We start from the raw sequence: 144,179 nt of genomic DNA on the forward strand, positions 1-144,179 counted from the left end.
CAACTTGGTGAGACCCTGTCTCTAAATAAAATACAAAATAGGGCTGAGGATGTGACTCAGTGTTAAATGTCCCTGAGTTCAATCCCCTGTACCCCCTCCCCCCAAAAGAATAATATATATAAAAGTTGACGGAAATTTTCAATTAGATTGTTTTTAAAGTCTGCAAATAGAGCTGGGTATGGTGGCACACGCCTGTAATTCCAGCAGCTAGGGAGGCTGAGATAGGAGGATCACTAGTTCAAACTCAGCCTCAGCAAATAGTGAGGCACTAAGCAACTCAGTGAAACCCTGTCTCTAAATAAAAAAATACATAATAGGTCTGGGGATGTGGCTCAGTGGTTGAGTACCCCTAAATTCAATCCCGGTACCCCTCCAGAAAAAATGCAAATAGTATGTAACTAAGGAACATATTTTCAATTATTAATGCACAGTAACTTTCCCTTTTATTTTCCCAAAATAATTTGAATTTTTTGTTTAAACTCAAGAATTGGTAAGTCCATCCATCTTCAAAAACAAACAACAATGCACATTGTGATACCTTTAAACGCACAGTGCCCCTGTAGTGGTTTGAATATTGTTTCCCAACCCAAATTCATATCCATTCCTGTTTGGAAATATAATCTTTGCAGTTGTAATTAGTTAAGGATCATGATATTAAACCATCCTGGCATTAGGATGGTCTTTAAGTCCACTGACTGGTACTGTTTTAGAGAAAGGAGATCGAAATTTGGAGAAGGTACACAGAAGGCGGTAATGTGAAAAGGCAACCAGATAGTAGAGGTGTCTTTAAGTCAAAGAATTCAAAAGATTGCTGAAAACTGCTGCAAGCCAAGAGAGAGGCACAGGAAGGCTTCTCCCTGAGCATTTTCAGAAGGAATACACTGTATTGAAACCTTGATTTTGAATTCTGGCTTCTATAACTGTGAGAGCAACATTTCTGTTATTTTAAGTCCCGCAAATTGTGGTTGCAGGGAAACTTTCAATTTTCTATCTTTCTTCCAAAGTTTTGATGATTTTAGTCTATGAAATAAATTGGCAATATAGACAGATTAACAGGAAAAAGCATATAATTTATTAATGTGAAAGCCACACCCAAGGTATGAGATTTCTTAAAGGTCAGACTGTTGAAGCTTAAGTAACATTTTGAACTGGTATTGATGCAAGTCAGAGAAGGGTGGGAGGAAAATGCACTGACCAAAAGTCTTGCTAGGCAGATCTCCCAAACAGTCATCAGAAGATTACCTGTGGGTAATCTCTGTTTGGGCTAGTGTCAGCCCCCACCCCCACCCCTTTCTCTTGTGAAAAAATCTTTCCTTGGCAAATCCGGGAGAGGGCTCTCAGAGAAAGCCTGTTTGCATCCTTTGTATGCTTCAACAGATTCAAATCTGCTCTATCACCCCCCCCCCCCCCCCCCGCCAAGGGACAGCTTTTCAGAGCCATTCCTCTGCCTGCAGCCCCTCTAATTAACCATCTTGAAATATGCTAAAGAAGTATATTTTAGGAAGGGGTCTCTTTTGATCTCCCTCATAGCAATTACAGAAGCCCTAGGATACTAACATAGTTCTTATCCTTTACCATTTTCCCAGGTCCCCAAAGGGGACTACAGACCCACACCATCACAACTGGCAAGAGTTAGTTTTTCAGATGATCATGATAAATTCAAATACACTCTAGTTTCACTTAAATAGCTTAAACAAATTGCCAATTATTTAACCTTGTTCTGTTTGTGTAATGTCAGTTCTCCTTCACCCTCTTCCAATTAATGTTGATTAGCATTAGTTCATTTAGTCAGTTAATATTTATTTTCTAAGATCAAATACTTGGTTGGCCTGCCTAAGAAACAGCTAAGGGCTAATATTGAATTAAAGATGTTTATCTCCCTCTCTATTTCCCCACCCTCTCTCTCCCTTTTGGTAGTGAGGGAGATAAACCCAGGACCTAGCACATATTAGACAAGGGCTATGTCACTGACCTATCCCTCATCCCTGATAATGGTTCCTTTAATACCTGTCAAGTGTATACTGTGGTAGACATTATTGTATTATAAGAATCCTATCTCATTGGAGCTAATAATTGCTATCCTGTTAAAAGTGAAGCTTGAAATAATAAACTGCTGACAACTGTTTAACATAATAAACATAATGAAAGTCTACCAATTCTCTGACCTGGTTTTAACTAGATGCGGGTTTTTGTAGCAAGTCATCTTTAAGTTCAGTGTTTGTTAGCATATCTTCTCAGGCACAGTCTACATTTTTATTTTTGTCTATTGAGCTTACTTCTGATTTTCAGGCTTCAAAGTAGATCCTAATGGAAAATTACACTTGTCTAAAGAGTTCATCCTTTTTACTTCTGATACATTAGAACTCTATTGAATATTCTTTTTAAGCTTGTATGGCTACAAAGTCTCCTAAATTTTCAAGGTTTAAATTTTGAGAATTATCTGAATTTCAAAATATAGTTAAAATTGAAATATCAAATAACAAAAGTCTGTAATAAAAACTTGCATATATGTGACTGGTTCTAGTCTAAGATGAACATTCAGAGGTCCAAATAGCCAAAGAGGAAAGAGCAGATAGCAAAACAGGTAGGGTCATTACTACTTCATGGGGAATATGAAATTTTTACAAATTTTTAAAATTAGCGTATAAGATTCAGAAGCAACTTCCAAGCAAACTTCTGGAACTTAAACCAATTTTGGGGGTCCCCCCTTTATGGATTAATTTGCATAATTATATGTAAGAGCTTATGACCTAAAACCCAGCTTTCCAAATGACAATATTTTCACCTGAAGCAATGGAGTCCAAATTATGTTATACAAATGAAGAGAATCAAATAATCATGCTTACTATTAAAGTTAGATGCATACTCTTCACTATTTTCAAAACTGATAAGCAGTGTATTATCTTTGGATTTGTTCTTATGTAATATAATCATAAATTAAATAAGATATTGAACATTAGGGGCTGATAATTCTTTGTTGTGAGGGCCTGCCCTGTGAAATATGAAATGGTTAGCAGCATCCTTGACTTCCAACCATTAGAAGCCTCCCCTCTGTATCTGCAGCAACCAAATTGTCTCCAAAAGTTGCCAAATTTTCCTTTGAACAAAATTGTCCGTAGCTGGCAATCAAGAACCGTTAACTGCTACAAACTGTGTTTTATATTAAGAGGATTGATTGATTGATTGATTGTGCTGGATCAATCCCAGACCTTGTTTACGCACTCTTATTTTGAGCAACATCCCCAAGGCAAGAGCTGTTTTAAATCCTTATCCACGGCACCTGTTTCATTGTAGCTGCAATATCTTGAACCTGTTCTGTGGCTGCACTTCTCATGGCTTATTATTATTTTAAAGCATAGGGCTGTGTTCTTTCCTGGCTTTGAAATCTTCCAGGACCAGGACAGTGTTTTACTTTGGATCTCAGCGGGAGTCCAATTGACCTTTTGTGCCGGTTAAACACAAGGCACTTTCTCAAAGTAAGCGATTCTCTGTGGTTCATTTCTTTTTGAAGATATGGAATACCTGTTTTGCCTTATGACTTTTAAACACTTCAAAACAAAACAAAATAAAAACAAAAAGAAGTGACCTTTACGGTGAGACTTTATGATTCAACTTTGTGTAAGTGATCATTTTACACTCCATGTTTTGTTCTCCCACTTTTAGCCTCAATACATCTGCAGAATAAGTAACAGAATTCCTCGAAAAGAATGATCAAGTCATTAGTTTTGAAGTTCTTTTATAATGTTGCCGAAAGCAGCTTAGGCCTGGTTAGTAAAGTTAATAAAAGTCCACCGAGGTTGCTTTCCGTTCCAGACGTTGGATATCTAACAGTATTGCAAGACGACTTCTAGGCTGGCTCTGATGTTGGAAGACAAACACGCAGATGTGTGTTAATTTTCGGGCCTTGACATCGTTTCTTAAGAATTTAACTCCACCTCCCCCGCCAGAATGGAAAAACAACGCCCCTATTCCCGCCTTCCACCTCCCCCCCTTTTCCCTAAGGTCTTCTCCTGTTACTGAAGTTTTGATTTTTTTTTTCCTAGAGAGCTAAAAGAAAGACAAGCACCAAGAGTGGAGTTATATTATTCACTTACTTGTTCTTAGACTTTGTAACTGATTCTCTAGGGGAAGAGGACAAATGAATTCCTGAAAACTTCGGTGGCAGAGTTTGGCACCAGGTTTGATTGACAAGGACGGGCCTAGGGAAGGCGCGGAGGCGGGGCTGGGGTCTCCTGGGTCCAGCCGAGACAAAGAGGTTTGGGCTGCCTCTTGGAGTGGAGAGACCCTTTGGGGGTAACCGGCTTTTGCGCTCAAAGGGGGCATTTTCTAGAAGTTTCTTTCGCATTCCGAAAGAGGGGACCTGGCAGGAAGAAGACCAGCGCCAAGAAAGGGAGTGGGGAGGGGGCGCCGGGCCCGAGAGTGGGTAGCGCTGCAGTCACGTGGCGATCGCCGCGGCGGCGGGGTTGGGGCTGTTCTTCCGGGTTGGAGGCACAGCTCCGGGGCCGAAGCCCGGGTCTGCCAGCGCGGCGTTCCCTCACACCCGGTGGCGCGCAGCCGGCGGCCGCCCAGGCTCCGGGCCCAGGTGAGCGTGGCAGCGCTGGCCAAAAGAGAGCTGCCTGGGCGCGCGCTCAAGGCGCAGCTGGGGCAGGGGCGCGGCTGCCCAGACCACCCAGGCCCGGGCGAGGAAGGAGACCTGTCAAGGAGCAGAAGGGGGCGGGGTCGGCAGTGCCCCAGAAACAGGGTGCGCCCGCAGGCCTGGGACTTGGTGGTGAAGGAGAACCGTGCCTGAGGGCCTCCTTTCTCGAGTCTTCCTGGAGCAGCTGGAAAGGAGTGGGCGGTCGGCTTCGGCTTCGGGTCCTCGAAAGGCAGGGAGCCTCGGCAGCTGTGCAGGTGCAGATCTTGGAGCTTTGGAGAACTGCGATAGTCTGAGAGGGTCATTTCGGTCCCAAGCGGCACGGGGGATGGGTTGGGGCGTGGGGGGGAGGTGAAGAGAGAGGTCACCGAGGACTTTTGATGGGGGTGCACCCAGGCAGCTGGGAGCCCCTTAATTGTGCTTGAATCTTGAGGGAGTTCAGGGAGGGTACCCGACTGGGGACATAGGAGTTACCAGCAGAAGTTGTGACTATGTCAGGGCGGATTGGTGGTGGTGGGTGCAAGCTTCTGCGAGGCCAAGAGGGATTTGGAGTGGCGAGGGGGTAGAGATGGCTGAGGGGGAAACTTGGATAAAGCTGATTCAAACTTGAGAGCAGAATGATTGTTCTGCAGCTTGGGCCAGTGGGCTATGGGGGAGGTTATAAATAACGGTCCAGTGCAGTTGCTGGAGGGTGGCAGTTTATTGCGGAGGGAGGGGTGCACTGATGTCAGTGGCTGAGGCACTGGTGGCTTTGGGCGAGGTCACGCTGCCCGTCAGGCTAAGCTTGCCTGGGTATTGTGCCCTTGCTGGTATGTCTCACTTTTAAAAGCATGACTTGTTTACAGTTGCAGGTGTCCTTTATTCGCCCTGTGGTGCCTGCAGTCCTTAAGAGGACTCTTGTCTGGAGTGTTGTAGCCTAGACTATTAAGAGAGGGGGGGATGGGGCTCATGTGCCTACTTTCTCTTATTTAAAATGTCCCCCTCTTTGCAAAGCTTGTTTTTAAAAAAAATTTGAAAGGACAGTTTGAGATAAAAAGTTATTGGAAGGCTGAGGGTGGCTTAAACTTTGCTGATGTTTATTTTCCACAAAGCTACACAGACATTTAATTTTCAAACGAAATTTACTGAAACTGCTTGGAGAATGTGTTTATAGGTACCCTGCTTCAGTGTACCTGGCCCTAGTTAATCCAAAAGATTAGTATCAAAAGATTAGGAAAGTAGCTCAGTGGGTACAGCACTTTCCTAGCATGTTCAGGAAGCCCTGGGTTCCATTCCCAATACTGCAAAAAAACAAAACAACCAAAACTTACTGACTTTCACCGGGCCACAGGTAATAGCAAAGTGAATATAAGAGCTAATCAGGATATTGTGTTCCTTTAATCCTCTCCACAATCCTGTGAGGTAGGTGTTATGATTCTTCCCATTTTAAAGATGAAGAACTCAGGTACAGACAGTAAAGTGACTTACCAATCGCATACAGTTCACCCTTAACTATGTTACCTCTGCTGGGTTGGCTATTTACCCTCAATGATTAAAATATTTCAGGGGAGATAGTTACCCAAATAATTTACATGAAATGTCCACATGAATGCCATACAGAAAAAAAAGTTCTGTTTTTTTTTTCTTTTCAGTTTTGATTTGTGTAAAATTGTCTTTTTATTGCCTCAAAGCCAGAAAAACAGAGAACTTTAGAGTGCAGATGGGGGAAATGTGATCATTAAAATGGAGTGCAATGTTTGGGAAAAAAAAAAAGGTCCAGCCAGTGTTGAGGTGGTTCAGATATTCTCTGAATATCTTTAAGATTTATCTGTATTTAATTTAAGTTTACTGACATGGACTGCTCTCAATAATAAAGTACTTCCTGATCTCTGCTCTGTATAGTTTTAACTTGAATTATGTGAACATTTTTTTTTTGTTTTGTTTTTTGGAGAAGTTGGCCTTCCAAGGTCTTGATTTTACTGATGTCTCATGCCACTGCCAAAGAACTGCTCAACATCACATTGTTATTTTTCAAATAGGCAAGACAAAATTTCCAGACTCCAGGCCATGAAGTAGGATTTCCATTTTAAAATACTGAGAAATCTTATCTAATCATAAGACTTCTAGAACCTAAAAAGGCCTTAAAAACTTTAGCCTTTTATGCTTTTTTTTTTCTTTTTTTTTCTTTGTAACTAGGTAAGCAGAGGGAGGCTAAGAGAAGTTTAGATCAAATAACCAGGGAGTGGCAAACTTGGACCTTATGGGGCTCTGTTAGAGGAAGCTTCATTCATTTGCTGATGAAGTGTGGGTGAACTTTGTCAATTTGTGAGAATGGTGGTTGTTGGGGAACTGGACTGATCCAAGAGGAGAAACTCTAAGTGGGGAGATTGGGATAGGTTGAGGTCGGTCATGCAGTAAGGATAGGTAAAAAATCTACCTCAAAACAAGAATTATCTTTCATGTCTTTGTATCTCCATCAATTCTTGGCATAGCTTTTTTGAATTTTTTTGAATTGGTGGCTGAATTTTGAATTCATTTGCTTGCATTCTCAGCCACAAATAACCCAATGTATGACCCATGAATGAATGGGGAGAATATTTATCGGAGTTGGGAATTCTTTGAGATTGAAATGAAATGACCTATGTGGGAAAACCCTGTAAATGTAAAACTATCTGTTCTCATGCAAAAGATAATTCATATACATTTTTAATTGTGTGCCTAAACATACTTCATGCTCCCTCTTTATTCGCTTTTTTCCTCTAGCTCTTTCCCTTTCTTTTCTGAGCTAAGAGGACATGATCGCCTTCTTTGATACATCAAAGAACTTTGAACATGTATTACTACTTTGCCTTGTAGTGTTATTACTTGTTGACTTTTCTTATCTCAAGTGGCTGACCCATTCCATTTTGATTCTATAAGTACTCCTAAGGGCAATACCTCTGGAGTAACAGGTGAGGAACTAGGACTTCAACTTTAAAACATTGCAAAATCTCATCTAATCATAAAATATTTAAAGCATAAAAGGGCCCTACAAACTGCTCTCCTAAGTTTTTTTTTAATAGATGAGTAAACTGAGGCACATTTTTGTTGAATTAAAGGGCATCTTATGTATAAGCACTGGATGCACTGAGAATTTCCACTATCAATATTTCTTTCTGATATTTTAAAAAATACCAGGGAATTACGGTAGCAGTTTTGTAATTAAAAAAATGAATTAAATATCTCTTCCTCTGGTCAGGAAGAGTATTCATGGAGTCTGTTGAGATCTGGTGCTTGGCCTTGTGACTGCCCATCAAATAGATCAGAACCTACAGACAGAATGGATGGATTTAGGCAAGTTTGACTGATAGAGTCCTAGGTTCTTTGCTTCTTTCCTTTCTTGAAGGAAAGAAGAGAAAGGTGGAGGAACATTAGAAGTGTCAGGATGGTATGAGTGTCCTCCATGCATCCCTGGGAATCTGTCAAGGAGGGCAACAGAGGTAGCCAAAGGAGCTTTAGTAACAGCAAAGGCCAGTGACATCTTACTCAGCCTGGTTAGAACTGGCAAAAAGTGGCCACTTTTGACAACCACTAACAAAATATACTTTATTCCCATATCTGCAAGTATAAGTCTATATGGTAAAGATGGCATGGAATTTTGTTTCTTTTTCCTGGAGCCATATCCCATGCATGTTTAATTTCAATGAGACATGCGCTTGGCAAATAAGAGTTTTGTGTTGACTCTGTCAGTCTGAGTTCAGGGAATCTCACTGACTCAGTGCATCTACCTACACTGGATGGCAGTATTTTTTTTTTTTACACAACCTGGTAGCTGAATGTAAGTCACAACTGTATAGTATTTTAGGTAATTTGAGGGAAATTCATAGGTAACTTTGATTATATGCAATTTTTGCTGCACATTGTTGACTTAGAAGGTAACTTGCATAGAAGATATGACTTGATACAGTGTCTTTAAATTCTCTGGCTACATTAAAGATCAGATACACTTGTGTCATTGGTTTGGGATTGAATAGTGAGTTTGTAATTCCAGTTTAGTGGGAAAATGGATTTCAAATTTTAAATATCCGAATTGGAAACACATTTTGAAACATCTTCTTGAAGTAAAAGAATCAGGCAAATAAATTCTTTGTAGATGTCTTCATATAACCATTATATTCCAAGCTCAGTAGATTAGTAACTTGTGTTTCTTTATGTTAAAAAAAAGTATTGTTTTCCTTGGTACATAATCCTTTTCTTTTCCTCTTAGTGTTTGCCTTAAGGATTCGGGAAGTTGGGAGCTCCTGTCATCATGGCGAACCTTCTAAAAACAGTGGTGACTGGCTGTTCATGTCCTTTACTTAGCAATTTGGGGTCCTGTAAGGTTCTACCTGGGAAGAAGGATGTTTTACGAACATTTCATACTCATCAGGCACTGTGGTGTAAAGCCCCGGAGAAACCAGGTAAAATCTTACTTCAGTGTTTGCTTTAAGTCATAGATATTAATAGCTCTCCTGGTGGTAGATAAAAGGGAAAACCATACAGTTTTATAACTTGGTGCTTACAAGTGATCATTTTAAATAAAAAAAAAAGAGTGCTGTCTTATATTTTCCATGTATAGAAATTCCTGATTGTCACTATTAAGAGAAGAAAGGAAAGTAGAAAGCGATAAAAGATAAATCAGTTGTACCTAGGGGGCTGTTGCTGCCTTCCAGTATTGGGGGTTTATACCATGTATAGCTCATCTATGCTCAGGAATTAAGAATTAAATGTATTAATTGATCTATGTTAGTGTTTTCCGATTTAATAAAGAGCACCTTCATCTCAGTTGCTCAGGTCAGAAACCTTGGAGTCATTCTGTACCCTCTGAATTGGTAAAGGTCAGTTCTACCTTTCGTCTACACTGACCTCTTCTCAATGGACCAGTCTTCTAAATAGTCTCTGAGCTTTGTACCTTGGCCCTCCTGCAGTTTGTTCTGCACTTGGTGGAAGAATCTTTAAAAGATAAGATCAGGTCTCTTGAGATTTACCAGACTTTCCAGCGCATGCAGAGTAGGAGTGCAAGTTTTCCAGGGGCCTGAAGGAGGAGAGACTGAGAGGGGGCTGTTCTAAGTCGAGTCAGCTTCCTCTTAGCAGTCTTTTCAAAGACTATCCCAGGGCCTCTGTTTACCCCTCACTGGCCATGCTTTAGGCACATGGCCATTTATAAAGGAGACTTGGACTTTTTTTTTTTTTTTTTTTTTTTCAGATGGCAACATACCCAGCTAAAAATGGCCTTTTGGTACTAAGATGGAGGGACAGGATGGATGTTAGGAGTCAACTTTTGATACAAAGGATAATCCTTACTTCTTTTTAAGTTTGTAGGACTGTTTGTTCATTAAAGTACCCTACATTGCTGGGCATTTTGAATTTTTGTGTCTGCTTTAAATAGACTTCAGAACCTCTTTTCTTGTTCTCAGATAACAAGTCACCGTTGCCAGGGTACCTTTCCCTAAGAGCTCCCAAATTTACCTTCAGATGCTTTCTTTTAAACTGCTGTGGAAAGCCAGATTGCCCACTGTGATAAAATTGTGCAAAAAAAAAAAAAATGTAAATGACTGTTCTGAGGACATGAGACTTGTCCTTATGACTAATAAATTTCAACATCTCTATATTAACTGCATGAAAGATTTCTGGTTATTTTGGAGGGTGGTGTGTACCGTGGATTGAACTCAGGGGCACCCGACCACTGAGCCACATCCCCAGACCTATTTTGTATTTTATTTAGAGACAGGGTCACACTGAGTTGCTTAGTGGCTTGCTTTTTGCTGAGGTTGGCTTTGAACCCGTGATCCTCCTGCCTCAGCCTCCCAAGCTGCTGGGATTACAGGCGTGTGCCACCTGCCTGGCTAATTTCTGGTTCTCAATTATTTTCTGGATACTTCTTTTTTATCCCTAAAAGATAAGGATTCTATTTTTTCCCTTAATATAGCTAGAATTTCATTACCACATTGAGAAGCATAGAAAATAATTCCACTCAGGTTTTCTCAATTGTTTCTTTTTTTCTCTCTCTCCCTTTGTTCCTTTCCTCTTTTTCTTTTTCCTCCTCTGCCGCCTCCTCTTCATCTTCTTCTTTCCTTCTCCTCCTCCTTTCCTCCTCTTCTGCTCCTCTTCCTTCTTTTGGCTTGTTCAAAGAATGATCTTTCTTTCTATATTCTATCATTGTATCTAATATTGTATTATTCTGTCTTCATGTATTAGCTAGAATTTTTCTATCAAGAAACATTTGAAAGAGGGGAATAAATGTTTAATTCTTTCCCATTATTTACTATTTTTGCTAATAATGAGTTGTTTTCCTTATGTATTCGTTTCCTTTCCAAGCTTAGTGGCTTCATACAAGAGTTATTATCTTAAGGAAATCAAACTCAACTAGATCTCTCTGGGCCTAAGGTGTTGGCAGGTCTGCATCCCTCTCTGGAGCTCGGGGGAGGATGTTTCTCTGCCTTTTCCAGTTTTTGGAGAGCCCCGCCTTTGTTGACTTGTGGTCCTTTGTTCCACCTGCTTTCTTCCACATTTAAGGAACCTTGTGATTACAGTAGGGCAGTTAAGATAATCCAGGATATTCTTATCTGAAAGTCAGTTGATTAGCAACCTTAATCCCATCTGCTTCCTTAATTCCCCTTTGCCATGTGTTGTGATATACTCACAAGTGTTGGGTATTAGGACACTGAATATATTTGGGAGAACATTATTCTGCCTTCCACATGCTATTATTCTCATGTTGACCAATAAAGCTTTAAAATATTTTATTTGTTGAGTATCAACACGAACATATGGATTATAACGTCTTTGGATGTATTTTACTCCATTGCTATTAATTATTATTTTTGATGCTTCAAATTATAGTTGGCCCATAGAAGCCATTTTAAGTTAGCTTCTAAATTTCTTTGACATGACTTGAGTTATCTTTGGTAGCTTCCTTGATTTTTGACATGTAGGGCCTAGATTTGATGACAGATGATTGAACTTTAGGTCAGAGTATATGATTTAATTTTGCACATCAATCCAAATGTTTGTGAGCTATCTCTTTTCCTCCCTCTCTTCCAAGTAAGAGTAAGCATTTATTTGCCTTTGGTTTACTGTAAATTTTTAATGCACAAGTAGTTTGGAAATCTAAGACAATGTTCAAATTCAGATAGTTTTAGGTTGACTTAACTTCTCCAAGATCTTACTTAACAACTTATTCTGAATCAATAATTTGATTCATTCTTAAAATTATGAGTTTAGATTTTAAAGAGTAGATTTCCTAAGCTTTAGTAAAACTTATAAAGAAATAGATACTCTAGTTTAAAAATTGTGTTTATATTTACATATTGAATGAAACACCGGAAGTAAGTAATATCCTTAAGCTAACACTGGCCTGAACCATATGTAAGTAATATAAGTATATATCATGCAGTCTCTCTTGGTTTGCAAAGAACAGAATCTTAATGGGTTATATTTTTCGAAGAGGGTGTATTGTATGATTCTTGGGAAGAATGGGAGCCCAGGAGACCCCTCATCTACTTTTGGAGAAGTGGAATGTTATTCTGGATTTTATAGCCATGACTTATCTTCCTTCTTTTAATATCCACTACTGCTGTGTCTGCCACACCTGCTGCTGACCTTCCTTTGATTGCTCATGGCTATGCTTACATATACCTTTTACATCGTTCTTTTCTCCTTGTCTTTTTTCATGAGTCTCCCATTCAGACTCCCTGGGAGAACATTATTGGGTTGAGTAGACGCTGGCCAACATGAGTGTCCTTGAGCAGAATTCCTGTATAAGTGATCTTCTGGATCGTAGCTGCTGGTTTTCTGAATGTCTGCCCTATAGATGATTATTATCTAGGACCCAATTGGTGATCTCTTATCAGTTGTTGTTAAACTTGTAGGGTCTCAAGATACCACATTTGAAAATCTCTGAGAAATTACCTGTGGCCAAATTGGCAGGAAGGGGACTTTCAGTGTGGCAGGACACCAAAGTATGTAACATAGGATTGTTCTTCAAAACAGTGATTTACGCTGGGTATGGTGGCCCATACCTGTAATCTTAGTGACTCAGGAGGCTGAGAGAGGAGCATTTTAAGTTTGAGGCCACTCTCCGCAGCTTAGCGAGACCCTGAATAGCTTAGCAAGACTCTGTCTCAAAAAATAAAAAGGGCTGGGGATGTGGTTCAGTGGTTAAATGCCCCTGGGTTCAATCTCCAGTGCCAAAAATATGAAAACAAACAAACTAAAAAAACACAGCAATTTACTTTTGTCTTTGATAAAGGTTAGGACAGGGAGACCAGAATCCCCAAGTTTTAGAGTTAGCATGCTATGTAACCTCTTAACCCATTTTTTCCCTCTAAGAATGCCTTAAAGAAAGCAATTTGATTAAATAAAATACTCAAAACATTCAGGAGAGTGGGCATAAAAATTTCCTATCATCTTTCAATGAAAGTAAAAGAATTGTGATTGTGAATCAAAAACATCATTTTGGATAGCAACATGTGCATGCAGTATATTTTTTCTTTTTTTCTTTTTGGAGAGAGAGAGAGAATTTTTAATATTTATTTTTTTTTTTAGTTTTGGCAGACACAACATCTTTGTATGTGGTGCTGAGGATCGAACCTGGGCCACACGCATGCCAGGCGAGCGCGCTACCACTTGAGCCACATCCCCAGCCCCAGCATGCAGTATATTTTGAAGAACAGACTGCCCATTTCCATTTCCTGAAGTCTCTTGTTAAACATTTTTTTTTTTGCTTATTACCTTTGTCTGTTTGTAGGAATTCCATATAAGCAACTGACTGTTGGAGTCCCCAAGGAGGTTTTCCAAAATGAGAAGCGAGTGGCATTGTCTCCTGCTGGTGTCCAGGCCTTGGTCAAGCAGGGTTTTAATGTTGTCGTGGAATCAGGTGCTGGCGAAGCTTCCAAGTTTTCAGATGATCACTACAGAGCAGCAGGTGCCCAAATCCAAGGGGCGAAGGAAGTTCTTGCTTCTGATTTGGTGGTCAAAGTAATTATTCCTTTTCCCTTTCCCATTGATAGCATGCTGACTTTTGGAAATTGTTTTACAGAAAAATTAAATTACTTTCTTTGGTTTCTTAGTTTTTCCAATGTTCTTTCTTTTTAATTGATACATAATAATTATACATATGGGTACATATCTGTGTATGTATTTGTGGGAAATGTTCAAATGAGCATAATGAAAATTTGCAGTCAGCGGTCCAGGATACCCAAAGGCAAGTATTTAATTACTGCTAGAATTGGAAAGAAGATAAGAATCTCAGCCTGGGATTGAATGTACATTGTCTGCTACCTAAGGGCAGATGATTTGCACTGATATAAGTGTTATTTCTAGAGAGGGCATGACTATTCAGAGAAAGCAACATCTGGTAAGTGGCAAGTGGCCTTGCTGACTTTAAAAGAAAGTCTTAAGGAAATGTATAGTAGAAATTATATGCTAATGAACTTTAGAATTAAAATTTGAATTAAAAAAGTCATAAAAAAGGAAAGCTGGAGGGGCTGGGGCTCAGCAATAGAGCACTCGCCTCGCATGTGGAGACCCTGGGTTCGATTCTTAGCACTGCATAAAAAAAAAAAAAATAAGTGCAATAAAGGTATTGTGTTCAACTACAACTAAAAAGTAAATATCAAAAAAAAAAGGAAAGTCTGCATCAAGAGTCTAGTGCAGATGATAAATAGAATTGGGCACTAAATTAAATCTTGCACTTTCTACAACTAATGTAAGCAAAGTGTGGATTATGGATGTATGATTACCAGATTAAAATAAACTCACTTTTCAGAAAGATATGCTTTTTAACAAATATTTTTTAGTTGTCAGTGGATCTTTATTTTATTTATTTATGTGTGGTGCTGAGAATTGAACCCAGCACCTCACAGAGCTACAACCTAGCCCAGATATGCTTTTACATATTGATTTCTAAGAAGACTCAATCACATAGGTGTGTGTGTGTGTGTGTGTGTGTGTGTGTGTGTGTTTTGAACATAAAGTCCACTGAATAACTTGACAGCATCTTTTTTTTTGGTACTGGAGATTGAACCCAGGGGTGTATAACCACTGAGCAACATCCCCAGGTCCACCCTTTTTTAAAACAAAAACTTTTTAGTTGTAGATGGACATAATATCTTTATTTTTATTTGTTTGTTTTTTTGTGGTGCTGAGGATCGAACCTAGGGCCTCACATGTGTGAGGCAGTGCTCTACCACTGAGCTACAATACCAGCCCCCTGGCTTTTAAAAAAAAAAAATTTATTTAGAGAAAGGGTCTCGGTAAGTTTCTAAGTGCCTTGCTAAGTTGCTGAAGCTGGCTTTGAACTTGAGATCCTCTTGCCTCAGTCTCCCAAGCTATAGGGCTTACAGGTGTGCACCATCATTTGCCCGGTCTTGGTAGGATCTTAAATGGTGATTTTGGCAGCAGATATAAAAGACCAATTTTTATTGTAGAAAAATGATTAGTGAAATGTATGTCTGGAGATAAGTTGTAATTCAGTTAAAGCTTTTAAAACTTTTAGGTTTATAGATATTTGGTGATATAATTTGGTATAGAGTAAAAGAACTTAGGGAAAATAGAAAAATAAGTACAATCCATTGCATCATGTTTTAGGGGACAAAACCTTTTGAAATGTCTTTCAATAAATATAAGAATATATGTAAATTTTGAAGTGGTTTGTTTTTCATTTAGGGATTCATAATGTGTACAACCGTGTTAAAGGTGTGATGAGAAATTTGTAACATAGAGACTGATAGCTTTATACCAGCACTAATAAACTATTTAATTTGGGAGCTCTCTCTTGAGTCAAGCCTATTAATATCCTTTGGAACACATTCAGAGGAACATTCAGTTGGCTTGACATACTCAGATGCCAGCAGTCTCAGCTGAGAATTTCATAAAGGCCAGTAGAATCAATTTGGAGTTGTTCTTTAATTTTTATTAAATCTGTGATATGGATTTTCATGGAGAAAAAAGTATATAGTGTCCAAGAAGTGTTTCTTTCTTTTTTGGTGTTTGGAATTGAACCCAGGGTCTTACACATGCTATAGGCAAGTGTTCTACCGCTGAGATACATACACTCCTATCCCAAACTGGATTTTTTTTTCTGAAATTTTAGGGATTAAATCCAGGGCTTTATGCATGCTAAGCAGGTTGTCCCACTGAGCTACATGCCTGCTCCAAAGTCTTGAATCATAAGCATTACCAGGTCAATACCTGAAATAGGCAAAGGTGTCTAGAAGCTGAAGGGAGATGACATGATATAATAGAAATCACTCATCCAGCATTTGTATTTAAAACGTAAGTCCAAGATGCTGAGTTTTCTGTTTTTACTTGCCTAAAAGCATTACTACAAACTGGGAACTAATAAAATGTCTACTAGTTTGATTTATGTTCATTTATAGTCATCTGGCATTTTAAGGTGACATAAATCTATACTTACTACCATGGAGTCTTTAATTTACAATGTTCCTAATGTCTGACTACTCCAGATGTTTATGCTTGTCAAAATTAGCAGGTATTGAATCTTTGAATACGCAAAAAAAATTCCCATGTATTAATCTGTCTTTTAATTTTACCAGAGTAATTGATTTTGGGAGGACAGGTTTGTTGTAAAACCTCCGTATTATCTCACTGCTCTTTAGTTAATTGTCAACCCTGACCCAAACTGTGTTTTTCCTAGGTGTGTGTGCTCTCTATTCAGAACAGTCCATAGGTCATTAATCAAAAAGTTGCATATTTCTTTGTGTGCCTTACTTTTCTTATGAATTTGGGCAGATACTTCTTAATGAAAGAATAACTTCTAGATTATTATTTCAGTCATTGCATATTTTTTGAATTGTTTGTTTAAAAATATGATAAAGATTTTTATGTCTGTATTTTCTTTGCCATGCTGGGATTATATCCAGAGCTCTGCACATGCTAGGCCTATACTCTTACCACTGAGCTACATCGCCAGTCCAATATTCATATTTTAATCTGTGATTTGACTTTCTTTTCAGGTACGAGCCCCCATGGTTAATCCAACATTAGGTGTTCATGAAGCTGACCTTTTAAAGACATCGGGAACACTGATTAGTTTTATTTACCCAGCCCAAAATCCAGACTTGCTAAATAAACTTTCCAAAAGAAAAACTACAGTTTTGGCAATGGACCAAGTTCCAAGAGTCACAATTGCTCAGGGATATGATGCACTAAGCTCTATGGCCAACATTGCAGGGTAGGTTTATTCGTTTCCATTTCAATTAAATAAAAGCACAATAGTGATACACAGACATCCACCCTGTAGCTCTTCTGTCTTCTAGTGATGTCCTTTGCAGTAATTGTTGGAAATTGTGGTCTTCTGAGACTACACTTAAATTATTTTTATGACTTATTGTTTCATTGTGATCAGATTAAAAGTGAACACTAACACACACTCCTTTTTAGTCTTCCTGGATGGAAGAGAAGTAGTATTTTTATCTACCAAAGGAAATAACTGTCAGATTATTTGTATGAGGATTACAAATTTTGTGTATGTATACACGTATATACTAGTTTCAAATTGCTGTTTTTGTAATTTGTCAAAAGTGGTCAAAAGTGGTTACATATTGGCAGTTTGATATGGGAAAATGAAGGTAGTTTATAAAATATTTTAAATAATTTTTTTTGCATGAAACAAAGTTTATACATTACAACTGAAGAGTCTGGGAAGGTCTTTTTTTTCTCTGGGGAAGCTGAATGAGCTATGTGTTGTGAACATGAATTTTGATTTCTCCTGTCACATGATGTCAGGTTTGAAATTTTCCACTTGTGGTGTCTGGATTTTGGAACACTTTGGATTTCAGCGATTAGGAATGCTCTATTTGTATATACATATTAACAGATAGACCATCTTAATGACGTTTTGCTTAGGTGAATTCATAAAATATTTAATGAGTACGGAAAATGTCTGTTTTAAATGAAGTTTCATCTGGAGTCAAAACCCATACTGATGACTGAGAGCCATGTCATCTTATTTTCAAGGCCACGATAGTAATACGCTTCAGTTGCCTGCCAGCAGTATTTCATTCCCTGTTTTTTGCCTGATTGCTATGTAGAGAAGAATTCTAAGATCCATTTTGCTTGGAAGAATATGACTATACTGGAGTAATCCTGCCTGCTGTGGGTGAGGTAGAGTATAGTCAGAATCTTTTGAGCAAAAGAAATATTATGAGGCAATATAGGATGGGAGGAGTACTCAGAACCATGCCTATCTCCATCTCACCCACTGTGGTCCCAGTTTGTCTGAAGTTTGAACCTTTGTGGATCCATGGGACACAGTTTGAAGACTCACTTATGTGATGTCCTGAGCTGACATATGCAAAGGTCATGCTGTGAAATGAATTACCTGGTATACATAACCACATGGTGTGGAATAAATCATTATCTAACATAGACACCAGCCACATCATGGTGAAGATGAGTTGCTTCTAGTTCAACTATTATTTCTGAGCTTTTGTAAAAATACCCATTTTTTCTATTATTAACACTTTTCTTGTGTATTTTTTGTATAATCTCTCATTTGTGTAATTTTTCAGCATAGCAACTGCATATTTTAAAACATAATTCCCAAAGTAGTTTCTTACAGTGATCTTTGTATAGTTATCATATTTGCTCTTTGAAAAGTTTTGAAAAGTTCTATCATTTGAATTCAGAAGACTAACAGATAATCTCTAAAATACTGTTTCCTGTTCCAGTATGATTAACCAACATTAGTAGTGACATTTTTGCATTGTTACATCAAGTACAAAATATGATCAGGGAGAGGTTTTGTTGCCAGTTAGAAGTTGGGTCTTAACGTTAAGTGGTTGTTTTATTAATGAGACAGAGAATATTACTGAGCAAGAATGTATAAGTGCCTTTAAAAAAAATGTTGTATACTTTAAAAAAATTTTTATTTTAGTTGTCATTGGGTCTTTTACTTATTTATATGTGATGCTGAGGATTGAACTCAGGGCCTCACCTATGCCAGGCAAGTGCTCTATCACTGAGCCACAACTCCAGCCCTATACGTGCCCTTTGAGTATAAAAATATATAAAATGGAGGTCAGTGTAGTATGTCCAAGTTCTCCTAGTAGAGTAAGGATGGTGCACACTGTTAGTTTTTATTTCACAGCTTGTTTCTTTAGCTGAAACACTTAAATGTTTATTGCGTGTTTACTATGTGACAGGCAGTATGCTAAGCACTTTGCCTGCATTATCTCATCTAGTCCTAACAACAGCTCTCAGAGATAGATGCTTTTTTTGTCTCCATTTTATAGATGAAGAATCCAAGAATTACATTTTCTCAAGATTATAAAGCTAATCAGTGGTAGGTCTAGAACATAAACTGAGGTTAGTTTATCTGAGAGTTTCATGCTTTCAATCGTTAGAGATCAAGAGTTGGAATCTTATTATGTACAGCATATGGTTAATCTAATTCTTTTATTTGAAAGTTTCCCCCCTGTATTGTTAAGTACTACATAATAATCGAAGAAAATTTAGACAGCATAATAAAGTATAAAGGATGTGGAGTCTCAGCATCCAAAGAAAAGCATTGCTGTCATTTTCTTGACTTTCCTTGTTACTTTTTCCTTCTCAACTAATCTTCTTTGGTATTCCTTATGAAGGGGCTAGGTAGCCTTAAGGATAAGAAAGTGGCTTAGAGCCAGGCTACCTGATTAGGTCACTGGTTCTGACATTTACTGGCTGGGTGACCCTGGACAAGTCTTTTCATCTCTGTGTATCTCATTCTCCTCTCGTAAATAAAAGTGATGATCCTACCTATCCAGAAGCTTGTTGTGAATATTAAAGGAGTGAGTATATGTGCAACACTTAGAGCTGTTCTTGACACTTAGTAAATACTAAGTATTAGCCATATTCTTGACAAGGCAAATTGATAACCTGCAATAATGTATGGGCCAAAGACCTTTTATTTCATGGGATTATCTATGTATTTACTTTTTAAAGGTATAAGGCTGTTGTCCTAGCTGCAAATCATTTTGGACGATTTTTCACTGGTCAGATCACAGCTGCTGGGAAAGTTCCTCCAGCTAAGGTAGGTACAACTTTCAATGATTCTTCATAGTACAAATTGGAAGCAAGGGTATGTATAGTCTTAAATTTAATTATTTTAAAAATTTTATGTGTATTAGTGTCACTGATGACTTCTGTGTGCTCATAAATTTAGGGTGACATCTCGAAGCTCTGAACGTTTAAGATTGCTTAAGAAAATGAAATTTGACTACTTTTGATTTACTAACTTGAACTCTTTTTTTAAATGTATTTTTTAAAGTTCTGGTTGGACACAATACCTGTATTTTATTTATTTATTTTTATGTGGTGCTGAGGATCCAACCCAGTGCCTCACACGTGCCAGGCGAGTGCTCACCTGCTGAGCCACAACCCCAGCCCTTAACTTGAACTCTTAAAGGGATTTTGGATAACTTGGGCTGTGGGCCTGTTTGCACGACTTTTTTAAAAAAAAAAAAAAAAAACTTCAATGTACTATTCAGCAAATTCTGGGTTTCCCAACATTGCAACGTCTTGCAAAGAAAATATTACTTTGGTTTCCTCACTCCTCAATTTTTGGGTAACGAGGACAGAGGATGGGAGGTGATGTAATCAGGGCTTTTGGCAGAGGGGAAGGGTGCTGCAGCTTTGAATCCAGTTGGAAGCAGAGAGGAGCAGTTAGTGATGTGAAGCAGGGAAGGCTATATGAAAGGACAGGAGTTTTTTTTTCTTTATTCTAATTTGTTATATATGACAGCAGAATGCATTACAATTCAGGAGGTTTTGTTTTGATTCTTCAATTCTAAGTTCTCTGAATGTCAATATAGATCCTGAGGTAAGGTATAGGAAACAGGACTTTAAATATCTGTCTGTAAAGTACAGGTTTACCTTGTGCTTCCTACTTTTAAATACTTCATTGTATAAACCCAGAGTGTTAAATAAAAAAATTTTCTAGGGAAGAAAGCCCCAAAGCAATAAGCACCTAATAACAGTTTTGTGAAATCTTGCTATTTATTGCTTTGAAGAATAGGCCACATGAAAAAACAGCAAGTGCTTCAGTGGAGGCCATAGTACCTAGTGAGAAACTACGAGCAAATAGCACAGATGTGATATGTAAAATGAGGACATTTTGACCCGTTCCTTAGGATTGTAAGAAAATGTCTTGCATTCGAGGTGGCCAGAAGTTCATGCCGTTCTGAAACTGGCTGAATACTTTGATGCACAAAATCCACAATTCAGTTTTGATTAGAATCTTTCTAGAAATATATGGAAGTTGATAGGAAAGCTGTGAATATAAGGGGTTAAAAAGTGAAACAGAAGGCAAGAGGCTTAAAAGCAGGAGAGTCATTCAGTCTTTAAAAAGTGGAAAAGAGATTGTCTTTATTCAAGAGTTTAAATTGCAGCTTAAAGGATTTGGTTACATGGCAAAAATAGTTTTCTGAAACTTAGGAATTAGTCACTAGCTGGGCTCATGGAGGTAGACTACATGATATTTTATTTGTGTTTCTTGTAAATATAGAGGTTTTTTTGTTTTTGTTTTTGTTTTTTGGGTTCTGGGGATTGAATTCAGGAGCACTGGGTCCCCAGCCCTATTTTGTATTTTATTTAGAGACAGGGTTATCACTGAGTTCCTTAGCACCTCACTTTTGCTGAGGCTGGCTTTGAACTTGCAATCCTCCTGCCCTCAGACTCGTGAGCTGTGGGGAGGACTGAAATCAATCAGTTGTTGAGTCTTAATGAAATGACAGGTATTGTTATAGGAGCTGGGGGATGGACTGAATAAGACAAACATCCTGGCCACATAAAACTTACATTCTAGTGGGCTCATAGTGAGGACACAACCCCCCAAAATATACAAGATAGTGTTAGATATAAAGGAAATGAACCAGATGAGGTGATAGTAACAAAAACATGTGAGCCATTGAGCTGGGAGATGGGGAGGCTCCTCTGACATTTGAGCTGATACCTCAAGGATGGAAAGAAAGAAACCAGGATTTCTAAGAAACTTAGGATTCTAGGCAAAGGGCCAACACATATAGAGGACCTATTATGAGAAAGACTTTATTTAGTGTGTTCTAGGGAATAAAGAAGGCCATTGGCCTTGGAGGATGGTGAACAAGGTGGGGGCCATCTGCAATGATGTGGGAAAGGAAGGTTAGGTTGGATCACGTAGGGCCTCTCTGATAGGTCATGTTACAAAATTGGAGTTCTCTTGAAGGTGAGAGAAATGTCTCTTAGGATTTAAAAGAGTTATCTGGCTGTTATGGGTGGGAGCTGGTACAGAAGGAACAGTGAAGATAAGATCTCTTAGGAACTGGTTGTACCTGGGAAGGTGGTAGTAACAGAAATGTAGAGAAGGGGGTGGACTGGGAGATCTTTGGGAGTCAAACCCGGTAGTACTTGTTGGTGGGTTGGAGATAGGAATATGTGCAAAGGGAGGACTCAAGATGACCTCCCCAGTTTGTCTCAAGGAGTTGTGCTTAGTTAGTACCCTTTACTGAGATGGGGAAGCCGAGAGGAGGAACAGGTTATATATGACTGAACATCGGGAACAGTACTATAATGTTCTCTTGCCCTTGCCCTTTCCTGACTGTATGTCCACACTGTGCTGGTTAGCAATGACTGCTTTAGTTATATTCCATCACTTAACATAACAACAAAATTTTCACTGCTGTAATGTGGATGCCAAGCAGCTTGCCTAAGGTCCTCTACAACTAGGTAGTAAGAGAGTCAGAATTTCAACCTAAGCTCTCAGTCTCTTTTCCTCCATCCCATACTAAAGAGCAAGAGTAATTTACTATTGTAGTATCTATATTGATTTATTCATGTGCAGTTTTGTCTTTAAATTATACAGTCTTTGGCTATTTCGGTTTTTGTTAATTTTTTTATATAGAGAACAAATGGGTGACTTTATCATATACATGTTTCAAAGTATATACACATTGTGGAATGGTTAAATCTAGCTAATTAACACACACATTACTTCAGGTAGTTGTATTTGTGGTGAGAGCACTTGACATTCTGTATTTTTCAAGAGTACAGTGTATTATCAGTAACTGTAGCAATCTAGCTGTACCATAAATCTCTGGAAATTCATTCTTCCTAACTGTAATCATGTATCCTTATTATTTCTTGTTTCAGAATAACTTGGCCTAGCCCTGTGACTTTTACTTATTTCATTTATTTGTGTATGTTTGTTTGTTTATTAATTTATAAGTGGTGGAACTTTAGTGTAGAACAGGGTTGGTGTCTCAGAGCCCTGCTTGTTCCCTCTGGTCCCCTTCCATCCCCTTTCCTATAGATTCCTCCCACTTCCTATGAGAAACCATCATCAAGATCAATTGACATGGTCTCTGAGACACTGCCCAGGTCACTGGGGAAGTTTGACTGCCTAGAATTCTTAAAAAGGCAAAAGCAGTTGTGAGCTTGATGGGTGGGTAGGAATTTATAAGCTTGACTGTTTCTGTGGGTGGCTTGTTTTTTTTTTTTTCCCCCTTCAGCAGGAACAGGGAATTGCCTTCAATGGACTATTTGTAGGATGTATAGCAGAACTTTTTTTTTGGACCGTCCCTTCTAGACTAGAGACAACATTGTTCTTGCTTTGTTTTGTGAAGGCGGGAGAGACTTGTTTCTGAGGAATTCTTTAGTTCTCTTGGCTCTGATCCTTCCGTGGTGTGGGAGATTAGTGATACTGCTTCAGATTTCAAGTATAGTTGATTCAGAATGATTCAGGATTATGTGGTTGGTCACCAGCTATTCTATTCAGAAGCTTTTGAGCTCAGAATAGATGGGGTAGATATTCACTAAAGTTGCGCCCATCTTTGGAACATGTTTTTCATATTTTGTAACACTAGGAAAAAACCTTAGAATGTGAGAGCAGAGTAGTTTGAATGTCATCTGGGAATTTTAAAAGAAGTAGTTTTTATACAGCAAGAAAGAACCTATTCATCTGTAGCCAGGTAATGGTGATTGTGCTTACATAATTTTTACACTGAGATGCTGATAGGCTATTTTTAGTCAAGGTTATTGGTCAATTCTAGCAGTTGTTCTTTTGTTAAAATTTTAAAGACAGTGCTGATTCAGCTAAAGGATAGACTGTCTACCCAACCCATGCATGGAGGGCTGGTCATTATCATGACCACTTATTGAAAGCTGTGTTCCAGGCACAAAGAGTTGTTAGCTAGTAATTTTTCTTAATCAATTGATAATGGACTTTAATGAAAACATAAGTGTCTCTCTCTCCTTTTCCAGATTCTGATAGTTGGTGGTGGTGTTGCTGGGCTTGCTTCTGCAGGTGCAGCAAAGTCGATGGGTGCAATTGTTCGAGGATTTGATACGAGGTAAGTGCCTTACTTATGATGGAGGTTAAGCTGAAAGCATTTTGTTTCAAATAGGGCCTATTACATTTTCCTTAGAATTTGTAAATTGCAATTGTGAAACAGCTCAGTAAACTCTCTCCATTTGAAAATGGTCTATTCTATTTTTGCATGTGATAACTGAGGAAAGTGCTCCACTTTTTAAAAGTTAGCTTAGAGTGAAAATGTATTAGTGGAAAAAACGACAGACAGGTCCAATCTCAGTAAAGCAGAAGTAATAAACAAAAGAATTTCAAACTAACAACTCTGTTCTTTCTCTGCATGGATTAACAAAGGAACTAGAGTTATCTCTGTTCTGCTTTTCAACATATTGCTTTAGTATGTCTTGCTTCTCTTCACAATGCTTTTAGACTCAGAGCATGAGCAGAGCTGGTTGTGAGCATGAAGAGGGTGGCATAGTAGACATCTTAGTGAACAGACAGAGTAAGGAGAGTACCCTACATTAAATGGATGGAAGCAGGTAGAACTGACTGGGCAACACTCTCCAAGTGCTTTAATCTAAAGAGTAACACTACTTGAATTATTATTATTGTAGTATTTATGCTAAGGTAACTACTTTGAGCATAAAGAGAAAGTTGATTTCTCTAACGCTGGCATAGAAGTATTTTCCTGGATTGTGTTTAAAGAGAAGTTTGATTAAATTGTTCATCACTGAAGACACTAGATACAGGATTTTTTTGGGAGGTGGTACTGGGGATTGAACTCAGGACTTTATTAAATACTTATTGAGTATCATTATCATTTAGGTATTTTGGTGCTTTTTTGAGGTTGAAATGTGGTTATTTATTATCAACTGAGGGCAGTAGAGCCATAATAGCACTGCCAGTCTTATTTATTTTTTCGTGCTGGGCATTGAGCCCAGGAACTTGTGCATGCCAAACACGTGCTTTACCCTTGAGCTATACTCCTCAACTGCCAATCTTGAATATACAATGATAAAAAAAATTCAGTTGGAAAGAATGTGACTTTTCCAAGTAAAGATTCTTCCATAGAATATTGTCAATGGTTCTGACCTGAGTTTAGAGAAGTGATGTACTGATAGAAATCAGTTGATATGAGAAAAGAAGACATTTCCAAAGTAGTCAGGTCACTAACCAAAGATAGCCAGGGTTAAGCATCCTATCCATCCTGGTTTTTCATTTTTAATGTTTACTGATATGAAGATTTTTCTAGACCTTCAAACTTTTAAAAATAAGTTTATTTTTACCTGGTTTGGTAGTGAAAGCCTGTAATCCAGCAACTCAGAAGGCCAAGGCAGGAGGATCCCAAGTTTGAGGCCAGCTTCAGCAACTTAGTGAAATGCTGTCTAAAAACAAAACAAAAAACAAAAAGACAAATAAAAAACAAAAAGAAAAAGGGACTGGGGATGCAGCCCCTTGGGTTCAATCCCTAGTACAAAAAACCCCCCAAAAAACCAAAAACCAAAACAAAAAACCTGGTTGTTTATATTTTAATGTAGTGGACAATATATTAAAGTAAAAATGCATCTATTTGACCTAGAGATGTTTTGGAACTTGGAATTGGGACAACCTTTGAGAATTTAGTATATTGATGCCATTGTTATAGATCATACATGGAATAGACAGCTGGAATAAAGCTATTGCTTAGCTCTATTTTTATTTATAATTTATTAAGTTTGGTATACATATAACTCAAGTGTATAATGAAGAAAGATGTAACGGAGTGATATAATCATTATCTAAGAATTATAGCTCATTAATCTAATCTACTTTGAGACTGGGGGTTTGGTTTCATATTATAAATATGAAATCCAAATATGTTTGGAAGACATACTTGTTTGAAAATTTTTGTTGGAAGACTAAATCATATATATATTTTCAGTTAAACATTTTAAAAACTTAAGGACAACTCATTTACCAATGACATTAAGGAGTGTGATGTTTGAATTTTTTCAAACAATTGGACTGAGCTGTAGATTGGTAGAACATGTGATTAGCATGCACTATGTCCTGGGTTCAATGTCCAGCATCAAAAAAAAAAAAAAACAAAAAAAAAAGGAAAATTACTTGGAGATTCTTCTTTTTTTTTTTTAAGTATTTATTTTTTAGTTGTAGGTGGACACACAATATCTTTACCTCATTTTTTTGTGGTGCTGAGGATTGAACCCAGTGCTTCACACGTGCTAGGTGAGCGCTCTACCACTGAGCCCAACCCCAGTCCTGAGATTCCCCTCTTAATAATAGTGAAAAATATAAAAAAAGCACAAAAATGGAAGCAAAAATTCTGCCTAGAAATAAATATTAACATTTTAATATATATTCCTTTTTGTACATATTAATTAAAAATGTATTTTTACTAATGGTACTATTTAATTTATTTATTTGTTCTAATTAGTTATACATGATAGCAGAATGCATTTTGATTCATTGTACAGAAATGGAACACAACTTTTCATTTCTCTGATTGTATGTGATGTGGAGTTGCACCACGTGTGCAGTCCACATCATGTATAATCATACATGTACTTAGGGTAATGATGTTCTTCTCATTCTACCATCGTTTCTACCCCCATGTCCCCTCCCTTTCCCTCTCTCCCCTTTGTTAGGTTCTTTTAATTGTAGAGCATGAAGATCTTTCTTTTCCTATAAATATTTTTAATGTCTGCATAGAATTCTATTGTATAGAATAGTGATTTACTTAATTAGCTCACCCAAAATACATTTTTACTATATTAAATACTATATATGTATTTAATTAAAAATTATATATAATTATATAGACAGACATAGATGGAGATTATAAGATAACAAATATATATTTCTTGTCAAAAATTCTCAGGCCCCTTCCCAGAACCACTGAATTATAATCTCCTGCAGAGAGGCCAGAAGCTATATTTTTAGCAAGAATAGCAGGTTATTCTTGCCATCAGGAAAGTTTGGGAAACCATAGTTTAAGCCAGTAAATCACTAGTATCCATCATGCTCTGGAGCGTGTGCCTAAAGAGTAGAACATGCAGTCCACACTGAGCAAGAAGTTCTCTGTTAGCTTAATTAACAAAGCATATTAATTAATGGCCCACACCTGCCCAGCCTCCCCCCAGGACACTCTCTCTTTCTCTCTCTCTAGAGGAACATATGTGTTTGGAGATATCTCATTATTTCCTTTGGATAAATTCTTAGAAATAGAATTTTGGGGTCAAAGATACATACACTTGAAATTTTGATACAGTATTCTTACGTGATGAGATTAATTTGTGAGCAAAGATATAACAATAAAGATTCCAAAGTAGCACTTATATTTTTCTAGGTTTTCATTTTAAAATCAACTTTATCAAGCTATAACGTACATATAAGAAGATACACTATTTTAAATACACTATTTTAAATACATGGTCTGATGAATTTTGAAGAGTGTTATCGTTTGTAAAACCACCACCACTTTAAGATACAGAATATTTCTCTCATCCCAAAACATTCCTTTGTGCTCCTTCCCAGTTAGTCCTGGCTCCAACCAACCATTGATATGTTTCTATCACTACAGCTTTGTCTTTTTAGGGTTTCATATAAAGAAACTCATACAGTGTGTACTCCTTTCATAGTGGGACCACAAGGAATATACTTAGGATGTTATAGGTGAGAGAGATGTTAAACTCAGAAACGTGGTAAATATTAATGTCTGTATGATCATAACAATAAGTACAAGCAGTACATGTTCATTACTGAAAAATACAAAGAAACTAGAGAAGAGAATTAAAATACCTTTTATAATACTACGGGCCAGATGTATTGCTAATGATATTTTGGTATAGTTTCTTAGAGTTTATGTATATATACCTTTTGTATGAAATTTGGATCATATAATAAATGTATATCACTCAACATATATATAATTATATGTATAATTTTGAATCCATCTCAATTTTTATTAATATCAGCAGACATTTAGAAACTTTTGAAAGACCTTTATTCGTGTGGCTGTAACAAATGGAAAATACCAATTCGAATGGACTTAAACCATAAGACAATGCATTCTCCATCCTTAATGAAATTCTGTGGGAAGGACTCCCTTTCACACTAGAGTCACCTGCTTTCTGGTGCTATCAAAGACCAGGCTCTTCTGTCTTTCTTCTCTGCTGTCCTCAACTTTGGCTTCCTCATACGGCTGATTCCACTTGTGCTGGCAGCTTGACCTGCAGAGGCATTCTGGGGCTGCCCATGCCTTGTTAATGAAGTTAGCAGAGAGAGAACGTCTTGCTCAGTGTGGACTGCATGTCCTACTCTTTATGTACACACTTCAGAGCACGATGGTTGCTAGGGATTTATTGGCATAGACCATGGTTTCCCAAACTTCCCCGATGACAAGAATGACCTTCTGTTCTTGCTAAAAATATAGCTCCTGGCCTCTCTGTGGGATATTATAATTCAGTGGTTCTGGGAAGGGACCTAGGAATTTTTAACATGTACTTCAAGTGATTATTGTCATTAGGGAGATTTGAGATTTATTGTAGTGGGATGGATATTGGTGGGTACCACCACAGAGCTGAAATTTTTGTTGGTTTCAGTTTTTCAACCAGCATACAGTGGTTAGGTAACAATTATTTATTTATTCACAAACTGAATTTATTTCTATGTAACTTAAACATGTTGACTTTTCGCATTTTACAGTTTACCACCATTTATAGGTTACTCTCACAATTTAATGAGGACTGGAGGTGAAAGTCATTTTGTTAAAATATTCCTATGTAAAAGAGTCATTTATGTGGGAAAAGCCCCAGTAAGAATAAGCTCAGAACAGTTACAAATGAGAAACACAACTTGGGTGGTATGAATGATGTAAAATCTCAATGTGGATCAGATATAACATCTTTATCAATAGTGGGGCCACAAGGAGCATAACTGATTACTGGAATTTCAGTAGAGAAAAAATATGTTCATAAAAGTATCATCTGCCTCAAGGAAAATATAATTGAGTCAGTTCAATCAGAGGCATCCAAAGAAGTTCTCAAGTTTTGACAATTGGCAGTTTGCGCTTTTTTTTTTCCTTTCAAATGGCAGTTTTTAAACAATTTGTTCTAATTAGTTATATGTGACAGTAGAATTCATTTTAATATATTGTACACAGATGGAGCAGTTTGCACTTCTTAAAAATATATATGTAAGTGAAGATCTTGATTAGGAGCCTAAAATAACTATTGATTTCTCTTCAATAATCACTTTAGAGCTGCAGCTTTGGAACAGTTCAAGTCTCTTGGTGCTGAGCCCTTGGAGGTGGACTTGAAGGAATCGGGTGAGGGACAGGGAGGATATGCAAAAGAGATGTCCAAAGAGTTCATTGAAGCCGAAATGAAGCTCTTTGCCCAGCAGTGCAAGGAGGTGGACATCCTCATCAGCACAGCACTTATCCCAGGTATGACCCTGACTAAATGGTTATTTTTAAGGCACTTATATACTAATGACTTTTTAAAAGCTGATGCTGAATAATTTTTTAACATTTGAATTTCTTTAAGTGAAGACCAATTTTTCTATTATAAAAATACTAGAAAATGAGAAAGCACATGACATAAATCATTGCAGCCCCTTGAAATAACACTCATGAATAATTTGGTATGTTTTCTTCTCGTTTGTTTTATATAACCCTGTTCATAGATCATTCTCTATGTACCATATTATATTCATAACACTTCTGTTTAAATCTTGAAAAATTGTTAATATTTTTCTGTTCTCTTTTTTAAGATGCTATGTTCTTATTGTAGGAAATTCAAGTAGTACTGATATATAGATGATCAGAAGTTCTACCAGAGATGACCATTACTCACACCATTACGTGTGTTTGTGTGTGTGTATTTTTTGATACTGGGTTTTGAACCTGGGATGCTTAACGACTGAGGCACATCCCCAGCCCCGCTTTATAAAATATTTTATTTTTACTTTTCATTTTGTGACAGGTCTTGCTAACTTGCTTAGGGTCTCACTAAATTGTTGAGGCTGGCTTGGAACTTGTGATCCTCCCTCTGCCTAGCCATTTCTAATATTATGATGATCATTTTTCATAGATAAGAGAGAGAGAGAGACAGACAGAGGGACTTTGTGTGTATGTGTGTATTGATAGAATTCCCAGTGTATATTTTTACTTAAGGATATGATACTTTGTCACTTTCTAATTATTTTTCTTTGACAGGTTTGTTCTTTCTAATCAAATTGTGAGCTCTTCAATAGCAGACCCTTCACAACATTTTCTAAATCACATTTTGTACTCAAGGAATGATGTGAAATTGATAAGCATTTATTTGTAAATAGTGGCTTGATCTAGGAAGATATTATGGCAAAGAAATTCTCCACTATTTCTTTTCTTTACTCTTTCTTCCTGTTATTGAATAATAAATACCATGCTGACTCTACTTTTTCCTTTCTGAAAGAAAGCAGTTCAGATAATGAGAGCTTGAAGGATTCATGGTTGCTTGTGTTTGTTCCTGCTAAGGGAGCCTCCAGGGGACTGTGGAGAATTAGAAATTCTCTCTTGTCACCATCCCTCACTAAAATACGCTAGCTAATATCAACCTAAGGACAGGGAAATCAATTGGCATGAGATCTATGAGTTTATGTGGGAAAATATGCTCTCCAAATCTTTCTGTCCTCTATTTGCCCAAGTGATGGGGAAGCTGGTCCTCTCAGATGCCTCATGAAGCTGGCTAGGTGAAGCACACAGGAAAGAAGGTGGTTTAGGCTTAGCTTGTGGAAGCATCTCTGAGTATAGGAATGAGGCCTGTGGTTTAGTAGTAGAGGTGAATGCTGATCAGGAAGCATTGACCTAGGATGGTGCTTGGCAAATCTGTCAGCCAGGACAGAAGTTTCCTACAAGTAGTGGCAGGGGAGTACTTCAGGATCATTCCTTTCCTCTTGTGGCAAATGCTCCTGGTTCAGCTCTTATGCTTTCCTCCCTGGCAGTGCCCAAGTTGAGAAGGGGGAGACTACCATCCGACCACTGAGAGGTATTGTGGAGTGGGTGGAGTGACGTTGATTAGATGTAACAGTTGGCCAGCAGAGGGCACTAAAACATTTACTAATGGAGTAAAGGATGGAAGCTAGCTTTAGTTAACAGTCTTTAATAAAGAACTGGAGATAATTTGGACATGGTATACAGATTTATTATTGATTATAACGATAGCAGTTAGTGATAGAACTTAGGACTTCCTATATAAACACATACTGACTTTTAGGATCTACCCCCATACTAACTTATTTTTTATAAGTAATTATAGTCAAGCATGCTTTAGGGAAGAGTCACATTGTATGAGATGGTTTTGAAGACTAGTTGAAGAGTTTTGTTAATCTGTTTCCCCTCAGCATTTCCTGTTTTCTGAAGCTACGATTTTTTTTTTTTTTTTATTAAACTTGCATGAAGTGTTTGGTTAGTACATTGACCCAGAACTCTCAAAAGGCTTTCTGGAAAAAAACAAAAAGTAAAGTCAATTGGAATTTCATAAAGATAAAAGTGTCTTTTCTAAAGATCTTTTATATCCTTGGGGGAATGAACACTGAAAACATGAGCATTTAAAAACAAGAAAAGATTATGTAAAGGTCCAAACATTCCTTGGAAAACTGTCCTTGGTGTTGTACCTTTATTGGTTTATGTCCTAAATCTTTACATGGATCACCTGATGCAGGGGGATGGGGTGGGGGTAGGGGGGGTGGGGGGGTGGGGGTGGGGGTGGTGGTGGTGGTGGTCCAGCTCTTGAAATATGAGAGCAGCAGTTGTTCTCAAGTTTTCCTTGAGTGGATTCAAAGAGGATTAAGTCAGCTGTCACAAGTTTTCTAACCTGAGACTGTGGTCCAGCATCCATGGAAGGCTGAACTTTAAATCTGGCATGGATGAGAATGTTAAAGAAGGATATCGGCACATAGCAGTTTTTAGGTAGCAACTTTAAAGAATCAGTAAATTTTTATTGCTCTTGAGTAATAAGTCAGTGGGTTTAAAAAGAAAATCACCTTGTACTTATGTGTAGATTGTACATGGAACTAAATAGTTCTGCAGCCAGCTAATTGTTATGCTGCCTGAAATCTCCTACCTTCATCTAGACCCCCTGCTGAGTTGGGTGATGGGTTCAAGGTCACCTCCTTATGCAAGTGACTTCATTATAGGGCCTAGCCACTGTCTCATTTTGTGGTGCTATGCACAGAAGAGAAAGTTCTCAGTCTTCCTGTCCAGCTCTTTGACCTTTGGGGCTACCATTAAAGTCAGTCAGCCCTTTTTTTCTGGAAGTGTTCAGGCTTTTCTACTAAGACTTTAAGATGCAAGAATTTTTTTTGCATCCCTATGATTTTTTGCAGCCATTGTAGAGAGACTTAGAATATTAGAGAGACTTTAGAGTATTTTATCTGGAAGGGACTGAGTCAGGTTGAAAATCTGTTAGGTAGATTAAGGGAGGGAAGTGTTGAGGTGGGGTAAAGATTTTGCATCAACTGTGTCCTGGGAAACTTTTACATTAAGATGTTTTATAGCTTTGCATGTATGCCCCTTCTGTTTAGAATGCCATCCCTGCCATTCCATTGGCTTTTGAAGTCCCACTCCACTCAATTATGACTTCCTCCAATGGTGTTTACTGTGCCCTACTCAGTAGTAAGATGTTCTTTTTTTCTACACTTATGTTACATTACATGTGCTCATATTATAGCAGTGCACAATACGTCCTATGATCTGTGTCCCTGTGAGTGCAGTAGAATGTTCCATTTGTCCTTGTTGTAGCCAGCACTTGGCATAGCACTGTGCACACCATAGCAGTTCAGCAAATGTTGCTGAGCTCTTAATTCCGAGTGCCTTCCTTAGATCTTGGCTGGTACAATCTCTTTCATTTTTCCTGGTGCTAACTAAGGAAAGATAGCATACCCTGTTGGCTCACTTTTGGGTAGGAACATTGCAGAGGCTAATTTAAGACTGGAAAGTTCACTTTCTTAAATTATTCAAAACTAGGACACATGCCCAGTCTGCAATTTGAGAAGGCTAGTTAGGTCTCTCAGGAGTTCAAAGTAGGAAGTAGTGGAAGAACTGGTTAGGAATTAGAAAATGTCTTGTCAGGAAGGAAGACATCCAGTGCTTAATTATAAATTATAATTCTGTAGGCCATATATACGTAGGCCTCTTTATAGAGTCTGGATTAGGCAAGCAGAATTTTTTGTTTTTATCAATACCAGATAGGGTCTATAAAGTACACTTCTCAAAGGACACTTGTGGGGATTTTCCATGACTGGAGAATTGGGAGAGAGTTGGTTTGCTTTGATATGCAATGGCCTTACAGAAATGAGATTGAAACTAAGAGATGTTGCAGTCTCCTGGCAAGTCACAACTTGGTTCTCCTTCTGGTATCATCTGTTTCTTTGAATCTTGTCTTTTACCTGCAGTACAATTATAGTGTAAGAATGGGTTTTCACAGTAATTTGCAAAATCGTACTTTTAGGCCGAAGAATAATCGATACAATAATAATTGATACTCTCCATTTATGTAGTTCTACAAATATTTTTTCCAAAAGTCAGCATTTTTTTTTTCTTTTCAGGTTGTTCTTTTTCTCTGGTCTGCGTTGCGATTTTCAAAGACAAAACTATAGACTATATATCAGGGATTTCTGACTTCTTTGGAATTATATTACTTTTAAAAAACTGATTATCTGATTTTTCCACCATCTTCCCTTAAATCTATTTTGTGACTGTATGGAATTTTGTAATATTACCTCCACAAAGTTTTCATTTGTTTTGAGAATTTTTGAAGGACAGGGAGAAATACTTCCATGTTGCAACATCTAGGGTTAGTAACCACAGGCTGTCTACACACCTCTTGGTAGCTTTCAACACAGGCAGGGCAACTTGTCATCAGGAGAAGGGTGCCAGGAGTTTGGAGTTTTCCATTGCCACTTGTCTGTCTTGATTTCTTAGGGTGTGTTTGAACAAACTTATTGAGTGACTAGGCCAAATTTAACGAATGTTCTGTTAGGAAAATTTATGGCACAGAGTATTGTTTTAGTTTGGTCTGTTATTTCTCCTGAAGTATGTTGCAATATCAAGAAGCCTTATGCTGTCCTCCCTGGCAGTGCCTGAGTTGAGAAGGAGTGGGAGGTTGAGGCTGCCTCAATGGTGAAACAACACTGATAGTTATTGCTCACTTACTGGAACTTCCCACTGTGTATTATTATCCTGAATCTCTTTTCTTCCATTTTCACTGTATTTTCTTGTGCTTCAATATTATTTAGGTTGGTTTAGCTCTACCAACTGTCATAGATTAGCCCAAAAGTATGTAATAGTTCCGACATTATAGAAATTTACTTCTTGCTCATTAACATTAATAGGTAGGTTCATATATTGGTGGGCATCTCTTCTTCCCATCGTCACCTGGAGATTCAGGGTGTGGCAGTGTTGCTGTCTTCATGATGAGGCTCTGAAGGTCACTCTGGGCACTCTCTAATTTGAGGAGTGTGTGTGGGACAGCTAGCAAATGGCACACATCACTTCTGCACATACTTCTTTTGCTAAGACTTGATCACCTAGACAAAGCTAACTGTACAAAAAGCTAAGAAATATTGCCTGATTATGAGCCCAGGTATAAGAAAACATCATCTTGGTTTTTTAAGGTTACCATTGCAAAATACCACAGGTGGACAGCTTAAACAACAGAAATTTTATTTATTACCATCTTTGTTGTCTTCTGGGGCTTCTTTCCATGGTGAATTGCTGTGTTCTCACCTGGTCTTTCCTGTGTGTGTGTGCATCCATGGTGTCTCTTTCTGTATCTAATTTCTCTCTCTCTCTCTAGAGAGAGAGAGAGAGAGAGGGAGGGAGAATTTTAAAATATTTTTTAGTTTTCGGTGGATACAACATCTTTATTTTTTATTTGGTGCTGAGGATAGAACCCAGCGCCCCGCGCGTGCCAGGTAAGCGCGCTACCGCTTGAGCCACATCCCCAGCCCATAATTTTCTCTTTTTTGAGGATACCAGTCAGGTTGGATTAGGGTGGACCTTACTTGCCTCAGTTTAACTTAATTACATTCTTAAAGGCCTTGTCTCCAAATACAGTCATATTCTGAGGTACTGGGGGGTTCGGCCTCAACATGTGAATCCGGGGGTGGGGGTTTGCAATTCAGCCCCAAACAAACTTTGATTTTTGTGCATAGTTAACAGTCTATTTTCTTTTCCCCACTTTGTTATTTTATCTGTTTATGTTTAATCCGTTCTTGGAAAATCAGAGAAAAAAGCATAGTTTTAGCCCCAAGTCAAGTAGTTTTAAATTCTGATTTCATTACTTAACTGTTGATTTGTCTCTCTGAATATCGGAATCCTCATCTCTGAAATGAGGATAAAAATTTCTACTTGTAGAGGTGTTTTGAAGAATAAATGAAGGAAAAGCCCAGTATAGGGCACATGGAAGGTTCCTGCAATACCTTCTATGTCCATGGTGCCTTGTCTTGTCCATGGCACTCAGGGCTAAGATGCTTATTGGCATCTTGAGGATGGTCTCTTTAGGATTATGGATCCACTCCTGAAGTTACATACCAGCTTGCATTAGGTGGCAGTTTGGCATGGGTTTCCTTGGGGAGAGACATGACTTAACTGCATTTTATATGAATTTTCTGAAGATGATCTTTTTTAAAAATCTTTTTTTTATACTAGGAATTGAACACATGGATGCTGTACCACTGAGCTAGATCCCCATCCTTCTTAAAATTTTATTTTCAGGTGGGGTCACACTTAGTTGCCCATGTTGGTCTTGAACTTGTGATCCTCCTGGATCTGCCTTCCAAATTGTTGGGATTACAATTTTGCTTCACTGTACCTATCTTGAAGATAATAATTTTGTAAGGTACCTTTGTCAATTAACTTCATTGTGACCTAAGTTGAAGGACATAGAAGGAAAAAAAAAAGTTATTTCTTTTTTTTTTTTAAAAAACCTTTTAATTATTTTATATTAACAAAATAATAAAATTGGAATATGTACCACATATTCATTGCCTTAATTTTGAAGGGATATTGATAGCTCATGTACATTCATACATTAAATGCATGGAAGAAAAATAAAGAATCTTATAGTTTCTATGAGAATATCATAGTTCCTTATTCATGATGCTTTTTAAGTTTGGCAGATTATTTTCCTGTTTGGGGAATTCTTATATCTTATGAAGTCATGGTGAAATCTTGATTTATTTGGTTTTTATATATATGGAATTTTGTAGTTGTGTGAGATTAGTTTTTAAGATAATGCTTGAAAAATCGTTATAAACATGTTTCTTAATCATGAGATAAAAGCTTGTTTATAGGTTTCTTCTTTAGATAGATATTTGGAGACCAATCCGTTAAAAGATGCTATTGATGGAGGCATATTTTGTGAGTACAGTATTACATTTAGAAACATCTCCAAGAATCCAATTTATAAAAGTCAACTATTTGCTAGCCAAACATTCCTTTGCTTCCATATACAAATAATTGATTGTGCAGAAAAAGTTGTCCACTAGTTCTAGAGGTAGAGCTTGCATGTATAGCACTTTGCTTAGGTATTTAGGCATGGGTAGAAATCTCCTCATGTTCATGAGCACATCTATCCATAGCCTCTTCACCGTGATGGAGGTGTCACATCTGTACTTGGCTTCACCATGGAGCTGGCTAAATCAGAGATTTGTTAAATAATGGATCTGTGGATCAGATGTTCAGCAATTTCTTGCTATATCCATTTATTACATAATTAATCATCTTTTTTTCTTACATGTACATATATATGTATAAACTTTTGTCTTCGTGTGTGACAGTTTTTTTTTTTTAAGCTTTAAGGCCGAATATTTTAAATTTCATCCAAGATCTTGAAATTCCAAATGAACCTTTGGCTCATATCAGTTACAATGTCTTTGGCTGCCAGAAACAAAATTCCAACATAATCTGCCTCAAGGAAGCAGATATCTTTGTTCATGTTAACAGGAAAAAGTCCAGTTGTGCCTGTGGATCAGTGTTTTGTGGTCAGGAGGACTCGGGGTGTGCTCCTTTGTGTTCTTTCAACTTTGTCCTACTCTTTGAGTTGACCTTGTCCTCAGGACTCCAGTTTGTTCCATATAATATCCAGGGAATGAGACAAGCCACTTCTTATGGCTTAAGGCCAGAAATCTATTTAGAAGCCCTTAGCAAACTTTCCCTTGTTCTTATTAGCCTTAATTGAGTTATGTACCCATTTCTGCTCCAATCCAAGTACACAGGGCTATGAGGTACTCAGCTTACACCTGGATCTCTGAGCCAGTCACCAGTAAGGTGATGTGGTTACCTTAGGCCAGCCAGGCTGCTGCTGAAGTGGTTTCTGAGGCCACCTTTCCTGAAGCTCATGGACGGTGTAGAGGAAATGGAATCAGAGTGGGGACAAAAGGAGTAAATGGGTGCGGGTAGGTACTAACATGCTCAGTGCGAAACAGTGTTGTTACAATGAAACTCTAAAATATGTAAACAGTGAAGTTCAGGTTGTTTTTCTTCACCTTCTCAATTTTACATTTGCTCAATATGTAGTAGTGCTACACTACATCAAGAACTATCCTTGTCTTTCTAGTACTTGTTCCTGAGAGATCTGTTTTGGTTTGGATGAATACATTCTGTAATTTGTCTTGTTAATCTATTTGCTAATATGAAGAAGGTATATTGTGTTCATGTTAAAACAGAAAGTTTTTTTTGAGCCTCTGTCTAATTTGATGCTTCACAGGCCAGGAAGTGAAGAATTTCCCCATGATTACACGCCATTGAATAATTCCAGGAAATAATGCTAAATGCTCTTTGGAGTCATTATAAAATTTTGTGGTAAACCATTTCATCTGCTGTCTTTTTGTTCTTAATATTTTTTAGTGGTTTCTTAATATTTTTTTTCTTTTTGGGGTGATTGAAATTGTCTGCCGTGGCTTGATTCTTTTCCCAATAAGATAGAATCTGAGAATTTATTGATTTCAGATGATCATGTTAGACCTGATTTATTCAGAGAGGTATATTACAAATATTTTTTCCAGCAACTCTTTGGTCTTTGTCATTTAGTTTAAGGTACATCACTCTTTTTGAACTTAGTGTTATAGAGAAGTTGATATATTATTTTGCTACATAGCAATAAGTTGTTAAAGCTGTTTTTAGAAATTAGTCATTTTTCTAGCAGTTCCCAATTTTAATGCTTTTAAAATCATATCTTAATATAAATTTATTGATACATATGATTATGAAAATATACTCCAAATTCAATAGCACTTAATAATGAATTTATTTGTGCATATATCAAGAAACAGTACACTTGTGTGAAGCCTTTATAGGGAGTCTACAGTCAATTCTTGGTGTACACTGAGGTTCCAAGAGGTCTTCTAGTACTCTTCAGTATTCATGCTCACCCCAAATAATGGCTGGCCAATTGGAAAAGTCTATAATTAAAAATTTCAGATGATTGCTTTACATACCCAGCTTTTCTAGTAATGTTGTATAACCTTCGAGTACAACCTTTTTTCAGCTAGGGTCATCTAAACTCTAAATCCGTGACCAAAAAACAAACAAACAAACAAAAAAACCTCAGTGTTATAAGTAAAAGTTTCCTTTAGTCTACAAATGGGAGTCACTAAGTAATTACAAATTGAGTCAATGAATGAATGACTACTTGAATGATGACTGTGAGTGCTTGATGTCCTGCCATTGTCTTGGCAAACAGTATGGAAATAACTCCCAAATGGGAAGGAACTGAGTAACTTTACCAGGAGAACTTCATGTCCATGAACCAGAAAGGAGCAAGCAATATTTCATAATGTTGGACATCATGTCACATCTTTCACCCAGTTTGTATTGTGCCAGGAAATATTTAAACATTTTCTCTTTCTTAATTATTTTTATATCAAAGTGATTTTTAAAAGAGGGGCAATTTTAGGAAATGTAATAATCTTGGCATTTTTGTATATTGTATCTTTTGCAGATAAATGATAAATTTAACAGCAATGAGCTTCAAAATGGGAAATCCCAATTGTGCCTTCATAAAAGAAAATATCTTTCATCTGTGTTCTTTGATTAACTCTTCTGCAGTTATGTCTTAAAATACCCAAGATGCTCATTTAATCTTTTATCCTTATTTCTAGGACCTCATCAGATTGTATATTGGGAAGATTTTGCAGAAAACATTGTTTACAATGTATAACGTAGGGGGAAAATAGAACCAATCTGTACACACGTCCTGTTCTCTATCTTTAGTTGTGTCTCTGTCTTCCTTTATAAATATCTATATTTTGGTGGTGCTGGGGATTAAACTCATTGCCTAGTACATGCTAGGCAAGTGCTCTACCACTGAACTACATCCCCAGCCTCTTTTACAAGTGTTTTGGTGTGCTCTTTGAAATACTATCCTAACTACACATTTAGGATGCTGCTGCAGTTGGGAGGACAGGTAACTTTCCATGAAGCCTTTTCAGTTAGTAAGTAAAGAGGTTTGGTCTGATGCTTTTTCAAAGTTATTCTAATTCTCCCTAGTACCGAATCTTAAACCACCTTCTCTAATTAAAGGAGAACATGGTTGTGATTTTGTGGAGATACTTTTTTATTTTTTATTAAAACAATTTGTGGCTTTTATTAGAGAGGCAATGAAGTACAAAACAGAAAATAGAAAATAACGAAATAGCTAGAAAATAGGAAATAATATAAGCGATCCCTCTACTTAGTGAATACTGTTAACATTTTACCATTTCCTTTCTGTATTTTTTTTCAGTGTGTTTTTATAATGTTTAGATCAAGGTGTACTATGTCTTTTCCCCTCATTTAGAATTGAAAGCTTTCCATTTACTACAATATGATATATCATTAAGAATCCTTGTAAATATATTTTGATGGTTTTACAGAATTTTCTTATTGGGATGTGCCATATTTTATTTAATTGCTCCCCCAAAGTTGGGCTTTTAATTTATTTCTGTCAATTAAAAAAAAGTTCTTGTAACATTTATTTCTGCATAACTTCTATGTCTGCATTTTCACTTACTTTTCCAAGGATTAATCACATATTAGAAGTAGCATCACTGGATATCAATGTTTTTGGCCAGTTGATATACACTTAATGAACTGATTTTTTGAAAGACTGTGTAGTTCATAATTTCATCAGTAAGTTTTTTAGTTAATTGTTTTATCTCAACATTAGATATCATGACTTTTTGACTTTGCTAGTTTTAGAGGCCAAAAAAACAATTTCTTACTTTTTCCCCATATTTCTTTGACTGTAGTAGAACTTTTTTTCCATTAAAAAATTGACCATTTATGTTTATTGTTCATTTATCTATTAGAATCTTAGCATTTTGTTTTTATTTAAATTTCTGTGAACTTTTTAGTAGACTAATTTGTGTCATTTGTGATTTTTGAGGATTATAATATGTACATTTTTCAAATTTAAATATATTGATGCTTTTCTTTGTAATTTCCCTCATTGCTTCGAATTTAGAAAGTAGTTTCTGTATTCACAAACTAGAGAAATATTTAAGCAGTTCTCTTCTTCCACTTTTCTTTTTTTTGTTGGGTTGGTTCTCTTACAGTTAATTCTGATCTACCTAGTAAAAGGATATTATGTTTGGGTAGAGTCTTTTTTTCTTCCAAATACCTAACTAATCATCTTATTTCATTTGTTCTTTACATTTTATGATGCCACATTTATCAGACATTGACTTTTATCATATTAGGTTATTAGAGTAAGATAGTATTTTGAAATTGTCTCCTCAGTTTTTCTCTTGACCTATTCTTTTGAGGATTTGCTCATTGGGAACTTTTATTTACTACCCTGCTTCTCTTTTGGCTCTCTTTTTCCCCCATCTGTTATTAATTTTTATTTCTGCACTTCTTCCAGAATTAAAAAAAAATTGCTTCATATGTGAGTGCTTACGGGCAGCTGCACTGTTAGATTTATCATTGTATTCCCTGTAGCCCTTATTAAGATTTCTTAATTTTAAAATTAGAACATTTGAGAGATAAGAAAAAGTGCAGAGAAGAAAATAACTTGGTCTCCCCATTCAAATATACCATAATTTTGTTAAATGTTATTTGACAGAATTTACCACAATCTATATAGTATATGTGTGTGTGTGTGTACATATATATGAGAAATGCTGAAATATACACATTTATAAGTGTATACTACTTTGTTATGTGCTTTTTACTTATAATAATTTTATATCTTTAAATATTCCTCTCTGAATGAAGTAGACTTTTAAATTATTCTGGTGATCTCTACCAGTCTGTACACTAAATAATCACTCATCATGAAAGAGTATGCTGTTGTTTCAAAATGATCGAGTTTTGGAGAAATAATATGGATAGAACACCTGTTATCTCTAAGATGCACATATGTATATGTATTTTTTAAGACTGTATCAGCTACTGCACAGTCGTTTTATTCAGGTTGAGTGAGTAAAATGTGAGAAGACAAATAGATTGGTGCATTTCATGTGTTTTTGAAGGATGCTAAATGGTTTGGCCACTTGAGGTCTTGCAGAGTGGTAGCATTGCAGTCTAGGGACTGATCCTTGGCTATTGATGTCTCAGAAAGAAGAAGGAATCCAGAATTTCTAGGGCAAGAGAAATTACATGCCAAGAATTTGTATATTGGTAGCTGCAAAGTCTGTTCAGTCAAGTCAAAGGGGTAGACCTGAATTCAAAGGGTCATTTTAGGTACAATGACCGGAGGGCACAAGGAAGGTGGAAGGAAAATCTCTAACAAACAGGAGGTTGGGCAGTAGAGAAGTGGCTCTGGGTGAGAGGGTCGGAGTGGTGATGACAGCAGTATCTGGAGAGTACAGGTGAGCACTTTAGATTGACCTCATTGTGAGGATGCAACTGCCATCTTTCACTGGGGAGCTGAGGAACATGACCTTTATTATGGGATTCTCATGGTCGAGTACGATTTAAATATTTTTAAGGATCCTTTGCTAGATTATGTCGGGGAGGGAAGGGGGAATACTTTCAGGGAATTTTGAGAAGTTATGAAACTATCAGGACTTTAAGGCATTGTCTTTTGGGAAAAATGTGTCTTGATGCTTATTGTATCCATGGATACTCAGAAGAGAGAACCAGAGATTATCCAACAAATCATGTGGCAGCCAGCTGATTATGGTTGAGGCTGAAGGTCCAATGGGTAGTAATGGGAGGGCATCCTAGAAGAGCACCTCAGCTCAGGAAGGAAGGCCTTCAGTAAGGAGAGCCTCTGGATTTGAACTTGATCTTGACAATATGAAGTTTGTAGCAAAAAGGAGTTACCACATAAACCCTCATATCTTCACAGTCTTTTATCACATGTGCTACAAAGGAGTGTTATTTTTCTTTTTGAATCGTATGTATACCGGTCAAGTAGATTGAAAATTAGATGATTGTAACACAAATTTTATTTTTAATTGTTTTCTGTTTATAAAGTTGACATGGCACTTTCTGTTCTCTCCTAGAAGTTATCCTTGTTAAATTAAGGTAGGTTAATACAATGTGTTGGGTAACCTGGTGATATTTGTTAAGATGTGTGGAAATAGTCTATTTTGTAATTTGTAAAGCAGTACCAACTATACTCTTGACATTTATGAATTGTTTAACTTGAGTGAACAACATGATTTCTGTAATGGCTTATTATTATTCATTAAAAAAAAAACACCAAATTGTTTCTCTCTGGGTATATGAGCTAGTTGGGAAAAGCAGGGCTGAGATTCTCATGCTGAGCAGGTGGCAAACCTCACTCACCAGCTGAATGGCTCCATCCTGCACTCTGGCCTTACAGCCTACATTAATATTTTTTCCTGTAGAGAAAGGTCTATCTCAACGTGTGTTACCTATGGTCTTTGGTGATATCTTGGAAAGAGTTAAAATTGCAGATGTTAAATTCCTGAGTGCCCAGAGACTCCTTACCAATTAGAATATAAAGCTTCTCAGAGTGATAATTTGTATTGTTTTCTTTAATTTTATTAGGTAAAAAAGCTCCTGTTTTATTTAGTAAAGAAATGATTGAGTCAATGAAGGAAGGTTCAGTTGTTGTGGATCTTGCTGCAGAAGCTGGCGGAAACTTTGAAACCACTAAGCCAGGAGAACTTTATATTCATAAGGTATAGCAAAAAAACATTTTCTGCCTGTGAATGAATGCTACTATTATTATTAATTTGTGAGGTTTTTTTTTTTTTTTTTTTTTTTTTTTGCAGTACTGGGAATAGAATTCATGGCAGGTGTTCTGTCACTGAGCTACATCCCAGCTTCCTCTGAGGGGGATGTTTATTCCTTTAAATATTTGAAAAAATTGAGACCTGAAACTTTTTAAAATTAAAAACAGGTGCAGTTAAAGATCTTTTTGAAATTCGTACTTATGTTTGAGAGAATGTATGTATATATATGCAAAAGATATATAATTTTAAAACTTAGTATTGAGTATGAATGGGAATTGTCTTGGAAAGAATGTGAGCATAAGGTAATATACCTCTTTGACTGTATGCGTTTTCATTTAGGGAGTCACTCATATAGGCTACACAGACCTTCCCAGCCGGATGGCCACCCAGGCCAGTACTCTGTATTCCAACAATATTACCAAGCTCCTGAAGGCCATCAGCCCTGACAAAGATAATTTTTATTTTGAAGTGAAAGATGATTTTGACTTTGGTACAATGGGTCATGTCATTAGAGGAACTGTAGTGATGAAGGTAAGTAGAGATGTCTTCCTTCCTGTGTTTTTTTTTTTTTTTTTTTTTTTAATTTTGCAGTACTAGCAATTGCACCCAGGGAGCTCTACCACTGAGCTTCATCCCAGCCCTTATTATTATTTTATTTTGAGTTAGAGTCTTTTCAAGATGCCAGGCTTGAATGCCAATTGAATGTGGTAATTCTCTTGCCTTAGCCTCCCTAGTTGCTGGGATTATAGATGTGCACTACTGCTCCTGGCACTTCCTGTGTTTTTAATGTAAATTCATTTTAGAATCTTTGTTCAGGCAAGAATCATTTTCAAATATTAATGTGCTCTAGTGAAATACTGACATACCAGGTTTATGCCAATACAATTATTTAAAAGTGGAGAATGATTTAAAGAAAAATATTTCAAAGTCTCAAATATATACAACTCACTGAAAATGTTCTTTGCATTTGAAAACCAGAAACAAATGGAAATTGAATAAAATAAAGCAGTGTTCTCTCCACAGGCCTGCTTTTTTGGGTTTGATCTGTATTTTCTATATACGTTCTACACACATACAAATTATAGATCTATGTATGTGTAATACAAAAATTACATATTTGTGTACACGTTATAAATTTTATGAATTTATAATATACTTATGTAAAATTATATGTAGAATAGCTTTTTTTAAAAACAGTTATTTCTGTAAGTGGTTTTTGAAATATTGGTTTGACCTTTTAAAATAATACTATTTTTTGGGGCTGGGGATGTGGCTCAAGCAGTAGCGCGCTGGCCTGGCATGCGTGCGGCCCGGGTTCTATCCCCAGCACCACATACAAAAACAAAGATGTTGTGTCCGCCGATAACTAAAAAATAAATATTAAAATTCTCTCTTTCTCTCCCTCTCTCACTCTCTCTTTAAAAAAAAATAATAATACTATTTTCTGATCTCTGTTAGGATGGTGAAGTGATTTTCCCTGCTCCCACACCGAAAAATATTCCTCAAGGTGCCCCAGTAAAACAGAAGACAGTGGCTGAGCTAGAAGCTGAAAAGGCAGCTACTGTTACACCGTTCAGGAGGACCATGGCCACAGCTTCTGCCTACACAGCAGGTGAGGATCCTGGCTGTGTAGCAAAGAGACCTGATTGTGTTCATTTTATATGTAATGTCGTAATTGTCAAATTAGGTAAATGCAATGGTGTTGTTGTTCTGTGGATTCCATTCATAACTGGGCCTGAAAGACTTGACTTTTTATCAACATGTTACTTGTCTCACTTCTTTTTCTTCTTCTTTTTTAAATATTTAGTTTTTAGTTGTAGGTGGACACAGTCCTTTATTTTTATGTGGTGCTGAGGATCGAACCCAGTGCCTCACACACGCTAGGCTAGCGCTCTACCTCTGAGCCACAACCCCACCCCACTTGTCTCACTTCTTTGGGATTGATTAACCCCACTCCAGAGACACAAACTGTATGCTGAATACTTAAGAGAAGCCATGTGAAATGACATCCAGGCTGTGAGCATGATTCCTTTTATAGAAAACATTTTAAATATAGTCATTGATATTTCTATCCACACTGATTATATTGGTTGTGATGGATATCAGATTGTGTTGGTGTTAAGTTATGTGTAAGTGTAGTTAAGGGCATCTTGTACTTTGCAAAACATCAGTTGTGAGTAGTTGGCTAAGTATCTGAGTAGTTGGGTAAGACTGGGAAGCCAAATATTTGCCTTAAAGAATAAACACTGCAATTATAGAGCCTTTGGATATTTGACTAACATTCTAAATTACTCACCTAGTAAAAATTTACTATTTTGATTTTGATCTCTTTAAAATTTAACATAAGTTTTTTGTTGTTGTTTTTAAGTTCAACTTTGTGAAAACCTGAAAGAATTATTGTAAAATAGTGACAAATATTCATTATGGTTATGCATTGTTAGATACTGAAATCTGGGTATTTGACTTAAAATTGGTTTCTCTTTCATAGAACAAATTAAAAATATTTAGATCTACTTAGAGCCAAAATAAAAACAAAGGAAAACTTTAAAGAACGAAGAACAAGCACCAGGCACACAGAATTCTTGTAGCCTCAGCATTATCTGAATTCCCATGTGAGTCCAGATGTTCTAAAGCTAAGTGTGTAACTCCTTGAATAAAGAGCTCGATTCAGCAAAATGAGTGGAAAGCTTCTGGTGATGAACATTGCAAGTAGATAGGGCAGTGTCCCTACTTGCACTCACTTGTTTAAAAAAAAGAAAAAAAGAAACTAGATTATTGTATCACACATGGAGTTTTTTCTGAGTAGCATTATAAATTTCTATTTATCTTTGAAATTCCTAAATAAATGATGGGAAAGTGCATGCAGTTTTATTTTTCTAGGTTTCAGTTATATTTATTGAGTCAAGGTATATTGCTTTTTGCTAGATTATTAAAGAATTGATCTTTGTATGTCTCTTTGATGCAAACAAATGACTATGGATTATGATAATTCAATATTTTCTGACTAATGTGGTTAGAATAAGAATTATCATTTAGTGAGTGCTAGGCATTGTGCTGAATATTTCATATGCCTTAGGCTAATTTTATTCTTTAAAAGAATTCAGTAAGGTAGGCATAATATTATACTCTTTTACAGATGAAGACAGGGTTACTAATTTTATGGATAAAGACACCAAAGCACAGACAATTTAGGCAATTTGCTTTAGATCACACAGTTGGAGAGCACCAGAATGAGGATTTAAACCAGGCAGTCTGACTTAGGAAAACTTATGATTAACTACAACCCTAAACAGCTCTCTGATTTTTAACTAGAAGGCCAAATATTTTATCTGACTTTCCCTCCAGATGGTTAACAGGCCATGTGTTAGAACCTTGGAAATATTGTATGTGGGTAGAAAAACATAAACCTTCACTCTTACTGAATGACTTAAAGTAAAATTAATGTCAATTTGTAGATGTCCCAGTTATACCGTTTAGAAAATAATAGTTCCTACCAAAGAAGTGAGAGGTTCCTCCCTCTCTACAGTAATGCACTGTAGTTCTATTTTCACTGACCATTAGGTAACCCTTTCTCCTGCTGCAGAGCAGCTATCCACATGTTTGCTATTAAGGAAGGCGCTAATTAAAGATGTATGTTCAGAACTGACTGTTTGTATTCTGCACATTCTTAATTTAATTTGTATTTTTTTTTCCTTTTCTTTGTAAAATCCTGTTTGCTGACTTGGTGTTGAGGCTAGAGCTGACTGCCCTGGCCAGCAGTCCAGTCCAGATTCGGGAGCAATTGCAAAACTTCTGTCCCGGGTGGGTGGAAGCCATATGTTTTGGGGAGGTGCTGGAGTGAATGAAATCCTTCCTACTCTTTTAAAACCTCTCTTCCTCAGCCAATTCTGAGAGTGACATAAAATTGGCCTCATAAAAGTCCTGTCTTATAAAGGTTATGTCTTGCCCAAGTAGAAAATGCTTTGTAGCTCCTCTGTAGGCCTATAATTCTGGAATAAAAATGTTTGTATAAATACATGTGGCATTGTCAATGAAAGTTGAAACACAGAAGAGGACAAAGCTTTGCAAAGGAAAATGTGCAAATTATTATTAAGGTGACTCATAAATATTAGTGGATCTTTACAAAGTATTTGAGAGATGGAGTGGTCAGAAAGTTGTGTTTTGTCCATAATATCTTCCTCCTTCCCCTACTTCTCAAATGCCAAATGTGTAATTTGCTCTTTATTGGCAAGGGAGTGGAATGTGAGACACAGACTCTTCATATGTTTGACTGTGTGTGGAGGTATGTATGTGTTCTTTTTTAATCTGAGATAATGGGAAGTCATCTCACACTCTTTACTTTCTTTCTCTAGGTCTCACTGGGATGCTGGGTTTGGGCATTGTGGCTCCCAATCTAGCCTTTTCTCAGATGGTGACCACTTTTGGCTTGGCCGGCATCGTGGGGTACCACACCGTCTGGGGAGTGACTCCTGCTCTCCACTCACCACTGATGTCTGTGACTAATGCAATCTCAGGTTTGTTCTTCATGTGTTTGCTTCATCTTAGGTTTTCAAAGGCTTCTTAGCTTTAGGAGTACTTTCCATGAGGTTTATAAAGTCTGTGTTTTCAAATTGTTTCCCTTGGTATAAGAGGTGGTTATTAAGGTGACTCACAGCTTCCCCAAAGGTGGGGGTTGGGTTGTGAAGTAAAAGGTCATGCAGCATTAGCCCTTTGGGCTGCTTCTGTTTCAAGCAATGCAGGTCTACTGGTATTTCTTTCAATTATGATTTCCTTTAAGGAAAAGTTTTCACTGATGAAATGTGAAAACTCCTGTTTCACAGAATCAGTTGCCACATCCTATGGGTGCTCTTCTTAAGTCAAACTGACATTCAGCCTATCGAGGTTTCAATAAGTGATACCAATACGTGGTATCAGTTCACAATAAAGCACAGGAGATAGGAACTGGCTTGCTGAGACAGCATCAGGCATTTCTTTACTCTGATCCAAGCTGCCATCCACGTGGCTGCCTAGGAACTGTTCTTTGGCCCCCAGTGATGGCTCCAACATGAGGAAATGATACACACATGGAACAGGCAACAGGTCATTTCTTTTTTCTCTGGTGGTGCTGGAGATCAAACCCAGGGCCTCACGTATGCCAGGCAAGCACCCTACCACTGAGCTACGTTCCCAGCCATCCATGGTCATTTCTTATAACATTGTTAGGATTTCTGCAGAGATGTCAAGTTTCAAGAGGTTCTATACTCAGGAAAGCCCAAAGCTGCGGCATCCCCATCAAGTATTTATAGTTCACTTAGTCCTTTCCAGTCTGTTTATAAGGTATCTACCTGTGGACACTTTTCCCTAAAAGCAATGTTGTCTAGTGGCATTGTTGATTTATATCAGTCAGGGTCAGAGCAAAAAAGTTACAGGAAGGTCAGATTCTAATGCAAAAGGAGGAAAGGTTTTGCTAACATTTTGCCCACGATAGTACTTTAAGTGAGAAAAGTGTGGAGGTGTGTTATCTATAGTCCTCATTAGGAAAATCGTTTATGTCTGAATGGAGGCACAAAGAGGCTGCTTTGTGTTTGGTAGTGAGAACTTTCCCCTTGTGAATCTGTGTATGACAGGTCTGTCCTTCAGCTGTGACATTTCATTTGGAGTTACCTCTATAATCACCATATTAATGTTTTCTTTCTAGGTTTGACAGCAGTTGGTGGATTGGCGCTGATGGGGGGACATTTGTATCCTTCCACAACTTCTCAGGGTCTTGCTGCTCTTGCTACATTCATCTCCTCAGTCAACATTGCAGGTATGATGATCATGAAAGAACCTAGAGTGCTATTTTTTTTCCTTTTGGTACCAGGGATTGAACCCAGTGGTGCTTAACCACTGAGCAACATCCCCAGCCCTTTTTTACTTTGAGACAGTGCCTTACCAGGTTGCTGAACCTGGCCTTGAACTTGTGACCCTCCCTTCTCAGCCTCCTTATTTTGGTATTGCAACCATGTACTACTGTGTCAGCTTAGAGTACTTTTTTAATGAAGACATAGGCTGCAAATTCAAATCAGAATAAAGTGGACTTTCTGACTTTAAGAAACTAACTGTATCATGAAAGAATATTTTACTCAGACCATAAATGCTCTTTGTGAAGGAAACTTGATAATTTTGTCCATTTGTAATTGTTAGAAACTCTGTTGATAAAAGAACAACTTTCCCCATGCCCCCAAACAAACAAAATGATGTCTTGCTACAAGTTAACTAGAAAGTTATCAAGTGCATAGTTTTGGATTACAATGATTTAGTGCTATCACCTAACATCTACAAAGGCATATAGTTTTTTATAACATTTTAGTCTTCTGGCTTACTGCAGACAATGTTTGTTCCTAAAAACTGAAAGCTTAACACACTATTCATGTATGAGTCTCATTTGGTGCTATTTTGTAGCTAAGATTCTTTAATGTGTCCAAGAAACATGGTGCCTGTCCATATGCTATTTTTTCTTTATCACTTAGTACAGTTATCAAATGAAGTAACCTAATACTAAGACAAAAAAATAGGGGCTGGGATTGTGGCTCAGCAGTTAGATGCTCACCTGGCATGGGCAGGGTGCTGGATTCAATCCTCAGCATCACATAAAAATAAAATAAAGGTATTGTGTCCAACTACAACTAAAACAAAATATTTTTAAAAAGAAAAAAAATACTGACTATTGATCTTTTGCATTTCCAAGCTTTTTGAAGAGCTGTTTGCTTTTAGTCATGCAGAAATAGTTGTTTTTGCATTTTGATAGCAAGTTTCCTTCCTGAATATACGTGAAAATATGTAGGGTTTTTTTTCCCTCTAATTTCTGGCTTGAATAGTAGAATGATTTTTATTTTTGATACTCTAAAAATGTTACTTAAGTTATATTTATACCTAGGTGATAAAATATGTTTAAACAGAAAAATTATAAGACTTTTGGAAAAAAAATCACTCTGCTCAATGGGACACCTCTTTTTGTTTTGTCTTCCCTTTGCTTTGATAAGGTGGCTTTCTGGTGACTCAGAGAATGCTGGACATGTTCAAGCGTCCCACGGATCCCCCAGAATATAATTACCTGTATCTGCTCCCTGCTGGCACCTTCGTGGGTGGATATTTAGCTGCCCTTTATAGTGGCTATAACATTGAACAAGTAAGAGGATTTTTGAATGGTTTTATTTTTACCACTGTGTTTTCTTCCTTATTAGATTTAACATTATTATTACCACAATTCAAACTCTTAAGAAAATACTACTCTGCCAAGCAAATTCAGTAATTACCATTCTCTAAGTATAAGGACCCTGGATTCTACAGATAGAGTTGCCTGCTAATGGGGGTTTACCTGTCCCTAAATTTTTACATGAAAAAAAAGTTGAGAAGGTATTAGTACCTTATTTATGTACATGGCTGGGTTGTTTTAAGGTTTCAATGAAATAATCAGTGATTAATTTGACAAATTTTTGTTATTAAGAACTTAGTCGTTTTCCTGCTTTCTTTGTCCTTTTTGGGCACTCTACCACCAAGCTGTATCCCCAACTCTTTTTAATTTTTTGAGACAGGGTCTTGCTAGTTTGCTTAGGGCCTTGCTGAACTTTTCCTATTTTCTTTCTACTTCTACAAATCCAGTAAGTCATGTTGTTACCAGGAAATGTCAGGCCAATTCATTTTTAAAAAGAAAATTTAAAAATTAATGTTGAATAGTAAAAGAGAAATAATCAAGTTGAACTTTGAAAGTTCCCAGTCAAAATATAATAGAGCCTCAACTTTGATCTGAACTATTTTCCATTTCTTTTCAATGACTGTCACTGATTGCAACCTCTGTAACAGAAGAATCATGTCTCTCCTGGTTTCTTCTGTGTTTCTAACATGGAGTATTTGTTGAATTAACAATATTTTTTTAGGAAGAGTTGAATCAATGAGTCAGGGACATGAAAGTCTGAATTCCAGATTTGCCCTTTTCATTTGACCTTGAAGAAATCATGTAATCTTTTTAGTCTTAGATTTTCTCTTTTGTAAATTGAAGATAGTGATTCTTTCTTCATGTTGGTCTCATGAAACTAAGTCAAGTGAAGTCTATGCACATTTCCTGGCTCTTATGACATCAGGGCTTAACTCCTTTGTAACATTTGGTCAGGTTTAGTATCACATCCAACAATAACTCCATTAAATTTAGATATTTTTATATGTATTTATGTATAACATGTGTATAACCCAGAAGAAACCAATTTACATAATGGTATAATTGCAAATACAACACAAAGTATTTAACATGCTAATATTCCTAACAGGTAGGAAAACATACTGAAATATGAAAAGAGCTCAGATTTGTCCCTTTGTTATCCAAACTTAAATTGTCCTTAGAGAATCATGTTTCCATCAGAGAGGTCCTCTCTAATCTAATAGATGGAAGGTTTTAATAATCTCTCTCTCTCTCTCTTTCCCCTTTCCTTTGAAAAGATCATGTACCTAGGCTCGGGCTTGTGCTGTGTTGGTGCCCTGGCTGGCCTTTCCACCCAGGGGACAGCTCGTCTTGGCAATGCACTGGGTATGATTGGGGTTGCTGGAGGCCTGGCAGCCACACTTGGAGGCTTAAAACCGGACCCAGAATTGTTAGCTCAGATGTCTGGAGCAATGGCTTTGGGCGGTACCATTGGTAAGCACTTTTAGGCTTCTGCCTTCATGGGAACCCATGTCCTTCAAATACTTGAGGGTATTCCGCTCGGGGATTTTAATGTGCTGTTCTACATTGCTTAGCATTGAGGAATGCATCCTTTCATCGTGGTGCAAATATCATAGAGTGCACTTACACAAATCTAGGTGGCATAGCCTTTTATATATCTGGGCTTATGATGCAGGCTAATGCTTCTAGGCTACAAATCTGTATGTTACTGTACTGAATATGTATGCAGTTGTAATATAATGGTATGTATTTGTGTATCTAAACATAGAAAAGTTACAGTACAAGTACTGAGCAATTGGAGTTTTTCATCTTTATTATAACCAATAGGACCAATATCATGTCTCTTTATCAAAGTATCTTTATATGGTGCATGCATGGCTGTACTTTGTTAAAGTAAGTCCTTTTATTAGCAGCCTGGTTTCTGAACACATATTTCTGTTTGAGGCCCATACTGATGAAGGGATTAAATTAAATTACTTTAATGGAAATTACATCAGTAAATATTATCATATTTATTAAAGTTGGTATAATTTTCATTGTAATTCCAGTATTTTAAAATATGGAGTAACTATGATGACTGGGTCAAAAGAGATGGTAAGAATTTGACTGTACTCAGTTTTTATTTTCCTTTAGTATGCCTAGTTGGCTGATGGTAGAATAGGGTGCTGAAATACTTACGTTTGTACTATATATAGGCACATGTTTTGATCTGGTCGTAAATAATAGTTGAAAATTCTGCTTCTTAGACCTGTTAAAAACTTGAAAATTACATGGGTGGGCAAATAAACCATTGTTAATCATGTTTAGTATGTTAGTTTACTATTGTTAAATTTTCAGGAATTTTGCAAATTTTTAAATATAACCACCATTAAAACCTAAATTACATAAATTTAAAATAAAATATATTAGAAGCAAAGGTCATAATACTAAAAACACATACTTTTGTAACTAACCAGATTTTATCAACTGTGCTCTTGGGATTATTTATGTCTATTACGGGGTTTAATAGAAATAGTATGAGGTAGTGGGCTATTATACATTTCCTCTCAGTCCCAAATTCAGTACTATCACATCGGCAGGTAGAAATGATCCTTGGTAGAAGTATTTGTACTATTGAAATAAACATATGCTGCACATCTGGGCTTGATTTGTTATTTTATTTATTGTTCAGACATAAGAAAGTGAAGGAAAAATATTAATAATACAGTTTAAGCTTAAAATATGTTGTGACTATAGCCCTTGCAGTATAAGTAACACAGAGTTGAACAGTCTTCCAATGTTTGAAAACTGTTATCAGATTCAGCAAAGAAGTCCCTTGCAGAGTTGGCAAATGAGTGAAGTTCTCACATACATCTTACATATATATGCCACAAACATATGGTATTTTACTTTCATCCTACTTGTTAATGTAAGCAAAAATATTAGCCAGTGTTTAGGTAGGAAGTCTGCCTGTTCATCAGTTACAAACACTAGGTTGGCTGCAGGTACAAGAATTTAGCAATAATCAACAAAAGCATCTCAGGACAGTCATTTATCTATATGGAAGTTGGAATGAAGAGTATTGAGTATTTAATTATCATTTGAATTAACGTATACCTTTATATCATTAAAACTCATGTATTTATTTGCACATGTAAATCCCCCACCCCTGTGAATTGGTTGTTAAATATTTACCAGAGTGATGTTCGCTTTAAGCTTTTTTTTTTTTGGTACTTCCTTAGGGGAACTTTAAGTTCTTTCTTGATAACCTCTAAAAAATAATTGAAGGAAGAAAAACCTGTGTTTATGGCACGAAATCCTTTAGACATATCTTAGCAAATATTTTGAGTCCCACTCATTCTATTTACCTATCTCGAGCTATGAAATTCCTTCAGAGTCTCCTCATTCCAGCATTTTCTGCCCAGAATCTTGCAGTTCTTTACTTTTGGATTTGGCTCCCACCTACCTACCTGAAAACCTGTCCCTGTCACTACCCCCCCCAGGAATATTCCCTGTTCCCATATTCTAGCTGTTTCTTACTGCATGGGAGCAAGCACTGCCTATAAAGAAGAGGCCTGGAATAGTCATTTAGTGGGGAGAATTTTAGGGGGCCTATTTGGAGGTTAGAGTGATCTCAAGAAGCTTTTGTTGAGGAAGAGGAGTTAGTGGGAGGAAGAAACAGGCATTGGTGCTATGTTTGTGTTATTTGAAGTTGGGCCTTGGTTAGATGTTTGGAAAAAACCTAGTTTTGAAAGAGTATATGTGTAAAACAATGCCTGTACAGTCCCTGCAGAAGATATCAGCCTGTACTAAGGATTAGGTAATATTTATTGGTGACGGTGGTGGGAACATTTACATGTGATCTTTGGTGTGGTCATGTCTCAAAGGTCTGTCCAGTTGTAATTTCTCTTTGATCATCATTTCCCAACAGGATTGACAATTGCCAAACGCATCCAGATTTCCGATTTACCTCAGTTAGTTGCTGCTTTCCACAGTTTAGTGGGCTTGGCAGCCGTGTTGACTTGCATAGCTGAGTACGTTGTGGAATATCCACATTTTGCTATGGACGCAGCAGCAAATCTCACCAAGATCGTGGCCTACCTTGGCACTTACATTGGCGGTGTCACCTTCAGTGGGTCACTTGTGGCCTATGGGAAATTACAGGGTAAGCAATTTAGTGTGATGTGGAAGTAAATATCCATTGTTCAGGGTACGAGAGTCCATTTAGCTTCCAAAATCACCTCCCCCAAAGAAACTGTTGAGGGAAGAGGCTTGGATAGCACTAGGAAAGATAGAAAAGATTTCACTCCATAAAGGTAGCTCTCTTTTATTGATCCATACAAATATCAAAACTTTGGAACTATTTCTTCTGCAGACAGCTAGTGGAGGAAATTAATGCACAGAAATTTACATAGACTAACTGAGATTTAATAACATGTATGAACAAAATAATAGCTTTGTGATCTTTTGTTAGAGATGTCTGCATGGAATTTACACAAGTGAGCTTTATACATTACGCAGAATAGAGAACAACTTCTTGAGTGAGTTCATGTGACTGGTAAACAGAACTCATTTTGAAATTGGAAGTAGAGGAAAAAAAATTCAGGGAGGCTGTTTTGAGAAAAAAAAAAGAGTCTCTAGGGAAACTAGTTTGTGATTTAAAAATCAGATCTTGCCTCTCAGTAAAAAAGTCATTAAGTAGGACACTTCCATGAAACCTAAAAAATCATAAAAGAACTTCAAACCTAAAACATTCTTGTTTTAGGCTTTGTCTTTAGAAACAACTAAAAAACAAAGGTCCTTCTCCCTTGGGCTCAGTTGATAGAATCAGAAATGCTAATGTACTAGAGTCCGTATTGAAGTTTTAAATAAATAAAACCACACTTAACAACTTTTGTGTTGGTGTACAGGGGAAAAAATCACTTTTTAAGATTCTATGACAAAGAGTAAAGAAATTATGTGATCAAAGTAGGAAAAAGAACAGTTAAATTGAACCATACTTTTCCTGTCTTCCATTAGAGTTTGTTACATTTAATAATTCTAATATGCTTTTGTGTCTCGTATCTGGTGATATAAAGTGATACTTCAGATACCATGTCATTCTAATATTACATTTTGACAGTTTGGGATTAAGTGACATGCAGTTGAGTGTATGTGTAAAGGTGGTTTCTTACACATTTGAGATTTTGAAACTATGTTCGTTGGTCTAGGTATCCTGAAATCAGCCCCTCTCCTTCTACCTGGAAGGCACTTACTCAATGCAGGCTTGCTGGCTGCTAGTGTTGGTGGAATAATCCCATATATGATTGACCCCAGCTTTACCACTGGTATTACCTGTCTGGGCTCCGTGTCAGCTCTTTCTGCTATCATGGTAAGAAGTTGGAGATGAACAAGGACATATTTTCTTTCAACTTAATTGTTCATTTAAAAGTTGTCACATGTGACACCTTTCTTGCTCTGGAGTCTCTTCGTTGGATCTATGTGTTGGTGAATAAGAGTTTTAAAAACTCAAGGGTTTCAGTTCCGTTCATTAGGTGCTTACTATATGACAAGCACTACAAAACAGTGCTTTGAAGTTTACACGGTAAGTTTGCCTGTTATTTGCTATCACATTCATTGGACACTAAATCAAATAATCATATAAAAGAAAATTCAGTTAATAAACCTGTGTGCTCAGTGAGGGGGTCCAGCCTTTCATAATAGGATTGGTCTTCCTTTTTCTCCCTGCCTTTTGCATTTAGTCTGTTAAGATGTAGACTATTTTTTTTGTCTATATGTTTCTGTTTGGTGGTTTATATATCAATATTTGATGATATTGTATGCAATTCTGTGTCACTCACTGATTGCTTTATGTTTCTCTAATATGGTGTATACCTTGTACATAGGGTTTATATTTTAAGGTTTTAAAAACACTAGCTACTATGCCTAGCCCAAACTTAGATGTTTAATAATTGTTTATCAAATACTTAGTGGCTCCTTGATTCAGAAACACAATATCTGTAGTACAAAAATGATACTTATTTTTGTGGAATCCTAAGAATTAGGTCATGATTTTAGTACAGAAAGTTTAAAGTCACTTAAAAATCTATCTTTATACGAATACCGATATTCAGTTTTCTTCTGCCTTTTATAGTGACAATTTTATTTTAAATGGAAGAAAATAGTTTTGATATTTTTAATCTAACAAAGTGAAAGAAGTTAAAGTCTAAAAATCAAACTAATACTATAGAAACATAAAACTTCAATAATTCTTATTTTTTTTGAGATCTAAAAGATACTTATTGCCCTATGAGAATGTCTGCATAAGTGATGATTTTATGGCCTTATTTTAATTGCTTTTGGGTTAAATAAGTGATAAATGAATACACTTAGTAACAAGAAAAATGTAGGAGAATGTGGAATAAAAAGCAAAAATCTTTCTACCAGCCTTTTTATTTTCCTGGTTTAGTAATTTTGGATTGCATTGTGGACATTATTCATGATATGTTATGAGATGCTTTGGATTCTATCGTATCCATCTAAAGAGTATCAATTATCATTTTTAAATTTGTTTTTATAGGTAGGTAATTTGGTGGGATGCAAATTTCAAATTTCGGTTCCCTTATGGTGGGAGCAGCTGAGAGCTATTATTTTATCATTAACAGGATTGCTTGGAATCTGCTCCACATAGCATAGTTATTAGAGTCAGCCGGCTTTGGGGATCCCTCCAATTCATCTAGCCTGCTCCTTTGCAGAGTTTTCTCTGTCACTTAGTCACCACAAACCCTATCCTCATGATCTTCCAACCAGTAAAACTGTGGGCTTATAATCTTAGTTTTAGCTGCTCCACTTGCTACCAACAATGGTCTAAAACCATAAAAGCTGAAAAATTCACTAAGTGGTATTATATTTTTTTTAGGCATAGACCTCTCTCCATTGTCTTTAAAATTTTTTTATTGGTGCATTATAATTACACATATTAGTGGAATTTATTATTATGTATTCATAAGGCACACAGCATAATATATCAGTTTCATTCCCCAGTACCTCCCACTCTCCATTTTCTGCCTGCTTTTATTTAGGGATTTATTTATTTATTTGTTTATTTATTTTGAGGCAGAAGGGGTGGCTGAGTGTTCACAGCTGTTCTACCAAGTAGAGAGTTGGTCAGATGGAAGACACTTGGGCATTAGCAGAAGTGGAACTTGTATGGAACTCTTATTAGTTGCAAAGTTGGAATAATTAGGAACCAAGATGTTAAATGTCCTAGGTTTAATTTCAGTATTCCGAAATTTGAGTTCTGCTTGGGTCTTTGTCCCAGGGTGTGACCCTGACGGCTGCCATCGGGGGTGCCGACATGCCCGTCGTCATCACTGTGCTGAACAGCTACTCGGGCTGGGCTCTCTGTGCGGAGGGATTCCTGCTCAACAATAACCTGCTCACCATCGTGGGCGCGCTCATCGGATCCTCTGGGGCTATCCTGTCCTACATCATGTGTGTGGTAAGACTATGAGTAAACAGAAGAAATGGTCTTCTGGAAATATGAATGTGCTGGTCATTTATTTGCAGTAAAAAAAAATGTTACTTTTAATATTCAGAAATATCAAAATGTATTATTTAAATAAATTTCTAAAACTGTTTTTAAAGTACTCAACTGTAGAGAATTAGGAATATTAAATATAAAGGTAAAAATCTTCTAAGGCTTCGCTCCATTTGAAGATAAATATATAAGTTTTTTCATCTTTTTTCTTTGTGCATTACATATTTGTGTATTACTTGTCTGACCTTATTACCTTCTTCTTATTTAAATAAAAAACCTTATTATATTTTTAACTTTTTTATTTTTAACACTAAGATGCTTTTAAAGTTTTGTTTTAAGACCCTTTGTATTAGTCCATCATATGGATATACAAAGTTCATTTAACTTTTTCCCTAATGCTGTACATTTTAGGTTGATTTTTAATTCTCTTTGCATTTAATTGCATCTTTGATGATTTTGGCTTTTGTCTTAGAAGAGAGAGAGTGTGCTCAGTTTTCAGGTTTTTTTATGTGTTTCCACAAAGCTTGCCCTCTCATTGGTCATCTATGCCTCTGCCTCCCTTGAAATTTCATGGGCAGCATGATTAAAAAAAAAAAAAGAACAGAAAAAGGTAACAATGTGAATACTTATTAGCTTTGTTTTAAATTTCTGATTCTCTTCTTGAGTGGCAAGCATATGTCCTGCAAATAATTTATGGTTGACTAGAAAATGTTTCCCAGTTATAGGTGTTATTCTCTACATATTAGTTTTGAATAGCTGTTAAAAGACAAGCATGAAACAAACAGAAATCAGAATATGACTTTCCACTGATAAATAATTTAGAGGGAAAAGAGCTGCTACTCCTATCATTTTTTTTTCAATTAAAAAACTCCCTTATTTTGCAACTTAGAATTTTCTGAAGTTTTAATTGAAAACTCTCAGTTGTAATTTAAATCCTGGTTATCTTTTTATACAATTTTTTTTGTTTATTTCTTTGTCCTGTAAAAGAAAGCATTAGATAGCCCAAATTCAAAAACAGCCCAGAGATTTTTAAATTAAGTTACTCAGGTTATTTAGGGAATTTGTAAAGGTGAAAGCTTGCGTATCCTATTTTAAAAGTGTCAAGCTTTGAAATTTTTAAGGAAAAAAATGTATTTAATTGTATTAGAAATACAGTTTAATCTAAAAATAAACTTTTAACCCTTGGTTTGAATTTTAGTCATTTGGAAAATTTGACCAGCAGAGGGCAGCAGATTTTCACTATTACTTAAAACATGTTTTCCCAGAAAACTGATTTTAAATTAAATGGAAGGATTTGAATTTTCATAAAGCCAGTGGCATACTGATATGAGGAAGAAAGGGTGAAGGACTTGTACCAAGATCTTAAAATGTTACTATGGACACCATCTTTTTTTATTAATTAATTTCTTTCAATTAGGTATATATGACAGCAGAATGTATTTTGATTCTTTGTACAGAATTGTAGCACAACTTTTCATTTCTCTATTTGTCCACGATGTAGTGTCACACCATATATGCAACCATACATGTATATAGGGTAATGATGTCTATCTCATTCCACCATCTTTCCTGCCCTGTGCCCCTTCCTCACCCCTCCCTTCCCTTTGCCCAAAGTTCTTCCATTTTTCTTAATGGTTTCTTTAAATAAAGTGGAGACAGATATTTTGGGAGGTGTAGTTGATCAATTTAAGAAGTTAGTTTCTTTCTTTTAAAAAAAGTATATGTATATTTTAGTTGTAGATGGACACAATACCTTTATTTTATTTGTTTATTTGTTGTGGGGGATCAAACCCAGTGCCTCATGCATGCTAGGCAAGCGCTCTGCCACTGAGCCACAACCCCGTCCCAAGAAGTTAGTTTCTTTTATTATTATTAATTATAGTAACCATAGTAATTCCTATGTTAACACATCTAATAGGAACTTGAATAAGGTTGGAAGAGGCGCTTGTTGAAAATACTCTCTTCTACATGTTCTTTGGAAATTATCTTTCTTTTTAAATTCTTTCATATTTCTTTTTCTTTTTTTCATCCCAGATATTGAACTCAGGGGCACCTAACCATTGAGCCCTTATATAATTCTTTATTTTGATATAGGGTCTAAGTTCCCTAGGGCCTTGCTTTTTGCTGAGGCTGGCTTTGAACTTGCAATCCTCCTGTCTCAGCCTCCTGAGCACCTGGGATTACAGGTGTGCGCCATCATGGCTGGCTGTTTCATATTTCTTGATCTATTTTCTTTAATTATCCTGTTTCTTTCTATTTCTACTGCCACAAGTGTGTCATTTGCCATCATCATACTATACAGTTTTTTATTTTCTAAAATTCCTATACCACATATATAGCTAATAGGATATTCTTATAGCTACCTGTGTTCATAAATATCATGATAGCAAGTTTATATTAATTTGGATTCGAGGAAGGCGAAGGCTTAATTAAAAAAAATCCTAATTACAAAAATGAAAGATGTATAATATAGGAAATTTAAAAGACAGAATAATTAAGAAAATAAAAATTTTTGAACTCCTGTTGTTAATTAACTGTTAATAACATTTATAGTTCTAATGTTTTTCAAGTGCTGTGTTAACATTCTATTTAGTGCATTGTTGAATTTTCTAACATTAAGTTTTTAACTAATAATTTTTAGCATCAACCCATTATTATAACACACATATACCATAAGCTATGTTTCCAAATCTACATTATTAATTGTTTGAACAATTTTTTTTGGTTGTAGTATTTCTCTTTGTGCATCTTTGATTATTTCCTTAAGTTAAATTTTTACAAGTGCAATTACACGTTCAAAGGGCGTAAGCTCTTTTCGTTGCCTTTTGAAATTGATAAATTGATTGTCCACCAACGATTCCTCCTTAGTGCTCTAAACTAGCGATGGATGTCATGGCTTACTTCAGTGCATGCTCCCTACTCCCATATGTCATTTTGAAACAAAAAGAAAACAACATAAACAAATCTGCTGTACTTTTAGACTTGGAAGATAGAAAATTTCTTTCCTTCCAAATTTCCCTGATTTCTGATTTTTTTTCATCTTCACTAATTCTTAACTTGTGCTTCTTTATTATAAGAAATTTTTTTTCATGGCTTATGCTTAGCAGCACAAGGTAGTTCATAAGATTAATAAAAATTAAACAGCCGGTTCAACTTGGGTGTTGGTACAGTACTGCAAGCATTATGCTGGATGCTTTACAAGTGTTAGCTCATTTCATCTCTACAATAGTTTTGGAGATAGAAAATGTTCTCATTTTAGAGAGAAGGTATTTTTAAGGCTTATTTCTTACCTTTGTGTTTGTGAAGCCTGGCCCAGTACCTGGTACATTCCAAGGTTTGTACTGTTTGGTAAATGAACATTAGGTGGATATTTTTTTAGCTCATTTACTGGAGTTAATATGATACAGTATGTTGACCTTCATTATTAAAGACTGAAGGAAAAATTTAAGTCTAAAGCATAGCAGGGTGGTTTTGCTGGGTTTGGTGGTGCACACCTGTAATCCCAAAGGTTGAGGCAGGAGGACTGAAAGTTCAAAGCCAGCCTCACCAATTTAGGGAGACCTTAAACAAGTTAGCAAGACCCTGTCTCAAAAATAAAAAAGGGTTGGGGATATGGCTCAGCAGTTAAGCACCTACAGGTTCAATCTCCAGTACCAAAAACAGAAACACAAACCACCACCAGAAAAAAAATAAGAAACAGGGTGATTTTATTCTATAGGAAGAAATGGAATGTACCACAAGTGGCTAACCAGCAATCCCTAGAATTGTATTTTTGTTTTGATAATTAATTTTTTTTGGTGTCCTCTGAGCTATGATTACACAGTATTCATTATTATAAAAGTTGAAAAATGTTGGCAATGTCTAATCAAAAAACTCAAATCAATGATGTGCTTTATATCCAGATATCAAATAGACATTACCTTCTTTATGATTTTATAGTCTCTCTACTCGTGATAGAATTCAAATCACCTGGGAAATAGAGGTCTTGCAAAAATGCAACAGCATTTTCAGGCAAAATTTTTTGATTTTTGTACTTTGTTATTTGTTGCCAAATGGAAATAGAAAGAAGTGTGTTGAAACAAAGAAAATTATGTTTTTTTGCTTTGTGATTAATTAACATCTACCAGGTACTGAAATGAGAGGCTGGTAAATGGTGTATATATTATTATTTTGGCTTGGTCTACTTTATGATTTTTCCTTTGTTTTCAGGTTTACTTCTCACAGTGCACTTAGAATTATATGAGTTAAGGGTCTCTTTAATGTAGAAAACAATTTTCATTTTAGGGCTTAATAGTTTGAGAGGAATAGTTTTGGACAATGTTGCAAATTTTTTTGCCTTGAAACCTGGAAACTCTTTTTAATATGTGGATCAGTGCCCATAGGATAGACTATTAATCACTCAAGCAGAAACCCTGAACATTTGTTGAGAAAATAATGTTGCAATGGTAAATTTAGAGATGAAAATAATTTAGTTTTTAAGAGGCCACATGAAATTAGTATAATGATGATATAATTGTGTATATGTGTTTAATAGGGGGTAGGCCTTGATTTTTAAACTACTATGGGGGTTCCATGTTTTTTTCTCCCTAAGTTGCCATCTGAAGTGGGTACACTTTAAATGTCCTCAGAAATTCTTTCCTTCTCCATTCGTTTTATAGGTTCCTTTTAAGCCAAGTTGGAATAATGTGGGTATATCTCTATACATGTGTCCCTCTGCCGTATATCCCTCTGTGATCTGTCCCTTTGCAAGACTGTCATAGAGCCTCTTTGTCCATTTGACATTTATTTGAAGTTATTATGACATAACTTCATAAATATCTCAATGTCTAAAATAATGTTTTGTACCGATTTTAAAGACAAAAATTTGGTAGAACATTTTTTTTGGTAACCTAGTTTCAGAATCCTGTAATTTAAAACTAGAAAAGATTTATCAAAATCCTCAAAAGTGGGGCCGGGGTTGTGGTTCAGTGGTAGAGTGCTTGCCTAGCATGCACGAGGCACTGGGTTCGATCCTCAGCAACACATAAATGATCTCCACCTAAAAAATAACAACAACAACAAAAATCCTCAAAAGTTGCAAGTTTGGGAAGTCTCAGGTATGTCTATCTAGGCTTTTATTTAAACCTTGGAAATTTTGAGAGGATATCTTAACAAGAACTTAAAACTTCAAGTTAGATTAGGTTTATTAACTTAATTAAAAACATTAATTTTCCATGACTCTCATAAGAGAGTCATTAATAATATACATAAAGATATTTCAGGCTTTGTGTGTGTTAACCTTAGATGAATTTATCAGATTTGGAGTTCTGTAAAATGTGAATGTATTTGATAGGTGAGCTTAGCATGAAAGAATAATTTAAAAAATGCTGATATTGTGATTCATCATCTTTGAACTTTGTTGTTATGAAAGCATGGCTCTTTGCTCATCTTCTGTTTTCCTCCCTGCCTTTGCCTGTGTCAAAACATAAGCAGTGAGGTAAATGTCTCCACCAAAGTGGTTGCCATCTGGGTCCTCATTCTGGGTGGTTGTGGTTTTTCCCTGATGTAGTGCTTATCGTTGGAGATTTCTAATTGTTTTTAAAAATTTTTTTAAATATTTATTTTTTAGTTGTAGTTGGACACAATACCTTTATTTTATTTATTTTATGTGGTGCTGAGGATCGAACCTAGGGCCTGGCATGTGCTAGGTGAATGCTCAACCTCTGAGCCACAACCCCAGCCCTCTAATTGCTTTTTAAATAATCAAATGTTATCTTTTCTTTTTTACACGCCTGTAATCCCAGCGGCTCAGGAGTTGGAGACAGCAGGATCGCAAGTTCTAACCCAGCCTCAGCAAAAGTGGGGTGCTAAGCAACTCAGTGATACCCTGTGTCTCTAAATAAAATACAGAATAGGGCTGGGGATGTGGCTAAGTGGTAGAGTACCCTAAATTCAATCCCCAGTACCAAAAAAAAGGTAATAGATTGATCCTTGCACAGTAATCAATAATATGTTTATTATGACCCTTAAAATAGGATTTAATAATGTTTGGATTTTTTTCCAAATGGTAACATCAGTTACAGTCCTGTAGACTATTTTGATCGTGTACAGTACTGATTTAAATTCTTAAAATGTGTTTGATTACTTAAAATGTCTTTGGGTTTCCTGTTTCCCCTTTACCATCCCACCTCAAGACAGCTACGAATGAGGTTTTCACACCAGGACAGTTATTGTTATGTATTTCAGTTGGGGTGTTTGGTACAGTCTGAGATGATTGTGAGTATGCAATGTGAAGCTCCTTTCTCCTATTTTTTTCTTCTGAGATTATTTTACAAGTTAAAAGTGTGGGTGTAAATTTAAAGAGAGGATATATCGCCTTATGCACCTGCGTCTCTGGAAATGAAATATTTTAGAGTCTGATGATGGATCCATTTACTTCTATTACAACTTAGGTGTAGGGTTTCATGGAGCTGTAGTAGATTTGGATAATATGCCAGCCCCCATGTTTTCTTCTTCTTGAAGACAGAAGGCAGCAGAGTTCTAAATCAAATGTAGCCCTTATTTTGATTCCTTCTGGTTGCCTCTTGATAGCTTGTTTCTGGTAGCAGAGTTCACTGGAGAGATCTGAAGGGTCAATGTAAAAGGTTTTATTCTTGTCATTTTCTTTGGTTGTGGTTTACCCTGGTGAAATACATGTAGGTATGGAGAGAAATTGCTCAATCAACCTTTGGACAATAATAGTGAATCTGAATTTTGCATTTTAAATTTTACTGGTAGTTTTTATTAAAATCTTTGTCTTTATTCACATTTTACTGAAAATGTATCTGTGTAATTGACTTGAAAGGAAAAAAAAACAGGTGGTTCTCGGATCTCTTTTTATTTAAATTTAAAATTTTTTTAAATTTAAAATTTAAATTTTTGAAATAATTTTCAGAAGCCAGCTCAAATACATCTGGTTAAAATGACCTAAATCGTCAAATAAACCTTTTTAATGCTTCTGAATATCATATGTGTAAAATTTATACCATTCTCCCAAAGTTATGTGGATTAAACTCTCATAGCTGATAATTTTGCTCTGTAGGCAATGAATCGCTCCCTGGCTAATGTGATTCTTGGAGGCTATGGTACCACTTCAACAGCTGGTGGGAAACCCATGGAAATTTCTGGCACACATACAGAAATCAACCTTGACAATGCCATCGACATGATTCGAGAAGCTAATAGCATTATCATTACTCCAGGTAAAAAAATAAAGGCAAAATCAAAAAATAGACAACCTCTAACTGTTGTAATGGATTCAGAGATAGTTTTTTATAATGGGAAAAAAATGGAATTGGAAATTCCTCAATTTTGAAAACACAATGGAAACTTAGTAGCAACTCTGTGATTACTACATGAGAAATATGAAAATTCTCAGTTTAGGTTAACATTTTGAGGATCACATCTATAAGTTGATGTAGTGGGTTCTGTAGTGTCTTTTAGTGTTTCTTTAAACATGTATTAATTTTTGAGTCTTAGCTATTTTTTTTTCTGGTAAGTTTTTGGCCTATCATCAAGATTAAATTAGATATAGGTTATGAAAGTGTCTGGCTTAGTCAGTAGGCTTGCTTAGTCTCTTTTCAAAAATAAATGTTTAAAAAATGACATCAAGAATCATGTGGTGGGCTGGAGATGTGGCTCAGCGGTAGCGCGCTCGCCTGGCATGCGTGCGGCCCGGGTTCGATCCTCAGCACCACATACCAACAAAGATGTTGTGTCCGCCGAGAACTAAAAAATAAATATTAAAAATTCTCTCTCTCTCTCTCTCTCTCTCTCTCTCTCTCTCTCTCTCTCTCTCTCTCTCTCCTCTCTCACTCTCTCTTAAAAAAAAAAAAAAAAAGAATCATGTGGTTTCAATAGCATGAGAGAGCATGACCTAGTAGACAGAGCTTGGTCTGGGAACCACAACATCTCATTTTAAAATTTTTATTATTTTTTTAGTTGTCAACAGACCTTTATTTTATTTATTTGTATTCGATGCTGAGAATCAAACCCAGGGCCTTATGTGTGCTAGGCAAGCGCTCTACCACTGAATCACAACCCTAGCCCTCAATGTCTCATTTTTGGTCTTAATTTTACCACTAATAGTCTGTATGACATTGACCAAGTCATTTAATCTCTCTGGACCTCAATCCTGCACCACAGCTCCCTTTCTCTCTCTCTCTCTTTTTAATTTTAGCTCAGTTCTCTTTCACTATTATTACACAATGCTCTGGTATTATGGATAACATGTTGGTTTCAGTTCAAGATTTTAACTGCATTCAGTCTTTTGAGTTTTCTATAAAGAAAATCTATTGATTTGACATGTGGGTAATTAACCTATTGGTATTAAGGTAAAAATAGCAAACATTATCCTAATCAAATGTTAAGGTGCAAGGCTTCTTAAATTGGGGCAGTGTTCCTTTTTAGGGGCATTTGAAACATGTGATTTGGGGTTTTTGGTTGTCACAAAGATGGGGCTGCTATTGTCTATTAGTGAACAGAAGCAGATAAACTGAAGTGTGTGGGGACATTTCTGTGTATTGAATTGTCACAGCCGGAACAGCTGTGGAATTGCCTGTAGAGAAAGTGTGCTGGAGTGTGAAGAAGTTGAGGACTGTGATCTTTTCCTTGAGGCGTTTTCCACTGGGGGAAGAAGTTGCAGATGAATGATGCAGGGGGTGGTGGCTATGATAAAGGCTAAATTGAACCGCGTGAACCATTTTCCCATCATGAGGAAACTAAGAAGATTTGTAGGCAAGTGAGGATTTGTTTTTGGCCTTAGAGGAGGGATAGTGTTAGGCATGGGTGAAGGCAGAAGGAATAGAAAAGGGTTAGAAAAGCAGTTGTTGTATAGGTAGACTGGACAGAATGTGACAGTTAAAGGAGAAGGAATACAGCTGAAGTTCTTGTTATACCCTTAGTAATAGCGAATGTGAAGATCATTTTTATTTTTCATCTAGGTGCAGGGGTGGGAATGTTAAATTATTTTTTTTTTGAGATATAAAGTTTGGACAATGAACTTGCTGTATGGGAACTCAAATGAGAGGCAGAATGAGAGTCGTCAGATGGTTATTGATGCCATGGGATGAGCTGAGATTTTTAAAGAGAGGTGAGGGAGAAACTTGGTCATTTAAGAAGGCAACTAAAAAGAAAAACTATTCAAGAAATTTGAGAGAGGGGAAAGTTAGGAGGGTGCCAGGGAACAGAAGTGTTTTCAGAATCAAGTATGCACAGAGTTTAAAAACATGAGAGGTAAAGAGAGAAGAGAGGGCATGTGCAAGTGTGTCTGTGGTGTGTGGATGGGAGTGCCCAGAAATAGTGTACTCTGCAGAAGATTGAGGGATCATTAGATTTTAATTTTCAAATTCAAACTTATGATTTTGAAGGTCAGATTATAAATTACTTTCATGTCTAGTCCTATTAACTGCCTATGTTGACATAAAAATATGTTTTGAGCAAGAGACAAGGTGTAGTTCATAACATTTCAAAACACAACCCACATTTTTCTATGTTCTTGATATTTCTTGCAGGATATGGTCTCTGTGCAGCCAAAGCTCAGTACCCCATTGCTGATTTGGTAAAGATGCTCACGGAGCAAGGCAAAAAAGTCAGGTAAGTGTTTGCAAGGATAGTTGTGTGATGAAAGATTATGGACGACTTTTTTTTTATATTTATTTTTTAGTTGTAGTTGGACACAATACCTTTGTTTGTTTTTATGTGGTGCTGAGGATCCAACCTAGGGCCTCACGCTTGCTAGGCGAGCATGCTACCACTGAGCCACAACTCCAGCCCATTATGGATGACTTTTTAAAAAGTACTGTTTCTTTTTTTTTAATATCTTTATTTATTTTCATATGGTGCTGAGGATCGAACCCAGTGCCTTACATGTGCAAGGCAAGCACTCTGCCACTGAGTTATAACCCCAGCCCCTAAAAAGGACTGTTTCTTTAAGTGGCACTTTACACGTGTAATCCTAGGGAAAGCTGTCAAAAAACCTCTATACTAGTCTTAGTCTACTACCAATTTTCACTGCTTTTATCTAATATCATTGAATCTAAATATAGATTCATTTTAGAAAGGAAAGTTTGTTATTCCAAATTCCAGGGTATTTATTAATGGGGAAAAATAGAAGTTTGTGTTTCCCTGTGTTTCAATTTGGGGAAGGAGATCAAGCAAAGCTCTTTCTTTCTTTCTTTCTTTCTTTCTTTCTTTCTTTCTTTCTTTCTTTCTTTCTTTCTTTCTTTTCTTTCTTTCTTCTTTCAACCATTTTAGTTATACAGAGTAGTTGGGTTCCTCTGGACAAATTGTACGTTCATGGAATTAGATTTCAGATTCCCTATCCTCACTATTCCCTTCCCTCCTTTCTCTACTGCACTGATCTTCCTTTCACTTATCTATTGATTTATTTTTTATTGTTTTTTTTCCTATCAAGCAATGCATTTGAATTATATCAAGTTGTGTTCTTCTGTTTTTTATTCACGTTGCAAAATGAAAGACCTCCAAAGAGGTTTTCAAAGAGTCAGTCTCTGTGGGCTGGTCATTGATGGCTAATTTAACTCTCATATTCCCAGAGTGGAGAAAACTACGGAGAATGCTTTATCTAAAGCCACGTGGTTTTGGAATCTGAATTAGTACAACAGCTGTTTTTGCTATTGGGGCACCGGCCTCTGTTCTTGGGAGGATGTTAAGCAGAACAGAAAAGCTGAAAACTCTGCATTCCTAGATCCCCCATGACCTTGGATAAAACATTTGAAAAGTGTAAAAATCGTGCATTGGGAGTTCAACTTGGTGACCATCACAGTGTTTGCATTTGTCCTATCCATCTCAGGGTTCCCACTCTGGAACTACTTTTGTCATTCATGTGTCAGAGGAGAGAGCCCCTGGAGTCATCCTTAGTAGGACTACTGCTGCCCATTTCTTGGGGAAACTGGTTCACTAGCAGCTGCATTGACATGGCAAAATATCTGACAAGATAACTTATTAAATAGAATTAGTTTGGTCATCAAGATATTAATATCTGTTGACAAAACTATTTTTGTCTGTTAACTATTCCTTTTAGATATCAACTATAGACTTTTGTCTGGGGGCAGATGATAAGAAAATAAAGCAAGTCAGACATGGTGGTAAATGCCTATAATCCCAGTTATGCAGGAGGCCGAGGCAGGAGGATCAAAAGTTTGAGATCAGCCTGGGCAATTTATACTATGTCTCAAAGTAAAAAATAAAGGGGCTGAGGATGTAGTACAAAGGTGGAGTACTTGCCTAGTATGGGTCCAATCCCTAGTACTTATTGCCAAAGGAAAAAAAAATGCCTAACAGTGTGGCCCAGAACTAGTCAGTATATCTGTGCCAGACTGGATACAGAATCCTGCTCTTTGGACTGAATGTTCCTGCTCTAAATGGTGGTAAAAGAGAGTTGAGATGATGAAATCACAGTGTTACCTAAATGGTCTTAGTGTTAGCAGCCATGTCAGCTGCATTTTACTTCTTCCTTTTTTTTCTTTCTTGCTTTTTCTTTTTTCTCTCCCTTCCCCCCACCTCTTCTTGAAATCTATAGTTTGTATTTTCCATATACACAGATTCAAGATACTGCTTTGCGGTGGGCCTAAATGATTCTGTGACATGGATCATTTTCATGGTTAGTGAAAATTTAAGTGAACTGAAGATAGAAGTTGAGAAAAGTTCTTGGCTATATTTTTAAATTGTTACATAAGAAGTCTCTCTTTCAGTTCCTTCTTCCTCTTTCCATGTAGGATATTAAGCTATGCCTTATTTTAGTCATAGTCTTGCCAGTTAGAGCATTTACAGAAGGATGAGTGAAAGGATGTGTTCAAGCACCTTTCATGATTTTCCTGAAGACATTGTTTTCTTTATTCAATCCACATGTGAAAAAGTCTAATGTATTAGTAATGCCTTCTATCACCACGTAAATGTTTAGATGAATGGCAGTCATAATAAAATAGAAAAAGATGGCTTTCATGTCTCTGTTATCCTTAGGAAGGGAAGGTTTAGTTCATCAAAACTCTTGTTACTCACTCATCAACCTAGGGAAGCAGACATCTTGGAAAATGAGGCTGGTGTGAGGTGATTGGATGCAGAGTGGAAGAACATCATAAATAAGACCATCCAGCAGCTTTAAGGCAGGCAGGCCAGGAGAGGAAATAATAAGGGAGATGGAGAAAAGTTTTCTGAAAAGAAAAGGACGGGATTTTTTGTTTTTGACCTAATTAAAATTAGGATTTTTGTCCATAAAGAAATCATAGGAACTGCTGCTGTAGGGTGATTTCTGTCACACTGAATGGGAAAATTAGTTGGCTTAAGATTTTAGAGATTTAATTATAGATTTATGAATCATTTTTCTTTTTTTCCCACAATGCCTTTATTTTTATGAGGTACTGAGGATTGAACCCGGGTCCCGCCTGTGCTAGGCGAGTGCTCTACTGATGAGTTGCAATCCCAATTACAGATTTTTTATTGAACCAATTTTTTTGAATAAAACAAGGATTTTCATGATGGAACTTTTCAAGTTTCAAAGAATTATTTATATAATTTTTAAAAATAGTTTATTAGCAATTTATAATATAGTTCAGAATAAAATTATTGCTCAGTTTGGCTCCTCTATAAGTTAGGAAAAGTAACCTATTTATATTCACCTGTCCTTCATATAAAAGCTAAAATGATATGTTAATATATTATAGTGTTTTTTACTAAAATATGTTGAATTTTCAACATGAGATTTGTAATAAGTTATATGGATCTTACATTTGAATTAAAAGGAAGAGGACTATTCTTGCAAACATGATGTCAGTAGAATACCATGTTTTTCCTTTCTAGCTTCTGGGTGGACTTACTTTCTTTTCTTTACTTTTTTTTTTTTAATATAAAGGGAATCAGAAACTTTTTGATTTTGCTTTATGTTGGTGTCATCATCTTTTCTTGGAGAAATATAAATTTTCTTGACAAAGTTGGGAATATACACATAAATGTTAGCTTTTTTAAAGAGACGCATGTCTGAATAAGAGATGGCTGCAGCAGTTACCTTGTATTTTAATGAAATAAATCTGTATTTACAGTTTGTGGTAATTTGGTCCTTTCATCACTCTGTGGAGCTCCCACGGTGTTCATTGACTACAGCTGCTGGGCCTCTGGTTTTAGTAGGTCTTTGTGCCTCAGGACCCCAACATGCCTCGCATCCAGATGTGGTGACATATTCACACACATCCCCTGTGGAAATGTGCCAGTGTGGACATACGATTGTCATCAATTAGCTATGCCCAAGTGGTGCCAAGAAAAATTGCATCTGTCATACAGTCTGTCTGACTTCATGGCCCATGATTGATTTAGAGACACTCCTGTTTTCCCTTCCTTTGGCTATAGTCATAACATGTTCACAAAGGGCTGAGGTTATATAATGAAGCACATGACATTTCATGACAAGAGCTCATTTCAGCCTGTTGACGTCATGAAAGTTCACTGACTTAGACTTTGTTTAGTGGCCAAGATATTGTCACTTATTTAACTAATGCTGGATCTTTAAAAGCATTTAATGATGAATATCTATGACACAAGGACACAGACATTTTTTTTCTCTTTACCTCCCAATCTTTGAATTGATTATACAATAAGCTTTTTATTATAGAAATAACTTGCCCAATGAATAAATCTTAGAAAGGGGTTGTCAATTTTTTTTTCCTCTTTTGTAATTAATAACTGCTTGATTTTATTTCCATAAAGCATTGCTTGGATTATCACAGAAGTCTTGAATTTATGGAAATGCTTTTTAACTTGCTTGACTAACTAATGTTATGTATTTTATGTTAAGATTCCATTGTCTTTCTATTGATGTTATTAGAATGGTATTAAAACTTACAATAAATTTATTACTAGGTTCTGAGGACATAAGGATACAGGAGCTCAGTTCTTACTCATAATTTTATAATTATGAAGAAGCAAATCTGTGAACAAAGGAATCTGTGAATTCCATTTAATATTATAGCATGCTAAGACAAGGAATTAACCAGCCAGGGGACATTTTCAATTTTTTATACCATTTATAACATGCAAAATTTTGAAGCCTTTTAAAAATGTGTATATGAGTGCATATAAACACTTCATCCTGTCTTAACACATCAAGTTGCGTGTGATATTTGCAGTTTAATAGTGTTTCATGATGTTATTTTTACAAATACGTCAGTTCTTTGAATACACTTAAAGATTAAATATTTTGTTCCTGTAATGGATTTTTCTGTTTTTTTTTTTTTTTCATGGGTTGCATGTGATTTAAGGATGTAGAGTTCAGCATTCTAGGATTTGTTATGCTTTGGGGTCAAGGAAGAGCCAAAGCATGACATTTGTAAAGTAACAGAGGCACTTGCTTCTGAAGAAAATGGAAATTAGGCCAGCTAAAAGACTTAGTGTTTAGTAAATAAATAGACATCAACAATATTGAGCAGTTTCATGTCAGCTTTGTGATTTTTTTTTAAAGCCGTAATTATTTATATCAATGTTCATTCATTGAACAAATAATAGCACAGTACTTTGTGCCACACACTGTTCTAGGTCCTGGGGACATATCAGTTAATACAACGGAAGAAAAAGCCTATGGAATTTACATTCATTAGGAGGTGAGGTCGTAAACTTCAAGAAATTCTAAACTGAAGATGCTTATTACCCCCTTGTGTCTTCAGTTCAGATGCCAGTTGAAAACAACATCTGTAGGACAGGGTATTGGATCACAGTTTCAGAATCACAGCTGGCACTATTTGGTGATGAATTAGCCAGTGCTTCTGGCTCTATCATAGAATGTGGTATGTTACTTAGCATTAGGCCTGCTTTCTTGAAAAACATAGAAGAAGAAGGGTGGGTGTGAGGGGGTTATTTGTGTAATTGGGCAAATGTGTGAAACTTTTCATGAAAGAGGAAAAGACCAAAGAGTGTGTGTATTTTCGCTCACATATATGTTGATTTTGTTATATAGGATTTCCAGTAGTTCCTAGATCAAAGGTTTCTGTTGAGTTGTTTAAAAAAGGCAGCCTTTGGGGCTGGGGTCATAGTTCAGTGGTAGAGTCCTTGCCTAGCATGAGTGAGACACTGGGTTTAATTTTCAGTAGTGCATATAAGTAAATAAATAAAATAAATAAAGGTCCATTGACAACAAAAAACTATTAAAAAAAAAGATAGCCTTCTCTCCAGATTGTTTGGCTTTATGCTATCCATAGCATTTTGGAGTGGCAAGGCCTGTGCTAAAAGCCTGTGCTTTAGATGCTTTGTAAAGCCTTTTCTAGCTCTGTCATTTAGGTACCCATTCCTTAGAAACTCCTATCATAGGTATTGCAATGGGCTGAGGAGGAAACCCTCACTGGATGAAGCCAGTATTCCTGTCGGGGTGATATTTTGGCTTCTATTGCCAGTGTTGATTATAGTAAACTCTTTGAATTTAGTTTATTCAATAAGATTCCTGTGAATATAGCAGGGTATAAATAAATAAAAACCCTCTTCTCATTTCATATTCAAATTCATCTATCTTTTTTACAAGTTTTACTTTGTAGTGCTCATTAGCTATTGTATTCTAAGAGCCATTCAACAGCACCATTAAAGGTATCTAGGCAGAAAGATGAAATTATGTACGTTTGTAACTGAATCTCTGCAATATGCTAAAGTATAATATTCTAGAGCATTAGTCACAGATTGAATTTTAGTTTTTCCTTTGATACCATTCATCATGTCTTGTTGCTTTTTTTGGGAATAAGAAGAGTGTCAGTAGTCCTGCAGTTTCTATTCTGGGTTTGGTAGCTGGATTAGGTTCAGCGGTGGAAAAAGTCAATTTATAGTTAATCTCTTTGGAGTGGAAAAGGTAATGTTGTGAGGCGGTACCGGAGAGCACTGTGTTGGTGTTTGCAGTGGACTGTTTTACCTGATCCTTTGTAGACAACTTCTCATCTCTTTGGGTGGCCTGTGTCACAGGCCACATGGTCTGATGGAAAATGTGACTGTAGTCTGTCAAACATTTCCTCATTCACATTCAGAGAATAGGCTCTATTATTCTTTATTAGAAAAATTGTGCCCCTGAGACATTTTCATAAGCTCTTTGATTTTCATAAATTTTTTTTCCTGAAGAAGGGAAGGATATGGATGAATACCAGATTTCAGAACCAGAGTAGCAGTTCAGCCCATATGTGCTTTCAAATAAATAGAGAAAGGTACAAAGTATTCTCTAGTTCTGGCTTTTGGAAAGTTCTAGGATTTTTCTTTTTCCATTTGGAATTGTACAAGTGACTGAACTGTTTCTTCTAAGAAAGACTTTCACAATTTTAGAAAGCTGGATGTCTTTCTTTCTGTCTAAGAAGCCTTGCCAGAGAGGATGATTCCATAACTTTTCTCATTAATCAGTTTCTGTGGACAGCAAGTGCCTTGTCAGGAAGTGTTTTTCACTTCTTTACATGCTGCTTTTCTGATGGACGTATTAGGTCCACCCAGCTGGTCTTAGCCTTTTCACTGCCAAGGATAATTTAGGTTACATTTGCCATGCTGACTTCATGTTTCAGGTATATTCCAAATTGACTTATAATTGTTAATTAGAAGTTCTGATAAACGAAAGAAACTTGCCTTTTTAGTTTGTCATTTTTTTTCCCCCACAGGTGAAATACATCATTAAATGTAAAATATTGAATCTAGTGACAAATTTTTGTGTTACCTCCATGGACCCTCCTCAGAGTGGAACCTTGCCACATGCACACACAGGATATGGAAGGTCCTTGAAGGACTCTTTTTTGCATCTACAGGGGGATCGTCAGCTGTTTTATGACAAGGCAATGTAAACACATTTGGTGTAATTCTTAATAAAGGATTAGTACCTTAGGAATTGGACTGGAGGATCTTTTAGGTCTGTTTTCACCATTAAGGTGTTTGTGGTTTTCCTCCAGTTTGGTCTTAGGGTCTCTCTTAGGAGGGTGGCTGTCCAGTCTATCCCTGTTATGACAGGGGTGCAGGGAAGGTGGTTGTGGATGTTCACATGGAACTTTTTTTTATCTCAGTGGATGACCTAATGCCTAAGTATTTGAGCTGTGACAAGGTGCCTCTCACAGGAAACTTGTTTATACCAGTAGATGCCCTTGTGGCTCTTGTCTAACCTGCACCCAGACTCTTCCTATCAAGATGACCACTCACTAGAAGAGTCCTGACCAGGAGGAAAGTTAGGTTTGGGTGTGTTGGTTAAGGGGAGACACAGGAAGACAGCACAATGAAACACATGAATAACAGAAACACATTTGATTACTTATGGATCCCACAGAGAAGAGGGGTGCAGATGAGGGCTGATGGGAAGATTCCAAGGGGGGTGTGATGTTCAAGCAGTAGGATGGGAGCAAGAGAGGTGAGAGGTCACAGTTGTTATTTGGACCCAGGATGGTACCCATACAATTTCTTCAATTGGTGGGTTTAGAGAAAGTAGATAGAAGTCCAAGGGACTAACCCTGTGACTTCAGAGTGGCCACCATAGCATATATGCACGATTCATGCAGGGTGTGGGGTCAATGAGGTGAGTCAGGAGAGTTGCAGCTCTATGTGCCATAGGTGGGTTGTTGTGTAGGGAAGATATCTGGATGGATCATGAGGAGGAGGAGGAAGAGGAAGAAAGCTAGAAATTGTGTCAAAGGTGACAAAGCTCTGTATGAGGCAGTTAACTCTGTAATCAAAATGGTGCCAAGGCAACATAAAATTGCAAGTATTCACTACAGCGATTTTATTGATTTATAAATATTTGTGGTTTAAAAACAGGAGTTTTTAATAAGTAGATTTAAAATAAGTAGATTTTCAACAAAAAGTCTTTTCATTTTCTCTTTGTATCTCTTTCCTAGTTAACTGTCAGCCTCCCAAGGGGTTAGGATAACACATTTAGTGAAATTGTGGAATGATAGTATCGGGAAGGCAGAATTCCAAAGTGCTATCAACGTACATTGTTCTGTATACAGTTTCCTTTTAAATGTAAAATAATATAATAAGGGAAATTAACCCTTTGAATATCCTGAGTGTAGAACTAAATTTTGCACAGTGATTCCCAAAACATAAAAGCATATAATCAAAGGTTGCAAAAACTTCTTTAAAAAATTCTGGACTTTTTTTTTTTTTTTTTTTTTTTTTTTTACTATTTATATTATCAAGAGACTGCAAAATGGGAAAAATGCTCTAAGTACTTTAGAAAGGGACCCAGTGGTCCCTGTGGTTTCTTTGTCTAGTTATTGAATTAGAATGCTCAATGCAATAAACCACTGAGAGTGGTTTATTGCTGACCTGGATCTGGATATTTCCATAATGCCAAAAGGAAAATGTAGTGTATTTGGACAGTTGTGGTAGGATCCATGTGGTGAATGTTTTATATTCTTTAACAGCCCCACATGCCCAAGAACAACTGCCATAATCCTCCCTGGTCAGGACATATTGTCTCCATGGCCTGTGATCATGGAAATTCATGTTGCTGTGTCCCCTTTAAAACATGTGGTATCTGAAATCTAATGTGAGGTTGCAAAAAGACTCCAGAATTGGCTTATGTCATCATGTATTATAAAAGAAGCTTTTAAAAATGTGATACTTTAAAAATTGCTCCTTTCCCAAATTTTATCCAGTTACTTGTTGTTCATGAACAGTTCTTAGAGACACTCCTTTATTTTTCTTGGTTAATTTAGAAGGCTCTGAAGAGCAGGTTGTTTCATTAGAGTAGATTATTTCACTTTTTTCAAACTGTGCCTGAGTCTTAGCTGGTGACAGAGACCTGAACTTTTTTATTCCCTGAAAGACTTTTTTCATTTTCATATTTGAAAGAAGAAAATTGCATAAAATGCTGTAGTTTTTCTTCAAGATATTGAAGGGATCACCCTAACTTAATGAGATTTACTGTATTTGTCAGGGAAAGCAATTACATTATTTTACCTAATTTATGATAAAAAGTGGCTTTTTGAAATTTGACCCAATCAGCATAAATGTCTTTGTCTTTATGCATTTTCTTTTTGCAGTTTGTAGATAATGAAGAATATTAGTTATGATCAAGTTCCCAGTGAGTTCATTGTTCAAAATTGTTGACTTCAGTCTACCTTACCTATATAATTTCTTTTGTCTTTTGATGTATTACAGGTACAAAAGTCTTCTAGCTTTTATTAAACTATTTTGATATTCACTTTACAAGGTAAAAAATTAGAACAACCCAGAAAGTATTGATATTAAACTAACATTTGTTTTAATGTAAAAATGGGTTCTTAAAGGTATTATGGGACCATAAGAAAAAGTGCATTTGTTTGATAAATATGGGTGAGCATTTATATTACAAAAATGTATTTGAATAGAATATTATTATTGCAGTATACATTTATTAAAGGCATATGTTGGTTAGGTGCTGGTCTGAAGCACTCTGTATGAAAAACTCTTTATATGAGCCATCTCATTTAATTCTCATAATCATCTTCTGAAGAGGTTTCATTATCCATCCCATTGTACACATGAAACTGAGGAGTACAGAAGTAATCGGTCTAAAAGCTGTTGGCAATCTAGAATTCTTAACTAGTACCCTTCTCCTCTTCCTTAAATTATTTCTCTGAAATGGACGGAAAGTTGATGAGTCAGTGTACCTTACTGGGCACACTGTTGTTTAAATACCTTTCCTCCCTCTCTCCCTTTGAGTGCCAGGTATTGTGGAGACTGATGAATATGACACAGTTTCTGTACTCTAGGAGCTCCCAGTTGTAAGAGCACAGGGTCTAGTGTTATTATGATGTGGTATGGTAAGGAGGAGAGGCATAAAGAACATGGGAGCATGGAATATCTTTCTGAGGTCACATTGTTTTCCTTCTGTCAAATTTTGTCATGGTCAGGGATAGCTGACTCTGTTTTTAAAGTATGTGCATAATAAAGTATAATTTTCATTGTCCAAAGGAAAGGACTAAAAGGGTGGTAGTGTTTGCATGCTGGGATTCTGGATGGTCTTCATGTGATGATGGAACATTGATGAGCTCTGGCCATCAGTTCTTGGAAATTGCTGGTCTTGGCCAACCTGTGTCTAATATAATTAATTTTCATACACACATTGGAGATGAGCCAGCTTACATGGGCCAGAATTGTTATAAGCGCACACTGACTCATCAGCCTGCATATATATTTCTACAAGTTTAAGTGTGTTCTGTTATTTCTCTCCAAACATTGGCATTCTCTTGTAATAATTGTGCATGTTTTTTTCAACCTTAGAGCTTTGAAGTTTAGTGTAATAAATTATTATGCAAACAGATATAAAATAATCTGTCCTTTGGGATATTCAGCATAATATGATGGTTTGCTTGGTGATTACCCTTCACAATTGGCCAAACAGAAACATTGTCTTTTGGCAATCTGTAACTAATCAAGACATTAGAATACGAACCAATGTATTTAGAGGTCTTTGATGACTCTGCTGTAACATAAAGATGATAGATAGATGGATTAATTTAATGATGTCAAAGGTAATATTAAAAACAAGTAAATTAATTTTATAATTTAAAAATTCTACCAACAAGGAGGATATAAAATCTAAATCCAGAGTTAAATCACAAGGTGTACATTGGGTCATTCAGCTAAAATAAAATCCCTAGTTCATGGGAATTTTGAACTAGAAAGGGAGATTTCTGGTAGGCTAAAGGTGACCCTCCAAAATGTACATATCCTAATCCGCAAACCTGAGGTGTTATTTTACACGGCAAGAGGGATTACGTAAGTAGACTTGATTAAGGTGACAATTTTGAGATAGGGAGATTACCGTGGATTATTTGAGTTGACTCAATTTTATCACTCAGGTCCTGATTTAGGGGGTGGGCAGTAAGATTCATGTCAGAGAAGGAAATGGGACAACAGAAGCAAAGGTTGGAATGATGTGACCACAAGACAAGGGATGATATAGACTCCCAGAAGGAATATAGCCCTGCTAACACCTTGGTTTTTTAGCTCAAGGAAACCGATTTGGAACTTCTGACCTCCAGTACAGTAAGAAAACAAATCTGTATTGATTTAAGGAATACATTTGTGACAATGTGTTATGGGAGCAATATGAAATTAATACAGAACTTAAACGTCATGTAGTACATGTTCTTAGTTTTTTCTTAAGTCTCACCAGTCAGATTTTGGGAACAAGAAGGGACCTGGGAGAAGCAGGAGAAACACTGTGGATGATCAGAAGGATTTGGAGATTAGGAGAAATTTTTGTTTTCCAAGGTTACTATTAACATCTCAGAAGAGCACATGTGAGTAATTTGAGAGGCAGTTGGTACTACAGAATGGAGGTAAAGTAACATCAGGTAGTTGTTCTGGATCCTGGGCTCCTTTTGAGGTGCCTCTCTCTCTTTGTAGTAGTTAAGACCATTGGAGGCGAATCTTGTCCCACCTCTGGTAAGGGAAGATCTGTCTCAGCTACCATAAATCTCTTGATCATGTCTGTTATCCACCATTTTCTGCAGTTATAAAATACTCTTGAAGCCATTTTGAACTGAACTGGTTGTGTACATCTGCTCTAGTTAATGAGCTTCTTTCTCTCTGATCCATATAAAAGGAACTTAAAACTACATTTGTTTTAATTCATTAGTAGAAAATCTTTTAAAAATTTAATCCCAGTTCTTTTTTTTTTTTTTTTTTTTTACATTTGAAGATAATTTTCTTTTCATCTGTCCTACAAAAACGAAGTATTTGGTCAAACTTTGTTTTATTTGAAAATCACAGTTTTTCTTTTTTCTTCCTAGCCAGTTGATTTATATACATATACGTATATATATTCAACAATTTATATAATCAACAATTTTTATATATAAATCAACAATTTATATATATTTATAATTGTTTTACTTTAAGTATGTTGTTTTCTAAGTTTGTAGTAGTCATCTTTCTGTCACTATAACAAAATATCTGAGAAAATTGACATATAAAGAGAAAAGGTTTATTCTTGTTTATAGTTTTAGAGGTTCCAGTCCATGATCCATTAGCACATTGCTTCTGGACATGTGGCAAGGCAGCACATTGTGGTGATAGTGTCTGGTGAAGCAAAACTGCTCATCTCATGACCAGAAACCTAAAGTGAGCCAAGAGGAACAGTCTGGGGTGCTACTGTCCCACTCAAGGTCATGTGTCCAATGACCTAAATACCTCCTCTACTAGGTCCTATTTCTTAAAGTTTCTATTACTTTCTAATAGTAACCCCCAGGGACAAAGACTTTAATGCATGGGCTTTTGGGGGGCATTTAAGATTCAAACTACAGCAAAATTTGTAGGTATTTTATATTCTTCTTGAACCCCATCCAAGCAACATCTGATTCTTTTAATCTAAATCTTGTTAATTAGTTTTTATCATTGAGTCTAGTCAGTGATAAAAGTAAGAATAACTAGGTAAATGGGAGAAAACCCCTTTAGTTAATATGGAATGTTGATTTGAAATTGGTTCAGTTGAAATACGGATTGGCATTAACTTTGAAAGCAAATCAGCTAATTTTTAATGTGTTTTGATACTTGGGTATGTTTCTAAGAACCTCTGTAAAATTAAATGACTTTTTCAAGTAAAAATGTTTTTTTTTTCTTTTTATTTTTTTTATTTTTTTTTAATTATTATTGGTCTTTCAAAATATTACATACTTCTTAATACATCATATTACACGGTTTGATTCAAGTGGGTTATGAACTCCCACTTTTACCCCGTATACAGATTGCTGTATCACATCAGTTACCCTTCCATTGATTGACCTATTGCCTTTCTAGTGTCTGATGTATTCTGCTGTCTGTCCTATTGTCTACTATCCCCCCTCCCCTCCCCTCCCCTCCTCTTTTCTCTCTCTACCCCTTCTACTGTAAATCCTTTCTTCCATTTGTATTATCTTGTCTTATCCCTCCTTTCCTCTTATATGTCATTTTGTATAACCCTGAGGATCGCCTTCCATTTCCATGTGATTCCCCTTCTCACTCCCTTTCCCTCCCACCTCTCATCCCTGTTTAATGTAAATCTTCTTCTCAAGCTCTTCGTCCCTACCCTGTCCTTGTTTACTCCCCTTATATCAAAGGAGTCATTTGGTATTTGTTTTTTAAAGATTGACTAGCTTCACTTAGCATAATCTGCTCTAATGCCATCCATTTCCCTCCAAATTCTATGATTTTGTCATTTTTTAATGCAGAGTAATACTCCATAGTGTATAAATGCCACATTTTTTTAATCCATTCATCTATTGAAGGGCATCTAGGCTGATTCCACAATCTTGCTATCGTGAATTGAGCTGCTATGAACATCGATGTAGCAGTGTCCCTGTAGCATGCTCTTATTAGGTCTTTAGGGAATAGACCCAGAAGGGGAATAGCTGGGTCAAATGGTGGTTCCATTCCCAGCTTTCCAAGAAATCTCCATACTGCTTTCCAAATTGGCTGCACCAATTTGCAGTCCCACCAGCAATGAACAAGAGTGCCCTTTTCCCCGCATCCTCTCCAGCACTTATTGTTGTTTGACTTCCTAATGGCTGCCAATCTTACTGGAGTGAGATGGTATCTTAGGGTGGTTTTGATTTGCATTTCTCTGACTGCTAGCGATGGTGAGCATTTTTTCATGTATTTGTAGATTGATTGTATGTCCTCCTCTGAGAAGTGTCTATTGAAGTCCTTGGCCCATTTATTGATTGGGTTATTTGTTATCTTATTGTCTAATTTTTTGAGTTCTTTGTATATTCTGGTTATTAGGGCTCTATCTGAAGTGTGTGGAGTAAAGATTTGTTCCCAGGATGTAGGCTCCCTGTTTATCTCTCTTATTGTTTCTTTTGCTGAGAAAAAACTTTTTAGTTTGAGTAAGTCCCATTTGTTGATTCTATTTGTTAACTCTAGCGCTATGGGTGTCCTATTGAGGAATTTGGAGCCCGATCCCACAGCATGTAGATCATAACCAACTTTTTCTTCTATCAGATGCCGTGTCTCTGATTTAATATCAAGCTCCTTGATCCATTTTGAGTTAACTTTTGTGCATGGCGAGAGATAGGGATTCAGATTCATTTTGATGCAAATGGATTTCCAGTTTTCCCAGCACCATTTGTTGAAGATGCTATCCTTCCTCCATTGCATGCTTTTAGCCCCTTTATCAAATATAAGATAGTTGTAGTTTTGTGGATTGGTTACTGTGTCCTCTATTCTGTACCATTGGTCCACCCGCCTGTTTTGGTACCAGTACCATGCTGTTTTTGTTACTATTGCTCTGTAGTATAGTTTGAAGTCTGGTATCGCTATACCACCTGATTCACACTTCCTGCTTAGCATTGTTTTTGCTATTCTGGGTCTTTTATTATTCCATATGAATTTCATGATTCTTTTATCAATTTCTACAAGATATGCTGTTGGGATTTTGATTGGCATTGCATTGAATTTATAGAGAACTTTTGGTAATATCGCCATTTTGATGATGTTAGTTCTGCCTATCCATGAGCAGGGTATATTTTTCCATCTTCTAAGGTCTTCTTCTATATCTTTCTTTAGGGTTCTGTAATTTTCATTGTATAACTCTTTCACCTCTTTTGTTAGGTTGATTCCCAAGTATTTTATTTTTTGGGGGCATATTGTGAATGGAGTAGTTGTCCTCATTTCCATTTCAGAGGATTTGTCGCTGATATACAGGAATGCCTTTGATTTATGCGTGTTGATCTTATATCCTGCCACTTTGCTGAATTCATTTATTAGCTCTAATAGCTTCTTTGTAGACCCTTTTGGGTCTGCTAGGTATAGGATCATATCATCTGCAAATAGTGATAATTTAAGTTCTTCTTTTCCTATTTTTATGCCTTTAATTTCTTTCGTCTGTCTAATTGCTCTGGCCAGTGTTTCGAGGACTATGTTGAACAGAAGTGGTGAGAGAGGGCATCCCTGTCTTGTACCAGATCTTAGAGGGAATGCCTTCAATTTTTCTCCATTCAGAATGATGCTGGCCTGTGGCTTATCATAGATTGCTTTTACAATGTTGAGGTATGATCCAGTTATCCCTAATTTTTCTAGAGTTTTGAACATAAAGGGATGCTGTATTTTGTCGAATGCTTTTTCTGCATCTATCGAGATGATCATATGGTTCTTATTTTTAAGTCTATTGATGTGGTGAATAACATTTATTGATTTCCGTATATTGAACCAGCCTTGCATCCCAGGGATGAATCCTACTTGATCATGGTGTATAATTTTTTTGATATGTATTTGAATCCGATTCGCCAGAATTTTATTGAGGATTTTTGCATCAATGTTCATTAGAGATATTGGTCTGTAGTTTTCTTTCTTTGAAGTGTCTTTGTCTGGTTTCGGAATCAGGGTGATGTTGGCCTCGTAGAATGAATTTGGAAGTTCTCCATCTTTTTCTATTTCCTGAAATAGCTTGAAAAGTATTGGTGTTAGTTCCTCTTTAAAGGTTTTGTAAAACTCTGCTGTATACCCATCCGGTCCTGGGCTTTTCTTAGTTGGTAATCTTTTGATGGTTTCTTCTATTTCCTCTATTGTTATTGGTCTGTTTAGATTGTCTATATCCTCCTGCCTCAATCTGGGCAGATTGTATGACTTAAGAAATTTATCGATGCCTTCACTATCTTCTATTTTGTTGGAGTATAAGGATTCAAAATAGTTTCTGATTATCTTCTGTATTTCTGAAGTGTCTGTTGTGATATTGCCTTTTTCATCCCATATGCTAGTAATTTGGGTTCTCTCTCTTCTTCTCTTCGTTAGCATGGCTAAGGGTCTGTCAATTTTACTTATTTTTTCAAAGAACCAACTTTTAGTTTTGTCAATTTTTTCAATCGTTTCTTTTGTTTCAATTTCATTAATTTCAGCTCTGATTTTAATTATTTCTTGCCTTCTACTTCTTTTGCTGTTGTTTTGCTCTTCTTTTTCTAGGATTTTGAGATGAAGTATGAGATCATTTATTTGTTGTTTTTTTCTTTTTTTGAGGAATGAACTCCAAGCAATGAATTTTCCTCTTAGAACTGCTTTCAATGTGTCCCATAGATTCCGATATGTTGTGTCTGTGTTTTCATTTAACTCTAGGAAGTTTTTAATTTCCTCCTTGATGTCTTCTAAAACCCATTGATCATTCAGCAACCTATTGTTCATTCTCCAAGTGATGCTTGATTTTTCCATCCTTCTTTTATCATTGATTTTCAGTTTCATTCCATTGTGGTCAGATAAGATGCATGGTATTATCTCTACCCCTTTATATTGTCTAAGAGTTGCCCTGTGACATAATATATGGTCTATTTTTGAGAAGGTTCCATGTGCTGCTGAGAAAAAAGTGTAACTACTTGATGTTGGGTGGTATAGTCTATATATGTCAATTAGGTCTAGGTTGTTAATTGTGTTATTGAGTTCTATAGTTTCCTTATTTAGCTTTTGTTTGGAAGATCTGTCCAGTGGTGAGAGAGGTGTGTTGAAGTCTCCCATGATTATTGTATGGTGGTCTATTAGACTCTTGAACTTGAGAAGAGTTTGCTTGATGAACACAGGTGCACCATTATTTGGGGCATATATATTTATGATTGTTATGTCTTGTTGGTGTATGGTTCCCTTGAGCAGTATGAAGTGTCTTTCTTTATCCCTTTTGATTAACTTTGGCTTGAAATCTATTTTATTAGATATGAGTATGGCCACTCCTGCTCGTTTCCGCAGTCCATATGAGTGGTATGATTTTTCCCAACCTTTCACCTTCAGTCTATGAATATCTTTTCCTATCAGATGCGTCTCCTGTAGGCAGCATATTGTTGGGTCTTGTTTTGTGATCCATTCTCTAGCCTATGTCTCTTGATTGGTGAGTTTAAGCCATTAACATTTAGGGTTATTATTGAGATATGGTTTGTTCTTCTAGCCATGTTTGTTTATTGATGTTACTAAACCTGATTTGTTATCCACTTTGACTACTTTCCCCCCTTTACTGTCCTACCTCCCATTGTTGGTTTTCAATGTTATTTTCCATTTCCTCTTCCTGAAATGTTTTGCCAAGGATTTTTTGAAGAGATGGTTTTCTAGCTGCGAATTCTTTTAACTTTTGTTTATCGTGGAAGGTTTTAATTTCATCTTCTATCCTGAAGCTTAATTTCGCTGGATACACGATTCTTGGTTGGAACCCATTTTCTTTCAGAGTTTGAAATATGTTGTTCCAGGATCTTCTAGCTTTCAGAGTCTGTGTTGAGAGATCAGCTGTTATCCTGATTGGTTTACCCCTAAATGTAATCTGCTTTCTTTCTCTTGCAGCTTTTAAAATTCTCTCCTTATTCTGTATGTTGGACATCTTCATTATAATGTGTCTAGGTGTGGATTTCTTATGATTTTGCACATTTGGCGTCCTGTAGGCTTCTAGGATTTGGGATTCTGTCTCATTCTTCAAGTCTGGGAAGTTTTCTCGTATTATTTCACTGAATAGACTGTTTATTTCTTTGGTCTGGAGCTCTGTGCCTTCCTGTATCCCAATGACTCTTAAATTTGGCCTTTTGATATTGTCCCATAATTCTTGGATGTTCTGCTCATGGTTTCTTAGCAGTCTTGCTGAGCTGTCTATGTTCTTTTCCAGTTGAAATACTTTGTCTTCATTGTCTGATGTTCTCTCTTCTAAGTGATCTACTCTGCTGGTAGTATTCTCAACTGAGTTTTTAAGTTGGTTTACTGTTTCCTGCATTTCTAGGATTTCTATTTGTTTGTTTTTTATTACCTCTATCTCCCTATGAAATTGATCTTTTACTTCCTGGATTTGTTTGTCAATGTGATCTTTCATTGTCTGATTTTGCTGTCTCATGTCTTCCTTGAGACTCCAGATCATCTGAAGCATATATATCCTGAACTCTTTATCCAGATCATCTGAAGCATATATATCCTGAACTCTTTATCTGACATTCCATCTGTTGCAGCTATTACCTCTTCTAAAGTTGAGTTGACCTGCATTGCTTGTGGTCCTTTCTTTCCTTGTCTTTTCATACTGCTGGCGTTCCTTTCTTCTTGGTGCAACTGTTGTGTTTTTGAAATTTACCCCCTATTTATTTATATTGCTTTGTATAGTTGGGAAGCCTCCCTTGTAGGGCGGGTAGTGGCTGTGCTCCTCCTCTAATTAGGGTGGTCTGTCTACCACGCTGATTGGTCGCAGGTCTGCCCCCCCTGCGGGCACGGGTGGCGGCTCTGCTCTGCCCCCACTCCAATTGTGGTAACGTAACTACCACACCCTGGGGTCGTTGGTCCTGATCTGGATGTGGGTGGCGGCTCTGCTGGGTCCCCACTCCAATTGGTGTGACGTGTCTACCGCGCTGGCAGGCCTCTAGGCCGGTGGGTCGCAGTTCTGCACAGCCCCCACTCCCAATGGGGGTACCTGACTACCTCTCCAGCGGGTCGCTGGGCCCCCTCCGGACCCTGGCGGCGACCCTGCTCTGCCCCCACTCCAACCAGTTAGACGCGACTGCCTCGGTGTTGCGTGTCCACCACGCTGGCAAGCTACCTGGCCTGTCTTTCCAGTGGGCCGCAGGTCTGCCTGCCCTGCTTGCTCAGATGGCAGCTCTGCACAGCCCCTACTCCAAGTGAGGTTGCTTGGCTACCGCGCCTCGGGGTCGCTGGTCCTATTCTAAGCATGGGCGGCTACTCTCTTCAGCCCCAGCTGCGTTTGGTGTGTCATGATACTACGCCGGCGGGTCACTTGGCCTGCTCTGGGCGCAGGAGGAAGCTCCACTCTGCCCCTCAGCACCCAGCAGGAGCCTGACTGAGAAACAGTCACCGCTGGTTCCCTATCCTTGGGCCGAAGCAACTTCGGTAGCCAGAACCCCGCCTCTCGGATCCCGATACACTCACCGCTGGGAGCTGGCTCCAGCGAGCGACCCCCACGGGTTCCCCTGCCCCCAGGCCAAAACTGTTCCGGGAGTCCGAACCCAGTCGCCCCAAGCTCAGCGCACGCTCCACTTGGAGCTGGCCTCCACCGGCAGTCTCCGCAGTTTCCTCAGACCTGGGCCAGGTTAGCCCCGGGAACCAGAATCCAGCTGCTCAGTGCCCGGCGCACGCCTTGCCAGGCACTAGCCTCTAGGAGTATTCTCCACAAGATCCCCAGTCCCGAGCCTGAGCAAGAAATCTGTCTGCTAGATGCAGGCCAATACCAGCCTGAAATCACCTGTTCCATAGCTTAATGAGCTGAGATCCCAGGAGAGCCCTGATGGCGGGTGCCGGCTGCCGGTTCGGGCGGGGCGGGCCAAGCCGCTCGGGTGCCAGCCGCTTGCAAAAGTGGCCGCTGGTTTCTGGACTCGACTTCTGCACCCACCGTGGGGCCCCCTCTGAAGCCGGGTAGCTGTGGCCGCGTGGTTAGGTACTGGCCGCGTGGTTAGGATCCGGGCGGGTGAGGCTGCTGCTCCCAGAGCGAGCTCTATGCCTCCCAGGGGAGCCCTGATGGCGGAGGCTGGCTGCCGGTTCGGGCGGGGCGGGCCAAACCGCTCGGGTGTCAGCCGCTTGCAAAAGTGGCCACTGGCCTCAGGACTCGACTTCTGCACCCGCCACTGGGCCACCTGTGGAGCCGGGTAGCTGTGGCCGCGTGGTTAGGAGCCGGGCAGGTGAAGTGGCTGCTCCCAGAGCGAGCTCTAGGCCTCCCAGGGGAGCCCTGATGGCGGAGGCTGACTGCCGGATCGGGCGGGGCGGGCCAAACCGCTCGGGTGTCAGCCACTTGCAAAAGTAGCCGCTGGTTTCAGGACTCGACTTCTGCACCCACCCCGGGGCCACCCGTGGAGCCAGGTAGCTGTGGCCGCGTGGTTAGGAACCGGGCAGGTGAAATGGCTGCTCCCAGAGCGAGCTCTAGGCCTCCCGGGGGAGCCGCTTGCCGAGCGGCTGATGGCTGAGGGACTAGACCTCTGTGCCCGAGTGGCTGTCCAAGATCCACTTCTCTGGGACGAACTGTCACTTCCAATAAACCTACCAGTTCACGGCTGCTCTCCTCTTAAGGGAATTATGCTAGAAGTTCCTTCATAGGTAGGCTGCAGCTGTTCAGGTGGGTCTTTCTTATCCCGTTAAAGTGGAGACGTTGGAATCGCTGCTTCTTCGCCGGCCGCCATGTTGGATCCCTAAATTTGAGTAAAAATGTTTTAAGATATTTTTTGAAATGATTCTGTTTCATCATTTTTCAAAAATAATCATAGGTCTGTGTTATAATATTAATTATAGGATCTCATCTTTCTTGGAGTGTATTCTCTGTGCTCTTATTCTCTCATACAGTATTTCTTCTTCTTTTTTTATTGTGTGTGTTAATTATACAGAATGGTGAATTTCATTGTGGCCTATTGGTACATGCATATAACATAATTTGATTAATTTTACTCCCCAGTGCCTTCCCTTTAACTCTCTTCCATCCTCCTCCTGGTCCCCTTCTACCCTGTTGATCTCCTTTCATGGTGTCTTCCCCCACCTTTTTCTCTCTTCTTTTTCTATAGCTTCCCAGATATTAAAGAAAACATATGGTTCTTATCTTTTTGAGTCTGACTTATTTTGCTTAGAATGATGCTCTCCAGTTCCATCCATTTTTCTGCAAATGACATAATTTGTTTTTCTTTGTGCCAGAATAAAATTCCATTTATCCATTCATCTGTTGACGGACACCTAGGCTGATTCCATAATGTGGCTATTGTGAACTGTGCTGCAATAAACATGGATATGCATATATCTCCAAAGTATGCTGACTTTAATTCCTTTGCATAAATATGGAGGAGTAGTATAACTGGGTCATAGAATAGATCTAATTTTAGTTTTTTTGTGGAATCTCCATACTGATTTCCATAGTGGCTGTGCTAATTTATATTTTCCCCACATCTTTGCCAGCATTTGTTGTTAAATTTATTCCTAAGGATAGCTTTTCTTTCTGGAGTGAGATTTGCATTTTCCCTGATGGCTAAAGTTGTTGAACATTTCTCCATTTTGTTTGGTTATTTGTACTTTTAAGAAGTGTCTGTTCAGTTTGTTTGCCCATTTATTGAATGGGTTAATATTTTTTGTTTGGTTATGAGATTTTTGAATACTTTATAATTAATTCTGCCAAAAGGGGAGCTAGCAAAGATTCTTCTTCTTCTTTTTTTTTCTGTATAGGTCTTTAATTTAATGGTATTCCATTTATTAATTATTTCTATTATTTCCTGAGTTCTAGGAATCCTATTCAGGTAGTAGTTGCTTATGCCTGTGTTTCTGGTCCTAGGCCTAGATCTTTTATCCATATAAGTTGATTTTTATGCAGTGATCAGGGATCTGGTTTCATTCTTCTTCATATATAGCCAGTTTTCCCAGCACTATTTGTTTACGAGGTTGTCTTTTCTTCAATATATCTTTTTGGGATCTTTGTCAAAAATCGGGTGACTCTAGCTATGTGGGGTTGTCTCTGTGTCTTATACTTCTTTCCATTGGTCTATGTATCTGTTTTTATACCAGTACTGTGATGTTTTTATTACTATGGTTCTGTAGTATAATTTGAAATCGGGTATTGTGATGCCTCTGGCTTTTTCTCTTTTTGCTCAGGATTGCTTTGGCTATCTGAGTCTTTCATATTAAATTTAAGATGTTTTTTCCTGGTTCTCTGAAGAATAATACTTGTATTTTGATGGAGATTCCACTGAATTTGTACATCACATTGGTAATATGGCCATCTTAATGTTAATTATGCCTATCTATGAACATGGGAGGTCTTCCCACTTTTTAGTGTCTTCTTCAATTTATTTTCTGTTTTATAATTTTCATTGTGGAAGTTTTTCACCTACGTGATTAGGTTAGTTGTAGGTATTTTTCTAAAGCAATTGTGAATGGAATTCTTTTTCCTGATTTCTTTCTCAGTGGACTTATTATTGGCATGTAGAAAAACTATTTTGTGTGTTGATTTTGTATCCTACATTGCTGAATTTGTTTATCAGCCTTAGAATTCTTCTGATGGAACATTTGGAGTCTTCTATATAGTAGGCTCATATCACTTGCAAATAGGGATAATTTGATTTCTTTCTTTCCTATTTGAATTTCTTTTATTACTTTCTCTTGCTTAAATGTGCTGGCTACAGTTTCAAATACTATATTAATTAGGAGTGATGACAGTGGATATCATTGTCTCATTCTTGATTTTTGAGTGATTGCTTTCAGTTTTTCCTCATTCAGTATTATGTTGGCTTTGGGTCTGTCACATATAGGCTTTATGATGTTAAGTTAACCTATCCCTAATTTCTTCACAGTTTTTATCATGAAGGGGAATTGTATTTTTGTCAAAGACCTTTTCTACATCTTTTGAGATGATTACATGATAAGGATTCATCGTTTTATTTGTGTGTGCATTATTTTTATTGATTTATGCATTTTGAACCATCTTTGCATCTCTGGAATGAAACCAGTTTGATTATAGTGTCTGATATTTTTAATATGTTGTTGAATTCAATATGCTAATATTTTATTAAGGATTTTTGTATCTAAGTTCATCAAGGATATTGATATGTTGTTTTCTTTCCTTGAAGTATCCTTATTCAATTTTGGTTTCAGGGTGATATTAGCTTCATAGAATGAGTTTGGATATGTTTCCTTTCTTCATATTTCATGGAATAATTTGGGGATCATTAATATTAGTTTTTTTAAAGATCTGATATAGTATAGCTTTGAATCTGTCTAGTTTTGGGCTTTTCTTTGTGGGAAAGTCTTTTATTACTGCTTCATTCCAAATTGCTTGTTATTGGTTGGTTTAGGTTTTTTTTAAATTTTTTTTTAAGTTGTTGATGGACTTTATTTTAATTTATTTTTCTGTGGTGCTGAGGATCAAACCCAGTGCCTCACACATGCTAGGCGAGCACTCAACCACTGAGCCACAACCCCAGGTTTTCTATATCCTCTTAATCCAGTATTGGTAGGTTATATGTGTCTAGAAATTCATAATTTCTTCTATATTTTCCAAATTATTGGAACATAAGTTTTCAAAATAGTTTCTAATTATTCCTGGATTTCAGTGGTATCTTTTCTGATAGTGTCATTTTCATCTCTTATTTTATTAATTTGAGTCTTTTCTCTTTTTCTTTTGGTTAGTTTGGCTAAGGATTTGCCAGTCCTCTTTATTTTTTCAAAGAACCAACTCATTGCTTCATTAATCCTTTGTAGTATTCTCTTCATTCCTATTTCATGGATTGCAAGTCTTACCTTTATTTTTTTTCCCCTTCTACTAGTTTTGGAATTGGTTTGTTGTTTTTCTATGACCTTTGGATGCATCATTGGGTTGTCTTGAGATATGTCTCTTTCTCTCTCCCTTGTATGTGTTTATAACTATAAACTTCCCTCTTAGAACTACCTTAGCTGTCTCTCACAGGTGTTGGTATGCCAGCTTTCCATTTTCATTTGATTTTAAGAATGTTTTAACTCACCCCACTCCCTGCCAATTTCTTCAGTGACCCATTCGTCATTCAAAAGTGTATTGTTTTATCTCCATGTATTTGATTAGTTTCTGTAGTTTTTCTTGCTGTTGATTTCTAATTTCATTCTATTTTGATGCAAAAGGATACAAGAGATTATTTTAGTTTATTTATATTTGCTAAGACTAATATATTTTTCTAATTTTTGAGAAAGTTACATGAGCAGTTGAAAAGAGTGTATCTAGCTGGTTTTGGATAAAATAATCTGTATAAGTCTTTAGAGTGCATTTGATCTATGATATAGTTTAAGTTTTTTGTGCCTTTGTCAGTTTCTATCTGGATGACCTGTCTGCTGTGAGAGTGATGTGTTGAAATCCCCACAACTATTGTATTGGAGCCTAGAAATCACTTTATATTGAGTAAAGTTTGTTTTATGAAATTGGTTGCATATTCAAGGAACATTTATGCACATTCAGGGCATAAATATTTATAAGTGTTATATGTTCTTATTGTATGTTCCCTTTACCAGCACAGAATGACCTTCTTTGTCTCTTATTTGGTCAGGAGTCAACTTTGAGAGTTGTCACTCCTGCTTATTTTCAGATTCTATTTGCATGGAATCTCATTTTCCATTCTTTCAGTCTGTGAATGTCTTTGTCTGTGAGGTGTGTTTCTTGGAGGCAACATACAGTTTGGTCCTGTTTTTTAAAATTCAGTGTGCCACTCTGTGTCTTTTAATTGGAGAATAAAGACCGTTTATATTCAATGTTGTTATACAGAGGCATGTATTACTTTCCTATCATTTTGTTTTTTCCTAATGTTAGATCACTGCTAATTCTCATTTGCTTATCTATTTTTTTAAAACAAGATTTATTCTTTCCTATGCTTTCTTGGTTATTTTTATTTTCTTCTGTGTGGAGGATTTCTTTAAGTATCTTCTGCAATGTTGGCTTAGTGGTCAGAATTCCATTTGCTTATATATATTCCCAACTTATGTCCTGTATAATAATTTGGTAAACATAAGAGTTAGATGAATTTTGTGAGCTTCTCTAGCAAATTATCAAAACTAGGGAGAGTCTGATTGGTCAGAAGTATAGGAGAAAGCTGGTCTTATGATGGACATCTGAAGCGGCAGCAGTCTTGTGAGATGGGCACAAAAGTGTGCAGTCTAATACTCACTTTAAGTAGTTAGTGTCAAAATTGAATTAGATGATAGGACATCCAGCTTATGTCTGATGAGTAGAGAATTGGTTTTTGGTATGCAGAAAGCCCACACATTTGGTATCAGATATATTGTGAGTAGAAACACTATCAGACCATCCATGTATTTTTTTGGAATTAAATTCCTCAGAGTTTAAGGGATGCTTGTAAATGTTTTGCTTTGTAACGGAAAGGGTCAGATGAAGAGGCATTTTTCTTTTAAGAATATTCATCTATTCAAGTATTTAATGATTTTTAAAATTGTATAGCTCGTAGAATTATTGAAACTATGGAGCACTGTTGTTTTCAAAAAACATTAAACATTGTATTGAAACAGAAAACCCTTCCCGTGACATTATTTAACCCATTCCAGCACACATAAATTCACCTTTCTCAAATCTTGTCTAAAAAGAGTTCCATAGCCTTTGGCATGATGTGGACTCATAGTAATAGCTATTTAATATTCTTCAGGAAAATTGAGATAAAGTAGCTTGCCTAGTAACATGGTAGTTAATCTGAACTTTTAACAAAAGTATCTGTTAAATTGAAGGATTGTGCTGACTATAATTTTATAGTAGTTAAGAGTTCAGACCCTTGATACTGAAAGACCCAAGTTTGTACTGTACTCATAAACATGAACTGTTACATATCAGTTAAACAAACAAACACCCCTAACTTTGAATCCCATCTTCACTATTTACTAAAAATGGTCATATAGCCATATAGCACATTTTAAAAAGTATTAGCCATTATTATAAAGCATATGCCAGTAATCTTTTTCATTTACATTCTTTTTTCTCTTTTTGGACACAAGGGAACACAGCTCCAAAGCCAGTTTATTTAACTGAGTTTGAGTCATATGCCTAAATTCCAATTCTAGATGGAGATTGTCAAAGATTATTAGAGATGGGATAAAATAATATGTGAGAAATCACGTTATAAACTGTATCATAATATAAAAGTGTCAAGTGTTAATTTATTTCAAATGATAAGTTGTTTTTTTTCCTACTATAAAAACTATACAACTTTGGGTTGTTGATGTGGCTCAGAGTGTTAGTGTAACGTGTCTCTGGATGTGATCCCCAGTACTCCAAAAAGAAAAAAAAAACTATACATCCTTGTAGAATATTTGAAAAAACATATAAAAGGAGAACAAAAAAGTGATTACTTATTATACCTCTGCCTAGAGATAATTGTTTCATTTCATTATAGCACTAGTTTCCATTTTTCTTAAAATATAAATTGCTAATTTTGGAACATTCAGTGATCACAGGTAGAAAAGTATATAGATAGGAGTTTGATAAGAGGGAATGTCTTTTTTTTTTTTAGTATGACAAAACTGTGTATTTGAATTTACTTTCTATGTACAATATGGATTTCCTTAAACATCAGAAAAAAACAATTTTGACTCCCACAGCTCAGTGGTGGAGTGCATGCCTAGTATGTGTAAGGCCTAGGTTCAGTCCCCACCAACCAAACCAAATTCTTCTTCTAAACGTATAATCTTGAACTTTAGGATAATTAATCCAGGTGCTGTCCTGCCAGCTTCCAGTCTTCACAGTCTCACAGGATATTTTTCTGGTTAGCTCTGCTTGGTTCCTCCAGTCTTGGCTCTTGCAAATACTGCAAATATGGCTTAAACCAAAAGGATAAGTAATGTTCTACAGGCCAACATAACTCAGCTTGAATACTGGACAGAAAGTCTAGTCAGGCCTTATGTCTTTGTACAAGATTTTATTAAATGTCTTTAAAGAGCAACATCCAGATTCCAGATGCAGCTGCCAAGGAGACCCTGTTATGCAGTAGGGACTAGCTGGGGCATGGCAGCGGCTCTGGCTTCCTACCCTTCTGTTCTGAGATGGGGGTGATGGACAGCATCTAATCTTTCGGTTCCATGATGCTCATATGGTCAAGCAGAGGCTTCTTAGGGACAATCTTACCACTTGAGTCCCCAGGCAGCATGATCTTTACTTTGATGCCCAGCACACCCTGTCTGAGCAGCACATGATACACAGCAGTGTCAACATAGTAGGTAACAGGATCCCCACTGTAGATCATCAGCCCATCCATGAACTTCATGGATTTAGCTCTCTGTCCTTGGAGTTTCCCAGACACTGTGGCCTCATAGCCCCATAGCCCTTGGCCCCACTCTCCATGATGAATGGAAGCACACCATAACAGGCCCTCCATACAGCAAGCCCTCCCTAGGAGTTTGTATTGCAGTGATTCTGTCTGGGCAATGGCACACAGACCTCTTGTGGCCACCTTTTCAGCATAAATCTCTACATGCCCTCAGGGAAGCCAAATTTTTTCTGAACTACTGTAGTCAATTCCTGGTTCTGCCACCCCTTCTAAGAACATTCTGTGTCTTGGTGGCTAAATTAATGATTTCTGTCCTGGTTGGTATAACTTGGACCTCAACTCCAGAGTAGCCATCTTCAGCCAGCTCTAGAGTGAGAAACTCATTTAATTCAGCTTTGAAGACGCCATCAGCAAAAAACTTCTTGGAAATTTGCATCCAAGAGGGCATGTCTTGATGTCTATTTCCCATCAATTACAAATTCCCCAATAATTCAAACTCGTTGTCACTGATTTTTAAGATGTGGAAAACCATTTGTTATTTATCTGCACAAAATAAGTGGCCATTTTCTAGCTCTTTTTAGGTTTTATTTTTGGGAATGAGTCAGTACCCATGCTATTTAATTTCTTTCCAACAGGCCACCCCTGTTTTAAGAGCAGGAAGGCCTGGTTTGGTAGAAGTTTGTGTGAAAAATGACAGAGCATCTTAAATGACCATAAGTTTTGTGTGAACCAGCAATGTATTGTGGCAGCCATAAATGATAATGAGGACTTAGGCTTCACCAATGGAAGATTTTTGGATGTGATTTTCTTGTTGTACCTTGATGCATCTAGATTATGTCTAGCATATTATATGTACTTTGGTGTTCAGAAGTTTCAGGTATACATCGACAATGTCAAACAGGTGACTCAGATAGCCTGTTATTCATTGAGCTGTTGAAAGAACTGAGGCTGTTGTGCTTATTTGGCATCTGAAGACAGTTGAAGGAATCTTCATGTAAAGGTGGGAATAGATTCATTATAGTTCCAGATGGCAAAACTATCGACCTTGGAAAAAAATGAGACAGAGTTTCTCTTTGGCTTAATATGTTTATGTGCACACATACACACAATTTATTTTTCTTTGGTTTAATATAAATGAATACCTATATATGAATGAGTATACACACATACACATACACACATATTCATATAGTCTAGTATTGGAATAGGAAGGGAGTTTCTAGTCGTCGAAGAGAGTACATTTCTAATCATTGTATTGAAGTTGAGTTGGATGGATCCCAACTAAGTAATACTATAAAATGTGTTTATTCATTGAATTTAATCATTCATTCACTTCTTTAATGTTGAAAAACATGTATACTTAAGAGTTAGCCAACTGGACTCTGTTTAGATCATTCTAATTTTGTTAGCAACGTCCAAAGCATCATAATCATCATAACCAGTCAAACATATGCTGTCTTCTCTCCATGAGGCCCGTTCACTTTGGCTCCATCAATGTCATAGAGCTTCTTCATAGCCTTTTTGTCCTGGTGCTTGCTGACCTGGACATCTACAATCAGCATGAATGTGTTGTTGTCTTCTGTCTTCTTCATGGTCCACTCAGTGGTCAGGGGGATCTTGATGAAGGGGTAGTGGTCAAGCTTGTTTTTCCTGTGGGTGTTTTCCCAAGGGTATTTGAGCTGGCTCTGGGGCCTCAGTGTCTTGGGATGCCAGAAGTGGGTGACATGTGAATCTGCTTTTCTTCTGGCTGTGGACACCTTTCAACACTAACTTCTTGGCCTTCAGAGCCTTTGCTTTGGTTTTGGCTTTGGGATGGATGTGAACTTCCTTTTTCACTTTCAGCATCATCTTAGTGAAAAGATAATTCATTTGATTTTTATGGAGTCCTTCCTATGTGCCAGGCACCATGCCCTGTGCTGACAGGGTAAAGGTTGAATTAAGAAACTTTAAAAATCCCATTATATCTGTGATTGAAAGAAATTGCTTGATGTTCTTATTTCCTTTGCCTTAAATGTGGAGATCTGATTGTGTATTATTCATTGTCTTTAAAAAAATTTTATTAATTTTTTATATATGACAGTGGAATGCATTACAATTCATATTATACATATAGAGCACAATTTTTCATATCTCTGATTGTATACAAAGTATATTTACACCAATTGTGTCTTCATACATGGACTTTGGGTAATGATGTCCATCACATTTCACCGTCATTTCTAACCCCATGTCCCCTCTCTTCCCCTCCCACCCCTATGCCCTATCTAGAGTTCATCTATTCCTCCCATGCTCCCCCTCCCTACCCCACTATGAATCAGCCTTGTCTGTTAAACATTCCATTGTATTACTATCATATTTCCTCTGTGATACAGAGTAATGCTTTATACTATTCTCTGAAGGATTGTGGACCTTTAACATCATGTATGTGCAATATTTTATTTTCCTACCTTTGAGCTTAAGGGTTAAAGTTGAATGTGGAGTCAGTTTTTGATGGAATAATGTTGATTTTTCATTGGAAAAATTTAATTCCAGGTTGGCTTAATATGTTTTTAAAGATTTAGGATTTATTGCAGGGTGTAGTGGTGCATGCCTGTCATCCCACTACTTCAGAGACTGAGACAAGAGGATTGAAAGTTTATGGCCAGCCTGGGCAACTTAGGGAGACTATCTCAAAATAAAAAGACTGGGGATGTTGCTCAGTGGTAGAATATTCCTGGCTTCAATCCCAAAAAGATTCAGGATTTATCTGAAAGTATCATAAGAGAACATAATGTTTTTAAATGTGACAGGATATTATTTATTAATATTGTTTGAGGTTCATTGCACTTAAAACATATATGAAGGAGTCAGATTCCAGTTACACCCTTATTTTTATGAGGGAAGTTATAGCTTGTGTATACTATGACCATGAATCTTTAACGTCGGTTTTGTAGATTGACCATCTATCTGAACAAATTCTACTTTTGCTTGAAGAGATCAGATAGTACCAGGAGAAAGCAGAGGTGCCAAGAACAAAGTGTACAGATTTGGAGGTGATACTGGTCTCTGTACATTTTGGCCTATCAAGTAAGGCCAGCTGTTCATTTGTTTCTTGTCTAGGTTTGGAATTCACCCAGTTGCAGGCCGAATGCCTGGTCAGCTTAATGTGCTGCTGGCTGAGGCTGGGGTGCCATATGATATTGTGTTGGAAATGGATGAGATCAACCATGATTTCCCAGGTAAGTGACAGGGATGGTAAGGATGTTTAAGTATTCAAAGTGTGAATAAAATGATGTCAGGCTTAGAATATCAGTTGTGAAATCACTGAAGACTGCCTAGTTGATTAAGCATAATCTCCACAGAGCAGATAGGCAGTCAAAATTAAAGTATTGAATAAGGCACAAAAGATTTGTAAGCAGCATGGTTTAATTTTGTTCCTCTGTGAAGAGCTGAAGGTGGGTGCAAATCCTGAGGTGTAGTACACAGGTGAATCTGAGGTCTGGGCAGACCTGTCTTTTGAATCCAGGTCCTGACTCTCAGTAGCTATGGCCTTGAACTAGCTAGCTACAGGCTCCTCCTTTACAGAAGTGCTTCTGTTGAGGATTTAGTGTCTGATTCTTTCCAGTATCTGAGGTTATACTAGTTTTCAATTGAACCAATTCATGATCAGTGAAGTAGTCTTCTTTTCTTTTTTTTGAAGTATTAGGACTTCATGAGATAAGGTGCTATACTTCATAGCTGTCATTGGTAGATGTTGAATGGTGATGATATTTGGCCCAGGATCATGTTTGTTAAAATTAGACCAGTTCTTTCTGGCAAGTATCCACTGTAAACTTAAAAAAAAAAAACAAAAACAAAAACAAAGCTGTTATTTGAAAAAAAATAATAATGAAATTGTATGTACATCTAGATGCACATGGCATTTTTGGCAACATCATAAGATATAGTTTAAAGAGAGAATTTAGTCCACTTTAATTTTATGCCCCTTTTAAAATTTCCCTGTTGCTAAATTATATGTAAAGCCAGCCAGTTCCAGGAATTATGGACACAGCTTTATATAGTACAGACTTTTAGACCATTGTCTTTCAGACAGTAGATTGCATCTTAATTGGTCATTTTAAAAGTTGAAAATGGATGCAGCTCTTATAAAATCTTATTACTAGCAAGATCCTTTTGGGATTAAAAAAATTATAAAGTGGGCTGGGGATGTGGCTCAAGCGGTGGTGTTCTCGCCTGGCATGCGCGGGGCGCTGGTTTCAATCCTCAGCACCACATAAAAATAAAATAAAGATGTTGTGTCCACCGAAAACTAAAAAATAAATATTAAAAATCTCTCTCTCTCTCTCTCTCTCTCTCTTTAAAAAAAATTATAAAGTCAGACTAGGTAAATCCATTGGATATGGGTAAGTATAATAAAACAGGCTGTAGTCAAAAGGCAAGGTTCAATGCAGAACCTACTACTACTTTTTAGCTGTATGACATTGTCTCAGTTGGCTAATCTCTCTGATAAAGCCATTTGTGTAGTGCCTGGCAAACTAGCTTTTGGTATTGTTATTATGAAGTCAGATTGCTATAATTTGCCTGACCTCCTTTGGTTTTTATATTTTCTGTTTTTTCTCTTTTCACATAGACACTGATTTGGTCCTTGTAATTGGAGCTAATGATACTGTTAATTCAGCTGCTCAGGAAGATCCCAACTCTATTATTGCAGGCATGCCAGTCCTTGAGGTCTGGAAATCAAAGCAGGTAAAATTTCAGACTTGTATTTCATTCTGATGATCAAAGGTCACTTAAAATATGCACACAGAACTTTCTTTAGTCACTTGATGAGAAATAATGATGCCTTTTAGGAGGCCCAGAATTAAGTATGTGTTTAGAGCCTGGTTCTGTGTATCCAGCTTCTGTCTATGCTCTGGCCACCAGAGAACCTGAGAGAAAGCTTCATCATGAGTAGAACCAGATGAGATTATGTGGATGGACTAACAAAATCCGTAACCACAGCTGAAAAAAGAGCTGTGAGCTTTTGGAATGAGTCTGGCCAGGTTCCAGATGGAGTCCAGTGAAGCAGATGGTTTCCCTCTGGGACAGTGAGTCAGCATCATCGCCTTCATATACCAAGACAAGCACATTTTTTTTAATTTAATTTTTTTGAAAGGGAATTTGTATGTTGTTATGGAGTGTCTAGCAGAAAGGTGATTTAGAAATCCAAACAATAACATGGCATAAGGAAGCAAGCTCTGCACATGCACATTATTTTGAAAAAAGCTAGTTGCTCAATTTTGGAGAACTTAAAGGCTTATAAATTTTCTTCTGTTCCAGCAGAGGGTATACCTCTTTATTACTCCTGAATCACATCTGCATTTTAATATATATAGCATAATGCACATTTTTCTTTTAATTTTGTTTCATTTTTTGTAAATATATGAGCTTAAAACAGTATTTGAGATTAGTGTGGGATACAAAATACACTTGTTCATGTTCATATAAAATATTAGTGCCTCAGTAATTGATATTTGAATTTGCAGAATGCATTACTTCACTATTCATGCTGTGCATGAATATATTTTCACTGTTCACATTTCATTAATAACTGACTAGACATTCATCAGGACAGTATCCATAACACATGTCATTAGAAATGTCTATAGTAATCAATACGGATTGACTTACCCCTTTTATTGTGCTTTGTAGGAGCATTCTGTTAGTGATTAGTTCTGTCCTTGAGAGAAGCTGGATTGTTTTTTGAGATTTTTGTCCCAGAACTGTCTGACATTTTTTTTAAACAATTATTTATTTATTTTTATGTAGTGCTGAGGATCGAACCCAGGGTCTTGGACGTGACAGGCAAGCCTCTGTTGCTGAGCCACAACCCCAGCCCTCTGATATTCTTTAATAGAATATCATTTCCCCACTCAACCTCATTTATTTTAGGATTTGTAGTAGGAATTTATGAATATGGTCACACATTAAAAATCAACATTGAGGGCGCTGGGGATGTGGCTCAGCGGTAGCGCGCTCGCCTGGCATGCGTGCGGCCCGGGTTCGATCCTCAGCACCATATACCAATAAAGATGTGTCTGCCGAGAACTAAGGTAAAAATGTTAAAAAAAAAAAATCAACATTGATATAAGTAAAAATGCAGTTAAAGGGGCTAGGGTTTTAGCTCAGGGTAGAGCACTTGCCTAGTACATGTGAGACTCTGGGTTTGATCCCCAGCACCACATGAAAGTAGAGAAACAAAGGTATTGTATCTTTCTAGAAGTAAAAGAAAAATACATTTTTTATTATGTACATTTTTTATTTACATATGATAGCAGAATGCATTACAATTCTTATTACATATATAGGGCACAATTTTTCGTATCTCTGGTTGTATACATAGTATATTCACACCAATTGTGTCTTTATACATGTACTTTGGATAGTAATGATCATCACATTCCACCATCATTAATTACCCCATGCCCCCTCTCTTCCCCTCCAACCCCTCTGCCCTATCTAGAGCACCTGTGCCCAGAAGGTTCCAGTGGGCTCCTTCCTCCCTTTTCCACCTTTGCAGCTGTGCCAGGAGGCCTGGTCTTTCCTGGATGGGGAGGGGTCCTGAGCCGACATCTACCCTAAGCAGCTCTGGGGGTTGAGTTTTCAGTCCCTGCTACCTTTGTCTCTGCTGTGGCATGTGGGCAAATGGCGGAGGGACCAGTGTGGGGAGGGGCCAGCCAAGTGGGATGGTCACCTGGCCCCTGGGTCTGACCTGCATGGGGTGAGGAGCTGAAATTCCCTGGGGTGAGAGGAAGGAAAGCATCCCCTGCACATTGGTCAAGCTGTGGCTATTGGCTCCCATGTGTGTCCTCGGGACTGCAAGGCAGGGTGAAAGTAGAGTTGGGGGACAGGGCAGCTGCAGACAGGAGACGCCTCGAGGCCCTGAGGACCTGGAAGCAGCTGCAGCTTCCTCAGGTGTGTGACCCTGGCCGTCCCATACCCCAGGCCCTGGTGGACACAGGCTCCTGCAGGGCCTCTGCTCTGTTGGCATTTCATGATTGTTCTGGGGCCTTAGTTGGTCAACTGGAAAAGGCGTCCATGCATGCCAGCATGGGGCAAGTGGGTACCTGGGGCTCAATGAGCCCCGGGGGATGGAGGGTCCTTGTCAGGCTCTGGGTAGCCTCGTTAATGCCACTTGGTGCCAGGCAGCACCAAATCACCCCTGGAGCAGTGGCTGCATCTCCTTGGACAAAAACAAACAAACAAACAAACAAACATTTAAAAACACTCCTGATATATTTAAAAAGTCCCTGTACTGAAGACTTAGTAGTGAAGACCTGGTATGCTATTGCACAGTTTAGTAACTTTCAGTAATATACTATATATTTCAAAAAACTTGAAGGAAGGAATTTGGATGTGTTCACCAAAAATAAATAGCATTGAAGAAGATAGATATGTTTAGACTGACTTAAACATTATACAGCGTATGCATGTATTAAAATTCACTTAATACCCTACAAATATGTGTAATTATAACATTTTTATATAGCATATAAATAAAAAAGAGAAGTGGACAAATTATAAAAAATAACAACAAAAAGCAAAGTTAGGGAAGGGCACTGTTTGTGTGTCCAGCAGTCCCTAACCAGGTCTGTTAAAGACACTCTCTCATTTAACCCTTTTTCTTAGGTCATTGTCATGAAGAGGTCTCTGGGTGTTGGCTACGCTGCAGTGGACAATCCAATCTTCTACAAACCCAACACAGCCATGCTTCTGGGTGATGCCAAGAAGACATGTGATGCGCTGCAGGCAAAAGTTAGAGAATCCTACCAGAAGTAAATATCAAAGCCCAAGTCAGTATCTGATGAGGTTGCTGCTTCGAGCTATAGGAACAGGCAGAAAGCATCAGTGTTTGTGGCTGATCCACATCTGTAGCAAAGCTCTTGGAAGAAAAGGAAGACTGAAGAAAGCCAAGAAGATAGAGGGATATTTTTCAAGAGCAGTGATCCTTCCATTTTATAAAAAAGATTGAAAATTTTGAATGTTTATCTGTGCATATTTTTTTGGGGGGCAAAAGAATTTTATAAAAGGAGAAAGAATAACCTCATTTTAGATATAATTCCGCTGGATTTTTAAATTCCCCTTCTGTAACCAAGAATGTTTTCAGAAGTTGAATGTTTAGGATTTCAGGACTTAAAATTTGTTTGGGACTAAAAAATACAACACAATGTAAACATTGCAAATACCTGCATTTTTGTTTTCTCAGCAGATGTGACTAATTTGAAACTTTTGTCAGTTCCTAAGCTGTCCCATTGCATTTTAACCATAGTTTGAATTGATCTCATTAAATCTGTCTTAAGTTTTCAAACTGTACTTCAGATTCCAGATTTTAGCAGTATATTTTCTCACTTCTATTTTGATACATTAAAGGACTCTATAATCTTTTTGAGATGCTGGAAACAAATTATGTGCTTTCTATGTTCAATGAAACAACTTGAAATTAACATTAGTATTTTGAAAACCCCATTTCTAATTGGAAATCTCTTTAATTTCAATCAATTTAGTACTGTATTAAGTGCACTTGAGTGGAATTCAGCTATTTGACAAATAAAATGAATTTATCATGTTTGCAAAGTGATGCAGCAATTGTTTCTCATGACAAAAGGCTAACATTAAATAGCTCTGTTTTACTAACTTTGGGGAAAGTCTTACTACTAGGAAATAGATGAAATTAATCTGTCTTAACTGTTTATAAGAATATTTTTTTTCCAAACCAATGTGTCTTGAGGTGTCATATAGTTGATGATATTTGAGATGAATGGTGATACTTTTTTTTAAAGCTACTTCTTTGTTTTTTTGAACGCCAGTAAAGATCATGACTTTTATAGAAGTTTAGTTTTTCTTTGTGACTTTAATAATGTGCCTAAAGTTCTCAATATAGGTGAATATGTGGATCATAATTATAATATCCATTTCTTTATATAATCAAATTGGTACTGAGTTTCTCAAAACAATTATTAACCTATAAAAAACTATCTCTGAGCCAGAAAATGAAATACCTGGTGCAAAATTTTTAATTGTGTTGCTCACATTTACCGATGTACAGTATAGGTTGGTTTGGTATTCAGTTTGTTTTGCTGTGCCTGAGATTAATGGCGGGGTGTGTGTGTGTCAGTCAAAGCAGGAAAGACTCCTTTAAAATTTGTAAGTAATAAACACAATTTGTTGATGGATTTGAGGTCCTTAGTAACCTCAGGACTGATGTTTAACATGAAATTTCTATTAGAAGACATTAAACAGTATATATTCATGTCTTTTTTTCTTCTCTTAAAGTAGTTGTAGGTATAGCGGGAAAATAGTATGTTAGAGTTTTTAAAAAAGAGTTCTTGCATTCAATTTAAATTTAAAATAGTGATGCTTGGATTTATTAACTTATTTTTGTCATTTATAGTAAACTTACATTTATATCATTTTATATTGTATTAACTAATTCTTTGATACCTGCCAAGCCTTAGTCATCCAGTTTTACTAATTGAATTGAAAATTTATGTTCCAGTTGGTTTTATTTAATTTTATTGGTGAGGATATTTTAAGGATTTTCAGGTATACAATTCTGAAAAATTTTAAAGTTTTAAATTAGTTCTCTGAAAGGTTGTCTTATTAATTATGTCGAAGTCTAAAAAAAAAAAATTCACACACACACATCTACCTACCTGTCTACCTGCTTACCTACCTACCTACCTACTTACCTGGAAAGTTTTCTTTTATATAGAATCTCTTTATCATTCTATAAACTCTTTTTTTCCCCCTGGGGGTTAGAATCAGAAGGGCAGACCTCATTATGCAGTAGGCTTCCTTTACTTAAGTATTTGTTCATGAATCTGGAAAGTGGGCTTTGGCTTTTCTGATTCTACCTGTCATGACCCTAACTTAAATTTTCCATATTCTCTCATCTGATACAAATATGGAACATATTATTTATTAGTTTTAGGGTTTAGTTTAATTTTTCGATCCCAGAGCCTTATTCTGTATAATTAATAATTCATAACCCATATGTTTACTCTAAGAAGCAAATTTTTTAGTTTCCTAAGGTATAAGTCTTGAGAGTTAGGGCATCTTAGTGCTGGAAGGTTGGATTACTCTTATATAGCTAGGGAGAATGGTTCAAATGTCTAAATTATAGCTCTTGCCAGTTTTTGAGAGTCTTTGCCAACAAATATTATCTGGTCAGAATAGTAAAAAACAAAACAAAACAAAACAACAACAACAACATGCCACTCCACCCCCTATAAAAGCCCTAAACCAAATCCTTTCACTCCAGTGGCAGCAGCTTGCATAATCCAGCTGCTCTTTAGATTCTCAAAGGAAAAAAATAATTAAGCTAATTAACGGGGAGTAAACAAAACTTTTCAAAGTGAAGCTTTTAAAGTGTTTGTTCAATAAAGCAGCAGAAATGGTCACATATGAATTTCAAAGTATTCAAGATTCCTCTTAGAAGTTACAAGTTGGACAAAGGAACTTTTTTTTTTTAAACTAATAAGTGGTTATGGACATTTGACATGCTGCACATCCTAATTCCAAATGAAGATCTACATGCTGGCAACATAGTAATATATATGATAAGATAGTAATTAAAGCAGCCAGTATTTGAAACCCTTAAATATAATGATTATGATAATGTTAGGGATAATTCATTGGAAGGAAAAGTAGGAAGTCATATTGTATAGGTAGAGAAAGCTCCTTTAATGATTACAGAGGATTTTAAAAGTTGGACTCTTAAGAGGAGGGCCATCTCATTGTCAAAACTTATGTCTGCCTCATTCTTTTAAAAATGTTTGTACTTCATATGTTACCCACCACCTTGAGCTTGCTTTTCAGTTCCTGAAAAAGCATATTTGTGAAGAATAATACTCACAGAAAGATTGCCTAAAGGATGTGGAGTCCAGTTTGCCCCTGGATATTTTGTATTTTACCCACAGACCCAACCACCCCTTCAGAGAGCTCTTCAGAAAGCTTTGTACTTGGGCTGTGCTGTTTTGGGGTCCTTGTGAAAAACAAGGATACAAAGGCATTGGAATGGAAAGAATAAAGGTGATCCCATTTGCCTGTGAACAAGGGGACTGTGAATTCAGGGAAGGATGGCAGCTACAGAATGGTGGGGAGTGGACATGACTGTTTTGGACTTGGAGAAAAATTGAGCTGTGGATTTGGGGAATGCACAGGACACTCAGGATGATGGCAGTTAGTCCCACAATGAGATCAGTGGACATGGCAGTGAATTTTTGCTTAAATTTCCACTAGGTAGAAGATCTAATAAACTTTCATATGAGAAGATGAAAAACATGCAGTAGATATGTGATAGGTTGTAGGAAATAATAAAAACCCTTGAAAACCCATTTAGAAATTGAAATCAGGTCAGTTTTTTTTTCCTTTCTGTTTTTCTACTTCATTTTTCATTTCCTATAGAAAAAAGGAGAATGTAGAAATGTCTACTGCAAAATATGGATCTAGATTCAGCTAGTGAACTTTTATCTAAACCAAGTTCTTTTTTGGAAGTGATTTTGCAAAAACAAATGAGTTGTTATCAGCTGCCTTATCTTTTTGTTTTCCCAGTTAGGAACTGCACTTTTCATAATACTACAGCGCTTAATGCTAACATAGCAGGACACTGCCTGGTTAATTCTTTTGGGATCTTGTGTTTCTAATCCCTCAGACACTCAGGAGGCAGCAGCCTCACCCCGTTAGGGTTGAAAGGTCATGTCTAAAACTCTCCAGAGAAATGGGAGAATGTGGGGCTAAATATCCTCTTTGTGCTATGTCAGGAGGAAAATGATTTACTCCCCAGAGGGGTGAAACAGAGTATCATGTCTTTATCTTTAAAATGTTTTGTCACTAGCGTCCAAGTTTACTGGAGCACTATTTTTCAGCAATCACTCCTTCTAGAAAGGGCCTTTTAAAGTTTTCAGGGCTTTATTGATTCATAGAAAATTTTGTGCTTGTACATTATAACTAGCTCTGTGGTTTTGTGCTATTGGGATGTATATATGGGAATAGCCATATAGACTTTTAGTCCATACCCAGAAGTCTGGATATAAGTCTGCTTTCTTAATGTTGGGTATCATTATAGTATCTTGGAAACATGATCTTGTCAAGATGAAAATCATCATAAATGAGAGCAATAGAACATTCAAAGATTATAGCAGAACAGTTTATGGGGACACTGAACAGGTAAAGGTTTTAGAATACTTGTACTGTCTTTTTCATCCTTGCCATAGTGCATCTGACCCAGGAGACTGTCTGTACAGTGGTGGACCTGGCATGGGTATTTGGGTAGTGGCATCACTATGAGAGGTGCTATTTTCTATTTTTGGTCATTTTTGTATTTCTAGAATGTGTCACCCTTCGGTAAAGTAAGCACAGAGTTGCGTGCGAGTGTATTCATTACCATGACAAAAAGAGGCTCATGTATGTTTATGCATCACATTGACCTCTGTTCAGGACTCATTATCTAGAGGCTCATCTTAGCTCAGTGACTTTATTTTACTCTTTTATTCTTAGTTAGACCCTGCTCCCTCAATCTTTTCCAGTGGATATCCTCAGTTGGATAACTGTAACAGTGGTTGCTAGATAATAATTAGTCATTTAGTGCTAGTCAACATCTTGTCAGCATCCTGTGGGTTACAGTATGTCCTGCAACAGAAAATGGCAGTGAGATTTTTGTTAAAAGTAAAGAAAACGACAACATTCATGATTGGGAATAATCATTAGAGACAAAACCATGCTTTCTTCCACAAACCGCAGTTGTATCTCCAGAAGATGCCATCTGTTTACAAAATGACAGGAGGAAATGTTAATGACCTTGAGAAAATAAGTGACTGGTGCTTTTACATAATGTTATGAAAGTTGCTGGTTATATGGTCATGATTTGTGATTCCTCCCATTCTTCCTTCAAGTAGCTGCTGAGGTTTATGCCTGAATCCTGACAATGTTTCTTCCTTAGATGCAGAAGGCAACTTAGGAGCAGAACCTGCACCTCTCTAGGATTTTCTTTCCATGATGATGCCTGCTGCAGATCATTGCTTGAGTTAACCTGCACTTTCCTCTATCACAGCTGATGAAGGAAAAGCTCATTGCTGTAGATTTCCATCTCTCACAGGCCATAAACTCAGATGAGCCAAAATATAGCTTTTTTTTTCCCCTACTGAATTTAATTTCTCTCTTGAGTCCCTATTTTCTCTGATAATGGAAATTTGAAATTAATTCAAGGGTGATTTCTTGTTTTCCTCCTGGGGATACACAACCTCCCTCAGAGGCAAAGGGATAAGGAGCAAGGACAATGATATAGGTCAATGACATAATGTCATAGTTTGAGAGGAGTGAGCTGGGTCCTTGGTCTTCATGTGCCCAGTCTGAGATGTTGATTGTTCTATCTTTCTGGGTTACTGATATATTTGCATATGGACCCCCTCTATTTTTCTTTGTTTTAAATAAAAGAAATTATAAGATGTGTGAGTCAATATGGAATGGAAAGAAAGAAATACACAAGGTGTGGGGTATGATAATCTCAATATATTTTGCAAATTTATTACTGTAATTTACATTTCTGTATAATTTGAAGAAGCCTTTTAAATTATGAGAATGGAATATTAGTGCTATTTCCACAAGGAAAATAGTAGGTTCTCTATTTAAATAATTTGGAATGGGATTCATCCAAATATTTTACATAAAGAAAATATTTTAAGGAAGAGCCATTTAATTCATCTCCTGATATTAACTTAATTGTTTCAAAAATCTGACCTTTTAGAATTTTAATGAGACATTAAGTTGTTTTGGGGGAATTTTTTTTCCTCCTGTCCTATGAGAAATAAAATGTGCTCTATCATCTAATTTTTATTAGTTTATCAGCAAAGCTTTGGTATTAAATCTATAGCCAAATGTTGAAAAGAGCCATTAATTCAGAGCTGGAACACGTCTGAAACAAAGACAGGAAGGTCAAAACACAGCCCTTTTGATAATTATTCTCAAGAATACAAGTTAGAATTTCTAGGCCATCTAACTTTTTTGTATTGATGTATTATTCATGAAATCGTTTTTAAAAAGTGGTTTCAGTGCATGTTATTAATTGTACTTTTCACTGGAGAAATCAGAGCACAAAACATTACAACCTTTCTATGATTACCCTGTGGCCGATGAAATAGCAAGAGTCATCTTCAGCCAATTAACTACATTTCTTTTTCTTAAATTAGAAGTGATCGGTCATTTCAGTAAATGTCACTGTTTCTATTGTATGCATAAGATTTTTGCTCCTTTGGAATAACATTTCTTCTCTGTAGAAATAAAAAAAAGTCAGGTAAAATGGGGCAAAGACAAACATGTTTAAAATCACCATGATCGAATACTTTCATACCACTGTCTGAACATGGATTTAGAAGAGACTGTAGTGATACTCTGGAGAAATAGCATAATAGGTGTTGTTGATATAGTGAGCTGGTGGCATGAGGTGGGCTCAGCAAGGTAGAACACAGGTTAAGAAGTGAAGTGACTTTGCTAAGGGCAAGAGACCTTTTGTATTCTATGAGATGAGAAGGAAAAGTCCCTGGAAAAAAGAGAGACCACAGGATTATTTATGTGACAGTAAAACCAAACTAACCTGGTTCTTTTAGGTTCAAAATGGAGGTAGGGGAGATCAAAGTGGAGAAGAATCAGAAACCTTTGATCTGTGAGTTTTGAAAAAAAAAGTAGATGGTGGTAGTAAATAGCACTTTCTAGATTCTTAAGGTGATGTGAGAAAATGCTTATACTTGAAATGTTTTGACTTATGCTCCTGTCATTGTTGACTTGATTTGATCTACAAAATACATGACCAAGTGAAGAGGACAAGTGTATCATTTATTATATGCTATGTGTGACATGGCCCCTACTCTCAAGAAGCTTGGGGTGTGGCTTGGGACTCATATAAGGACAATTAAATTATAATTTGATACAAAATTAGATATTTCATATATTATAGAAGTATTTCATAGAAGATAATGGGATAAGGGGTACTGTCTGAGTTGGGGATTCTGGGGAACTGCTACAGAGGAAAGGTTCTAGAAGATAAAGAAGAGATCGTTAGGTAGAGGAGGAAGACACAGGCAATCTTTTTTTACATGGCTGAAAGTTGTTATTTTAAATTAAAAAAAAAATCCACAGGCTACAGGTCCATGCCACTCTACCCAGCTTCACTATTTTTTTCTAATAGTGATTTTCAATAGATATTAACTCATCTCCCTCTCTTTATGCTATTTCTCAGGCAAAAGCAAAATAAAAAAATAACATTCCCAGTATTTCAAAATCTTTGCCTTACTCCATTTACTTTTCTCAGAGCATGAGTGAAGGAAGAACACCATGTTCTTTGCCTTATAGAAGGCTCAATTTACTGAGAAAATATCAAGTCAATTGAAATCAGGCATCAGTAACAGTTGTACCAGTTTCTCTGTCTTCTGGGGTCTTGTTTGCCTTCTAGCTCTCCAAAGATAACTGTACGAGGCAAGAAGTAGCCCTGTTTCTAATGAGTGGTGGGCATAGTTTTGGGTCAATTTAGCAAAGCTCGAAAGTGTATTTTCCAGAATGTCCATCCTTGTCTGATTTTAGGTTAGCTCCAACAGTAATTGTATGAATTTGGAAGATGAGGTGAAGCAGCTGCCATTTTGCTCTGAAGATTTGTTCCAAATACTGCTGTAGTTCTGTGCACACTGTCACTGACCTCCAGGTTGATGGTGGCTAGAATCACTGCTCCCTTTGCTCCTGCTGAATCTTTTTTCTTCATCTTCTCTACATTCTGGCAAAAGCTTATAGACAGCTGCATGGGGAAGGGCACCAGCTTCTGCAGCACCCTGTGCTATTGGGTATCAGTGTGGTCAGAGACAAAGGTTCTAGTTTGTTCTTGTTTCCTCCACTTCATCACTAGTTGGTAGCCCTGCCCACATATGGTCCACAGGCACAACCACAAAATGGAACCAAGAGCTCTCCATAGACTTCATCACCAACATGCACAATTGTGGTGAAGTCTAATTCCTAGCAAACCTCTTTTTTTTTTCCTATCACTCATAGTAGTTCTGCTTCTCTTAGCCTTAACTGGTACAGTTCCTTTACAACACATCAGGAATGGTAATAGAGATAAATAGTGGTTATTAATGGTAATGAGAGATTGGGATAGCATGAGTCATTGAAATTATATGTGATCAAACCATCTCATTTAATCATTTCAGCCACTTCTAACATAAAAATTAGGTGACTCATATTTCACTGCCTTTTACAATTGGACTGAATGATGAATATAGTTAATGGTTCTCCCATATAAGCAGTTTTTTTTTTCCCAGAGGGCAATTTAATATGATGAGAACTTAACACTCATAAAAATCTGTCTTTTTTTGTGACAGAGGATGGGTGTGGGTGTGGAGAATGACTATAGATATGAGAAAAGGAAGTGGCTAAATATTTTTCGTGACATTTTGGTGATACATAAGGATAAAAAGTAAAATCATTTTTAAAAATATCAAGAGCACTTGTTCCTTGAGTGAGTCAAGTTCTGTGACTTGACTCTGTGCAAATGTGAGTCAGTTCTGTTTGGACTCTGGGATTGACCATTAGTCTTGCTTTGGTCCCTGGGACATTGGCATGTAACATACAAAATGATTTTTGCTAGTGCACTGGGGCTTAGCTTTTGGGATAGTTCTCTCTTGAGAGCCAGATGCCATGTTGTAAAAAAGCTTTGGCTGAAGCATGAGAGGTAATATGGAGAGGTTCTTGGAGAATGAGGGGTCATCCTGAGTATACCACCAGAAGGCAGCTGCGTGAGACAACATCACATGGAACAGGAGAACCACTAGGAGGACCTTGCCAGAGTTCCTGAAAACAGAATTCTGGGAAATAACAAATTGTTGTTCCAGGATGATTTGTTACACAGCAATGGAAACAAGCTATGACAGAGCCCTACCAACGAATGTTGTTCTTTCTTAAAAACAAACCAAAAATCATCAATTAACTTGATTCTGATTAGTTTCCTTTTATCTCTCTTTATTTCTTCCTCGCCTCAGCTTCCCTTTTCCTATGGAAGTATGATGGTCGATCCCATAGTCAGTATGAGCTGAGAGACACTGGCAAACCCTTCTTATCCCGGAGTATTATTCATAGCCTGTCCCAGTACTTGGAGACTTCAACGTTATGTAAATAATATTTTTTCCCTTTGTTTAAGAATTTCCATCTTTAAGAATAAATATGCAACTATCTCTGTAACAAGAATACTTTGTAATTCACCATTGATCCAGAATTAGTTTGTCATTTTGCTTTCCTAGGAAAAAGCTGAGTGGGATCACATGCCAGCACATCTCTTGACAGAGGCCATGGCCATGTATTGACTTCAGACTGTTCTCCCTCTACTTTTCCATCCAACTTAAATCCTGATATTCCTTCAGCTCTTGATCCCATTGGCCTATAGTGGCAAGAATTTTCTCTTTAGGACACTTATCATAATTACAATTAAAACTGTATATGCATTATATTGTATTTATGCCCTTGGGACTACAAGCTCCAAGGGGACAAAGATCTTATATATTTATGCCACTGTCTATAGTAGTTATGCCTTATCTGTGGGAGATATGGTCCCAAGAGACCCTGTGGATATCTATTCGTAACTGCAGATAGTACCCAATCCTTTATCTGTAATTTGTATATATATAAATTATATATATACTTATGATGAAGTTTAATTCATAAATATACATGTATATTTATAATTTATATATATATATAAGTTAAATATATACTATATATACTTATATATATAAGTGTATATATATATGAAATATATATATATATACTTATGATGAAGTTTAATTTATAAATTAGGCACAGCAAGAGATTAACAATAATTAATTATAAAATAAAACAACCATAAAAATATTATAATAAAAATTATGTGGAATGTGATCTCTCTGTCTGGAAAGTCAAGACATTTCTGGAGGATGGCTGCCTGTGGGTAACTGAAACCATGTTAAGTGAAACCAGTAGTAAGGAGGAACTTCTGTCTCCCAATACCTCATACATTCTGACTATGGAACATTGTCAGTATTAGACTAAGGGATGAATGAATGGATGAATGAACTGAGATTCTGAATCACTAGATTCTTTTTATCTTCTTACTTTAGAAATTCTGGTGTTTTATTGGGGGCAAGAAAGCAAGCGCTTGGCATTATAAAAGTTCTATGAGATGTTTAAAGAGTGGAAATGAAAGCTAAGAGTGCTTCTATAAACAAAGACTTACTAGACCAACGTGGGCTTCCTTACAATGCCTCATCCATTTAAATTCTAGCCCATGAACAGAGTCATTCCCAGAAACAGGAAAACTAATAAGAGCTAACATGCATTATACTAGCATGCTTTGTAAGAACATCACTGGGATGCCATAAATATTATTCCCATTTTTCCATGCAATAATAGTTAAAAGCTTCCCTTTCTTTTATAATTAAGTAATTTCAGATCTGTTAAGGAAGAACTAAAAAGCTTTAATATACTTTGCCGTTCTCAGATTTAATCTTCATTAAAGCCTGTAAATAATTAAATACAAAAATTATTTATAGTGGGTTTACTAATATGAGCAGAAAAAAGGAAGTGATGGGGTTTTAGATTTTATTTTAATATCGCTATTCTGACTTTGAATGGGTTGAGCAAGAATAGCAATCATGGCTTAGTCAACATTCAACTTATGAATAGTATTTTTATAATCTCTAAGGGATGTTAGTCAAAAGCCTCTACTTTTATTTCCCTAGGGATAACTGCTGTTTGTTCTTCAATCAGTGTATCTGGGAAGTAATTGACCTGGAGAAGCATTTCCTAAAGTGTATTAATGGTAGTTGAGAAAAAAAAAAGGGGTTCTGTGGTTATACATATGTAGAAAATGCTAAAAAAGCTCATTTTTTCCTTTAAAAAATCTTGTGATTCATAATGCACTATAAATCTCCAAGAAGAAATGCTACAATATACTTATTTCCCATTGTCATCTGATCACTGAAATTTTAAATTTTTTTCTTCTGTTTTATTGAGTTCTTTGGAATTTAAATGATCTCTGCTAAGTATTTTGGGAGATGTAACATAGAGAAACCTTTTATTATGCCTATGAGAGAGAGATGTGTGATCAGATCCCTGGTGGGACATGGCGTTTCTATCTCTCTTGTTCCCACAGCCACAGCCCTATGATTCTCTGGCTCTAGAAACTACTTTCTGACCGCCTGTTTCTATAAAGATGCTGATGATCATAATAGCTACTATTATGTGTACCAAGCACAGTTCTAAAGACTTTCTGTGTTATAACCTGGTACCCACAACGGAACAATCCTTGAAGTAAGTGTCCTATTTTACAGATGTGGGTCCAATTAAGTAGGTGGTGGAGTCAGGATTTGAACCCACAGAGTCTGGCTTCACTGGGAACTATAGTACTATGTTGTCAAAGACCCGATTTGCCAACTAAGTGAGAAAACAACTTCTTGGCAATTTGGGAACTACTTGTAATTTGTGAACTCTTTGGGATACTAAACAAAGAAGCAAAAGAGTACTGTTTCATGTACCAGTTTGACATTTGCTTAACTTCATTCATATGTTTGGCAGAGACAATTTTTACAAAAGATTTTTTTTTTTTTTTGCCTTATAGGAATACAGAATCTGTCTTTTTGGTGTGGCACTGTGAGAAGAATCCCATGCCTTACTCATCGGATCTTAATTCTTCCTTCTGAAAAGCTGCTGTTGAGTTCTTGTTCTCTCCCTCTTCTCTGCCCTGCCCTTTGAGCTTTCTCTTCTTTCTGTAGATCTTATTGTATTTTTAAGCACATATATCCACAAAACAGGTAACAAATAATTCAATGATAAAACACATTGTGGGTCAGGTGTTAACTCCTTTGCTTACCGAAAAATTATGAAGTCTTTAGCAGCCTGGTTTGGGTAGGATCTCCATCCTATTTATGACCTCCTCTTTTTATTCTCTGGGTTCTTCATCATCTTCTGATCATCTTCTTTGTCCCATGTTGGTTTGTTTCCTGCAGAGGTTGTTTCTTTATGGCAGAGCTGAAAGAGTTTTTGCAAAAATTGTTCTTCATATGCTGCTACTCATTGTTTAGACTCCGGTCTCCTTTTTAAACTAGTCCATTGATTCTGCTAACCCATATTGTAGTTTCTCTATATTGCCACAACTAGCTTTCCTGATATAAATGTGCAAAAAATGTAAAATTAAAATAAAACCCAGATTATTGATTCTTCTAGGCAGAGCACAGCCAAAGCTGGATAATAATCTAGAAATAGTAAGCATATATAGCTTCTGAGTTTAATTATGAAGATTTTCCCCTCTAAATTGCATAAAATTACCTGTTTTCTTAAATCAGGAGAACTTAACATTAATCCAATGTAAGTTTATCTTCTCTACTTAAAATTTATTTTCTTTCTTTTATTAACCAAAATGCTGCAAATGGATGATTTACTGTGGCTCACACCTTCCTCATGCTTCCAACATGTTGATCCTAATTATTTAAGGAAATCCCTCTTGAAAGTTGACAGTGACCTCCTCATCAACAATATAAATCTCAGAATGCATGTTCTTAGATATTTCTGTAACATTTGTCACCACGCACCAGCCACTATGGAAAACATCTCTAGGTATCATGATGTTACCTGATATATATATATATATATATATATATATATATATATATATATATATATATATAGTCTTGGCCTGTTAACACTTTTTTTAACTGAATTCTTTTATAAACTTTAATTAATTAATTAATTAATCAATTTTATGTGGTGCTGAAGATTGCACTTGCTAGGCAAGTGCTCCTGAGACACAACCCCAGCCCCCTGTTAATTTTTTAAAAATTATTATTATTTATTTATTTTTAATATCTTTATTTTATTTTTATGTGGTGCTGAGGATAGAACCCAGGGCCTTGCATATGCTAGGCAAGCGCTCTACCGCTGAACCACAACCCCAGCCCCCGCCCCCGTTAACTTTTTATAATTATTTTTCTCTAATATTGGACTTATCTAAAACCCTAACTTATCCCACACATGCTGCTGATAATTTACTTTTCTCCCCTTTATACTTCTATTTTTTTTAAACTTGACTCATTTTGTGCATTTTCTAATTTTTGAGAGCAAGTTCCTGAGTTTGCTATACAGTGAATTGACTGTTACTTTTAATTTTGTCACTTGCAAGTACAGCAGCAGTATTCTCATTGAATTCATTGAGGAGGGATAAAAGCTTTCCTCATTTTGTAGAGTGTAGGGCAAAAATGAACTCACTACATGCGCACAGACTATTCTCTGAGGCTGATTTTTATCTGTTAATCAAGACAATTTAGGTACAAACAGCAATAAATGTAGTATATGGAACTCGCATTTCTTCACTTTTTGTCCAGATGGATATCTTTAGAAGCTTTGTCAAATGTCTTCTAAAAATACACAAATAGGAAACTGACTAACCAAATAAACATAAAAATAGAAATGTGTTAGCTCTAGTAGGACTTGTTTCCTGTAAACTAATTTTGATTCACACTCAACACGGTTCTCTTTAAAATCTCACAGTGAGAGATTTTAATTTTTTTCTAGAATGTAGCTGAGGACGATTGGTATTTTTTTCAGTCCATTATTTGCATTATGTACCTCTTGCAATTTTTGGTCAGGAATATATTTACCTGTGATCAATCTTGCAGCACTTTTTCTGTTTATCTCCATTTCTTGAAGATGGATGACCATGGATTCAGTAATCTCAAGGCACAGTTTGGAGCAGTTAGGGCATCTTTTATGAAGTTCTCTCTTTTACCTTTTCCACCTACAGTTCACTTCACTTTTACAGTAAACAAAGGAAAACAGAATCAAGAATAGCTTTCTTTGCTGCTTATTTTTATGGCATTGTCTACCATCATGCAAAGATGTATATTTTCTCATGCTCTAATTTTTCTCTAAATGCAGTTTAAAGAGCCAAACTTATTGTTATTATTTTTCCAATCATGAGCTCATTTTGTTTTTTGCTTTCTTTGACACTGTTATACTTCTGTGCCACTTTTCATATTATTCTTTCATATTATTCTTATGAATCCTTTTATTATCTTTTATTCATGCATTCTCTCTTTTGCATAAAACATTCATAACTATCAGCTAAGATTTCCAGTTTTAAAAAATAAAAGCAAAACATGAAAATCTTCGAGTGCAGAAATTTTTCAGATTGTTATGATTTCTTCCATCTGCTACAGTTGTTTTACTTCCATTTGATTTGATATAATTTCTTAAACTTATATTTTATTGGCTGATACACTGTTTATTCAAATTGTGTAATTAGTATTTTACACCTACAAGTAAAACTGGCATGGATGTAGTAGGAAACAAAATCCAGTTGTCTTTTGTTAAGCATACAACTCAGATGACAGGGACAATAGTCTGTGAGTATCCTGCTGATCCAAAGCATTCAGTGTGAAGAGGGCCTGAGTCAATGCACTTCACAGATATGAAGAACTTCAGTTAATATGGCGTGTTGGCTAAATGAAGATTGGCTAAGAGACCATATCCTCCAATGAAATTGCAAAATGGTAGTCAATTCTATCTGGCTTTTTTGATGAGAACAGATTAATTCAGCTCTATATCAAAATACCTATGAAAATTTATTTTCCTAAAGTCTTAATATACTGGACTTTGAGGTTCTTGAGAGCAGAGATTGTCTTCAATATATGGTTAGATGAATATATTAAAACATTTACCACGTGATAATGGAAATTAAGAGGGAGAGAATATTGTGAGCTGATATAAAATAAAACAATTCAAAAACTATTCTGGGATATTGGTACAATATCTGAGAACCCATAGTCATCGGTGATAGAAAAACCAGTAGGGTTGAAGGTAGAGAGCAGGCTAATTCTCGATTTCTAAATTCTGAATAATAACAAAATATGAGCATACTATTTTTAGTATTAGCCACAATGTTTTCATTTAACAAATCTCTTCTTATTTTAGAACAGTTGATAAAACGTTAGGCTTTATTGACACAGACTAAGCAGGAACTCAGGCACTACACTGTAATTATTCTGTTTCTTCACTAGATGGTGCTTATGAGCCAAAGAGAAGAAAAATGGAGTCTGGTTTATTCACGTAAGGGGAAACAAGAAATTTGTGAATTAAATGGAACAAGGCAATAAAAATTAGAACAATTTAAGAAAGCCCTTTATAGTTAAGTTAAACTACTTGGAGAAATCTTCATCTTCCTTTCTGGTAAAAAAATGTTTAACTCTGGAAGAAAAAAATTACTCATTAAGGCCATTACAATCATCTACTTCTGAATGTTTTGTGGGTTGTCTAAGCATAGTGAATTAAAAGATTCTCTTTACTCTCAAAATACAATGTTAATCTTCAGCTGGAAGAAACCCATTTGAGTTGTTACTAGCATGAGAATATAGCTTCTTTTTCCTAAGTTATTTTGTGAAATGAGTTATTGACAGATTTTCAGTGCTGTCTGATATACAACCTTCCTTTACCTTTATTCAGGACACAGAATAAAAAGAAAAGTCTCTGGACCCATGATATTTCAGTTTAAACACTAGATCTGCCTCTGGCTAGCTGTGGAACGTGGTTGTGTAGTCTTGGTACTTCTCTAGCCTTCCTTTCATCTTACAAAATGAAGGTGGCTTAGTTTCTACCTGAAGAGATTATTGTGAATTAATGTATGTAGAAGACTTAGAACAGTGTCTGGAACTCAGTGTAGGCACTCAGAAAATGTTAACCATCATGAAAAGTTTCATTATGTTTCACTTACTAAGGACGATTGACATATCCCTAGTTATAAAACAATTGGGAGAAATACCAATTTAAGTTCATGTTTCTTTCTTTCCTTTCTCTCATTCTAATTTTCAAACCTATTGTTACTTTGCCTGTAAAACTGACTTGTGTTTTACTCAGCATTGCTTTCATGAGATGCAGTTACATTCTTTTTCTTTTTTAAAATATTTTCTTTAGTTGTACATAGAAATAACATTTTTATTTTATTTATTTATTTTTATGTGGTGCTAAGGATTGAACCCAGTGCCTCACACATGTGAGGCAAACACTCTACCTCTGAGCTACAACCCCGGCCTGAGACAGTTACATTCTAATGGTGGATTTTGGGATAGCTTAGCTTCTGAACTGGAAGAAATGGATTTGGTTTTACATTATAGTTCCTGGGACTTAGATAACTGCAGTGACTGATAGGAAACTTCTGTCAGTGGAATTTCTGTTATTGTCAGGTTTCTGTGAATGGTTGACTGGTATCACTGCAGAAAAAAAATGTACAAGGGAGAAATTATTCAAAAGAAATAGCTTCTCAAAATAGTGATAATATGGATGTAAAAAAAAACATAGAAGAAAGACAAACATTTCAATAGATATATCAAAACTAAAGAAAGGTTATATCCACAACTAAGAAGAATCATGTACAGATTCATGAGTCACAGTTTTTGTTTCTAGTTCTATTTTTATTGTACATGGATCCCCTACACCCAAGAGGATGGGTGGGACCTTTGTCCTTTACTTTTGAATATAGGCAATGACATGAGAAAATAAAATAAATATTATCTTTTTTGAATACCAAGGACCACAAGGCAGCCAGTATTTACCCGTAGCCAACTCTTGTCAGGCTGTGGTGGTAGGAATTCTACCTGAACCATCACATTTAATCCTTACTGAACTCTCCAAAGTATCCATTATTATCATCATCCCCATTCTAAATATGAAGAAATTAGGGTTGTCCTAGATGAGTCAGTGAATGGTGGAGCTAGTACTGAAACCCAATTCTTTCTAACTCTAGGGCCTCAGCCTTCGGTTGTTGTCTTGAGATGTTAGTTCAAGGGAAGACATTGCTTGATTCTGGAAGTACAGGCAGAACCTGTATTTTATGTTAACATCAACTTGTTAACATAAAATATCCTTCTTTGGTTCCCTGCTTGCCTGGGTAGTTAAAGAATCAAACTGTCCTTCATAATTTAGAGCTGATATGAGCCTGTGGCTGAGAAAACCAGCATCTGACAAGCAGTTCTTTCCACATCGTATATACATGCAGATTGTTCTTTGGTTTGTGGTTCCAGCATGTGTTGGCAGCTTCTTGCTTCTGTGTTTTGTTTTGCCACAATGTGGTTAGCTGAAGCTTACTTTGAAGAAGGCTACACTATCATTGATCCTATACACTCACTGGGGCCTCCTCTGTTCTGGTCCCCAGCCATTCCGAGCTTTGTCATGCCATTCTTTGGACTGCAGGAATTTCAGAGGCTTTTTGACCTTCCAGGTTGTATATGTGAGACATGTTTTGCATATGACAGTCCGCTTCAAATATGCCCAGTTCACTAGACCCAAGCTGTGTGATACACTCTTTCTAGTGATTGACAGGTTGTTGGGTCTTGCTATTTACTGTTCTCAGGCCTGAGATAACTGTGGAGCAGTAGATGGTGGCCATGTCAAAATTACAGGAGGGTTTGGTCACTCATCCTCCCTATTTGATAAAACTTGATTTTGTTCGTATGCTTGACTCCCTTTCCAGGGCCTATCAGTTTGTAATTCTTATCAAGTCACTTTATGACCAGTTTGCATGTAGAAGGATAGTTGGGGACTGGGATTCAGAGTCAATGGCAGCAGGTCAGGATGTCTTAGCATTTACCAGTACAGAAAGCAGCTGTAGGGAACCCATCTCCACAAACGTTGGTCCTCCTCCTCTCCCTCTCCCGTTTTCTTCTCCTCTTTTCCCTCCTCTTTTCCCTCCTCCTTTCCCTCCTCCTTTTTCCCTTCTCCATCTCCTCTTTCTGGATAAGATTTTTTTGACTGCATGCTGCAGTCGAGGCTTTTGTCTAAGTCAGGGTTTCACAACCACAGGACCCTTAATATCTTGGTCCAAATTATCTTGGCTTTGGAGGGCTTTCCTATGCACGTCAGGAAAACCATCCCTGATTTTTACTTATACTAGTCTCCCACCTCCCTAGTCAAGGCCATCAAAAATGCCTCTACACACCACTAAATATGTCTTGAGGGCAAAATTACCTGCAGTTGAGAACTACTGACCTAAAAGTATTGTACTTACAATGACTCAGTGAAATAAGAATAATTTTCATTTCCCATTTTAGAGGTAGAAAAATGTAGGCTTATTATGTTAGGTAATTTGCCCAGGGTCATAGGATAAGTGATTTCTGAATCAAAGATAATAGTACAAATCTAACTCTAGAACCAGATGTCATCCATATGCCAGATTTACTACCACTATGTATTTGCATTCTTTGATTTATCCAGGAACTGTTTCTTTTTATAATCTACTGTTCAAATTGAAGTGATCACCTTTCAGAATTTAATTACTTTTTTTATTTTATTTTTTTTTAATTTTTTTTCTTTTTTCTTTTTTTTTTATTGTTGGTCGTTCAAAACATTACATAGTTCTTAATACATCATATTTCACAGTTTGATTCAAGTGGGTTATGAACTCCCAATTTTACCCCGTATACAGATTGCTGTATCACATCAGTTACCCTTCCATTGATTGACAAATTGCCTTTCTAGTGTCTGATGTATTCTGCTGTCTGTCCTATTCTCTACTATCCCCCCTCCCCTCCCCTCCCCTCCCCTTTTCTCTCTCTACCCCTTCTACTGTAAATCATTTCTTCCATTTGTATTATCTTGTCTTACCCCTCCTTTCCTCTTATATGTCATTTTGTATAACCCTGAGGATCGCCTTCCATTTCCATGCGGTTTCCCTTCTCACTCCCTTTCCCTCCCACCTCTCATTCCTGTTTAATGTAAATCTTCTTCTCAAACTTTCGTCCCTACCCTGTCCTTGTTTACTCCCCTTATATCAAAGGGGTCATTTGGTATTTATTTTTTAAAGATTGACTAGCTTCACTTAGCATAATCTGCTCTAATGCCATCCATTTCCCTCCAAATTCTATGATTTTGTCATTTTTTAATGCAGAGTAATACTCCATTGTGTATAAATGCCACATTTTTTTTATCCATTCATCTATTGAAGGGCATCTAGGCTGATTCCACAATCTTGCTATCGTGAATTGTGCTGCTATGAACATCGATGTAGCAGTGTCCCTGTAGCATGCTCTTATTAGGTCTTTAGGGAATAGACCCAGAAGGGGAATAGCTGGGTCAAATGGTGGTTCCATTCCCAGCTTTCCAAGAAATCTCCATACTGCTTTCCAAATTGGCTGCACCAATTTGCAGTCCCACCAGCAATGAACAAGAGTGCCCTTTTCCCCGCATCCTCTCCAGCACTTATTGTTGTTTGACTTCCTAATGGCTGCCAGTCTTACTGGAGTGAGATGGTATCTTAGGGTAGTTTTGATTTGCATTTCTCTGACTGCTAGCGATGGTGAGCATTTTTTCATGTACTTGTTGATTGATTGTATGTCCTCCTCTGAGAAGTGTCTGTTCAGGTCCTTGGCCCATTTATTGATTGGGTTATTTGTTATCTTATTGTCTAATTTTTTGAGTTCTTTGTATATTCTGGTTATTAGGGCTCTTTCTGAAGTGTGTGGAGTAAAGATTTGTTCCCAGGATGTAGGCTCCCTGTTTATCTCTCTTATTGTTTCTTTTGCTGAGAAAAAACTTTTTAGTTTGAGTGAGTCCCATTTGTTGATTCTAGTTGTTAACTCTAGCGCTATGGGTGTCCTATTGAGGAATTTGGAGCCCGATCCCACAGCGTGTAGATCATAACCAACTTTTTCTTCTATCAGATGCCATGTCTCTGATTTAATATCAAGCTCCTTGATCCATTTTGAGTTAACTTTTGTGCATGGCGAGAGATAGGGATTCAGATTCATTTTGGTGCAAATGGATTTCCAGTTTTCCCAGCACCATTTGTTGAAGATGCTATCCTTCCTCCATTGCATGCTTTTAGCCCCTTTATCAAATATAAGATAGTTGTAGTTTTGTGGATTGGTTACTGTGTCCTCTATTCTGTACCATTGGTCCACCCGCCTGTTTTGGTACCAGTACCATGCTGTTTTAGTTACTATTGCTCTGTAGTATAGTTTGAAGTCTGGTATCGCTATACCACCTGATTCACACTTCCTGCTTAGTATTGTTTTTGCTATTCTGGGTCTTTTATTATTCCATATGAATTTCATGATTCTTTTATCAATTTCTACAAGATATGCTGTTGGGATTTTGATTGGCATTGCATTGAACTTATAGAGAACTTTTGGTAATATCGCCATTTTGATGATGTTAGTTCTGCCTATCCATGAGCAGGGTATATTTTTCCATCTTCTAAGGTCTTCTTGTATGTCTTTCTTTAGGGTTCTGTAATTTTCATTGTATAAATCTTTCACCTCTTTTGTTAGGTTGATTCCCAAGTATTTTATTTTTTGGGGGGATATTATGAATGGAGTAGTTGTCCTCATTTCCGTTTCAGAGGATTTGTCGCTGATATACAGGAATGCCTTTGATTTATGCGTGTTGATCTTATATCCTGCCACTTTGCTGAATTCATTTATTAGTTCTAATAGCTTCTTTGTAGACTCTTTTGGGTCTGCTAGGTATAGAATCATATCATCTGCAAATAGTGATAATTTAAGTTCTTCTTTTCCTATTTTTATGCCTTTAATTTCTTTCGTCTGTCTAATTGCTCTGGCCAGTGTTTCGAGGACTATGTTGAACAGAAGTGGTGAGAGAGGGCATCCCTGTCTTGTACCAGATCTTAGAGGGAATGCCTTCAATTTTTCTCCATTCAGAATGATGCTGGCCTGTGGCTTATCATAGATTGCTTTTACAATGTTGAGGTATGATCCTTTTATCCCTAATTTTTCTAGCGTTTTGAACATAAAGGGATGCTGTACTTTGTTGAATGCTTTTTCTGCATCTATTGAGATGATCATATGGTTCTTATTTTTAAGTCTATTGATGTGGTGAATAACATTTATTGATTTCCGTATATTAAACCAGCCTTGCATCCCAGGGATGAATCCTACTTGATCATGATGTATAATTTTTTTGATATGTATTTGAATCCGATTCGCCAGAATTTTATTGAGGATTTTTGCGTCAAGGTTCATTAGAGATATTGGTCTGTAGTTTTCTTTCTTTGAAGTGTCTTTGTCTGGTTTCGGAATCAGGGTGATGTTGGCCTCGTAGAATGAATTTGGAAGTTCTCCCTCTTTTTCTATTTCCTGAAATAGCTTGAAAAGTATTGGTGTTAGTTCCTCTTTAAAGGTTTTGTAAAACTCTGCTGTATACCCATCCGGTCCTGGGCTTTTCTTAGTTGGTAGTCTTTTGATGGTTTCTTCTATTTCCTCTATTGTTATTGGTCTGTTTAGGTTGTCTATATCCTCCTGGCTCAATCTGGGCAGATCATAAGACTCAAGGAATTCATCTATGCCTTCACTATCTTCTATTTTATTGGAGTATAAGGATTCAAAGTAATTTCTGATTATCTTCTGTATTTCTGAAGTGTCTGTTGTGATATTGCCTTTTTCATCCCGTATGCTAGTAATTTGGGTTCTCTCTCTTTTTCTCTTCGTTAGCATGGCTAAGGGTCTGTCAATTTTATTTATTTTTTCAAAGAACCAGCTTTTAGTTTTGTCAATTTTTTCAATTGTTTCTTTTGTTTCAATTTCATTAATTTCAGCTCTGATTTTAATTATTTCTTGCCTTCTACTTCTTTTGCTGTTGTTTTGCTCTTCTTTTTCTAGGATTTTGAGATGAAGTATGAGATCATTTATTTGTTGTTTTTTTCTTTTTTTGAGGAATGAACTCCAAGCAATGAATTTTCCTCTTAGAACTGCTTTCAATGTGTCCCATAGATTCCGATATGTTGTGTCTGTGTTTTCATTTAACTCTAGGAATTTTTTAATTTCCTCCTTGATGTCTTCTAAAACCCATTGATCACTCAGCAACCTATTGTTCATTCTCCAGGTGATGCTTGATTTTTCCTTTCTTCTTTTATCATTGATTTTCAGTTTCATTCCATTATGATCAGATAAGATGCATGGTATTATCTCTACCCCTTTATATTGTCTAAGAGTTGCCCTGTGACATAGTATATGGTCTATTTTTGAGAAGGTTCCATGTGCTGCTGAGAAAAAAGTGTAACTACTTGATGTTGGGTGGTATAGTCTATATATGTCAATTAAGTCTAGGTTGTTGATTGTGTTATTGAGTTCTATAGTTTCCTTATTTAACTTTTGTTTGGAAGATCTGTCCAGTGGTGAGAGAGGAGTGTTGAAGTCTCCCATGATTATTGTATGGTGGTCTATTAGACTCTTGAACTTGAGAAGAGTTTGCTTGATGAACACAGCTGCACCATTATTTGGGGCATATATATTTATGATTGTTATGTCTTGTTGGTGTATGGTTCCCTTGAGCAGTATGAAGTGTCCTTCTTTATCCCTTTTGATTAGCTTTGGCTTGAAATCTATTTTATTAGATATGAGTATGGACACTCCTGCTTGTTTCCGCGGTCCATATGAGTGATAGGTTTTTTCCCAACCTTTCACCTTCAGTCTATGTATATCTTTTCCTATCAAATGCGTCTCCTGTAGACAGCATATTGTTGGGTCTTGTTTTTTGATCCATTCTACTAGCCTGTGTCTCTTAATTGGTGAGTTTAAGCCATTAACATTTAGGGTTATTATTGAGATATGGTTTGTTCTTCTATCCATATTTGTTTATTGATGTTACTAAACCTGATTTGTTATCCTCTTTGACTACTTTCCCCCCTTTACTGTCCTACCTCCCATTGTTGGTTTTCAATGTTATTTTCCATTTCCTCTTCCTGTAATGTTTTGCCCAGGATTTTTTGAAGAGATGGTTTTCTAGCTGCGAATTCTTTTAACTTTTGTTTATCGTGGAAGGTTTTAATTTCATCTTCTTTTTTTTTTTTATTGTTGGTCGTTCAAAACATTACATAGTTCTTAATACATCATATTTCACAGTTTGATTCAAGTGGATTATGAACTCCCGCTTTTACCCCGTATACAAATTGCTGTATCACATCAGTTACCCTTCCATTGATTGACAAATTGCCTTTCTAGTGTCTGATGTATTCTGCTGTCTGTCCTATTCTCTACTATCCCCCCTCCCCTCCCCTCCCCTCCCCTCCCCTTTTCTCTCTCTACCCCTTCTACTGTAAATCATTTCTTCGATTTGTATTATCTTGTCTTACCCCTCCTTTCCTCTTATATGTCATTTTGTATAACCCTGAGGATCGCCTTCCATTTCCATGCGGTTTCCCTTCTCACTCCCTTTCCCTCCCACCTCTCATTCCTGTTTAATGGAAGTTCCACTCTGCCCCCACAGCACCCAGCAGGACCCTGATTGAGAAGCAGTCACCGCCGGTTCCCTAGCCTTGGGCCAAAGCAGCTTAGGTAGCCAGAACCCCGCCTCTCCTATCCCGATACACTCTCCGCTGGGAGCTGGCTCCAGCGAGCGACCCCTATGGGTTCCCCAGCCCCAGGCCAAAACTGTTCTGGGAGTCAGAACCCAGTCGCCCCAAGCTCAGCGCACGCTCCACTTGGAGCTGGCCTCCACAGGCAGTCTCCGCAGTTTCCTCAGACCTGGGCCAGGTTAGCCCCGGGAACCAGAATCCAGCTGCTCAGTGCCCGGCGCTCGCTTTGCCCAGCACGAGCCTCTAGGAATATTCTCCACAAGATCCCCAGTCCAGAGCCTGAGCAAGAAATCTGTCTGCTAGACACAGGCAACTACCAGCCTGAAATCACCTGTTCGGTAGCTGAATGAGCTGAGATCAGTAGAACATGGGGATGATTACATCATCTCTCCGAAATGGCGGCTGCTGTCCTCCACTGTGGTCCGACCGGTGTCTGGAACCAGGCTGGACTGCTTCTCTCCTCTGTCTCAAAGCAGGAACTCAGCACTAAGGGCTGCCAATGTACCCCTGGCGTGAGCCCCCACAAACCTGTTTTGATGTTGCAATCTGTTGGAGAGTGGCGGTGTATCCTTCAGCTTTCCCAGATGGTGGCCGCTGACTGCCTGGATGGAGTGTCCGCTGTTTTGATGTTGCACTCTGAAGGAGAGTGGTGGTGTATCCTTCAGCTTTCCCGGATGGTGGCCGCTGACTGCCTGGATGGAGTGTCCGCTGTGGGGGATGGGACGGGACTGTACTGCTTCCTTCCCCTTCTGAAATCCCATACTCGGCCCAAGGGTCCGTGTGGGCTTGGCTGGCGGGATTCCACCTAATGGCAGTCCCTAACCTCCCTGCTTGCTAATTAATGGCTTCACTGAGGGGCCACGCCTTCTGTAGCCTCAGGGCAGGCCGCGCGAATCAGTTGGCCTGGATCTCCGGGGCCCTGCTGCAGGCTGTTGGGATCCCTGGCACTCTATCACTTTGATTTTTTCTGCTTGCCCCTCCCCCAGCGCTGGCTAGCCAGGTTTCGTTTTGGCTGCTACTGGGAGGAGGGCTTGGAGGTCAGGTGTCTCAAGATTCCCACCTAGCCTTTATGCAGGCTCACTTTGATCCTCCCTCCCCCGGAAAGCTTAGGAGAGATTTTATGCGAATTCCCGATGTCTGGGAGGTGAGCTGATTGACACAAACCTGTTTTGGTGTTGCAATCTGAAGGAGAGTGGTGGTGTATCCTTCAGCTTTCCCGGATGATGGCCGCTGACTGCCTGGATGGAGTGTCCGCTGTGGGGGATGGGACTGTACTGCTTCCTTCCCCTTCTGAAATCCCGTACTCGGCCCAAGGGTCCGTGTGGGCTTGGCTGGCGGGATTCCACCTAATGGCAGTCCCTAACCTCCCTGCTTGCAAATTAAGGGCTTCTCTGAGGCGCTAGCCTTCTGTAGCCGCGGGGCAGGCCGCGAATCAGTCGGCCTGGATCTCCGGGGTCCTGCTGCTGGCTGTTTTGATGTTGCACTCTGAAGGAGAGTGGTGGTGTATCCTTCAGCTTTCCTGGATGGTGGCCGCTGACTGCCTCGGTGGAGTGTCCGCTGTGGGGGATGGGACGGGACTGTACTGCTTCCTTCCCCTTCTGAAATCCCGTACTCGGCCCAAGGGTCCGTGTGGGCTTGGCTGGCGGGATTCCACCTATTGGCAGTCTCTAATCTCCCTGCTTGCTAGTTAATGGCTTCTCTGAGGCGCTAGCCTTCTGTAGCCACGGGGCAGGCTGCGCGAATCAGTTGGCCTGGATCTCCCGGGTCCTGCTGCTGGCTGTTGGGCTTAATTACTTTTAATCCCTGAATATGCTGCATTTTTTTTTGGTGATCCTGTGCCTTTGCCCAGGGTATTCCTTCTGCCAAGATTAACTTTGCTTCCCCTCTCCATCTAGGGAAAGAAAATTAATCCTCACAGCCTGAGCAATATTGTTGCCTTTCTCTGGCACTAGCCTTGATCACTGCTCATGTGCCTACCACTTCTTTTCCAACTAGGTGCCACAGTATTTTAAACTTGTAAGTGGAACATGGATGTAGCATTAAGTGACCTTTAAAAATATGCAAAAAGAAAAACACAAGATTATATTTTTGAGGGTTAAAATATATAAGAAACATATATTATATCAAGTTAGACATTTACAAAGTACTTTAAAGTGACAGACTAGTTCCCTGGATGAAAAGTTAGGTCTTGACCTCACTCACTGTATGAATATATAGTAGTATCTGGATAGTAGTGGTGTTACTAAGGACATTCTGTTTGCCTCACTTGGGCTGGGCTGTGATACTCTGTGGCTGGTTACAGTCCCTTGTCGAGGTTCTCCTCTCTGTGTTTGGGCTCTTGCGCCTCGTGGCCCATTTCCCTTACCCAAGTGGATTCACCTTGTACAAGACACTCTGTTAGAACTCCCTCATTAGACTACCCTATTGCAAGGATATCCTTTTAAACATGTTTAGGCTTTGACAGATCATGTTGAATTTCCCTTCCATCTTGGTCCTCTCTTTGGGCTGTTATTCTTATTTTGATGCCCTCCTTATCACACTTCTTCCTAACAAATCTCTGAATCCCATGTTATATTTGAGAGACAGAACCCAGAGTAGGAATTGGGATTAGGGGTCAAGAAAGTATCGGTGGAATTTATAGATCAGAGCTCACTTAGAAGAGTGTAGATAGAGAACAGAAGAGGTCCTGGTCCTTCTATATTTCAAGTTTTGGAAAATAAAGAAAAACCAGCAAAGGATTCTTGAGAAGATCAGCATCTGAGGTAGTAAAAGAACGAATAGAGAGCGATGCCTCTTAAGCCAAGGAAGGTCAGTCTTTCAAGAAGAAGAATGCTATTGATTTATTAGAGAAGAAAATTGGCAATACAGAGGAGAGAATGAGCAATTGAAAAACAATGTCCTTGGTTAAATGACATCAGATGGGAACCTGTACCAATGGAGAAGTAGGCCCTGGACAGGACCATGGGCAGTTCACCATTTGTAACAGGCAGAAGGGTAGAGCAATAGATGGGATGTGCAGAACATGCAGAAGTTACTTTTTTTTTTTAGACATCTGCAATTTTTATTTACAGGTTTAGATTTAAGCTTCACCCTTCAATGAAAATATGCATAATATGGAAACACTGGGCCCACATTCTTCCAGATCTGAACATAAGCAGTGGTTACCCTCTTACAGTATAGTCCTATGCTCTTCTGTTCACCATAGACCCTGCCAGGATCATTTCATTGCTTATGTCACTTTATAGAAAAGCAATATAGCCTCATTCTTAGGAGTACAGACACTCAGACTGCCTAGCTGCAAAACCTGGTTCTATCTTCTTGCTAGCTCTACGATCGCAGCAGGTTCTTATTCCTTCATATGCCTCAACGTTCTATCTGCAAAGTACGGTTTAAGAATGCCCATCTTATAAGGTTGTCACTAGAGTTAAACTTATAAAGTGTGTAGACTGGTGCTTGCATATAATCTGTGTTCAATAAATATTGGGTGTTATGGTTAACCATCTGGATCTTGTTCACAGTTATTTGCAGCCTTTGTTTTAAGATTTGCCAAATGTGACTTGAGAATCCCCCATAGATGCTGTTCTGGCAAAAGTATCAGGTTTTCTTGTGAGAATTGTCACTTTCTTGTCAGTGAGAAACTCATGGTGAAGGATGGCCTCCTCCACCGGCCTCTCCTCCCCCAGGTGTCAGGATGGGTGGTACTAGATGCCAGGGAGGTTTGGGGATCTTGAAGTAATGTCTCCTCAGCCAGAGCCCAGCTGCTGCCCCCAGTTTGTGAGCAACTCAAGGGGAGCATAGTTGTTCTGTATGTCTTCCTTCCCATGTCAGTTGAAGAGTGATGGTATCAAGATGGAAAGTTCATCCCTTTCAATTTTCCAGATTCTATTTCACATCCTCCTTAGCCAGTTCTCTTGTTCACTGCCACTCTTCTGAATCTTTGCCTTTCACCTCCTATCATCTCATTGCTTTCAGGAAAATCCTCTCCAAATGGCACTGTGTTTTCTTCCCTTTACAGCTACACCTTCTGAATGAGTAGTCTACACATACTGTCTTCAACGGCAGAGAAGCAGCAGAAGTTACTTTTCTGATGGATTTTATTTTCTTAGTGACATTGGAACTAGAGCCAGAACTAAAAGGGAGGAGGCAGACAGAAGATATTTGTACTTTGAAGTGCAAAGTATGGGATAGATTCCTAGGAACACAGGATAGTGATTGAAGTAGGAAATGTGAATTGCCAGACAGTATCAAGAGCCTTTTATGTCTGCTTGGAAATAGGTATAAAGTGAAATTCTTCGCATGGTGGTTTACTTTTCTTTAGCCATACTGAGCTGCTCAGGCTATGTACAGAGTAGTTATAGAGTTGCTTTAAGATACAATCAGAGTTTCACCTGGAATCTATGAGAAGAGCAAAGGAATTGAGAGTATATGGAAAGGAGAAGCAAGGGAATTGAGAGTCTATGTGAAGCAGTGAATTTAATAATGGCCTTGAAATTGAAGGTGGATACTGAAAAAATAGAGGGCAGGAGGAGGGTGGACAGACAGTAAAAAAGTCAATGGATTAGAAGTCCTGAATTGGTCAAAAAAAAGTTGATAAGGGTATTGATTGCAGTGAATTAGAATCACATGATATGTTGGTTGGATAAGAAATTGTTAGGAAATTAAGATTGTGGAGATGTGGGAGTAGTTGGTAATATCATTCCTGTGGCTTGGAAAGCTTTCTTATTATCTTCAATCTGGTAACTCCTAGTTGTCTTTTTGGATATTGCCTTTCCTGCCATCTCCTAACTTGGCTTACTTTCTCCTTCTACATGCTCCTATTACTTTTAATATGTATTTTTAAATAGCAACATTAACATTTTCTCGTAAAGTTTTAATTTAATTATTTTCCCAGTTCATATGTTTTTATTTATTTATCATTTTTTTTGAGATTTTGTTCTGAGTCATTTTCAGATTCCCAATTATTAGCCACATATTAGATACTTAATAACTTTGTGTGTATGTGTTTGAATATATGAATAACAACTACCTAATTGAGTAGACAGCAACCCAAATCTGGGGAGTTGGGGACTATGGATTGTGAGGTTCATTCCTTTTTTCCACCCACTGTGGGGATCTTTCCAGTTCAGACATATTTAAAACATGTTCTTGGGTGCCTGTTTGTAGAAATAAGCAGGACTTGTTTCCTCTCTTTTTTCTAAGACACGTATTTACTTAACCTTAAGATTCCTATTAGGCTAGCTTATTACTCAGTCATCTGACCCTCCAGCAAAGAGCCAAACAAGGTATCAGAGCTCCCCAAAGTTTTGGACTTCTTGATTTGAGGCCATGCCTCTCTTACTGTATTATTCTTGCTTGTTTCATGTGAATTTTGTTGTTGTTGTTGATGTGAGTTTGATATGATATCTAGGGTAAATACATCTTGAATTTATGCAGAATTTTGAGAACCTTCTCATTTTTAATATTGTTAGATCTCACATATTTATGAAGTATGAGAAAAACATAAATGAACATGCCCTACAGGTAAAGAGATGATTGCACAAAGCTGTTGATATGCCAAAACAGAAACACAGTGTGAGTTCATATTCTCTGGTGACTACTCTCTGCTTTGGCTGTAAGTACTGTGTCTTAACACATAGGAGGCACTCAATAAGTGTTTCTTTTTGATCATGATGTTTAATGATGATGAGAACCCAAATAAAAGGATTTTTAGCTCTGAGCTATTTTCTGTTTTTTTTTTTTCCAATGTCTTTTTTCTTTGTGCTCATTATTGGTATGAAAAAAAATTTTGCTAGCTGCCTAAATGCAGAAGTCATTCCCAAATTCTTGACAGTATTAATGTTATTGAGTTGAAACAGAGACTATATTGGCATTCATGTATACTTTCATTATATATATGGATGTACAAACATGAGGCCCATATACACTGAACAGTGGAACAAAAATATAAAACTGACACAATAGATCCTCATTAATTTGGTCTAAGTTAAGTGGTAGCTTCTGTTGTATAAATAAATTGGACTAATAAAAAAACATACTGAGAATATTTTGGAAAAAAATATAATCTTGGTTTTGTGACTTTGAAGTACCTAAAATTACTAGGCTACTAAACTCAGCTACCAAAATACTGCTTGTAAAAGACTCTTAGGGGTTTTCATGAAATTAATATATTAAAATATTTTTAAGAATGTTAGTCTATTAGTAAATGGAAAATAGTTTTTTAAATGTGGTTAAAAGCCAAATAAAATTTAACACCTTTGAAAATTTTTACACTTGTCGTAAAACATCAATTTATTTATTCATTGATCATCTGTATGTGTGCCAGGGTCTAGGTTAAAGTACTATGAACTCACAAATGAGTAAGATACAATCTTTACTGATTTTGAGCTTGTATTTTTATTATTTAGTTAATAATATTACCAGCTTATATGGTAATTATAATACAGAATCCTAAATAAAAACAGGTGATAGAGAATATTGGTTAAGAATAAGGATTCTGGGCTGGGGATATGGCTCAGTTGGTAGAGTGCTTGCCTTGCATGCATCAAGACCCTGGGTTCGATCCCCAGCACCACACACACAAACAGACAAGAGTAAGGATTCTGGTCTAGGGAAGTAGCTCAGTGGTAAATCACTTGTAGCCCTGGGTTTTATCCCCAATACCACAAAAAAGAGGAGGTTTTTGGAAGAGGAGGTGGTTTGGGGAGGGGGGTGGGGAGGGGAGAGAGAGAAGAGAGAGAGAGAGAGAGAGAGAGAGAGAGAGAGAGAGAGAGAGAGAGAGAGAGAGAGAGAGAGAGAGAGACCCCTAGATTTCTGATTGATTAAACTTTCTGATTGAGCTCTTATTCCAATTCCCCCATGTATCATAGCTGTGTGAATACCAGGAAGAACTTTTCTAAGCCTCAATTTCTATGTATACAATGGAGACATTAATAGTACCTTCTTAAGAGTACTGTTATTAGGATTATACTACTTGGTGCATTTTAGGCACTTAGAGCTAATAGTGCATGATGAGTGTTCAATGAATCAGAATTATTATTGTAATTATCAATTTTAACTCATATAAAGTGTTTTGGGAATGACAAAGAAGCGACAACCAACTGAAGGCAGGTCTACACTATTAGTTTCCTATGTAAATGGTAAGTTTGAAGAGCAATAGTTAAAAGTCAGCCTATGCAAATTATCATATATTAGAAATGACCATTAAGTGAACTTGTGCAACTATACTATGAAAAATGGAATCCTTACATACTGTTGGTGCAAATGCAAATCAGTAAATCTATTATGGAGAACAGATGGAGATTTCTCACAAAATTAAAATGGAACTACCATATGACACACAATCCAATTCCTGGATAAATATACAAAGGAAATGAAATTATTATGTAAAAGAAATATCTGCACTCCTATGTTTATTGCAGCACTCATTCACAATAGATAAGAAAAGGAAACCACCTAAGTCTCTATCAACTGATAAATGGATAAAGAAAATGTACAGAAATATGTAAGATGGAATACTATTCAGTCATAAAAAGAACGAAATCCTGTCATTTGCAACAACATGGATGGAACTGGAGATTATTATGTTAAGTAAAATAAACCAGGCAGAGAAAGGCAAGTACTAAAAAAAAGTTGATATTGTAGTTGAGAGTGATGGTTCCCAAAGACTGGAGAGAGTAGGAGGGAGGAAAGGACAAGGAGAGGTTGATCAATTTGCACTAAGTTACAATTAGATAGGAGGAGTAAGAAGCTCTGGTGTGCTAGTGCACAGTATGATGACAATGGATAACAATTATGACTTGTGTATTAAAAAAAACTGGAAGGAAGTATTCTGAATGTTTTTAACATCAAAATGTTTGAGGAAATAGATATATTTAACCTGGCTGGAACATTGCACAATGCATATGTGTATTGAAACATCACATGATACCCCATTAATATGGATCATTTTAAAGATTTTATAAATAGCTAAAAAACAAATTTAAAAAATGAAGCTTTTTTTCATAAAGCTCTCTGTCCATTTGTTAAGAGCAGTTTTAAGGTTTCATAAATAATATTGGAATAGAAAAAATGTTTAAAGTTCTATCTCAATGACAGTAAAATAGTTTGAAATTTGAATATTCTAATTTTGCGTTTCAACCTGTGCAGAAAAGAAATGGTTTGTTTCTTTATAGTCACTTAAAAAGGGACTATTAAAATCACAATACTCAGGGTTTACATGACCCACAAAAAAGGTAAATGCACTTTAGAAGTGAGGAAATGGATGGGATGGGCTGATGTTGCCATGGGAACTGCACATCAGGCTGGGGAGGCATTGATGGGAAGCCATCAAGTGATGTGGCAAGTGGACCAGTGGAAATTTCATGAAGTGGGGGTAGTAAATGGCTGAAATTTCCACTAACTTATTGTTCTCTACACCCAAGGCATTTTCAGTAATGCATCATGCCTTTTGTTTGTAGGATTAGGTATCCATTCCCACCACATCAAAAAGACATGTATTCAACATTGATAAATGATCCATAAAGAGTTCATGTTTTGTTATACATCTGAAATAGTCTTAAAAATGGTTCATTGAATTCCATTTCTTCTAGTTTTGTAACAAGTCGTTTTAGAGCTTCTCATTTTAGTTGGATAGAACATTTCGTCACTCTAATTCATCTAACCCTAATAGCTACTGGTTTTTTAGTGTTTCTGTGTTTTACTGAGCATTTAATATGTGTGGTGTGTTTGTGTGAAAATTTTTCCTTAACAATCGTCTTTTTAAATAAACTCCTTCATATTCACTTGGTACACAAAGAAAGTGAAACTTAGAGAAGTTAAAGAGGCTGTCCATGGGATACAAACCTGGGCAAGGGATGGAAGGAGGATTTGAGGGCAGGTTTGCTGGATTCCAAAAATGTGACTCTATGGCATTTTTTCAGAAGTTAATATTTATCATTCAAAGTGGCATAATAGTACTTAAATAGCTGATCTCTATGTTACAATTTTTAAAATGGCACCAAATATTACTTAAAGGAACTAAAACTATTGTTTGGGGGCTCATTTGGTAGTGTTGCTGTTTGCATGTCAAGCTTAGTAGGCCCGAAGAACCAGAGGACAGCAAAACCCTCATATGCCCTGTCTATTATATTTCTAATGGGATCATTTTGGGATTGGTCCTTAGAGAAACCAGTAGCTTCAGTAAGGGGTTGTAAACCCAGTTTATGAATCTTGGAAAATCTCCTTTTTCATTTAGCTTTGTCATCTCAATATTGTCATTGTTTTGGAACACCTGCATTAAGGGTCCTGACAAACACACTTCTCATCCAACATAAGTAAACCCGATATTGCCTTCAACTAGGTCATCCTTCACATCAAGAGTTTTCATGATGTCACTTGCCCTTGGAGCCAGCTGACGCACACAGAGTCTATTATTTTTTAGGACTTATTCAATCCCTTATTTCCTTGGCCTGAGGGGAATGTGAAATTGGGACACTCAGTGAGTAAAGAGGGCGGAAGATGAACAGAACGTTATGTAATTGTATCAAGTGTGTGAGACATATCCTACTTAGACACTTAGACATAGCAGGGAATACAAATTAGCACAGATCCTCGGGAGGTGTTGATAATTAACATGTCACAATGGTATGCAACCAAGTGTTGAAAATTTTTTTAATGATGGTACTTTTCAAATGTCTATCCATGCTAGTAGAGAGAATGAGTATACTAAACTCCAATATATCTATCACTCAGCTTCAATAATTTTCAGCAGGTTGTTAATTTTATTTGATCTCTTCTCTCATCCATTTAATTGCTCTTCTTCCCTCAATAACTGGGAACAAATCCCAGATTTTATATTATTTTATTTGTAAATACTTCAGTAGGTATTATTAACAGTCCAAACTGTTATAATAATATATTATATTAGTATAATAACAATCCTATTGTTATACCTAACAAACATAACACCAATTCCTTAATACCATTTAAAATCTAGGGTCACTCTGGAAAGCAGTATAGAAATTCCTTAAAAAAACTAGCAATGGAACCACCATATGACCTAGCTATTCCACTCCTTGGTATATATCCAAATAATTTAAGACCAGTGTACTACAGTGATGCATTCTTATCAATGTTTTTAGCAGCACAATTTACAATAGTTAAGCTATGGAGCAAACCTTAGCGCCCTTCAACAGATAAATGGATAAAGGAAATGTGGTGTACATACACAGTGGAGTATTATTCAGCTATAAAGGCAAACGGCATTAGGGTTTTGGGCAGTAAATGGATAGAACTATTATGCTAAGTGAAATAAACCAGTCCCTAAAAATCAAAGTTTGAAGGTTTTCTCTGATATGCAGAAGCTAATCCAAAATAGGGGACAAGGGATACAAAAACAGAAGAAAGTTCAGTGGAGTAGACAAAGAGGATTGAAGGGGAGAGAGGAAAGATGGGATAAGGAAAGAACAGTGGAATGAATCTGACCTAATTTTCCTATGTACATATATTAATATACCACAGAGAATCTCACCATCATGCATATCTGTAGAACTCTAATTAAAAAAGAAACTATAATAGCAGAAAGATTAGTGGAATAGACAGAAGGCTTAATTTTAAGTTTAATTTGACCCCTGAGTGTGGTTTATTTCACTTAGTATGAGGGAGGAGAGGAGGGAAAGGGGAAGTACTGGGACTGAATTAGAACAAATGCTTTTATAATTTTGTCAAAATGAATCCTAATGGTATGTATAACTAAAAAAAACCCAATAAAAATAATATGAAAATAAATAAAAATAAAAGAATCTAAAAATAAAAAAAATAAATCTAAGGCCACTTAAGAAATTTCCAAAATATTCTCACAATTGTCTTTTCCAGTTTTTTTTTAAATTAAAGGCAGGATTTAAATAAGGACTATATTTGTATTGATATGTCTCTTAATTTTTCTTCAATCTTAACTTCTGTTTCCTTCCACACTGCTTTGCTGAAAAAACCAGGTCATTGGTACCATCATTCTACAACCCTCCCTCTGTGTTTGGCTGCTTTAAGATGCACAATGTTATTTAGTTATTTAGTTTCTTTATTCCATATGTTTCCTGAAAATAGGTTGTTGATTATATTCAAGTTCAGTTTATTTTTTTTTGGGGGGGGGAAACTAGTATGCTTCTTAGTTATCACATCATAAGGTAAATGATATCAAGTTGTCTTGCTCATTTTTATTTTATTTAGTTATTTTTATTCATACATTATGTTATACATAATAGTGGGAATCATATGCCATATTCATACATGCACATAACATGATTTGATCAATCTTCTTTCTTAGTACCTTCCCTTTCTCTTCCTTCCTCTATTCCCTGTTCCACCTGCTCTACTCTACGAATCTCCCTTCCATTGCTATTATTATTTCAATTAGTGCTATGTGTGTGTGTGTGTGTGTGTGTGTGTGTGTGTGTGTATGTGTGTGTGTGCTTGTGCATGTGTGTATTTATTGTGGGGTATTCGTCATGGACATAATAATTTGTTCTCACTCTTAATGATGGTATTATGGGTTAATGTCTTTGAGTGTTTTCAGCTTGATCCCTATTTTTTTAAAAAAATTCAAATAAACTTTTTATTTGAGCATTATAGTCATACATACTAGTTGGGTTCATTTTGACAAAAATCATACATGCATGGAGTTTCATTTCAATCCCTGTTCCCTCTCCCCTCTCTTTCCCTTCTTTTCTCCCCTTATTCTTCTTTCTATACTTTACTTATTTACTATTTATTTATTTTTTGATTTGTACTTTCTACATATATATAAAGGTAAAATTCCCTGTGCTATATTCATATATGCATATAACATGATTTGTTAAATTCCTCTCATATTTCCTCCCCTTTATCATCCTTCCACCTGTCTCACTCTTGATTGGTCTCCTTCTTCTAGTCCACTGATCTACCTATATCTCTGTGAAATCCAACCTCCCATCTTCCACCTTCTTTATTTAGTTTAATTTGGCCCCTGATTTTCTGAGTGTGGGTTATTTCACTTAGTATGATGTCCTCCATTTCCATTCATTTATTGGAAAATGTCATAATTACATTCTTCTTTATGGTTGGGTAAACTCCATTATATATATATATATATATATATATATATATATATATATATATATATAAAATACATTTTCTTGATCCAGTTCTTCTACTGACAGGCATCTGAGCTGATTTCATAATTTGGCTATTGTGAATTGTGCTGCTATCAACACTGAGGTGACTGTATCAATATAGTATGCCGATTTTAGTTGTCTTGAATGAAAACCAAGAAGTAGCATAGCTGCCATACTGCTTTCCAGAATGGTTGTACTAATTTACAGTCCAGTGAGTGTAACTTTCCTCCTATATTCTCACCAACATTTGTCATTATTTGTGTTCTTGAAAATTGCCATTCTGACTAGAGTGAGATGAAATCTTGGTGTTGTTTTGACTTGCATTTCCCTGATTGCTAGAGGTACTGAACATTTTTTTCTTATATTTGCTGACCATTTGTATTTCCTCTTCTGAGAAATATTTGTTTAGTTTTTTTTGCCTACTTATTGATTGGATTATTTGTTTTTTGAGTGTAAAGTTGTTTTGAGTTCTTTATATATTCTGGGTATTATTCCCATGTCAGAGGAGCAGCTGGCAAAGATTTCTTCCATTCTGTAGGCTCTCTTTATGCTATTAATCAATTACTTTGCAGTGCAGAAGTTTTTTAATTTGATAGCATCCCACTTATTGATTCTTGGTTTTATTTCTTGAGCTCTAGGGGTATTGTTGAGGAAGTTGGTGTTTGCACCTGTATGATCGAGTGTTGTGTTTTGGCTATTCTGGGCCTCTTATTCTTCCAAATGAACTTAAGGACTGCTTTTTTTCTATTTCTGTGAAAAATATTGTTGGGATTTTGAGGGGGATTGCATTGAATCTGCATAATGTTTTTGGTAGTTTAGCCATTTTGACAATATTAATTCTGCCTATCCAAGAACACAGCTTGATCTTTATTTTAAATGTCCCAAACAACCGTTCACAAAAACTTTTAGCAACCATTCATGATGATTGCATAGTTCTATCATTCTTTCTGCATTAGAGTCAGAATTCTTTCCTTCATCAACAATTTGGAGAGGCTCAAGATGATGGAAGAAAACTAGTTAGCAGTCCTGGATCTCCTTACAGCACAGAAGTGAGAGAGTGAAGGAAAAGCACAATTAGAGATGGGTAATGAAATAAATACACTAAGATTTGATATTGCATGGTCTGATATCTGGAGACAATGGAAGATAGGGACAAGAGTAGAAAACACACACAGAGTGCCCTAACTCCTCAAACCCCAAGTGTGGGTAAGCAGGGAGGGGCATCAGAGAGAGTGGGGGATTGGGCATGGGCATTTTCTCAAGCTCACCCACTTAAAAATGGTTAGAAAGACAGGCACAACTTAAAGCACAATGATAACAGAAAGCTCCTTAAAACAGTGCATACATCTTAAAACCAAATTGTGAAAAGAGAGCTGAGCCAGAGGCCCATAGCCAACCAACCAGTCACCTTCTTAAATTAGCATGTGGTCTTCCCATGCCCAGACTGCTGCAAACTAAACTAGAGGGAAGTTCCCTGCAGCAGGACTCCTTAAAAATCTGGCCAGAAAGAACTTATAGAAGGACCACTACTATCCCTAAGTCACAGAAACTATCCTCCTTTTACCCTCTCACCATAAACTAAGGAAAATGAGTGGCTTGAGGGGACCAGTACCAGGTAAGTGCAGCAAGTCCTCCTGCATATGTCTGTGCCTTGTGAAAGGGCAAAAGCTCTATGCAGCTTCTACTCACTTACTCAACACACCACAGGCAATGAAGAAGCAGCTTTGGCACTGAACAAAGGAAGGCAGATTCACTAGGCCTTCAATCACTGATTCTGGGGGAAGGCACTGTAGGACAGTCCCCAGGATGTGCACTGCAGGGTGAGGCAGCCACCAAGACCTCCACTACTGTGAAAAACAATCAGTGGAGGAGAAAAGGTACTCAGTAACACACAGCAATCACAGGAGTACTCCAGAGCCTACATCCTGAACCATCATACACAATAGAAACACTGTACCAACTGAGCAGTCAGCTGACAGCCCTAGAACTGTCAAACCAGGATGATCGTAGCAACTAGGAAACTATCCCCTGACAAACAGTGACTCAGGAGAGATCCATGGCCTAAGACTGATTGACATCTGCTAAATGTTCAAACCCCAATGAAATTCAAACCAAGATTCAACAAGAATTTTTTTTTTTAACTTGGCCACGGTATACCATAAACAACTCTAATGTCAACTTTAATCAAATGAACAACTCCTTAATTTGAATAAAAATGGTTAACCCAATTGCCAACTTTGTACCTTCAACCCATTTGATTGTATTTCATCTAGTGGTTTAAAGCATTAATTGGAATCAGTCTTCCTATCTTTGTTTTTTTGGCTATAGTTTATATTTGCCTCTCTTATCCCCTACTCACTCCCTGGCACTATCTCCTACAATCTCAAATAACACCAATCCATCTTTCTCTCCTTCCTACCTTGTTATAAATTATAATTTTATAGCTTCTTACCCGCTATCTCTTTCCTCCCTCTTTTTTTCTATTGCTCTTTTCTCCTCTACTATTTGCCCAATCTTATTCCTCCTTCCTTTTTAAGGGAATAGTAAGTTTACTGAATTCAACAACTAAATTTAACAATGTTTTGACCTGTTCCAGAACTTTATTATAGGTATATACCTGAACTTGAGGAATAGCAGAGATCAACTGCAACAAGTTTGTGATCATATAATACTGAATAGAGCAAGGTCTGGCCCAGAAGCAACAATAGTCAATAGGGCTCAGTTGCATCACTTAAAGTGGGGCTGATATTGGGATCAGCAGAGATCACACAGTGAATTAAAACATCATTATCTGGATATTAACCTGATACAGGCTCTTAAGAAAAAGCTCACAAAGTAGTCCTTCACTTAAGAGAAGAAGTCAGAATCATATTGCTAGAAGGGTAGATATGTAAACAGTATGAAAAAGCAAGGGAACAAACCATCCCAAACACCAAAAATGCCTCAACAATCGACTTCATTGACAACACAGTGGAGGAAATGTCAGAGAAGGAATTCAGAAAGTTCAAAAACTATTCTATGAGTTAAAGACAATGTAAAGAGTGAGATTGGAGAGAAAATACAGAAGTGAAAGCTCACTTCAATAGAAGATAGAAATTATGAAAAAGAACCAATCAGAATCCTCCCCCCCCACACACAGAAAAGAAATCAATAAGCCAAATTAAAAATTCAATGGAAAGCATCACCAATAGACTAGATCTCTTTGAAGATAGATTTTCAGGCCTCAAAGACAAAGTATATAATCTTGAAAATAAAGTTGACCATTCAGAAAAGATGTTTACAAACCATGAACAGAATATTCAAGAAATATGGTATAACATCAAAAGGCCAAATTTAAGATTCATTAGGATAGATGAAGGCTCTGAAACACAAACTAAAGGAAAGCATAATCTTTTCAATGAAATAATATCAGAAAAATCTTCAAACCTTAAGAATAAAATGGAAATTAAAGTATAGGAAGATATAGGACTCTAGATAAACAAAATCACAACAGATCCACTCCAAGACACATTCTTATGAAAATGCACACAGAATAAGGATAGAACTTTTAAAGCTGCTAGAGAAAAAATGACAGGTCACATTTAGAGGCAAACCAATCTAGATCTCAACTGATTTTTCAAACTAGACCCTAGTAGTGAGGAGGGTTTGGAATAATATATACCAAGCTCTGAAAGAAAATGGATGCCAACCAATAATTATATACCCATCAAAATTAAGCTTCAGAATTAAAAATGAAATAAAAACCTTCCATGATAAATAAAAGCTAAAAGAATTCACAAGAAAGTTTATACTATAAAATATACTCAATAAAATATTTTGTGAAGAAAAAATTAAAAATTAAAATTAAAATCACCAGAGGGAGGAACTACACTAGAAGAATAGTCAATCAAAGAATACTTGAGTTCAATTTAAATATTAGAAATAAATCAAAATGACAGGTAGAAAAGATAATCTCTTGAAAATAACATTGAATATAAATGGTTTAAACTCTTCAATCAAAAGACATAGGTTGGCAGATTGGATTAAACAAGACCAAACAATATGCTGTCTTGAAGAGACTCACCTCATAGGCAAAGACATCCACAGACTAGAAATGAAAGGATGGGAAAAACATGATATTCACATGGATCTTATAAACTAGCAGGGGTTACTATTCTCATATCAAATAAAGTGGACTTCAAGCCAAAATTAACCAGAATTTACTTCTTAAAGGAATTATACAACAAGAAGAAATAACAATCATAAGTATTTAAGCCTCAAACAATGGAACATCTATGTACATTAAACAAACATTTCTCAATATAAAGAATACAAAGAATCAAGTAGACCACAACACAATAATATTTGGTGATTTTAACATGCCTCTCTCAACACTGGATAGAGGCTCCAAGACAAATCTAGAGAAAGATGCTACAGATCTAAAAAATACAATTAATAATTTTGACTTAACATATATAGAGAGAATATATTCATCTCCCCCCCCCTTCAGATATATATCTCCATCAATGACTGAATATACTTTCTTCTCAGCAGCACATGGAACATAGAAAATAACAACCAAAACAATTTGATTACTCTCAAATAGAATTTGTGAAAAAAGGACAAGGAAAATTGTTGAGAGACACAGTTCAGTCGGAATGATGCCTGGCATTTTGCTAGAGGGGATGGTTGAAAGGTGACCCTGCTCCGGGAATAGGGCGGCTTGGGATTAGGGCAGATCTTGCTGGGAATATAGCTGTGGAGGGAGTGTATTCCCGGGAAGTGTGTGTAAAGTGCCGGTGAGAGTTGGGGAATAAAGAGTTGCTGTTTGAACCTACAAGCTTTGTGGTGGCTCAGTTATTTTGTGCCCAGACAGACTGTGGCAGAAAATACTTTCTTTTACTATCATTTTATTATTTCAGAATAATGATTTTGTGACCTGAAAATTCAAAGGTGACCAAAGAAGAGAGTGTTAGTTTCTCCCCTCCCCAAGTCTTTAAATACTCATGGATTTTCATATATTTGATGTGTATGTGGTTCTCTTTTCTTTCCTTTTTTGTCTATATTTATTCCTTTAAAATTTTTTTAGTTGTTGATAGACCTTTTTATTTTATTTTTATTTATTTATATGAAATGCTGAGAATCAAACCCAGTGTTTCACACATGCCAGGCAAGTGTGCTACCACTGAGCCCCAGCCCCAGCCCCAGCCCCAGCTCCAGCCCCTGTATTATTTCTTATACTCAATATTTCTTTCCTCTGTGAATCCTTTTGAGCTAATGAGCTAATTTGGGTTGGTTTCTGTGTTTTCCCAGCTTTATAATAGTCATCTCTGATAGTTCTGTGTTTTCTGGCATGATAGTTCCCAGGCTCATCTTGATGATTACCTGCCCAATTCCAAAGTGGTGTTTAGAGGTTTGGTAAGTGCATACCACTGAACTCTCATTGCTCTCAGGCTATTTTAATGGTCACAACTACTTAGTAAATATTTGTTTTTTGAAAAAGGGAAGTAAATAATTAATTGATTATGATATTTCATATTCAAATGATTATAGGGCTTTGATTTAATTATTTTTACTTCATAGATACACCTCTTTTATACTGAATCTTGATTCCTACTAATATTAACACAATATTAATTTACTTTATCCAAATAAATATTGCGGTGTTTTACTTCAAAATTACAATTGTATTATTATTATTATTATTTTAATGTGGTACTGGTGATCTAACTCAGTGCCTCTGCATGCTAGGCAAGCACTCTACCACTGAGCCACAACTCTAGCCCAACAATTGTATTACTAATACTAACATTTAATGCAGTGCAATTTTTGTGTGTTTGGATACATTCCAATATTAATATGTAATGCAGATATTGAACTTAAAAATAATTGAAACAATTCTTTATATGGCAATACCACCAACTTTATACATAGGTTTGTTTATTTTCAGTTTGGGTGATTGCTTTTTTAAAATAAACTTACTTTTTAGAATTTTAGGTTCACAGCAAAATTGAGAGACAATTCAGGTATTTCCCATTATCCTCCCCTAATATGTGCACAGCCTCCCCTATTATCAATCTCCTCCACCAGAATAGTGTGCCTTTTACCACTGATATTCCAAATCAAAACTCTAAAGCAAGTACATTCAGGTAAATCTTGCTCCCATTAATGTACAACTCTTATTGCCCTACTATAGGTAACTGTTTTTATTTTTTAGTTTTTTTTCTTGACAAAAATGTAAATGAATACATATATACTTTAGTATAATAATACTAAATATGGATGATAAGTAACAT

The 144,179-nt window shown here is 36.9% G+C and overlaps 1 protein-coding gene and 1 pseudogene across 3 annotated transcripts; one reads left to right on the forward strand and one right to left on the reverse strand.

Moving 5' to 3' along the window:
* Positions 1–4,011: 4,011 nt before the first annotated feature.
* Nnt (nicotinamide nucleotide transhydrogenase) lies at positions 4,012–102,997 on the forward strand. 3 transcript variants are annotated; one of them, XM_026393624.2, is made up of 22 exons: positions 4,012–4,178; positions 8,859–9,051; positions 13,380–13,609; positions 16,609–16,826; positions 19,577–19,664; positions 23,870–23,958; positions 29,174–29,361; positions 42,901–43,034; positions 43,428–43,619; positions 44,547–44,700; positions 47,441–47,602; positions 48,766–48,876; positions 50,093–50,238; positions 51,543–51,738; positions 54,176–54,409; positions 55,455–55,615; positions 57,545–57,724; positions 64,824–64,983; positions 67,294–67,375; positions 97,501–97,619; positions 99,011–99,126; positions 102,049–102,997. In XM_026393624.2, exons 2-22 carry the CDS (start codon positions 8,901–8,903, stop codon positions 102,196–102,198), a joined length of 3,261 nt encoding a protein of 1,086 aa, XP_026249409.2. In that variant the 5' UTR covers positions 4,012–4,178; positions 8,859–8,900; the 3' UTR covers positions 102,199–102,997. The 3 variants fall into 3 exon arrangements, with proteins under 3 accessions (XP_026249409.2, XP_026249408.2, XP_026249407.2); XM_026393623.2 differs by lacking the exon at positions 4,012–4,178 and adding an exon at positions 4,498–4,582; XM_026393622.2 differs by lacking the exon at positions 4,012–4,178 and adding an exon at positions 4,542–4,890.
* On the reverse strand, positions 94,115–94,919 carry LOC113186229 (small ribosomal subunit protein uS3 pseudogene; annotated as a pseudogene).
* Positions 102,998–144,179: the final 41,182 nt, after the last annotated feature.

Source organism: Urocitellus parryii, chromosome 1 (genome assembly GCF_045843805.1).
Source record: "Urocitellus parryii isolate mUroPar1 chromosome 1, mUroPar1.hap1, whole genome shotgun sequence".
NCBI lineage: Eukaryota > Metazoa > Chordata > Mammalia > Rodentia > Sciuridae > Urocitellus > Urocitellus parryii.

Coding starts and splice junctions, on each gene's coding strand:
- Nnt (XM_026393624.2), top strand. CDS start 8,901: ATGGCGAACCTTCTAAAAACAGTGGTGACTGGCTGTTCATGTCCTTTA. Junction 51,739..54,175: donor GGCTTTGGGCGGTACCATTG/GTAAGCACTTTT, acceptor ATTTCCCAACAG/GATTGACAATTGCCAAACGC. Junction 54,410..55,454: donor GGCCTATGGGAAATTACAGG/GTAAGCAATTTA, acceptor TCGTTGGTCTAG/GTATCCTGAAATCAGCCCCT.